The sequence below is a fragment of the Neolamprologus multifasciatus genome, chromosome 9, assembly GCF_963576455.1.
Source record: "Neolamprologus multifasciatus chromosome 9, fNeoMul1.2, whole genome shotgun sequence".
Classification (NCBI taxonomy): domain Eukaryota; kingdom Metazoa; phylum Chordata; class Actinopteri; order Cichliformes; family Cichlidae; genus Neolamprologus; species Neolamprologus multifasciatus.
The window spans coordinates 12,685,770-12,816,599 of NC_140447.1; the positions used below are offsets into that span (position 1 = coordinate 12,685,770).

The 130,830-nt window shown below is 39.3% G+C and overlaps 1 protein-coding gene, 3 long non-coding RNA genes and 2 pseudogenes across 5 annotated transcripts; 5 read left to right on the top strand and 1 right to left on the bottom strand.

The window, feature by feature from the left end:
* Nucleotides 1–5,549: 5,549 nt before the first annotated feature.
* Nucleotides 5,550–16,173, top strand: LOC146511208 (uncharacterized). Its single transcript, XR_014876236.1, has 4 exons — nucleotides 5,550–6,000; nucleotides 14,336–14,453; nucleotides 14,634–14,710; nucleotides 14,960–16,173. It is a non-coding gene; the product is annotated as an uncharacterized LOC146511208 (long non-coding RNA).
* An 8,247-nt stretch (nucleotides 16,174–24,420) lies between these two features.
* LOC146511209 (uncharacterized) lies at nucleotides 24,421–89,675 on the top strand (annotated as a pseudogene). The gene is made up of 3 exons (XR_014876061.1): nucleotides 24,421–25,263; nucleotides 87,176–87,772; nucleotides 88,625–89,675. The product of XR_014876061.1 is annotated as an uncharacterized LOC146511209 (transcript).
* LOC146511210 (uncharacterized) lies at nucleotides 42,486–48,308 on the bottom strand. Its single transcript, XM_085172607.1, has 8 exons — nucleotides 47,816–48,308; nucleotides 47,307–47,713; nucleotides 46,998–47,223; nucleotides 46,669–46,818; nucleotides 45,755–45,972; nucleotides 45,515–45,666; nucleotides 45,332–45,443; nucleotides 42,486–44,770 (listed from the first exon to the last, which is right to left on the bottom strand). The coding sequence occupies exons 2-8, from the start codon at nucleotides 47,313–47,315 to the stop codon at nucleotides 44,459–44,461; spliced, it is 1,179 nt and encodes a 392-aa protein (XP_085028733.1). The 5' UTR covers nucleotides 47,316–47,713; nucleotides 47,816–48,308; the 3' UTR covers nucleotides 42,486–44,458.
* On the top strand, nucleotides 49,380–52,045 carry LOC146511211 (uncharacterized; annotated as a pseudogene).
* On the top strand, nucleotides 53,068–55,622 carry LOC146511212 (uncharacterized). The gene is made up of 3 exons (XR_014876064.1): nucleotides 53,068–53,121; nucleotides 53,472–54,089; nucleotides 54,190–55,622. It is a non-coding gene; the product is annotated as an uncharacterized LOC146511212 (long non-coding RNA).
* LOC146511213 (uncharacterized) lies at nucleotides 77,549–82,886 on the top strand. Its single transcript, XR_014876063.1, has 5 exons — nucleotides 77,549–78,090; nucleotides 78,429–78,546; nucleotides 78,726–78,802; nucleotides 79,046–79,199; nucleotides 82,492–82,886. It is a non-coding gene; the product is annotated as an uncharacterized LOC146511213 (long non-coding RNA).
* Nucleotides 89,676–130,830: the final 41,155 nt, after the last annotated feature.

Genomic DNA, 130,830 nt, shown 5'->3' on the forward strand with positions numbered 1-130,830 from the left:
TAGCCAGAAAAAGAGCTGAATTTTTCCAAGACAGATAAAATTGGAGGAAGACTACATATGGGGTCAACTACATACAAAAGAAGGTCATCTGCGTACAGGGATACCTTAAGTTCAACACCTGCACGGATAATTCCATGAAAGGAAGAGAGGAATTTCAGAGCAACAGAAAGAGGTTCTATGGCTAAAGCAAAGAGAAGAAAGAGGACATCCCTGTCGAGTGCCACAGTATAGTGGGAAATACTCAGATCGAACTGAGTTGGTGATGACAGAAGCCTGAGGGGATGTATAAAGAAGTTTGGTCCAAGACACAAACCTTTCTCCAAACCCAAACCTATTCAGTACAGCAAAAAGTTAAATCCCATTCAACCCCATCAAAGGCCTTTTCTGCATCTAGAGAAATGATCACCTCAGGAGACGTGGGACAATGAGCAGAAAAAATTGTGCTTAGCACCGTACGTGTGCATTCTGTTCCTTTGAGATAATCTGTGGGAGAACGGCCTCGAGCCGAATTGCAAGTAGTTTTGCCAAAATCTTAAAATCTACATTTAGGAGAGACAGGGGCCTGTAGGACTCACAAGCCGTAGGCTCTTTGCCTTTCTTTAGTAAAACTGAAATAGATGCCTTCGTTAAAGTGGGGGGCAGCCAGCCTTTTCTCAGAGATTCATTATATAGATCAAGAAGGAGAGGGGCTAGCTTGTCTTTAAATTTTTTTAACAACTCAGCTGGAAATCTGTCTGAGCCTGGGGCCTTACCGCTCGCATACACTTGATTGAGCCAAAAACTTCCTCTATTTTAACAGGAGCGTCGAGCTGCAACTTTTTTTTTTTTTTTTTAAAGTGAACATATAAGGAGAGGCGTCCACCAAGTATTTCCTGCCATGGCGTCCACATCACCATGGTAATGGCACAGCCAGATAACAACATGAGATTTCAAAACATATGTACATTTAACAAGTTACTTTTAATGAACCTACTTTACTTTTTTAATTCTTTGTTATTTATCAGACTCCTGAATAGTATAAGTTTTGTTTTGCTCATACTCAGTGTTAACTGATTATAGAAATAACCGAGAATTCAGTTAAATTCATTCTAGTTCATTCAGAAGTTGTTCCAAGTTACTTCCACAATAACTTTGTGTCATCTGCACATAATATGACTTCTGTGTCTTTGAAATTACTTCAAATCAAGACATGTTAACACAGAAACCTTTATTTATTTCTCATAACCCTGGTGCCATCTGTCTGCATTGACTTGATAATTAATCAGAGGTAGCAGGGTGTGATACAGGAACTCTAAAAGACACATTAGTGTATGTTTAGTGGTCACTGGGTGAACTGGGTGCGTCTCTAATTCTGAATAAGCCAGAGGGGGCCAGATGCATGTGTCCGTGGGCTTATGACGAGCGTTGATGTGGGTCGTTAGCCTTGCTTTTGTTGACATTGACTTATGTGGGTGATTTAGTGTCAGAGACTTTTACAATGTAGAGGTGCATTTCAACCTGACTGGTTGTAAAGAGACTCACAAAAGAAGAAGCTCAACATCCCACATTCCTGCCCACACCCACAAACGTCCTTAAAAGCCCAGGAGAATTGCTCTTAAGTCTTAATTCACCTTCCTGCTTTGTTTGGAGCTCTTTCATCAGAGATACTTTCTCCAGCTTTCCTGTTTCAATCACTGGGATTTCAAAGATGGAAGATTATGGGATGCACTTTTCTCCAGGTATGTACTCAGCATTGTTGCCTAGTGAGCTAATATGAATAGAGTTGGCTAACCTCTAAGACAACTTGCAAAAATACTCTTTCACTCTGTGTTGTGAGTCCTGATGGCAGAAGTCACCATTTCTCCCTCCACAGCTGAACAGAGTCCACTTTAAATCCTTTTTGGTTTTAAAGAATGTACAAATATTCGACTTCTTTTTTTTCTACTTTGTGGGAAACTTTTGTGTTTAAGATTCATTGTGTTGATGCTCAGTCATCAGGTAAGTAAATCCCTGAAGGTTGATTCAGTTCACCTGGATGTAATGTTTTCAATGGGAGAAATGTTTTGTGACTTCTTCAGTCTGAGACCTTTTGGGATTTAAGACTCATCAATTTAACCTTTGTTTATTTTTTCTGTTAGAAAGTCAGTCGTGCCAAAACATATCAGCAACTGACCCATGTGGACCATATAGACTGGTTCTTACTTGTCCTCTTGTGTCTTTACCCTCACAGACTCATGGAGTTCAGGCAGCGGCCCTGAAGGGAGTCTTTCCTTGGAAGAACTCGCTACATGGGCAGAGACTGCTCTAAAAATGGAGATTAACAAAAAAACTACTGATACCTCTGAGGCAGTTTCCAGTTCAGTCTAAGAGCAGAAACAAGATTTTGCTGTCCCAAGAAGCCAGGATGGCAACATCACTGCCACTCTGCACCATCCCAGCACTGCTCCAGAGAAACCTAAAGGAAAGGCCTGGATGGTGTTCACAGAGAGACAGTTGGATATTCTTGTCCATCAGTTTAATTTGAAACGTTACTATGAGCCAAGAGAGATGAAAGAGTTGGCAGAGATGACAGGACTGACCTACAAACAGGTGAGTGTTTTTCAACTTAATAGAATCTAAGAAATTGAATTTTGGGTCCATTGTACTCATGAAATGTTTTCTGTTTTCTTCCGTCTTTAGGTAAAAACTTGGTTTCAAAACAAACGGAGAAAGTTTAGGAGGAGTTCACATTCTCAGTATGTGAATCAGGGTGTCCAACTTCATGTAAGTATCTCCTATTATTAAGCAGAATTGTTTATGATTCTGTCATTATCTGGGGAATTGACTTTATTTAAAAAAGTGTAATGCCAATAATTTAAAACAACTATTCTCGTTTTACTGACAGTCCCCTTGTCCCCTTCAGTTTCAGGGAGAGAGACAGCCCCCGTTCCGGGAGCAGTACACCCAGCACCAGGTAAATTCAATGAGAATGGGTGCAAATAATCAGGCCTACTATTCTCATGCTGTGGGCAATTCTGCGGCTGGCCCTCAATGGACCCTCCCCGACTCCCCTCAGATGTTTGGCTGGTCAATGCCACCAGGCAACGGGCATCACGAATACGACACAGCTGTTCAAAACCCAGCAAAAATGGCCAATACGATCGCAGCAATGGGAAGAGCTGTGAGTACTCAGACTGAACGCAACATGGATACGATCTTGGAGAAGCTCACGGCTCTTCAACAAGAAATTGACAGACCTGGTGACGAGTGACAGACATTTAGACTTTCTGTGAAATTGGAGGCACCAAACCCAAACATCGTCTCTCCCCTGTTTCCTTTTTTTCCTCTTGTCCCTGATGTACAAATTTTCACTGTCTTTTTGGTTTCTTCCTGGTGCGGCTACATCCGCAGCCCCAGGACACAGGAATTTCACTGCATGTTGTACTTTGTATGACTGTGTATTTGACTAATAAAATTTGATTTGAACACCAGTTCAGTAGTGAATGGAATATAAACAACCCTGGACTTTTTTTATTATTATTTTTATTGTCTTCATGTAGCTCAACATGAAGAGTCTCAGATTTGATCGCTTTCAGTAAAGGGGGAGGGGGGTATTCAATATCCAATGGATTTTAGAAATATTAGAATTCAGTAGGCTCCAGCTACTGTAAATAGTCAAAATAGCCAAAATACATACTGGGATATCAGAGAAAACACCATCAGAAATTCTGTATATAAGATTAAGAGATGAATTCATCAATGTGTTTTGTTTCATTTTGTTGTATTTGTTGTAAAAAGTATTGTACATGAAGAAAATTCTCTTCCTTGTGTGTGAGAAACTGTGAATAAAATATTAGTTTCACCCATTCAAACTGAACTTTCTACATGTCTCCAAACCTTCTGTCAGAGACTGAACATCCAAATGTTTTAGAGACTTTAGACCTCTATCTTTCCATGTTAACTTGAGCTACAATCCTCTATATTCACAATCAAAGTATGAGACAGTCAATCTAAAGAATCTGGAGCTTTCAAATGGACCTCAAAGATTTTCCCAGGAATACCTCAAATAACAACCCTACCTCAGACTTTGAATACTTAGTTTTAAGAAACCTGAGATGATACAGTGGAAAGTTTCTGTCTCTGTGATTATCTTCCTTAGACTCTAAATGTTGGGTTTGCTTTTAGTTGTTAACAAGTCTGATGCTGGTGACTTGGTAGTAAAGCCCAAAAAACATTTTATTGTCACCTTTTCTACTCTCTGCTCTGTGACTACAGAGTCTTGAAATGAAACGTGCAATGTTATTAAATCTTCCCCTTACTGAACACCTGAAGTCAGCTCAATTAAAGTTTAGGATGCTGCTGATGGCCATGTATGTTTGTACCAGGGCTGTGTTGGGATCTGTCAGGGAATGTTACGATGGGGCATGGTGGCTGGAGGTTGCCAGGTTCTTTGACTGGGAAGCGTACCAGCAACCGGGTGTCTTGCAGCAGGAGCACGGTGGTGTCCAGCAGAGCCTGAGTGGAGCTGTCAGAACAGCGAAGCTGCAGGAATGAAAAATTAAGTCAGTAAATGAGCAGCACTGAGTCTAATAATCCCTGTAATGTTGCCTTTGAGAGTTTCTGAAAAGCATTATGCCATGAGGTGTTTTTTTACTCTCCTGAATTTCAGCAAGCAAATACAAAATTAACACATATTAATGAATAAATCATTAACTGAGTGAACATTCAGCTCTTGGATAAAACAATAATACACCAGATATGACCGACACATAATAATACTCTGTATCTGAAACTATGACAGGCAGGAAGTCATTCATGCCTGCTGAAATACTTTGAGTTTACAACCTAAATATTACAGTAAATATTGGTGTGTTCAACTACAGTGCCGTCAGCCACTGAAGAAATTACAGCCAGAATTCCTGCTGATGATGTCACATTTTCAAGAAAATAACTTTTATTCAGAACATGGTCTGGCAACCTTATTAGTCACACTTTGGTAGCACCAGGTTGGATCTTCTTTTGCCTTCAGATCTTGGACACTCGTCACACCAGAAAACATTTGTTCAATCTTCAGTCTGTTTGAACTGTAGCTTCAGCTTCCTGTGTTTAGCTGACAGGAGTGGTACTTGGTGTGGTCTTCTGCTGCAACTTGTTGATGTGCATTCAATAATGCTCTTCTGCACACCTCCGTTATAAAAAGTGGTTATTGTAGTTTCTGTTGCCTGTTGTAGTTTCAGAGAGCTTAGATCAACATGCACACACTTCTGAACCTGCACTGCTGCACTAAAACAAAGACAGTTACAATATATACACAGTGCTAGTCTATATAAGACAATATAGGGATCTGAGGCTGACTTTGTGCTTCTAGCTCGAGTCCAGCCTGATTAATCAGAAGAAGACTGACTTGGGTAATAATGAACAGTAGATGGCAGTAACAACCCACTGATGCAGCTAGCCTGCGAAACCCAAAGAAGAAGAACATGGCAGCAAGATTTCTGAAAGATTCACTCACTTTTTAACAATCACATTAAATACTGTAGATCATGATTGTAAGAGGACTGTCTGAACTTAATATTCAGATTTCATGCTGTTGTTAACTGTGTGATTTCTGATGGTTATGTTTAAGAGGTTTGTATTGAAAGTATTTTGTGATAGTTTATGGTGGGTCACGTGATTTGGGCGGTATTGATTGCTTATTTGAGGCACCTGTTCATGCAGTGTCAGTTGGAGCAGTGAGCATTGATGTGTGGCTTTGTATTTTGGGATTGCTGAGTTTTTGGTTCTTTTGTGTGCTTTGCTTGAGATTTATTTCCCTTAGTTTTCTTTTGTTGCCAAATATTTAAGTTCTTGGTGATTCGCTGTTTTGGGGAAGGCGTCACACAAGTATTCAGGTCCAGTCTCACCTTATGAGCAGCTTTTCATTTGTTTCTGAAGTTGCAGAAATTTGCCAACAAAAATCCATCTATGGAAGAATCTCTACATGGAGCATGGCATCAAGGATGCAGAGGAATAAAGTCAGCAGATATGGATCCAGACACGGAGGTAGGCCCTGGCTGTTAAATGATTGCTGAAGTGAAGTTAGAAGCTTCATTTACTGGTGGATGTGCACAATAAGCTGCCCTGTTGTTTTTTTTTTTTTTTTTTTTTTTTTTTTCGCCTGTCCCATTTGGTTCTTTAGCCGTCAGAATTGTTGTCTGAAGACCAACAAGGATACCCAATGGATTTATTTTGCCAAATGGATCATCATGGCATTGCCGTATTGGTCCATTTGATCGACCTTTGTTTTTATTATTTATTTTATTTTCAGTTGTTACAGACGGGACAGACATGAGTGAGGGATAGGAAAGGGAGAAAGAAAGAGGAAGGAAAAGAAAAACAGAAGGGGAGAGGGACAGTGAGAAAGGGGGGAAGAAAAAACATCTCCGGGATCACCTGTTGAGAGAAAAAGAATAGAAAACAAGCAAAAAAAAAACCAAAACAATGCAACATACTATACACAACACCATCGCATTAATCTAGCTAAGTGTAAACAGCAGTAAATACTAAATATTGAATGTTGTTGTGCAGCACGCAGGACAGACAGCGCACAATGTGCTTTGAAGTAGCAGCCAAGAAAGGTGTGATTTAAGTCTACGAACAGTGAACACCCGTGTGCACACCTGTGTGGATCGGCACGCTTGTATTCAAATGGTTTCCCCATGTAATGGTCTGCTAGAGGATGTAGAGAGCCATAGCCCCGTCCCCCAGGGCATGAAGCAGGCATGGAGGAGATCCAGGCCCCAGACATCCAGAGGCCCCAGAGTGCAAGAGCCCAAGGAGGACCACCGGAGGGGCATCCGTGCCACCTTCATGGGAAGGGCTGAGGATCCCCAGATGAGGGGTCACCCAGTAGCCACCGGGCAGAAGCTAGAGGGGGCTGCACCGGCGTGCCCGCCGGCTCTGCCGGCAGCCAGCTGTGCCAGAGTGAACCGAGCCGCAGGCACAGAGGCCGGAGGCCCGAGGGCCCCCCGCGCCCCGGAAGAGGCCTGACCGAGCAGCAGGCGCCAGGCCCCGCCAAGTAGTCACCGGGAGTGAGCTGGTACATACCTGAGCGCCCAGCCCCGGACACCAAGAACCACCAACGCACCGACCCCTGAGGGCATCAGTCACCGGCAGGGAGTGTGGTGAGGGGAGATAGGCCTCCACACTTTGGAGGGCCTTGGAGTTCCCAGAGAGGTGAAGTCTAAGACCCGACCTGACATATAGACACAGACAAACAGGCACACACAGACACAGACATGCATTCCCACCCTCATGCACACATATACAAACACTCAGCACTCACCCAACGCAGGAATAAACGTAAATGGACATGTACACACAATCACACTCCCCAAACATACTCTATATCCCGGGTCCAGGTATCCTCACCCCCAGAGATGGAAACGGCACCCAGACCCAAGAGATGTTACCCTTCCCTCCGGGGTGGAGGCAAGCAGACCGCCCCAGGCTCCGCAGCAGCAGGGAGGCCAATCGGACAGCCAGCATCTCTTCCCAGCCCCCCCGCCCCGATGGCTAGCAGAGAACAGGGGTGTGTTAAGACCCCATACCTCCCTCCTCCCGCTCAAGTGTAGTGTTGCTGCGTGTTGCTCTAAAGTGTATTTAAAACAAGGGAGAGCATGGTGCTGCTGCCAGAGAGCAGCAGGTGTTAGCACGGCCCCTCCCGAGAACCCTCAATGTCTACATGGATTTAAAATTGAGAGGTGGGCACCGGCGCCAGAGGCAGGTTTGAATACACAGACCGTCTACTGGACGCCGTTAACGTGCCCACCCTCAAGGCCCTATATATATATATATATATGTGTGTGTTATGAGAGTGTAAGTAATGTGGATGTCTAAGTTGTGAGATAAAATTGAGGCACAGGTGGCTAGAAGAGGACAGAGGGGGGGGGGAATGTCTCCCCTGCACCCTGGTGACACACCCGCACCCCAAAGCCCTACCTGTGTGGGTGGGTGTGGTGGAGCGTGAAGAGGGAGGCAGCCGGGGATGGGGAGGAAAAGAAGGGAGGGGAGGGTGTCCCTCCCTAGGGCCAGCTCCCCCGCTGACCCCAATATGCACCCCCGTCCTCTGGTATCCACCAAGGCAAGGGAGCCCAGGCCCATCCAGACCGGGGCCTACGGCAGCAACACCGCCAAGCCCCACAGGACCCGGGGCAGCCCACTCCACCCCACCGCAGAGGAAACTGTACCCACCCCAACATTCAATCATCTCCCAGACTACACAAGACACAGACACCCAGGTTAAGTTTATTCTCCACCTCTCCTATGTCTCTCCCCCACCTGCAGAGTGGACTCCTGCAAAGATGGAACAACCTCCCTGCCAGTTCAAGAGCCCCCCGGTTAGGCCGATGCACAAGAGGCCCCCTGCGCCAGGGCTGAGCCCCCGTGCACCCACCCGCCCACAACCTCGGCGACACACCGACGAGGACCGAAGCCCCCAAGGCCCAGCCAGAGCCCCAGCACGGAGGCGAAGCACCCCCGAACCCCAAACCCCCACGCCCGCCCCGGATCCACTCAGGGGCAGCCAGGCCACCAGGCCAGTAACCTACGTCCGCCAGCACAGACCATCCTCCAGCCCCGCTGCACGCGGCCACGAGGAGAACAACCTCTGAGAGCGACCAGAGCCACTAACCAGGTTATGAACACAACCCCCGGGTTAAGCCCTCCAGGGATAACGTCTCTAGGGGTCCTCCAGGTGCCCTAAGCCCATCCCAACCTCCACATCAACCACAATAGCCAAGGCGGGACCAAACCACGACCCCCCACCCCCGCTAGGTGATGGAGCCGATCAAAGGAGCCCAGAGGGATTGATCTAATGTGGTGGCAGAGGCTATATCGAGACTAATGTGATCTATTAGATAGTTTCTGTATTGGCTAGAATTAAGATTATTTTTATTTTTCCAGTTCATGAGGACCGTTTTCTTGGCGATGCATAGGGCAATAAAAACCATGTGGACTGTATTAATTTCTGTAGTGACATCATCCAAATTTCCCAACAAGCATACTAAAGGGGAGGTTGGAATTTTACATTTCAGACACTTTGATAAGTCCTCACATATCTCGTGCCAAAACTTCTGCACTGGTGGACAGAACCAAAGAGCGTGGATGTAACTGTCTGGTGTATTGCCTTGACAGTGTGAGCAGTTGTTGGCGGATGTAAAGCCCATCTTAAACATTCGATGACCTGTATAGTGCACTCTATGCAGTATTTTGTATTGTATTAATTGCAGATTGGGATTTTTAATAAATTTAAAGGTTTTTAAGCAAATCTGAGACCAGACGTTTTGGTCTAAGCTGACTGATAAATCTGCTTCCCACTTTGCAATAGGAAGGGATATTGATTCATCTATTTTAGAAAGTGTTCTGTATATTTTAGATAATAGTTTGGGGGATTTAAGAGTAAGAAATTGAACCACACTTGGTGGTGTTTGTAATTCAACTTGACTGAGGTTAAATTTCTTTTTTACTATGGATTTAATTTGTTGATATTCTAAAAATCTTTTCTTGTTGATCCCATATTGTGTAACTAGTCTGTCAAATGGAATAAATTCTGTTCCCTCTAATATATGTTCTAAGTATTTAATTCCTTTACAACTCCATTCTGGGAAATTAATCATATTTTTGTTTTGTAATATGTCAGGGTTATTCCAGATAGGTGTACGTTTGCATGGGATTAATGAAGACTCCGTTATTTTTAGAAACTCCCACCATGCTGACAGAGAAAAGCTGATGTTGATGCTTTTAAAGCATTCATGTCTTTTGATGTTTGAGCTAATAAATGGTAGGTCTGAAATCTCTAGATCATTGCATAGTGCCTGTTCAACATCTAGCCAGGGCTCATCTAAGAGGGTACATTTTAACCATTCTGAGATGAACTGAAGCCTGTTGGCTAAGAAGTATTGGTGAAAATTAGGCAGATCTAGTCCTCCTCTATCCTTGGTTCTTTGTAGCGTTTTTAAGCTGATGCGCGGGGGTTTATCTTTCCAAAGGAATTTAGAAATATGTGAATCCAGAGATCTGAACCAATCTTGTGATGGTTTGTTAGGGATCATTAAAAATAAGTAATTTATTTTTGGCAAGATCATCATTTTTATAGTGGCGACCCTTCCCATGAGTGATATGGGTAGAGATTTCCATCTAGTCAGATCGCCTTCTACTTTCTTTAGAAGTGGGATGTGGTTTAATTTAATTAAGTCTGAAAGCTTAGGAGAAACAATAATACCTAAATATTTAATATTTCCAGATTGTAGTGGGGCAGAAGATGAATTGTGGAAGGAGCAGTTAATGGGAAGAACTGTAGATTTTGGCCAGTTAATTGAATAGTCTGAAACTCTTGAAAACCAGTTTATTAGAGTAATTACCTCAGAGAGGTTGATTTGTGAGTTTTGCAGAAAAAGCAACACATCATCTGCATAGAGACTGATTTTATGTTCTACGTTATTACATTTTATGCCCTTAATTGTTGTAGCCTGTCTAAGTGCTGCTGCTAGAGGTTCGATAAAAATTGCAAAAAGTGAAGGGGAGAGTGGGCATCCCTGTCTGGTGCCCCTCAGGAGACAAAAGCTGGAGGATGTCTGGTCATTTGTTCTGATACGAGCTGTTGGGGAATTGTATAATATTCTTATCCAATTTATGAAAGAGTTTCCAAAACCAAATTTGTGTAAAGTTGCAAATAAAAATTTCCAGTTAACTCTGTCAAATGCTTTTTCTGCATCTAGAGATAATATTATGGTTTCAATGTTTTTATTGTATGAGTAGTCTATTAAATTAAGAAATCTACGAGTATTTGTTGAGGAGTGCCGACCTTTTATGAAACCAGTTTGGTCAGGATGAATTAAGAGGGGGGTTATTTTCTCTAATCTCTTTGAGAGAGCTTTGCAGATTATTTTAAGGTCTACATTTATAAGGGATATTGGACGATAACTTGAGGGAAATAAAGGGTCTTTTCCTGGTTTTAGCAGGAGACTAATGTTAGCAGAATTCATATTTGGTGGTAGTCTGCCATTTTTCTTGATTTCCTGCAACATTCCATGGAATACTGGTGCCAAAATTGTCCAGAATTCTTTGTAGAATTCTGCAGGAAAGCCGTCTGGACCTGGAGCTTTATTAATGGGCATACTTATCAGGGCTTCCTGGAGTTCACCTGGCGTCAGTGGCGAATCCAGTGCCATTGCTTGACTGTCTAGTAATTTTGGAAGAGTTACGTTGTCAAGAAACAAATCAATTTCATTTTTAGACGGGTTTATTTGTGGTGAATATAAAGTTTCATAGAAATCCCTAAAAATCTTGTTTATTCTTCCAGGGTCATATATTGTGTTCCCTGATAAATCTTTAGTGGCACATATAGTTGTTTTTTCTTTATTTATTTTTAACTGGTTTGCTAGAAATCGACCTGGTTTGTTACTGTGTTCAAAATTCTGCAAGCGAAGTCTTTGTACAAGGAATTGTGTTTTTCTATTAATAATTTCATTTAATTCTAGTTTTGTTTTGCATATTTTGTTCATTATTTCTTGATCTTGGTGGAACGCGTAGGCTTCTTCTAAGGATTTGATGGTTTTTTCTAATTCCTGAATATTTTTGTTTTCTTCTTTCTTTTTGTGTGATGAGAAAGAAATTATTTTACCTCTCATCACAGCTTTTCCTGCTTCCCATAGAACAGAAGCAGATGTTCCGGGAGTGTCATTAAAGTCTAAATATGAAGTCCATTCCTTTTTAAAATATTTAATAAAGTCTTCATCTTTAAGTAGTGATGTGTTAAATCTCCAGTTTTTACTTGGCATAGTATTATTCTTGTGTATTAGTGTTAAAGATACAGGAGCATGATCGCTGACAGCTATAGGGTGAATCTCAGTGTCTGAAATGTCACTCAGCAGTGAGCTGCTGACCAAAAAATAATCCAGACGAGAGTAGGAGTGATGAACATGTGAGAAGAAAGTATATTCCTTACTGTTGGGGTGAAGGGAGCGCCATGCATCGCAAAGGCCATAGTCGCTCATATACTGTTTGATTATATTTGTGGATTGCCAATTGCGCTGAGTTCCTGTTGTGTTGAGCCTATCCATTTCTTCATTTAGTCCAAGGTTGAGGTCGCCTCCAAGAATGAGTGTGCAATCAAGGTGTTCAGAGAGTGCACTAAAAAATCCGTGGAAGAATGAGGGTTCATCAACATTTGGACCATATATACTTACAATACATAGTTTTTTGTTCAATATTGATAGTTTAATAATTAGAAATCTACCCTCTGGATCCATAACTGTATCAAGTACTGTAAAATTAACATTTTTATGTATTAAAATTGCTACTCCTCTTTGTCTAGAATTATAACAAGCTGCAAACACATTAGGAAACTCAGGTGTTTTAAGTTCGTTTAAACCTGTAACAGGTCTGTGAGTTTCTTGTAATAAAACAACATCTGCCTGTAGTTTTTTAAGCTGGTTAAATATCTTTAACCTCTTTCCTCTGGTGCCAGCCCCATTTACATTCCATGTGACAAACCTCAGCATGCCCATAATTGTGTGTGTATGTCTAATGATGTAAGCTGGGTGTTCCGTTTAGACGGGTGGAGAAAATGTGGAAACATCACTTGTTTGTAAATAGAAAGAGAAAAAAGTGTGGTGATAGGCTCCATAAGTCTGACTATGTGTGTGACTATTCACTAATATGAACAAGCGTGGCTTGCGTATGTGTCCTGTAAGTCTGTGCTTGCTGTGAGGCTGTTGTAAATGTGCTGCCGTTGAGCGTGTGTGTTTGCGTGATCGTGGTGCGAATATATGGAGAAATAGAGGGTGTTGTTTGTAGGTGAGTGGGGAAGTAGGTGATCACAGCAGTGAAAGACAAGAGAAAGAAAGAAACCACATAAAGTGTGAGCGACAACAAAAAAAAGAAAAGAAACGGAAACATTCCAATTAAAGTAATGACGGAGGGTGACGGTGTTATATCTGCTATGACATCATACTGATATTACTAGGTTCAACCCATGTTAAAGGAGAAAGTGTGAATGAATAAGAAAAGAGTGTAGCGGGTTCTTATCTGGAGTGCAGTCAATATAACCACGGTGTGGTGCCGGGGTCGCGGTAGAGCTGTCCGTCCACGTAGAGCCGGTCCACGGCGATGACAGCGCGGGAGCCTTTCTGCATGAAGCTACGTCGGACTGGGAACAGGACCTTGCGTCGTTCCAGGATCTCTTTGGGGAACTGGTCGTTCACGCTGAAGTCCGTTCCTTTCAGTTCCCTGCCGCGACTCTTCACCTGTTCCTTCTGTTTAAATTGACCAAATTTGGCCACAATAGGACGTGGTCTCCCGGTCCGCGACCTCACGCCCCCCAAGCGATGCACTCTGTCGAAGGCGATATTCTTTACGGTGTCCTCCGGCAGCTTCAGGTGGATTTTAATGAAGCTTTTCACCGTTGCCTCCGCGTCCTCTCCGGTAGATTCTGGAATACCAGAAAAAACAAGATTGTCTCTCATGCTACGGGCTTGTAGATCGATAACGGACTCTTTTATTTTTTTATTTTCAGTGTTTAGCTGGGTCACGTTATCGGCGAGAGATTTGACCGACTCCCGTAGCGTGGCATTTTCAGCGGCAAGCGTTTCCACCTGCTGCTGGCTGAATTCCAGGGATTCTCTCAGAGATTTAAATTCCCGGTGTAGAATCTCCACCAGGGACAGCCTCGCATCGAAACTGGACAATCGCTTGTCGATTGACTCCAGGATATCTGCGATGTCTTTGCCGGCAGGCGATGTTGTGCCGGGGGAGTCTGCCGGACGACATCTCTTCGATGACGGCGTCTCGGTTTTGGCCGGGGAAGATGCACTCTGGGCCTTCTTCATTACTAAATCTTGGAAGCAGCGTTCGATGTATTCTTGGAGAGCGTCTAAACTCTCCCCGTTGTCCTCCAGGGTGTTAGAGATGATAAGACAGATGTTGTTAGTTATATGACAGTTGGTTAGTTTATTTGGCAGTACTGAAGCTTAAGGAAACTTTGTTAAACTCTACGCTACCATTCGCTTTGTTTTTTCCGCCAAATCTCCGGCGTCTGACGTCACCTACAACATGGGTCGCTTACCTTACCCGTCGCTGCCCTGTTGTTAATAGATGAGATTCGGCATACATGTCCTGTTTGGGGCTGTTTGTCTGCAGGAGGATTCTTTGATGCTGATTGCTGAGAGTTGAATGTGCGTTTGTATTTAAAAAGAATATTTTAATAATTCACATCTGTGGTCTCATCTATTTGTGTTACTTTTTATTTTTTTGAGCAGTCTATATTCACATTGGTTTTTAGGAGGGTTGTTTTCTTAAAGCCTACTTTTTTTGTCAATTTCTTTCTTTCTCTCCACAGCACCTCACAAGGAAGGCACACACCCACATCAAGAGCTGCTCTATGGCCACAGACTCTGGTCAGGAGAAGAGATTTTCCAGTGCCTACTCTCCTGGGTTCAGTGGGTGAAGTGGAACAGGTACCATCCTAATGCAGTTTATGAACACATGACTGGTTATCATGTCTTCAACTCTCACTGAGCCTGACATCAGTGTGGTTTTTGATGCCGCAAAACAGGATGGTTTAATCAGATGCTTCAAAGCCTCAGCAACAAACCACCTGCTCCAGCAGAGATACTTAAAATAGTTTTGTCTTTTAGTCTGTGAAGCTGCAAAAATGGCAGACTGGAAGACTCAGATGGATTTCATCAATCTGAATCTCTCAGAATCTCAACAGGTATGTACTCAGCATTGTTGCCCAGTGAGCAATGTTCAAGTGAAATCTGGTGGCAAATTTTAGGAATGCAGAGTGTTTGTATGATGCTATTCTGTATAAGAGTGAGCAATTTAGCCATTATTTAATTACTGTTTTGGTATCATTCAATGTTCTAAAGTGACTTGTGCCAAAGCATAACAGTAAATATGCTGACCCATGTGGACCATATAGTTATAATCATTCCTCCTTTTTCTCTTGTATTTTTTTTAGGTGAAGACTTGTTTTCAGAACTGAAGGAGGAAGTTTAGGAAAACCAGCACATGATGTAGAGAAATTTCCGCACTGTGGCTCGACAGGAGCAGGTCCTGCCTTACCTGAACACCTTTGTCAGTGATGGAGCTTCCTGTTTGTATCCAAACACTGGGTCAGTAAAAGAGGGTGGGGGAGTAAAGAAAGGCCACTTCCTCCCTTGTGTTGGTGTAGCTGAAGTTGTAGAAGTCAAATATTGCACAGTACTGTGTCAATATTTTCTCCTCTTGCCTTTGGTGCAGTTTATCCATCTAGATTATTTTGGTATGGACAACCCACTTTTGTAGTTTTCTCTGAGCTCTGTGTCTCTGAAAAGTAATGTTTCCATTCTAAAGAAATCCAGACTGTGTTACAGATCTACTGACCTTGTAGGAATTCTTTTCTTTCCTCTGAACTACATCTGCTAAACCATATCAGTGTCCTGGAGGAAGCACGTAAAGGCTTTGAACAAGAAACTTGACTTCATGACATGCTTCATGCTTCTTTGTAGTTGGCAGGTGTAGACACTGCACAAGATTTCTGTTTTAACAAATTCATGCATTTCAATAATATTTGGGACTAGAAAAGGTGGCAGTCAAGAAACAGGCAGTGCTTCATTTAACAAAGTCAATATTTATAGCAGAAAAGATGCAGGTCTAGATCATTGGCCTTAAAATATTTCTTTAAAACCCTGGACTAACCTCCAGCCTTAAAACACGTTTAGCATGAAAAGATTAACAGGTGTAATTAAGACATGTGTCTACAAAGTCTTTCAAATACAGCCCCTGTCATGTCAAGAAACATGAACAGAACATTTAAAATGGCCGTCAGATAAAATCCAAAGCAAACCTGATATGCTGCCAGTGCCAGCTAGCTTCCATGTTGGAAAAACACAGATGATGTGGAAGTTCTTTAAATTTCTCTGGAAACCACCAACATGTGGTTTCACAATCAGACCTCCACGCATCATATTTCTGCCATGTTGTTTGTGAGACCAGTATGGCAAAAATCCTCATCTTGAGGCTCCAGAATGAGAATTCAGTGGTCAAGAGGTTTTTATCTGGCTGTCTGAGAACAGCCCCCGGGTCCTTCCTTTGACCACCTTGGTCTTTCCTTCATTCTCACACGTAGTGCTTGTGGCAGTGTTGTCATCCTGGTTTCTTGGGACAGCAAAACCCTATAGTTCCTCTGTGACTGAGCTGGAAACAGCCTCAGAAGTATCAAAGGTTTTGTTGGTCATCTCCATTTGTAGAGCAGTCTCTGCCCATGTAGGAGTTCTTCCAAGGGAAGACTCTCTTCAAGGCTGCTGCCAGCACTCCACAAGTCTGTGAGGACAGAAAGATGTACTGCTTTTGACTACATGTCAGTTTTTTTGACATTCTGGTTTCTTGGGACAGCAAAACCCTGTTCCTCCTCCATGACAGAGCTGGAAACAGCTTCAGCAGTCTCAAAGATGTTGTTCCTCGTCTCCTTATTAAGAGCACTCTCAACCATGCAGTGAGCTCTGCCATGGGGAGACTTCCTTCAAGGCCGCTGCCAGAACTCCACAAGTCTATATGGTCCACATGGCTCAGCTCATCTGTGGTGCCATGAGTCACTTTAGAAAAGCCAATTATACCAGGGTAAACTGCTGAGTGGATTTTAAGGCTTAGAGTTGGTGTAGGCAAGAATGCACAGGACTGAAAGAATCATTTGTTTTTCCCCTCATTGATCCACATTCATTGATTCATCATTTAGAAAACTGAAAAAAGCATTTAGAAAGTCAAATAAATGAGCTCTACTAAAACTTTCCACCTTATCTTTCTGAATATTCATCATTGTCTGCAATTTATTGTTTTAACCACTGATGTCTGAAGAAGAGAAAGTGTAATCTCACAGATAATGACCTGTTTGTAGTATTGGGCGGCAGGTTCTCCATTTCTTTATACCAGTGATATCAAAGTGAGGCTGCAAGAGGTCGTTTATAAATTTGTAATCAGCTGTGTAAGATGGTAGACTGGGATCACCTGCATATTAACTCACCTCCACATTTACTGTGGGAAATGGCCACTAATGTGTGAGTGGGTTTGTTTCACAACTGCTGTGAGCCAGTGGCTGTGATTGGGCTGGGTTCACTGAAGGCAGGTGTATTTGATTGCACTCTAGTCTAGTCTACTTATACTCCAGACTACAAGTACTGCTGTTAGTGATGGCCAAATGAAGCTTTCTGAAGTGCTGAAGCTTGTATTGGCCAAAAGTATGAAGAGCAGCTTGAATCTACAACTTGAAATGAACTGCTTCATTATCATTGCCCAGTCACAGCTTCTGTTTAACATCATGTGATAATTCTGTCTGATGTCAGGCTAACGTTGTGGTGCTTTGAACCTGTATTTTTCTGTGTGACACAATGTTATGTCTGTTTCATTAATAAATTTGATGAATAAACTTGTTTAAACATGATTCATGGTGTGGTCTCCCTTCACTTGTGATTTAACATTTGTAAACATAACAGACCAAAAAAATACATTATATATAATAGTGAATGACACAATCCTATTATAGGTTGGGAGTATGCTTCTGCTGTGAGGCTGCTTCCCCACGTGCTTATTTAATTCACCAATGGACCAGCTTGTTTATACAAAATACACTTTATATGTTATGATATATTCCTTATGTGTATTTTTGAAATTGGAGACTAAATCGCTCATAGTGAAAATTCGTATGAACTGGTGACATGTGAACAAAGCATATAAAGTTCTTCTATTTTATTTGGGAATGGGCAGAACATCCTCTCTTCCTCTGTCTGTCACAGTTCTGGGTCATTTCACCCAGCATCTTCAGTTTCTTGTATTTTGGTATTTATCTGTATTATGGTTTATGATTCTGATTCTTTAGTCATCCTGTTTTGAATTTGATAATCCTGTGTTTCAGTTTATGGTTTTGTTCTCAGGTTTTGTCTTGTGCCCTCGTGTTTTGTGCAGGTTTGGTTCAGTGTTCAATTTTGCGGCTGGACCTCAATGGACCTTCCCCACCTCACCCCAGATGTTTGGCTAGTCGATGCCACCAGGCAAAGGACATTATGAATTCAACCCTGTTGCTGGTATGAATGTACGACACAGCAACTCCAGACTTCACAGCACAAGCTTTGAAGGAGCAAATTAGAGCCTTGCCAGCAGCTAATGCTCCTTTAATTACAAATATTTTAATGTATATCAGCTTTTGTATTAAGTTTTAATCTTCTTGTCTTCATGTAGCTCAACATACCAGAGTCTCAGATTTGATCTCTTCCAGTAAATAAAAGGAACTGGGTGAATTTTTTGGCCCTTTATTTTAATTCAGTCGACTCTGGCTATTTTAAATACAGTTTGTTCGATCCAAAATACTTACTAAGAGACAGAACACCATCGAAGTTTTGTATATAATAAGAGATGAATTCATGAAAATGTGTTTTGTTTCAAGTTGTTGTATCTTCCAGTATTTGTAAAAAATAATGTACATGAAGAATATTATCTGCCTTGTGTATGAGAAACTGTAAATAAAATATTTGTTTCACCAATTCAAAACTGAACTTTCTACATGTCTCCAAACCTTCTTCAGAGACTGAACATCCAAATGTTTTAGAGACCTTAGACGTCTATCTTTCCACGTTAACTTGAGCTACAATCCTCTATATTCACAATCACAGTATGAGACCCCGTGTCAAGCTCGTGTTGTCACAGTCTACGTCTCACTACGTCTGCTGATTTATTGGGGTTTTTTTTACAAAGAACCGCTGCACATGAAGATAAATCCACAGATGCATAAACCAGCAATCATCTTGTGGTGTATCTGTTAGAGAGAGAGAGAGTATGTGTGTTTCTTTGTCACAACCAGAGATGGGCAGTAACGCGTTACTGTAATCCGATTACTTTTTTCAAGTAACGAGTAAAGTAAGTAATTATTACTATTGCAAAAACGGTAATTAGATTACCGTTACTTTCCCGTAGGAACGCTGCGTTACTGCGTTACTAAAACCGTGATTTTCTTGCGAGAATGTCTCATGACAGTGACGTAAGCGAGTGCAACGTGTGTGACAACAGCTGTGTGCAGATCAACAATGGATCATATATCGAGTACGGGAGAGAGTATGAGCGTGCAGCGTTTAAAGCGTGGACGTACTGACCTTATTTTGAGTTTGATTCCGTAAAAAGTGACAAAAACATTAGTGTCCGTTGTGCGTGGGAAGAAAACTTCTTTTTACAGCGAAAAAAAACCCTAAACTTCCAAGCAAGCACCGAGTAGCTACGACGTAATGGGAAACTCACAGAGAAACTGCCGTATCCTTCCACTGACCGCTGCGGCACACCTGCACCAGGATAACCCTCCGCCTACACCACTCCTGCTTTACAGGTGAAAATAGAGCAAAAGGACCGCTAGTCTTTGACTTTATTTATTTTCTGCTGTGTTTTACTTGCATCTGAAAGAGTGAGTGTAAACACAATATATATATATATATATTATGTGCTGGAATGTGCAGAAAATAGGTTTAAATGTTAAACTAATTTCTTCCAGTCAGAGAATGGTGCATATAATTAAAATTTTGCTTCATGCATAAAGTTAAAAGATTAAAACTAACAAAACAAGTTTTAAAAAGGGACTTTTCCATTTGATTACATTTTGTATGATGATTATGTAGAAAAAGTAGAATTGGGCTGAAAAATCTATCGCTTTATCACCTATTCAGGTTGTAAATCATGTTTTTAAAAAGTAACTAAGTAACTAAGTAACTAAGTAATTAATTACTTTTGAAAATAAGTAATCAGTAAAGTAACGGGATTACTTTTTTGGGGCCCCCAGGAGCCAGAGGCACACAGAGATGGATCCAGAAGAACCGGGCCATCCAGCACCTCCAACAGTGACAAAGACCTGAGGCTGTGGATGAACACATCAGTGGAATTCAATGGTTCATTAATCAATTGATTATATTCATATCTGTGATTCCCAAAGAGAATAAGGACATAACAGGATGTGGGGAATATAGACCAACGTGAAATAAAAAACTGACCAAGAAATATGTAAGATCTAATGTTCATACAGTTTATATAACACCACATGGGCTCGTCCGGGAGTTGAACCCGGGACCTCTCACACCTGAAGCGAGAATCATTCCCCTAGAACAGTGGTCGGCAACCTCGGCTCCACGTGGTTTGGGAAAATAAAGTATAAGGATTTAGTTGAAGTGTATTTTGTTTATGTTAGTTCTTTTTTCATTTTGTAGTTCTAAATTGGAAGATTATTGTGACACTGAAATGAAAAATTAAAATGATATTTTATTACTTTTTCATCGTTCAAAATAAGCGTCACACTCGCGGAAACCGGAGACTTTCAACCCCAATTATGGATATTTGGATCCACATTATGTCAACAGCTGTTCTCCACTGTGAACTATGTTAAAAACAAACACCGCTCACGCCTCACAGATGACAGCTTACAGTCCTGCGTAAAGATGAAAGTGACTTCGTTCAGCCCTGATTTGCAGACGCTGTGCGCAGAGGTTCAGGAGCAGAAGTCCCATTGTAAACATATCACGGCAGACCTGAGGATGTTTCCATGAACACGCTTTTCAGCATCTCTTTATTGACCATTTTTCACACACGTTGCTGTACGCATACAGTCGGCTGTAGCTTTTCAGCTCACAGCCCGACATATACCAACAACAACACAAGAGCATAGATGGCACAGATGTTAAGGCAGCGAGGCGTGATTGCGGGTCCCGCACAGGTGCGTCTACCTCCCCTGCAGCGCCCTGCCACACACATTTACCTGGTAAGATACATATTTAGGCAGAATTTTTCAAATATCTATTTTTCATTTTTCAGCAGCATAGTGCTTTTTTTCCAGATATTTTTTAAAAGTCAGGTCAAGGCTCCAAAAGCCCAAAGGTGACATGAGGGTGGCGGCTCACAACAGTTTTTGTTTGCTACATGGATCATTTTAGTTCAGCTGGGTGTCTTTCCTTTTGTTGTATTTCTTTAAGAGTTCAAAATGTGTTAATTACATAAATAAAATGTAATTTTGTTCTGTAGCACTTCATGGATTTCATAAGCAAAACACCTTAGTTGTTCACACAAAGCATAAAGGTAAAAAACAATATATACAGTGTTATCTTCATTTTAGATGTCAAAAAGTATTTGCTGCTCCCAGTGTTTTCTTTTACGTGGAACCCGGGTCCACATGGCTCTTAGGATCTTAAAGGTTGCTGACCTAGACCAAAATGCAACAGGGGAGAAGAATGCATGAAAGGTTGTGTTGAAAGCTGACTGAATGTCCTGCAGCTGTATGTGAGGCATTCAGGGAACACTGCTCATTTAGAAATTTGTTTCAAAAGTGTTACAAATGCACACAGTATGATCCACAAGTGCAAACTAAGATTTTAAAAAGTCTTCATCTTCAGTGAATGTTGTGTAACTTTTGAGGACTCACAGCGTGTGCTTGAATCAAAACAATGTGACCACACGTAAAACTGTTTGACAAATTCTATAAAACATTCACGCTCCAGTGGATGCATCAGAAAGCAACTTGGAATTAGTATCTTGGCCAAGGATATGTGGCTTGCAGACTGGAGCAGCCAGGGATCAAACCACAAAGCTTCTGATCAGAAGGTGACTTGTGCTAAATCTTGAGCAACAACAACCACACTGGGATGAGCCAGTTTAGACATCCAAGATAAAATGTCACATTGGTTAATTACAGAGTTAGGGATTGTTACACGGAAGACAAAAGAAATGTTCCTGTCTCGTGTGTCTTTGTTATTCAGAGATTTCATGGCTTCATGGTGCAGATGAAAATGGCAAACGGCGTGCATTTGTATAGCGCTTGACTAGTCCCTAAGGACCCCAAAGCGTTTATACACATTTAGTCATCCACCCATTCACACACTGGTGAAGGCAAGCTACATTGTAGCCACAGGCACCCTGGTGCGCACTGACAGAGGCGAGGCTGCAGGACACTGGTGCCACCGGGCCCCTCTGCCACCAGGAGGCAACAGGTGAAGTATCTTGCCCAAGGACACAACGACCAGGACAGAGAGCCCAGGGATTGAACCGGTGACAGATACGCTTCCCAACACCCTGAGCCACGGTTGCCAAAGTACCCTCCTGGGAAATTATGGCTAATGTCACACTTGGATCTGATGATAGAGAAGTGAGTCAGTGTAACCTTTATTATATCAGGCAAAACAACACATTCTTGTATACTGTGGTGGCCTGCAGAAAGCAAAACATCTTAAAGAAATGGAGCTAATGGTAAGCTGAAGCCATCTGATGTTTATGTTAATGAATAAAACACACTGAAACATTTTGTCTAATGTTTTATTGTTTATTAAAATACTTTTAAATCTCTAGTTTTAGCTCACAAAGAGTGAGACTCAATTAGTTTTTTTCTTTCATGAGAAATAGTTTAAGCCATAAAAAAGGAATGATGACATTTAGGATATTAACTAGTCCAGAAGGCGGCGGTAATGCACCTTAAAGCTTAAACCGCCAAAGAAAAACCCAAAAGAAGAAGAAGAAGCCACACAGTTCCCGCTTGATTGCGTTTGTGTTTTAGTTTATTGTCCTGGCTCATCTAAAGAGAAGCACTAAGGTAACTTTGATGTGAGTTCAGTTAATCTTGAGTTTAGCTCCTGAGTGAAGTTTTCTGTTGCTCTCCTCGGTCTCTGTTGTCAGTCATTTGTGAACCCTGTGAAAGAAAAAGCCTCTACATCAAGTCAAGCTGCTATAAACTAATTTACAAGAAAATATCAACAAATGCTAATAAAACACACAGAAGAAAACAGTGTTATTATTAGAAGACAGCTTTAAAATAAGCTAAGTGTAATCAAAGTTTCTATTATTTTTTTGGTGTGTTACTAAGCGCTAGTTAGCATCTCTGTGGCACCTGCACAGTTTTTGAATGCAGCTAGCTAACCAAGCTAGCTAGCGCCACCCTTCATCCATTTAAGGTAACTTAAATTCCAAAAATTCCAATATGTTGGCGTTAAAAGTGCTATAATAAAATACATTTATGAGAAATATAAAAATAAATGTATTCCAGGCTAAAACACAGCTGCCTTTGTCTTATCAGCGCAAAGTTGTGTCAGCCCACAGGGCATTTGACTGTAAAAACTGGCCTTATTCTGAGAGGCCTGTTATTAGAATCATTTCAAAGATTATTTGATATATTCTGATTAGTATTCAGCGAGTGAGTCTGCTTAACTGTTAGCAAAATAATAATGATAGGCCAGAGATACCAGAGATGCATTTTAAAAACAAATACAGCCTCGGCCCCTAAGAGGGGATCTGTGCTCTAATTTTATCACATTTAGAAGTACTGCTGATTTTTTTTAAGCTCAATAATTTTTTGGAGGGTGAGATAATTTTCATGTTTGCAAACAAAACTGAAATGGAGGAACAAAGATAAATAGAATAGAATACAATAGAGTAGTTTTTTATTTTCATTGTACATATTCAACTAAATTGTGAGTGCTCCACACCAACTGTGCTTGGAAAACATTATAAATAGTAAGACAGCTAGAATAAATGACAGAGAAGAGGAGTAAATACAAAGAGGAGGAAGGCACACATTAGAGGACAGGTTTCAGAATGCTTGAAAGTAGTGCAGTGTTATGTTATGTATGTTATGTGTTATGTTATATATGTTTTATGCTAAACTAACTGAACCTTGTGCTATATTAATGTAATGTAATAATAATGTAATAATACAATGCAGTACACAGAAAACTTACCTACTTATCCTGCACTAACCTGCAGAGGATTTTTACAGTAGTCTTTAAATCACACTGTGAGACAAAATGCACATAAAGAGTTGTGTGTTTGCTGATGTTTGTTGAGCTGATAGAAACGCTGCATTTGAAATTACCTGCCACATAAAAAATATTACTCCATTTTTTCTTTGTTGTCTTTGTATTGCTAGATGTTGAAATACCGCGACTGCACCTTATCAGCACCTGCAGTCGTTCAGGTTCTGTGCCAAAAAACATAAACATCGGCCCAATTTAACCCCTGACTAAACCACACAGTTTTGCCTCTTTCATCTCTCATGATTAGTACATGATCATGATTGGATTTCACATGTTACTGTTTAGGCTCAAATCAATTTGATCTTGGATACCTGCAGTGATGAAATAACTCCTCTCAAATGCCTTAAACCAAAAGTAACAAGCCTGTTTTGAAAATGTAAGGAGTAGAAAATACAGATATAATTTTTTTAATGTAGAGAGTAAAAGTAAAAAAAACGTCAGGTTACAATCAGACTCTGACATCATCCTTCACTGAACCAAGCTAGTAACTGTTACATTTGATTCATTATCATTGAATAAATTAGACAATTACAGAAATATATAATAAGAATCAGCAACAGGAAATATAAAAAAAAGTAAAGACCTGGTAAACATTTATTATTATTCTGAGTGTGTTAGCATTAATATTTGTGTACAAGCAGGAGGGATGGGCATGATTTTAGAGTGTTTACAGTCATTAATTATCTTTAACAGTAGGTTGGATGTAATGTGTTACTACTACCAGTAGGTGGGGATAAGAGACCTTTAAGGTGTTTGGTGCCACACTCCACCTTCAGGTTTAAAACTAGTGTTAATGGAGGGAGTTTAAAGCTTCAGTTTGTTCAATGAATGCATTTCACTCACTGCCTCTGTTTGTATCTCTGTCACTGCAGGACCAACATGGACCGAGAAGTCAGCGCTCTCAGGAGGCCGACAAACCTCACAGAAGAAAGAGAGAGAAAAAATACACCTGTGACGAGTGTGGGAAGGATTTTACTTTGAAGTCTAAACTAAAACAACATCAGCTCATCCACACTGGAGAGAGACCGTTCAGCTGTGACTTGTGTGGAAAGTCGTTTTCCTGGAAGAAAGCCCTAAAAACACACCAAGTCATCCACAGTGGAGTTAAAGCGTACAGCTGTGATCAGTGCGGCAGAGCTTTTACTCAAAGTAGCCACTTACAGAGACATCTAGTTACCCACTCTGGAATTAAGGCATACAGCTGTGACATCTGTGGAAAAACCTTCAGCTAGCTAAGGTACAGAAATATACACCTACGCATTCACACCGGAGAAGATGTGTACTGTGTCATCAGTGTGGCAAATACTTTACAACAGACGCACATTTACAAAGCAACATGTTTACCCACACTGAGGAGAAACCTTATCAATGTGACCTGTGTGAGAAGACTTTTAAAGCTCCACATCACCTGAGACAACACCAACAGATCCACACCAGAAAGAGACTCTACAAGTGCAGTTACTGTGAGGTATGTATTTTTATTTTTATCTTGTAAGTTCAGCCTGACTGTTTGGAACAAGTCTGCTCATTAAATTGTGTTAGCATGTTAGCACTTCTACTGCACCGAAGAGTAGCTCTGAGCCATTATTCAGATTTTCATTTCAGTTATCATTTTTGTTTACACGATCATGAAAAACTAAAAGTGCTAAAAACTGATATGATGCTGTTATTGAATCTTCAGGCAGTTTCATGGTATATCATGGTGGTGTTATTATTTCTGCATTAATGGCCTTTGGTTTACAGCAGCTCATTCCTCTGTCAGGTGTAAATGGAATAATATAAAACTTAAATTAAGTACAAAACCAAACCATTCAGTAATCTTCTCTTATGGTTAACAAAGTTGTATCGTTACGTAATGGTTTGTAGTATTGTAGCTGTAGTATCATTGCTTTCATATAGCTTTAGTACTTTTAGTGTTAAAATACCAATTTAATGTTATAATTACAGTGTCATTGGGGGTAATAGTGTTTTTCTTGTGTCCCAGTCAGCTGAGTGTTATAACTGCACAATTACAGTGTTTTTAATGCAGTATTAAATTTGTATTATTGCAGTGTTACAGTAGTTTAGCACCATGTGGATACCCTAAAAACATTAGTGTGGTAGTACTTAAGTGTAAGTCAGATGTTACTATAATATTAAATAAGTATTCCTGTAGTATTATGGTGGTAGTATTGTAGTTATTGTAGCCCAGTAAACTGAGTGTGTTAATTGAAACAATTAAAATATAATTGGACGTCTGCAGAGATGCTCTTTATTTCAGGCGACGTTCAGGATAAAAGTGTTGAAGGACTGACTTACACTGTCTTTGTGTCTTTGTTTAGAAGCAGAGCGACACAGATGGATCTAGTTCTCAACCCTGTCATCACTGTGGTGGTGGGAAAGACTTTCGTTGGCCTAAAAATACATCAACGTAGACACACTGGAGACAAACTGAAATACTGCAAAGAATGTGGGAGAAGCTTCCCCACATCAGGTGAATTAAAATGACATGAACTCTTTCACAGTGGGGTCAAAAAGCACCTCTGTGATCAGTGTGGGTCATCCTTCACCACTGCAGGTCACCTTAAAAGACACAAACGAGTCCACACAGGAGAGAAACCATACAAGTGCAGACACTGTGACAAAAGCTTCTCACGTTCAAGTCATCGTAACAAGCATGAACGTACACACATGGAAGGAAACTACAGCTGTGAGCAGTGTGACAAGAGCTTCAGTAATCTCAGTTCATACTCTGCACACAAACGATCCCACGTTACTAATAAACTGTTTCACTGTTACCAATGTGCCAAAACATTCACTTCATTATCTGCTCTGTGCAAACATCAGCGTGATCATGCAGGGCTGAAATTGTTCCCATCACAGGATGACAGCGAATCTGAAGAGAGAGAAACATCCTCTTCTGGTTTCAGGGTCCAACTTAAAACCCTTGAGATCAGGCTCCACAGAGTTCAGATAAACTCTGCTGTAAAGATCTAATGAGGCAGCTCTGAATGAAAATGTTCCCGTAGTTCCATTTGAATCTTTGTAAACTGTTCTTCTGTGGTGTTTGTGTTCAGTAGTTACCTTTTTTTCAGTGATTTCCGTTTTCTTTCTCAACAGTTCAATGAAAAATCAGTTCCTTGTTCTTAAGTTTTTATTGAATTAATTTTGTTAAATAAAGTTAAATGAAGTTAAAAAATGTTAAATAAAGAAAAAGTTTAATGACAAAGATTTTGAGCCATGACGTCATTTCCTGTATTTCAGAGTAAAGACTGAAGTGACAAATGGAAACATGTTTACAGTCAGAGTCTGATGATCTGTTTTCAGTGGCACAGATGGAGGTGTATCAGAGGAGGAGACTTGGCTGTTCTCTACTCACACTGAACAGGGTTCCTGCAGGTTATGAAAAATCTGTCCTGAAAGTTATGAAAAATAAGATCTTTAAAATCTTTAATTTTTTTTTTATCAAACTTCAGTGGAATGTAAATGTTTAAAACTAGATACCATTAATATCAAAATTGTATTGAATTGGGTAAATACTATGTTCTGGGAGTTTTGAGATTGGTCTAAAATTTGAGCAAGCTGAGGGTCAAGGCCAGTTCTTTGTAATAAAGGATGTACAATTGCATGTTTAAAACCACCAGGAACCACACTGGAAGTCATACTGCTATTTGTAATGGCAAGGACTGAGGTTCCAATCGAGGGAAAAACCTCTTTAAAGAGCCATGCAGGGATAACATCCGCAGGAGAATCAGAGGGTTTCATTTGTCTAACCAGCTCATTAAGAACTGTGAATGAAACAGGCTCAAACGAATGTAAAACAGCTGAGCAGAGAATAAACACTGATGGGTCATCTGTAGGAAGTACTATTGCTGACCTGATAGACTCGACCTTGTTTACAAAGAAAGAAAGGAACTGATTACATGTGTCAGCAGAGACTTCAGGGTTGTTTAGAGTAGAGCTGATAGTGTTAAAAAGAACACGGGGATTATGACAATTTAACACAATGATCTGAGAAAAATATCTGTTTCTCTCATTTTCACTGTATTCTGATCAAATTCCCAACATTCTTTTAACATTTCAAAAGAAACCTGCAATCTGTCTTTCTTCCACTTTCACTCTGCTCTCCTACACTGACGCCTGACTGCTCGGGTGGATTCATTTAGCCAGGGCTGAGGAACACATTTTGGGCACCTTGTTTTTAATGGGTTCACAGTGTTTAGGGTCTGAGTACAGGTTTCCTGGAACTGCAAAAGCAGCTCATCTGGGGTGGACTCAATAAGTAATCTCAGGGTCTGTAAAGATTTTCTTTATAAAAGTGGAGGAGAAGAGAGCAGCGGCGGGGTGGAGCGCGAGCTTTAAACTCATGCACAAGAGAAATGTCAAATAAAACAGGTTTGTGATGAGAGAACACTGAATCCCACATTTCCAAATATAAAACAGATAAACCATATGATAACACCGGGTCAAGAGTGTGCTCCTGCTGATGTGTAGGGCCTTCTACAGACTGTACAAGGTCAAAACACTGAATAAGATTTAAAAACTCCTGAGCAAGCAGTCCATCAGGGCAACAGACATGAATACTAAACTCACCAACTATTATAATCAGATCCTGTTTCGGCACAATTTCAGCCAAAAAACATGAAAAGTAATTTAAAAATCTTTGTTAAAGTTAGGCGCTGATAGATTACTGCACACACAACCGGTTGAGAGCGTCAAAGGTCAAATATGAGAAGTTCAAAGCTGGAGGGGAAACCAGTACATGGAGTTGTTTGTAGTGAAAGTGTTTTTCTTAAAAACAGCCAATATTCCTCCTCCTCTACCTGATCTCATTGGAGCATTAAGAAATGAGCAGTCAGAGGGTAAAAGTTCAGAAATAAAGCTAGGCTCACCCACTCTCATCTGTGTCTCAGTCACAAACAGGAGATCCAGTCCACTGGAAGAAAAAAAATTGTTTATAATGAACGTTTTATTTGCTAAAACCTCACATTTATCAGAGCCGTCCTTGTTGGAGCTGGAGCCTGGGTAGAAGTTGTGTGTGTAGCCCACGTTAATGCGTACAAATTCAAAAGGTTTATTCCACGACTCCCAAGAAAAAAAAAAAGTGGCGAGCAGGGTTATGGACACCTCAGCCCACAACAGGAACCAGACAGGAGAAAACAGGATCCAGGAGACGCCTTTGGATGCGACAGAACGGACCATAACCATCTGGAGCGGCCATTGAAGAAAAGGTAAGGCAGCTTTAAGCTTCATGTTTGTGTTTATGCCTGTGTCTTTCAGAGGAGGCTGGAGGCACTGAAAGGCTTTTCTATCAGTTCCTGTTGAATCAAAGAAGAACCATAAAGGCTGCTGGACTGCATGATGGCCTTACCCCCGAGAAGCCTTCCTGTTAAAGGAGGAACCAGTTAGAAGCTATTTTCAAAGTAGCTGAGCTGATTTCATCTCAAGTAAGTGAGGAACTGTTTTTTCATTTGTTCTGCCACTTAAAGCACATTTAAGGACGTATTTTGTCTTGTGTGTCTAGTTTAATTTATTCTGGTGACTCTCAAGAAGATTTGCAATGATGGACATGTTTTTCCTGTTCATCCAGCTATTTAGTAATTTCAATATCTGAAATTATAAACATAATAAAAATATAAAAACCACCTGCTGTTTATATTTTAATGACTTACAACAAAATGTCTGTCATCATATCAGATAAGTATTCCTCACATGTCAGCCATATGCTGTAAAGTAAAGTCATACTGACACAGGAGAGGGATAACTATGGCTATAACACCATTACACGACATGTTCAAGCTGCACGATGCAGATAAAGTCACTAAATTCTCTTTTTTATTGTCTTCAAACCAGCAGACAAAGCCGATGGAAGAAGTCAGGGAAGGAATTTAGGCCGTGTACTGAAAATATATTTTTTCTTGTTATCTGAAGACATTTGGAGTGATGCTTCTACAACTCAGTTTTTGGTTGCGCTGAAGTAAAGTTTACACTCTGAAAGTCACAGTGTTGATATTCAACACAAAGAGAAAGCTCACATGTTTGAATTTGTTTACGATTACAGTTTTTATAAATTCTGACTGTAAACAGCTTGTACAGCTTTGATATTCTTTGACACTCGATATGAGGTGATGGGATTGAATTTAAAGGCTTCTATGTCCCAGTGAGCCATTTACACTAACCAGTGACAGTATAACTGTAACACGTTTGTAATTTAGATCCACAATTTCTGAGAGAACTTACTAAATTTAAAAAATGACAGACCTGAAGCCAGATTTAATTGATAGAGATATTTGCATGCATCATTAAATGTATGTATCCCAGATAATTGGTTCTCATCTTGTCCTGGGAGACCCACCCCTTCCTCCCAAGTTAACTGCAGTCAAAGCTAACTAGTGGGGGTATTTACACACTCACAACCAGTGGGGTAAAAACAGCAACCAAGAAACCTGCAGCCTGCAGGGCCACTGATGTGCTAGAAGAGCTAGAAGCTCTGGTCATGGAGAAACTAAGAAGGGACAGGAAGTTAAATGACTACAAAGATCAAATCATAAAAGCCACCAGTACCCACACTGGAGTTCCCTGACACAAGAGCTCAATGACCATTAATGTGTACGTCCTCATCACTGAAAGAGTGGCCAGTGACCTGTACGTGTTTCTGTAAACGTTTGTTGTACTGAAAATGCTACGTTTAGATGAACAGAATTGACTTTTTGGGATGTCCTTACCTGGATGATTGAGCACACATGAAGGTATTTCCAGAAGCCACAGATTCTATTGAATTCTAATATTTCTCAAATCAACAGGTTTTAAGATAAAGGGCCTAATATCAGTGATGGGAATGACGGCGTTACAAGTAACGGCGTTACTTTTTTCAGTAATGAGTAATCTAACTAATTACTATTCCTATCGTTACAACGCCGTTACAGCTACTAACAAGAAAATGCGGTCCGTTACTATTTTTCAACAAACAGACGGTTGAAGCTGTGTTCAGCTTACCGCATCTTATATCAGTTGCACGGAAGTAGCCTAATCTGGACAAAGCAACAAGGTGATATATACCAGTTTTAAATTGTGTTGATAGGCCACGTAAAACCAGAGTCATGATAAACAATATATACGCTGCGTTTTTTCCTCAATAGTTTCGTCACATTGGCGCTAGCAAGCACTCTCCAGGGGAAGTTTTAGGAGTGATGGCGAGAGAGAGAGAGACAGAGAGAGAGAGAGCCTGAGATTTGAGATGTGAGAGATTTGTGACGTTTAGCATGTTTGGAGTGTGTAGTTAAGGTGTTGTCTTGTGTAGTTAGTGGTCGTGTCCAAATTCATGGGCTGCATCCTCCTGAGGCTGCATTTGTAGACCGATTACGTCACAGCAACGCGCCAAAGGCTGTCCAAATTCGTAGACTCCTCCGAATGCAGCCAACAAATGCATCCTCCTTTTCCCCGAATTTGAAGGATCGGTCGGGTGTGTCCTTCGTGGCCCACCATATCCCAGAATTCATAGCACGGCCCAGCCAAACTCCAGTTTCCAACAATGGCGGCCACTACTAAGTTTTAAAATTACTCTTACTAATCTTTCTGGGTCACAAAATAAACTTTTAACATATTTTCAGGTGAGAAAGTAACTGTGTAAACATCAAATATCTGCTCGGTTTATCAAGATATTGCATATTTGCAAAAGTGCTTCGACGTTTTCGGAGACGTCTGCTACCCACCAGCTTGATAGCTAGTCGGGAGCTCGAGGGTCACTGAAGCCGCCGAGAACGGCACATCATTTTCAGATCACCGCGGACTTTCGCTACTTAGGTTAAACGTAATATATAAGTCACTTAGACAACCTAAAAATGTTATTGTTGGGCTTTTTTCAGTGTTTTATTTGTTCGTGAGTCAATCAGTTTGGCTGAGATTAGATAAAATAAAACTTTATTAATCCCCCGTGGGTTCCTCCTTGGTTTTTACACAGCTGAATAAACGTCATACAGAAAACTGATTAAACAGAAGTATGAGACGGTCGAAAATTTACGCCAGTGTCCTGTCATATTTTAGATAACAAGGAGCAGACGGCCGAGTTTATTAAACTCCACCGAGATAGCAGTGACGCTAATCAGAAGGCTAGACCATCCAATTTCCCCAGCCATTTACTTCCGGCCTACCCGACCTTCTTAGGACCCGGCCCACGTAGCCCGCAAAGGCCGGGTCCTCAGGAGGATGCAGCCCATGAATTTGGACACGACTAGTGTGTAGTGTTGTGGATAGTTTTGTGTTGTGTGTCAGAACAATGAGGCGACTGCTGTCTCCAGGTGGAAAAAGGAGTGATACACCTGCTGCTGTCAGACCTGCAGGTATCAGGCTGTGATGTTCTCCTTTATAGTGGACAAAAATTATATTTTGGAGTTGCACAAATAATTTGTGTGGCATCTTATTGAAGGCAGAACAGCTGATTGTTCTGTAAATAGTTTGAAATGGTTATTTTAAAAAAGGGTAAAAGGTAAATAGATGCAAATAACTTTGTTATTTGCAAAACTTGTGCATAGGATTTTAAAATTGACAATTAATATTTGCATTTAAAGTTATGAAATATGATTCATTAAAGATGTTTGTGGTTGTTACAGTAAAAAATATAACTTATCTACTCTGATTTTATGTTTTTTGTCTGATTTTGAATCAATTGTGTTAATACAGTATGTCAAAATAAAAACATGACTGTAAATTCAGGCACGTGAGGTTGTGCTGAAAAGAATGATACCAAACAAGGCAAAGTAAATAGTTTTTAAAGGTGAAATGTGGAGGGAAAATCAAAAGTAGTAAAAAATGGCCAGTTATACCCTGGACCCCAGAGGGTTAAACTTTTTTTTTTAAAGTAATGCAATAGTTACTTTTGAAGTAATTAATTACTTTTAGAATATTGTAACTCAGTTACTAACTCAATTACTTTTTTTGAAGAAGTAACTAATAACTATAATTGAATTACTTTTTCAAAGTAACTTGCCCAACACTGCCTAATATTCACCCCATGCCCATCATTTACTAAAAGTACAGAAAACAGAACAGATCAGAATCCTGATATCCTGTCAGCTCAGTCATTGATACCAGCTGCTATTTACAATATCTGTGATATTGAACATTAGCTGTTGTAAGGCTCTCCACCTTGGCTGATGTGTGTAGGAGAAAGCACACACCCACCTGTGATGAGAAACCAAACACAAGATTTCATTACACTTTTTAACAAAAAATATGTTTGAGACTCAATAAAAATGACGCATGGAGAAAGTATTTTGTTTTAGCAAAGTCCTCATTTATTGGAAGAAAAATCATTACAGATTCATGTTGACTTTACAACAGTTACACCATATAAAAAGTGGACTTTATCAGTCACTGACACAAGCCTTAATCTACCCCACCAACTATGACCAAGCTAATTTTTCCTTGTTTTGTGTAAATGACGAAGAAGTTCACTGAGTTTTATCAAACCTGCCTCTGTGTTAACTTTTAAATAACTTTACATTAAAATGAAATCATAAAAAAATAAAATTTGCGTCCAGTATATCAGAAATGCCTATCTTAAGGCTTCAGAATGATAGTTGAGAAATGAAAGAGATGTAACAGTAGCTACAGCCATCTTTAGCTGTTAGCAAGGCTCTCCGCTTTCTCTATAAAAACTGTGAAGTCCAGGGTTGTTCATATTCCATGCAGTGCTTAAGACACCAGTGTTGCAATCATAATGTCCGTTGCCTGGTGGGATCGACCAGCCAAACATCTGGGGTGAGTTGTGGAGGGTCCATTGAGGTCCAGAGACAACATTGCCCACAGCATCAGGATAGTGGGCCTGATTATTTGCACCCTTTCTCATGAAGCTGATGTCCAGTTGTTCGCTGAGTGAGGACGCTCCCTGAAACTGAATCACAGACAGATGCACAGTCAGTAAAACCACAATACAGAGTTCTTGTTTTAAATTATAAACAATACGCTTCATCTAATTAAATAAATTCCCCAGATAGTGACTGAATTAAAAACAGTTCTGTTTAATAATTGGAGATACTTACATGAAGTGGGACACCCTGATTGAGATGTTGAGAATCTGGACTCCTCCTAAACTTTCTTCTTCGGTTTTGAAACCAAGTCTTCACCTAAAGATGGAGGAAAACAGGAGATATTTAAAGAGTACAATAGACCGAAAATTCAAAACGAATTCAGTTCCTTATATTCTAGTAACCTTGAAAAACACTCACCTGTTTGTAGGTCAGTCCTGTCAGCTCTGCCAACTCTGTCATCTCTTGTGGTTCAGGGTAAATTTTCTGATTAAAGTGATGGACAAGAGGTTTTAACTGGCTGTCTGAGAACAGCCCTCGGGTCCTTCCTTTGAGCACATTGGCCTTTTCTTCCTTCACACACGTAGTACGTGTGACAGTGTTGCTGCCCTCCTGGTTTCTTGGGGCAGCAAAAAAACAGTTCCTCCTCCGTGACAGAGCTGGAAACAGCTTCAGCAGTCTCAGACATGTTGTTGCTCATCTCCTTAGCGAGAGCTGCCTCAGCCCATGCTGCAAGTTCTTCCAAGGGAAGACTCCCTTGCAGGCTGCTGCCAGAAATCCACAAGTCTGTGAGGACAGAAAGACAGAGGCTAAGGGGTAAGAGGTAAGCACAAATATATATGGTCCACATGGGTCTACTGATATGTTATGGCCAGTGTTGGGTAAGTTACTTTAAATTAGTAACTTAGTTACATTACTAGTTACTTCTATCAAAAGTAACTCAGTTACTTCAAGTTACTCGTTACTTTCGGAGTAACTAGTTACTAGGGAAAGTAACTTTGGTTTTACTCAGAATTCTCTTGTTAATGTGTTGCTTCCGTAACTGGATACCCAGCAAGATTGCCAGTCTTCTAGCTTGCTTACTTGCCACAAGTGCACTGTGCCACCTACCAATAGAAAGGAAAAAATAATGTGCACATTTCCACGAGAGAAATCCCACGCCTGATTCTATCCTAGCCTGCTTTTTACATCCAACACAAAAACTGCAGTCATGGTGCTTTCGATTGTACTCAGAACTCGGAAATTCTGCCTTCTGAATAGGAAGATGTAGGCAACACCAGACTGCAGATGAGCTGCATACAGGGCTGGACTGGGACAAAAAAAATCGTCCCGGGCATTTTGACTAGAGACCGGCCCGCCATTATAGGAAAAATCATAAAGCCTTTGAATGAAAATAAACACTGTTGTGACAGTGATGTACACTGTTCTGATGGTCTATATGTATCAATCTATCAATCGTTTGTTGTAAGACTCAGATAATTATTTTTTTAAAAGTGAGACATTTTAAATGAGAATAAGAAAAGTATTTCCTTGTGCCCCCTTTCCCTTTTAATGCCCTACATGGAACCCTGGCAACACTTTGCTAGACCCGCCCCTGCACAGTTACCAGCTGTCATCTCCTGGTTTCATCTTCATGTTTCCCTCTCACCACATATTCAAACCGATATCATGACCAGCAGGTTTACAGCTGTGGCTCCAGCAAACATCAGCTGATACTTAATTAATATTAAATAAATTCTAACAACAGCTGATCAAGCTTAAAAGTGCTGCTGTTGTTTACCGTGACATCCGCTGGTTTCCTCTTTCTGGCGCAAAGTGGGCGATAAATAAACAAGAGAGAAAAGCCGATCAGCTGATCATTGATCAGTTTCATGATTGAAGTAGAAACAGGAGAGGGAGGGTGAGAGGATGAGAGAAGAAGAGGCAGCTGTGCGGCGTAAACACAGAATAACTCCAGCTTTGTGTCTTTTTCATTGTAGCTGAAGTCCGGGACAAAATGTTCCTTTTCAGCTCAATACAAAACGCGTGATATTTTCTCTGAATACGAGACGATTCCGTTTTTTACAGGACGGTTGGCAACTCTAATAATTAACCTTATGAACAAAATAAAGTTCAACATCAGTAACATCGCACCCACCCAGCTGTATAGAAACTCCGTCATGCTAGCTAGTACGCAGTACGAAAAAGTCAGAATAACGAAAATAAACTCCACCTAAACCTGGTTCATATCTGACCCAGATGGACTGCAGGTTATAATTTCTTACCTGAAGTTCAGTTCACCTGACACTCTCGGACCAGCGACCTTCGGGTCTCTCCTCTTGCCTCCCTTTTCCTTCATCCACCTGCTGGCTTCCACCACTTGCTAATGTTATTGAATCTGTGGAAGCTCCGCGATAGCCACCACATGAAGTAACGAATAACGAGCCTATCTAAATCCCAGTAACGAGTAACGCATTCCTGGTTTTGGCATAATAACTAGTTACCGTGCGCGTTACCACAATAATAACGTAGTTACTGTAACGCGTTACTTAATAACGCGTTAGTCCCAACACTGGTTATGGCACAGTTGAGTTTTTTAACAGAAAATAATACAAAAGGGATCAACTGATGAGCCTTAATCAATTTCCCACACACACAATTTCACTTGATTTTACTTGCTGAATTATTAAAATGTGCCACCAGATGTTGCCAATTAGAAAGTTTAAAAAGGGACTCAAAGCCCAGATGGTCCTGAAGTGGACTCTCTGTTCAGCTGTGGAGGGAGAAATGGTGACTTCTGCAATCAGGACTTACAACACAGAGTGAAAGGGTATTTTTGCCCAAAGATGCCTTCGAGGTTAGCCAACTCTGTTCATATTAGCTCACTAGACAATAATGCTGAGTACATACCTGGAGAAAAGTGCATCCCATAATCTTCCATCTTTGAAATCCCAGTGATTAAAAAAGGAAAGCTGGAGAAAGTATGTCTGCTGAAAGAGCTCCAAACCAAGCAGGAAGGTGAATTAAGACTTAAGAGCAATTCTCCTGGGCTTTTAAGGAGGTTTGTGGGTGTGGGCAGGAATGTGGGGTGTTGAGCTTCATCTTTTGTGAGTCTCTTTACAACCAGTCAGGCTGTTTCTACCAACTGGCATCATTTACATTTCTTTAAAATGCTGTTTCTCAGGTCTGAAAAAAGAAAGTACAGTTAGAAAGCAGCCGTACAAATGAGCTTTACCAAATCCTTTCAGCTCACACTTTATAAAATATGAAACACTTAATACACTTAATACACTTAAATCAATTAAATAAACACATCTTTACTCATGTGTTTGAAATACATGATGGACTTTATAATGTGAAAAATTCTCATTTTGTAAAGAAAACGAAACCTGTTGAGTTGCTGACTGAGAGCTGCAGCTGGTGTAAATCATGATTTTATGGATATTTCTCACTGGTGAGTTGAGAACAGTTTAGCTTGTTCTGCTTTCATGTCAACTAGATCTGTGTTAGATGATTTTGATTTAACTTCTTGCTCTGGTTGTTTCAGACAAGCAACCACTTTGATCTTTGCACCGATGTTTAATTTACTTTCTATTATCAGAAGATTTGTGCACATAGTTTATAATTTCAAATGTATCAGAGCAAATACAGCTGCTCTTTAAATATATTTTTGCATATGTTCTGTATTATTTCAGTGAGTATTGAAACCTGATGTTCAAAATGTTTTAAAATAAGCCAAATCATACCAATATTACACACAAATAATGAATTACACCTCTAATTTAGAAATTTTTGATCATGTGGAGAACATTTGGAGTTTATAAGATAGCAAATGGTAGCTTTCACCTTCTTTGAAATGCACCTCTACATTGTAAAAGTCTCTGACACTAAATCACCCACATAAGTCAATGTCAACAAAAGCAAGGCTAACGATCCACACCAACGCTCGTCATAAACCCACAGACACATGCATCTGGCCCCTTCTGGCTTATTCAGAATTAGAGACGCACCCAGTTCAGCCAGTGACCACTAAACATACGCTAATGTGTCCTTTAGAGTTCCTGTATCACACCCTGCTACCTCTGATTAATTATCAAGTCAATGCAGACAGATGGCACCAGGGCCATGAGAGATAAATGAGGGTAAAGGTGTTTGTGTTAACATGTCTTAATTTGAAGTAATTTTAAAGGCACAGAAGTCATATTGTTTGCAGATGACACAAAGTTATTGTGGAAGTAACTTGGAACAACTTCTGAATGAACTAGAAAATCAATTTAGGGCTTGGTTTTTCTATAATGAACTAACACTGGACATGAGCAAACAAAACTCATACTATTTGGGAGTTGTACAAATTATATCATTGATAAAGTGATGATAAATAACAGACTTAAGATCATAAATAAAACCACTTCAACAGAACCCCCAAACCCACTTTTCTGCCTTTTAATTAAATACTCTTAAATTTAAAGACTTGGTTGACCTCAGAACTCTACACATAATTTATAAAGCAACAAACAAATCTTTGACCCACAACATTTAGGACTTGATCAGGGCTGTGTGGAACCTTCTTTAATTCTCAGTGATTCACAGAGATAGAAAACAACTTGAAAGAGTGAGTGGTGAATCAAAGAGAAGAAATTAAATAAACTTAATGCAAACTGCACAAAAGAATGTAAAACTCAGCGATACATCCAGTGAGCAGCACTTCTCTGGATGAAACAAGCTTCTTGATGTCAGAGGTCAGAGCAAAAAGACCAGACGGCTTCATGCTGATAGGAAAGCAGCAGAGACTAAACATAACTACTCATTAAAAGCAAACTATACAGAAGACCATCACTGAGAGCACAACATGTCAGAATTTGAAGCACATGGGCTAGAAGCAGCAGAAGACCACACTGGCTACAACAGCTGTCAGCTAAGAACAGCAAACTGAGGAAACAGACTCACAAATATTAGACAATAAGAGATTGGAGAAATGTTTCCTGGTTTGATGAGTCTCCATTTCTTCTGTGACATTCTGGGTCAGAGGCTAAACACAAGATTTTATGACTTGCAAAGTGCAACATGCATGTACTTTTTAACATCCTATCAAATATTGTAGATTATAATGTTAGACACTCAATGAAAGCAAAACAAAATATGCAGCCAGTATTTAATCCTAGAAATGTCGTCATATGTTGAAAGAAAATAAATGGCACTGACTGAAACATTTCCAACATATATAAAGTTGACGTTATCAGTCTCCTGCATGAGCCTTGATGTACTGCACCAACTCTGAGGAAAAAAGCAAAAACAGACGTACATTACATGTTAATTCTTTCTTTCTTTTTTTTACTTTAACTGAGATTCACTGAGTCTTGTCAAAACAGCCTATGTTTTATATTTAAATGGCAAGAAAATAAAATCTACAAGAAATAAACCTGTAAAACAGGATAAAACATGTATGTATGTATGTATGTCTTTCATGTTGAAAAACTGCAGATGAGTTGGAAGTCTTTTAAATCTTTGTGAAAACCACCAGCATGTGGTTTGGCAAGACCAAGGTGGAAGAAATCCTCATCTGAAGCTTTGCTGACATAAGGATTTCTCTCAGGTCATCATGATTTGGTCTTTATCCTGATCACGTTCTAAATGTTGTGGGACAAATATTTGTTTTTTGCTTTATAAATTATGTGTAGAGTTCTGAGGTCAACCAAGTCTTTAAATGTAAGAGTATTTAATAAAAAGGCTAAAAAGTGGATTTGGTGGTTCTGTTGAAGTGGTTTTATTTATCATCCTTAATTCCTTATTACTCTTTGTTGCACAAAATGGGTGTGTGTTTTATATGTCATCCATATATTTGTAATGTGGGATGACCACGATAGTTTGTGATGCATTATCACTGGAATAAGTTTTTTTTTTCAGATAATTTATTTTACTTTTATGTTATTTATCATCAGACTCCTGAACAGTATGAGTTTTGTTTGCTCAGATTCAGTGTTCATCCATTATAGAAAAAGTCATCAATTTCTTAAATTCATTCTCTGTTTCTAGTTAAACTTTGTGTCATCTGCAAACAATATGACTTCTGTGTGTTTGAAAGTACTTGGTCACTGGCTGAACTGGGTGCGTCTCTGATTCTGAGTGAGCCAGAAGGGGCCAGATGCATGTGTCTGTGGGGTTTATGATGAGCGTTGGTGTGGATCGTTAGCCTTGCTATTGTTTACATTGACTTATGAGGGTGTTTTAGTGTCAGAGACTCTTACAATGTAGAAGTGCATTTCAAAGAAGGTGAAACTACCATTTGCTACCTTTTAAACTGAGTAATGTTCTCCACATGATCAAAAAGATCTAAATTAAGTCATTATTTATTAGTAATATTGGTATAATTTGGCATATTTTAAAACACTTTAAAAATGCATTGGTTTGATTTCAGTTGCCCCTATCAGATAGTTTCATTTAATGAAATTAATAATAATAATAAAAAAAATCCCACACACATCCTCTGGTGGGAGGGGTCAAACATAACACATAATACCTGCATGATCTTGGGTCGTAACAGACATCAACAGCAGAAATTTTGGCTGTAATGTCTTAAGAGGTTGACAGCACTGTAGTTGAACCTACCAAGTTTGTTTGTAACATTTAGATGATAAACTCAACGTATTTGAGCAGGCATGAATGGCTTCCTGCCTGTTGATTAGGGCAGGGATAGCTCAGTAGGTAGAGTGGTTGCCCCATGATCAGAAGGTCAGGGGTTTGACTCCACTGAACGGCTACCCTGAGGTACCCCTGAGCAAGGTACCGTCCCTACACACTGCTCCCCGGGCGCTGTATTGGTGGCTGCCCACTGTTTCACTGAGTGAATGGGTTAAATGCAGAGGAGTAATTTCCCCACGGGGACTAACACATGCACATTACACATTACATTATAGTTTCAGATATATAGTGTTAGATTGGGTTGGGCACGTCTGCTGTATTATCATCATCAATAGCTAATAGCTGAATGTACAATATCAATCCACGGTCACTCAGGTAATGACTTATTCATTAATCTGTATTCACTTTGTATTTCACAGAGGCAAAAAATTCCCAATGCATCTTATCTTTTATGTTTCTAAAAATTAAGTAAGTTTGAGGTAGGGTTGTTGTTTGAGGGGTTTCATGGACAACCTTTGTGTACATTATTTACAAATACTGGATGATACAATAAAATAAAGAAAAACATTTTCATCAATTAATGTCTTAATGTTTTATACAAAACTTATTTTATCATTATTAAATTTTTATTGAAAAAAAGACAATTACAATAGACTTATTACAATAGTGCACTGATTTTATTTAGTCCAAAAAAAAATTAATATAATAATAATAATAATAATAATAATAAAATAATAATAATAATAATAAAATAAAGAACGACTTTCTTATTCCTTTTGTTTTACCTTCAGGTAACGAAGGTGGCTTGACAGTGTATACATAACACAGCATGTTTAACTTATTTACATAAAGTACATCCAATACATATTATGAAGTAGAGGGTCGACCTGACATTGTACAATACATGGGAGATACACCAATTCAGGGTTGGTCTTACCTAAATTCAGGGCGGAGGGGGGACACAAAGCTAATCCATTTATTCCATATTTTATAGAATTTGTCTTTTTTAATTTTTCCATATTAAATATTTCGAAAACCACATTAAACCAATCCTCAAGTGTTGGCGGAGTTGGATTTAGCCACTTTCTGGTTATTGATTTTTTGCTGTCCGCTAATAACGCTTGTCAGAGCTTTGTGTCCCCTCCCCGGCCTGAGCCAGCAACCAGGCCCAAGTACAAATTTACAAAATTAATATCAAATTTTTATCTTAAAAACCTCACACAGAGTTTTATGATTTCCCAGCCAGTATTTTTTTAAGTTAGGGCAGTCCCAAAAGATACGGTAATGATGTGCCTCTTCTGATCCACTTCTTCTCCAGCATTCTCCTGTCCCCTTTTTATATCTGGTTTGATCAGGGTTTTGAAAAAAAATTGAATAATATTCTTCCAGAAGTGGTCTCTCCAAGATAATGAACTTGTACCAATGAACGTTACAAATACTCTCCCAGTTCTCGTTTGTTATACCGATCCCTGATTCCAATTCCCATTTAATCTAATGTTTTGAGTAGTATCCTTCCTTGCCTGAAGTAACACACCCTTAGCCTTTGCAGTAATTTCCATAGCTTAGTACTGCAAAATCAACAGTAAAAATCTCTAAAGGATGTTAGCAGTGTAGTACTGTAATTTGCATGTAATTGTGGGAAAATTCCATGAGATTACATTATTTTTACGGTAACTCACCGTACTCATGGAAACAGCTGTAAAATACAGCAAATGTAACAATTGGCGATGTTACTGAGATTATACTATTACACCATCCGGATTTCTGTTGTTTTCTACTGTAGATCTAAGAGTAATTACTTAAATCCTCATTCAGAGTGTATTACTATAAAATGCAATTCACTGTGAAAGTAGTATAACATATAAACTACAATATACAGCATCATTTTCAACTTAAGGAGTAAGTTGCAGCCACACTAAAATTTAATTCCTTGAACTGAATGGAACCTCATATATTAATAAATGTATTTGTTTATTCAAACAATGTGAAACATTATTAATACTATTAATTAATAGTATACTTGTAAGGTTAGTATTGTGATAGAGTCGAGTATATTTTAATTATACTCTTGTAGACATTATGACATTATGCTAGTACAATTATGGTGAACAAAAAGTACATCTAAAAGTTAATTTCAAGAATACTGTTATGTACTAAAACGGGGGCCAATATAGTCCCAAGAAGCATTATTAGTATACGTACTAGGTAAGGTATACTTGGGAAATATAATTGAAGTATACTTATTTGTTGAATGGCCAGCAACAAAAACTAATGGCTACATTTAGAGTAATGTTTAAAAATGACTTCATTTAGCAGGGTGTTCCTTTTTTCTCTTCTTATTCTTTCTTATACTGGACCTTCATTTGTTTTGTATAAGGTGGTACTTTTTAAGACACCTCTGCCTAACTACAATGAACTAACCTAATAATATGCTCTGGTCGTCATTTTACACAAGTTAAGGTGTCACATTCATGAAACCTACACCACTAACCAGCATCAGTCCTACAACTTCACTCTCAAAATTAATAAATTCTGGGACAAGCAGAAACTGTATTTTTAGCGGTGCATTATGTTGCAGGCCAGACTGCTATTAAATGCACTCTCCTAAAGAAATAATTCCTTTGTAGCACCACTTCGTCTTGGTTCAGAAGAGATGTCCTGGATATACGTGATAATGTAACACGGGTGTTTATGTTTGTTCATGTTTAGCGCGTTGGGTTGTGTTTTTAAAGCGATTGTTACATTTTTAAAGCTTTTTAATGCGACAGGTGCGATAGCCGACACCACACCTTCACCTGACGTACAACGTGACGTATGACGCACACGTCGGGTATTCACTTTCAAAACAACAATGGGGATAGAAAATATTGCTCGAGGTTGTTAATGCTCCTTTCGCTGGTTGCCAACCACCATTAAATAACAACAAGAAGAAAATATTGATCTGCTTCTCTTAGTTTTGCACGTTTAAGCCGCAAGTCAGACTCAAACAAAGCTACAAAGCAGGAGAACAACATGGCCATCAACTATTCTGTGCCACAGATCCAGTTTGCTGCAGCACAGAGTGATGATGAGACCGTTAACATGTGCAACTTAGAAGTAGTCAGAGGTAACTGGATGTTCAATTGGGTTAAATGCAAGGTTGATTGGATTATATCTGAAGATCATATGCTATTCGTGATAACTCTGCTAGACTCCAAATTGCTCGTCCATGCGGGAGTATCTCAAAATTAAATGAAACCACTTAACACTTTTTCCCTAAAACGGACTGACATGGGACACATTAAAGTTGGATCGGAACCAGCTAATCAGTCTGAAGGTAAGTGTTTTTTTCACCTATTCGAGAGAAGTCCGAAATGCGTTCACTGCAAAAATGGCTAGTCTATATTTAGCAAAAAAAATACTACATTTGATACAAAAAGCACTGAAAACAAGTGGAATTATCTGTCCATGCAGCAAGTTTATTTTACTTAATAAGAAATCTTGAAATAAGATTTTTTAATCCAGAAATAAAAGAACACATTTGAGAATTGAAGAGGGTTAAAATAAGCTTTAAAAAGCTGAATTTAAGATAAAATTACTTGATATCAAGTCCCAAAAGTAAGTTAAATATGCTAAATTACAGTCTTTTTTTATGTTTTGAATTCTTACTTGAGGCAAATGAATGCACTGCAACGAGAAAAATAGTTCTAATACTATGAAAAACTACTCAATATTAGTGAAGTATGATTAATTTGTTTCTTGATTCAGGTTGGCTTATCTTAAAATAGAGCCAAATCGATATTAAATCCAAGCAAAAAAACCTTATAACAGACCTTTTTCCTAGAATACTCCTTGGCTTCTACTGAAATCACAACCAGGACAAGAGTGATATATGTCAACATTTATTTCTCTCATGAGAACAAACCCCTTTTTTTTAAAAAAAAAAAACAATATAGGGCTGCTGCACAATCCCTAAAAGTCTAAATCAACCCTTTAAAAGGCCTAAATAGAGGAAAAAAAAATTACATTTTTGGCCTTAAACTTTTGTGACAGTCACATAGTCTCACAATGTTGTAAATAATGGCATTACTGACTTAAAACTTTACATGCCTCAGGTAAAGTGTCACTAAGAAAAAAAAACAACAACTTTCATTTGTAAAGCATTATAAGTAAAGCCGTTTCTCAGGACATTGCTAGGCAAATTAGGAATAAAGTTGTACAAACGTACTACAAAACTAAACAAACTGCAAATGACCTGATAAAATCCTGCTTGGTATTCACCTATTTTTCAAAGAACGACTTCCACTCAGCTATTGCTTTCTTATATGCACTAGTGGCATCTTGATCATGGATGGCATCAGTGATTACCTCAGTTTGTATGACAGAGAGGACCGTTGCAACACATTTCGGGTATGTTAAGTGCAAGGTGTAGTAATATGCCATCAACACCAACATTCCTTCCCAGAAATCCTCCAAGGGGAGAGTGGTCACTGGTATGTTTCCTACAGCAACAATGCTGGTTGTTCCATCAAAAAGCAGCACTGGGGAGGAGAGAGGCCGCTTCTCCAGGTATAGCATTGCATCTTCACCCGGCTAGAAAAGCACAAAAAAGGACAAATTCTTCAAGATTTTAAATGAAAGGGTTGCTGTGCATCCAAACAGCTTAAGACACAAAAAGCAATATCAAGAGTTTAGAATGCTCCAACTGATTTACTGTTGGAATAGAAGAAATAAATATAAAATATCTGACTTATATAAATATGAAATTTTAGAAATGTATAAATTCTGAGCATGAATTTTCTCTAGTTTGCAGCATTTTTATCATGTCTATTTGTGCTTTTTTTCTCATTTGATTTTTAAAACTATTTCTTTTAACTTTGTTACATATTCTAGTTTTTGAAGGCCTTTTTAAATATATCATTTTACTGCTTCTACTTGTATCCTAACTGCAATGTGCTTTTGCTCTGTGCTGCCTCTCTGGAGTAGGTTTTGAATAACAATTAAGAAATCCTGAATAAGGAGTAATTTAATCCCTGCTGAATTGAACTTCGACCCACTCTTATTAAGCATGAAAAGCAAAATAATAATATTAATAATAACAATACAAGTAAATGGAGTACAAGTTACAGTGGCTGGTATTGCAGCTGTTCTCACCTTGAGGATATGAAGGAGAGCCTCACTGGCACTTCCCAGCCGCTTTGGTGGTGTAGTTTTTGAAGGAAAAAGAGATGGAAGTGCATTGAAGAGAGTGACAGTAAAATCCACTGTGAACAGAGAAAAGTATCTTAACAAAGTAATCCGAACATATCTGATGTATGAATTTAATGTATGAAAAGGCCACTTACATCCAAGGGGAGAGGAGGTTTCAGGACCTTCTTCCAAATGCCATAGAACTGCACCTTCGAACAAAACTCTGCCCATCGACCCTTCATTTGATCTATGTATTTGCAGTTGGAGCCACCAATGATGCGACACAGTTCATCCATGGCCTATGACAAAGTTGTGCTCAGTTAGTCAAGAACTAACTAAACCTATCCAGAGAAAGCAAGGAATTTAACTGAAGGTAGTTGAACTTACATTTCGTATGTCTTTGAAGCATGGGTATGCTTCAAATATTTTTCTAGGCCTGTCTTCTTCCCTTGTAACATCTGCGTCAATAAAAGCTCGTCTGGCCTCAAACTCCAGGTCCAAAATTTGAGCAACGTCACTTTGGTTGGGTTTTGCATTGGGTTTCCTGTACATGTTGCTCAAGGTTTTGTAATGTCTTGCCTGCATCTTCAGGCTGTCATGGTCTGCTAGGGAAAGCAAAGAGCAATTGTAAGACATGGTGTAACTAGACTTCACAAAATTCAGATTTTTCTAATCAGTCATTTCTAGTAAGGTTGCATGGTTGTTTTTAAGTATAATATTTATGAGAATTAATGTTTAGGTTAAATATGTTTGAGTAATGAACTGACCCTATATGTCCTGATTATTTCCCTTTGTGTCCTTTTCTTATAATGATCATGGATTTATGTTAATTGTTAGTTTGAACAGAATCAAATATTAAAACGAAAGTTTAAGATGCCCGTGAATAAAACTGTGGTGAAAATAAGGTAAAGGTTGTTTACTGTGTATATCGTTCACATCAGTGTGGACAGTGATTAAGAGCTGATGGATAAAAATCTTTTAGGTAATTTGATCTATGACAGAAACACTGTGATAAGACATGATAGATGTGACCAGCATGATTTACATGTGTAAATAATCAGCACTGAGTAACACCCATAACAACACAAAGTGTTAAAATACTTACTATGGCTAACTGGCAAACTGGAATGAGGGATCATCATATGTTGATTTTACACACCAACTTGAGTTAATGCCAAACCACTATGATTTATGGAATAAACACTTAGAACGGGGTTCATTGCTGCAACCATATTTTGGAAAGAGCTGTAAGAGGAACCACAGTCAGACTGAGAGGTAGATAAGGGTGATGGTGGACTTACCAACAACATCATCTGGAGGTGCAGTTGAAGGACCTATATCAGCCCTGGGTGCAGAGCATGAGGCTGACTTGGATAATAGTGGTAAAGCCAGTGTAGTATTGTTTGACGTAGTTGGTATAGTGGAGGGTAGCGGCAATTGGGATTCTTTCTCTGAGGAAAAAACAGAAGATGAACAGAATGTAATAACAGGGAATAGCTAGAAAGTTAAGGAAAATACTCAACACTGTATAAATCTTGTGATGCACTCTGAACAGAAAACTGAGGGCAGGTGGTCTCTTTGAAGTTTTAGATGTCCAAAAGTCATTAGTACAGCAGACCAAAGTACACACCTGCATTTGAGTTATCCTCGCTGAGGTCATCATTGTTCTCAAGAAGTATGGTATAGTCACTTGAACCACTTGCTTCACCACTTAGGTCACCTTCAGTCCCATTGTCTGTGTTATCTGAGCTGAAAAGCGTCTTCCTGGGCCTGCCTCGTTGCAGCATGGAGCCCTGCCTCTTCCTTGGAGACTTCATATTTTGGAGTCGTTTGTACAGTTTGGTGTAGATGGTCAGCTGTGGTAAAATAATATATATTTGTACATCCTTTTATTATCTCACTCAATTTTAGATATTGTAGTGGGTAGAGAATGACTTACGTATGGCATGTGTGTGTCAGCATCACGTAATAGTCGACAATCTTCTGTGACATTGCTCTCATTTCGAGTTTGGAGGGGTATGTTACTTCTTTCCCCATGGGACTAGCACGGAGGATTGCAACCATGCTGGTGACTGTGTTCCTTACAAGTCTGCAACAGAGCTCCGTCGACATCTTACAGTCCTTTTCCTTTCCACTGTGGAGCAATGCAAAGTACTGACTGCGCACCATGTCCAACTCTGAATCTGTATACACCACATACTCTGGTGGGTCTGGCATTTTCATTTTTTTGTCAGCAGTGTAGGAAATGGGAGTGGAAGTTTGAGGCTGACATTGTGACACATCAAAGCCTAAGGGGTTACTCTCGCTTCGATGGAAAGTGTTGGCATCTTGGTCAGTACTCTTAAACTATAACAGTTGTGGGATATAAACAAAAATACACAATTAGGCAAATTAATGCTAGACAATATGGACAGTAATCATCTTCTTAGTGGTATAATGTGTATTTACCTTTTGGCTGATAAAATCCCAAATCTTCTTTCTACGGAAGAAATTTTCATGGCCCGGAAAAAGATCCTTTAGGTCATCCCGGGTAAAGCTTCTCAAAGTTTCCTCATCAATATTCGCAGCTGTAAAAGAGAAAAACAACTTCAAAAGTGATATTTATTTCTCTTTTCCTGGGCGTGGCTTATTACATATTGAGGTCATTTTTTGTCAATAAATGTATTTTAGCAATAAGTAATAATAACAGGATAAAATGTCAAACTTAAAACAGTTTATCAAATATTTGGGAATGCAATAAAACTATTTTTGGCTGTCTTCAAGAATGATGTTCCAAGTCTATTTTGGCAAAGACAGCTCAAGGCTATAATGTGGATAAAGTTCAGAGTAGAGTACAATCCTAGCTCCAAGTTTCAGAAATGATGCTAACAGATGCTAAGGCTGCTTAGCTAACGTACCAAAATAACTGAAAAATAAGACTTACCCTGAAACACAGACAGTATGGCATCGTCAAACTTGGCAACGGCAAACTTGGCCATGCCGTGACAGCAGTTCTCTAGTTCGGTTCCAAAGCCTCCACTCACAGTACCTGGAAATATCCTATGGCTTAAATAAGATAATTTAGCTAAAGTTAACACATTAGCTAGATTGCTAACTAGCAGCCCTCACAAAACACGACTTTATCTTAATAACTCCGTTGTACCATAGTATTTTTCAAATCAACTTAATGTTACCAACCTTAAATTACTGTTCGCTTTGTTTAGATAAATAATTTTGATCTTCGTAACGGTCCTGATGGTTAACAAAGCAGGGGAAAAGATTTTGTCCGGCGTGAAAGTAATGTCAGGACAGGAACTGAGAATGCGCATGCAGAAAATTATTTATATTTCATTTTTTTTAAGTAAAAAAAAAAAGAAAATAAAAATATAAATTCAGTCTTAAACACGTATTGCCTAAAAATAAATATAACTGATGTAATTTAAACCTGAAAAATTGGATAATTAAGGATACATATACTTTTAAAATTGCCTACCTTTCCCATGGTCCCACACTCTCATCTGTGGCCTTCAGTGGAGAGCGGTAAAGTAAAGCTGCATTGCTACAGCGCGAAAACAGTTCACCATGGCGCTCTGGAGATGTATGATCTGTTTTATCTTTGTTTCTTTAACTCTGAAGGTGCTCCTTAGCCACATAAATGCAGCTCATGGTCGAAGGCAGGATTTTTGGGTTTACTGTGGAATAGATGGCTGTGAACAAGATTTCAGAGTTTTTAACTCATTCTTTCGCCACATTAAACGGACGCACCCTCTGTATTTGACGAATGGAAGCCCACCAAGAGGATGGAGGATCCCCCCAACATCCCACTCTTTAGGATCGGAAAATTTTGGTGTTTCAGTGTTTGCCAACTGTAGTACTGCAACAACAACCAGCACCGTGGAAATATCAACTGGTGGATCTTTGCCTGAAGTGCAGGAGCCTCAGGTTGTTGACAGCCCGATCGCGGTAAGTGTTAAACTAAATAAAATGTAGTGTGGCTTCTGATGACAAATTTAGCCATGTCTAACTCCTCGTACAACAGTATCAGGCTGTTCTTTTGGATACGCTCAAGGAAAGAATGAAGACAGTGTTTGAAGATCATGCCTAGGGAACCACTCAGCTTCAAGATGAGGCTTTGGCTACATTTGATAAATTCATGGATCCTTTCTCCACCATTGCATATGGACAGAGTAGAGCCATAGGGGAAATGTTCTGTTCAGTCAACGCAGAGAAAGTAGTAGTATCCCAGAAGATATGTTGGGTAAAGCAAGGTCTTTCAAGGGTCATGTCCATAAGGAACAAAAGTTTTTACTATGTACCATTAATTGAAAGTCTAAAGCAGTTAATGACTAATGAGAGAATCTTTACCATGTTGAACACTGCACCACAAAGAAGCAGAGAGGGATTCTTCTATGATTTTAGAGACGGGTCCCTCTTTACATCTCACCCCTTGTTTTCTCAGAGGCCAAATGCATTGCAATTAATACTGTACACAGATGAAATTGAAATATGTAACCCCTTAGGGTCCCATGCTTCTGCAAACAAATTGGTCATGTTTTATTATACTTTAGGAAATATTGATCCAAAATTTAGGTCAAAGTTAGCTGCAATACGACTTCTTGCTATTGCTAAAGCAAATGACATTTCTCAGTGGGGTATTGATGTTGTACTGAAAAGAATACTTCAAGATCTATCACTGCTTTACAATGGTGTAAAGATTGAAATGTCAAATGGTGAAATTGAATTGTTTGGTGCTGTTATAGCCATTTGCGGAGACACGCTAGCCCAGCATGAGATTGCTGGCTTTAAAGAAGGGATTGGTTTTGCTTATAGCAAATGTAGACACTGTGAATGCAACTTTGATGATATGCAAAGTGTTTTTGAGGAGAAGAAGTTTGTGCAAAGAACTCTGGAGAAACATATTAGGCAGTGTTTTGAAATAGATAAAGCAAGCACAGATTTATTTAAAGCGTCCCTCAAAACTAGTTATGGAATTAATAGAAGCAGACTAGTTGATGTTCCTGCATTTGACCTGATCAAACAAACTCCACAGGACATAATGCATGTTATTTTTGAAGGTGGTGCATCAATGGAAGTTAAATTTGTATTAAAACACCTAATTCTCTCAGGACAATTGGAATTAGACAAGTTTAATTCAGACATTCAAAATTTTCCTTACTCACCTCTTGAAATACGGGATAAACCATGTCCTATTAGCTTTGGCACTTTAGCGGCTAATGACAACAAATTGAAACAGTCTTGTGGACAGATGCCAATTCTTTTAAAAATATTACTTTTTCTTTTGTATGGTGTGGAGAGTGAGTATGTTGTATTTATTAGAAAGTTAATTATGATAGTTCAAATAGTTCTTGCTCCCATTATTTCTTTACAAACTGTATTGCAACTGAGAAGTATGATTGAAGAACACCTGTATCAGTTCAAGCAACTTTTTCCCGAAGCCAATATAATACCTAAGCAACATTATATGTTGCATCTTCTCAGTCAAATCTTATCCCTTGGACCTTTAATAAGGACTATGTGCATGCGCTTTGAGGCAAAGCACTCCTATTTTAAACAGTGGGCTTCTAAGTTAAATTTTAAAAATGTTTGTAAATCCCGAGCAAACCACAATCAATTTCTTGAGTGTTGTCAAAATGAAATAGGCACTGAACATCCTATTTTTGCGAAAGAAAAGGAATCCGGGCCAGTATCAGCTGTTAAAAATAATGAATATGTTAGGAAAAAAATTAAAGAATTTTTTGGAATGGATGTCATGCAGTCTGTTGTCTCAGTGAAATGGTATGTTCTAAATGGCAATAAATACATTACTGGGAAGTCCATGATTATTGCAGATGTGGATGGCACTTTCCCTGTGTTTGGACTGATAAAGGATATCTTTTTGAGTGACTCATCTTTTATTGCTTTTGAGTACCAACGCTATGAAACTTTGAATTTAAATGAAGACTTATTGGCATATGAAGTAACTGTGCCCATTGTTGCTCAAGCTACAGAATTAGCCCATGAGCTCATTGATTATACTTCATACTTTTCTATTAGTTTTAAGGACAGTGTGTTTGTGCCAATAAAATACAGTCTTTCCGATATTATTTCCCATAGAAATCCCCCTTAAGATTAGGGTTGCACCAAGTATTGGCTTAGTGTAGTTTGTGATGATATCAGTTGACAGTCATTAAATGTTCCCTAAACCAATGTCAATGTTGTACCACATAATGCTGGCATGCTGGGACAAACAGCTGTCTTTGAAATGTGATTTGTATCATAAATTGTGGTTAATTTTTTTGCCTTATATGTACAACTTTGAAGTCAGACATGATTTTGAATAAATCATATTTTCAACAGGTGCCTTGTGTGAATTTCCTAAATCAAGCAAATTGAGTTTGTCACTCTATCTTGAAACAAGTGATATTTTGAGAGACATCTGGTGAGAGACCTAATGTAGGCTATTTTAAGAGTTATTCTTCCCATTTCTGGATTTCTGTACTAATATAGACACAATTATATGGTTATTCTCTATTTCTATTTCTATTTCTTCTCTATTCTCTATTTAAGTTTATTATCTAAAATCCAGTTTTAGAAACAAGTAAATCTTTTTTAAAACAAGGCAAATAATCTGGCCTGTCTAAAAATAGGATTTTAAATCATGGCAAGCACCAGATAATTTGCAGTGTTCTTATTACTGTTTGTTTTGACTTTTAAGCTACCCTACCAAGATATTTTCATTCAAATGCTAAGACAAAATGTCAATATCTACGAATGTGGAGACTCAAAAGACTAGTTAGGTAATAGTTGCCGATGGATTTATGAGACTTGATAGAAACTTGGACGTTTGCAACAGGTGAATCGGTGAGCTACCGAGGTTGCGCCCAAATGCTTAAAGCTGTTAGCTGGCCAGTGTTTTCAGGTGTGCTTGTACTACCTGTACGGTGCGGAGTGCTGACTAAGTCATGTTAAACCCATTAAAGCGTCAAGCTCAAATATCTTTTCATTTTTGTGCACTGTTCTCTTGTCGGCACACATTTTCTGTCTATTGAAGCTTTTTGTGAATCATTTTGATCATGTAAAAACTGGGAATTGGTCCCTATTGACAATACTCGTATTTTTTGCATTGCATGTCATTTAGGAAAGGTAATTGGTCACTGAACTGTTTGCAACTATGTGTATTTCTAAATTTTGTGGCTTCAGTGCACGCAAATTTATATTGTTCAGTTTGCATGTTAAAAGCCTGCCAAGCACCCCAAGGCTGATTATGCTTGGTAAGAAGTCATTTATGAAATAGAGCTGATTAGACCATATTACAATTTCTGTTTGGCACAGGAGCTTTTCGTGGACACAGGTATCCAGTCTCTGTTTTGTTAGCTCAAATTTCTGTAATTTCCTTTATAAACCAAGGTTGTTGGACATGTGTCTCAGTGAGTCCAGCAAAGTAACAATATCAAATTTCACATTACATATTACTGATCAACATAGTAGTCTAGCTACATTAACAGCAGAAATACTGAAGTCAATACTGTAAAGTTTAACAGCAGCACAACTATAAACTCCAAAATAACCATACAGTTGATTCATCTCCGGGAATTTAATTGGGCTGACTCTTTGTTAGATGTGTTTAATGTGCAGAATAATTCCCAATTATAATATGTTAAGACGGAATTGTGTACTGTGGGGATTAGTGAAATATTTTGCTGCTATTGTTAATAATCGTCATCATTACCATTGCATTAACCATACAGTTTACAGTATTGATATTGTATTCAGATGTTTAAACATATTGGTACCCAATTAGCCTTTATTACAAGTGCAGTTATAACCACTTTAAACTGTTGAGTTAAGTCAATAATCTTAAATGCTTTTGAATGCTTGTTATAATCTTAAATGTGTACGTGCTGGCCTTCTGTCTGGTGGAAAAGGTTACAAGGTTCAGCTGGTGAGGGGAGAGGTGAAACTGAGTGCATTTCATGCTGACACCCACACACACAGTAGATAGACTCATTTATAGGTGAGAGGTTAGTCATGTTTGCTTGCAATTGCAAAATTGTCTCTATAAAAGAGGAACAGTTTCTTGCAGGGTGTGGGTCTGGTGTTCCAGACGAGAAGTGAAAGCCAGAAGGCTGACAGGAAGCATCTGCTGTGGAGACGGAGACAATGTTCTTTTAAACTGTGTTAAAAGTCATTGTGGTTTTGAAACCTATGTATGACCTGTATCCGTTTGACGTTGAAGGGACGTCATTAAATTTAAGCCCTGATGGTATATAAAGCATCTGCTTATGCTCTGTAAGTCGGGGATCGGCGCTGTCTGCGTACAGCGGCGGTCTCCCCACGCGTGTCATTAAAAATCATCGTTTGACTTCACCTGGCCGGACCAGTGTTGTTATTTTGAAAGTTGATTACCTCCTCTACCCCTCCTCAATATTGAACCTAACAGTACATAAGGCCATTAATAATTAACTGTACGTAGCTATTTGCTTTATGACTATCTAGACAGTGTGAAGAAGTGAAGTATTGAAATTATTTTATGTTGCATAATGACAATGACGCCCCTATACATTTAAGGACAAAGTTCAATGACCACCACCTGCTGGATGGTGAGTACAGAGGGGCGTGTAATTGTCGAGCTGGACAAAGAGAACACATTTGCTGATGCAATGTCAGTCTTCTTTGGTTCATTGTATGTATTGAACCTGGAATACCAGGAGTCAGCGTGTGCAACATTGGAACTAATTCAGAGGTATGTTTGAACAGTTATAGATGATGAATAAATTATCCCTAAGTAACTCATTATTTCAAATCACAACTCAATGTTACTATTTATTATGGCATGTTTTAAGGTTTTTTGTAAGGATAAACCCTGAAGAGGGAACAAAATGTACCTCCAAGGTTGGGACAAGCAGAAAGACTGGGACCACTGTGAAGCAATTAACCTTCATGTCACAACTTTCCTCCAGCGGCTTACTGAATTTGAGTGGAGAACTTCAAATTAAGTAACTGTTTTTGCCATTTTTAGTGAATTTCTTGTATAATTTAAGTGAACAATGTGTTGTTACCTGTGTCTCCACAGATGATCCATGGCCCATGCTTTCTGGACATTTACACAAGACGAACAACAATGAAGACAAGCTCTCTCGCCATCTTGCAAGACGCTGTCTCTGTCCAATAGGTTTTTTTGAGTGCAACAGTTTTGATTTTTTTCCCTTCTTTTACCCGTTTTTAAAAATTATTTCAGCTACTTACACTTTAATTGTCACATGTATTGGCTCACCCTACAAATCAATGAACTCAGTCCACAAAGCAAGATCAGGGTTCAGTGCAGGTCAGTCAAGTTCTTTCACACCACACACGCTCATCCATGTCCTTGTGGACCCTGTTTTGTGCATTGATTTGGTGGTGTGAGACAGTATTTTGGACAAAGTGTATATAAAAGCAGACATGTGGGGCTTGATATTATATTCATTACAATTCAGTTTATATGTATGGTGCCAACAAAATGAATGCCAAGGCACTTCACATTGTAGGTTTAAGACCCTACAAAATATAACTAAGAAAACCCAACACTTGAGCATATGTTATCTGCCATGATATGGATATGACATAATATCGTTATTGTTTGTACAACCATCTGAGAAAATAATGGATTACAGGGTTTAGTAAAAACGAATGCTTCCTCAATGAAAATATGCTTTCAGTTCTTTTCAGTTTTTGATTTTGGAAATGTGTATTTCTGCAGAGGAAAATCAGAACTGAAATAAAGTGGTGTAAAGCACATGAATTATATTTTGTGTGTGTCTATCTATCTATCCAATTTTTTTGGAACCCTCCAGTCTCTTACAGTATGTTACTGTTAACTGAAATTACGGTCAATTACGACCTGTTAAACAGTAAATGACCGCCTGTTGGGACACGTGTCCTCTAGCAGAGATGAATATTTTTGGTACTGATGATGCGTGATAACGGTAAGTTACTGGTTAATATATTGCAGTTTATTACCTGGCAGCGGGCTTACAGTGACATACCGTGAATAAACGGTAGTATACCAATTTCTTAATCACAGTATGTTGTTACTTTGTTGACGTAATTTACGACATAACGGTATACCGTAAAAAAGGCTACGGTGTGTTACCATAATTTGTCCAAGAGTATTATACCACACCAGCAAAAAACGGTATCATCCTGCAGAACGGTAAGCTACCGTAACACGGCGTCACGGTATGACGCTGGCAACAGTGACGCCAGTATGTTACCGTAAAGTGGCGATGAAAAGTCTAACAGTGCACATTATATAGTTTGATGTATAGTCTCAGAGTACCAGCATATGCTAATTTAACCATCTTAAAAATTTCTGACTCAACCGAGTTTGGGATATTGCAATGTTTGTTAAAATATTTGAAAAAACCTGAAGAAATCTACTTGTCTTAAGCCATTTCTTATTTATAAAGAGTGAAAGCTCTGCAGTGTCCCTTTATGTGTGAAGGAATGGAATGTTGTTAGTCCACTCTATCCAAGACTGAAATCTTTTATCACTTTCATTTGGTTTCAAATCTGTATCGTGAGCACACCATCTAAATTTAGATGGTGTGCTCTAAATTTAGTATTTGTTCACTACCACATATTTTAATCACCTTATTCCATATTTTTAGAGTGTGGCTTATCCCTGTTCCTTTAGCTTCGAAATGGTCTGCCAGTTTTTGTTTTGTTTTTATCCGGCTGGTAGTTGAAATTTAGAGGTTGCATTAAATTCTATGGATTTCCACTTAGCTTTCAAATCAGGGTTACACCATTGCAACAGGGGTATGACCTGAGATACATAATAATAGTATTGTAAACATGGAAGCATTGCCCCTTCAATACCCTATAAAGAAAAAGCCATCTGACTGAATCAAAGGCTTTCTCAGCATCCAGTCCCACCAACACTGCCCGCACGCCATCTCTGTTTATTTGTTCCATAACATGGAATGTAGCAGTTATTGACAGATTAGTGTATTAAATCTGGATTATAAACTATTTACAGGAATTTTGGCACAGAGACTTGAAAAACATTTACCTGACATAATAGACCTGGATCAGTGTGGTTTCATCTAACAAAGGCAAACAGTGGACAACATAAGGCGTTCCCTACATGTTATGCAACTATACAAAACTTCTGATGGAGTTCTCTCTGATTTCCCACGAAGTATTTTGGATAGACTAAAATATTCACAATAGCCAGAGTTCAAATATTTCTAAGATCCAATTATTACAATAAAACGGCCAGAAATTCACCCCGTTCCTTTCATTTCAGGGCTTTTCAATAATAGGAGATACTTACATGAAGTGGGACGCACTGATTCATATGCTGAGGATGTGACCTCCTCCTAAACTTACTCCGTCTGTTTTGAAACCAAGTTTTTACCTAAAATGGAAGAAAACAGAAAACATTTCATGAGTACAATGGACCCAAAATTCAATTTCTTATGTTGTAGTAAATTGAAAAACACTCACCTGTTTGTAGGTCAGTCCTGTCATCTCTGCCAGCTGTTTCATCTCTCTTGGGTCATAGTAATGTTTCACATTAAAGTGATGGACAAGAATATTCAACTGTCTCTCTGTGAACACCACCCGGGCCTTTCCTTTAGGTCTGTCTGGAGCAGTGCTGGGATCAAATTTGTCGTTTATTGGAAGAAAATGGATGGTATTGACTGAAACTGTCACGGCTGGCGGGGTTAGCCGTGTGGTGTGGAGGAAAAGGAGGACCCAAAATGCAGACAGCTGATATGATGATATGAGTGAGGGTTTATTTACAGGTGGTGGAGTGGCAAAAACAGGCAGTGAGGGAAGAGAATTTACAGAACCTCCTAAACTGGGATAGCTAAATAACAAACCGGAGATCATACAAACGGGGTGGGCGGCAGAGAGACGCAGACGAGGAACAGGACACCATGAAACACAGATGAGCCAACAACGAACACAGACCGACACCCACTACATATACACACACACAAGGTAATCGGGTAATCGCAGACAGGCGGGGACACAGCTGGAACTAATGGACATAACGAGACACAAACCTACAAAGTAAAACAGGAAACACACAGACTGTTTTACACAACCAACTGGGGACAGGAGCAGAACGCAGAGGAGAGACGCAGGTAGGGATGATAGAAACACACAACTCAACCCCTAAGAACAAATACAAAACAAGAATAAACTAGAAAAATGACAATAATCAACTTAAAGCGCTGGGTCACCGACCCAGGACCATGACAGAAACATTTATAATATATATAAAAAGAAGACTTCATCACTCTCCTACTTGCCTTAATCTAGGCACACCAACTTTGGGAAAATGAACAAAAAACAAAAAAGAGCAAAAAAGCGTGGATTATATGTTAATTCTATTATATTTTTTTACATTTTAAATAATGCAGAGGTTCAGTGAGTCTCATCAAAACAGCCTCTGTTTCATATGTTTCATATATTTCAATGGCAATAAGATAAAAATTTACAAGCAAAAACAACCTGTAAAACAGGATAAAACATGCATGTAGCTTCCATGTTGAAAACTGCAGATGAGGTGGAAGTCTTTTAAATCTTTGTGAAAACCACCAGCATGTGGTTTGGCAAGACCAAGGTGGAAGAAATCCTCATCTGAAGCTTTGCTGAACATAAGGATTTCTCTCAGGTCATCCTGATTTGGTCTTTATCCTGATCAAGTTCAAAATGTTGTGGGCCAAAGATTTGTTTGTTGCTTTATAAATTATGTGTAGAGTTCTGAGGTCAACCAAGTCTTTAAATGTAAGAGTATTTAATAAAAAGTGGATTTGGTGGTTCTGTTGATGTGGTTTTATTTATGATCCCTATTACACTTTGTGTGTGTTTTACGGGTTATCGATATATTCATAATGATCATGATGGTTTGTGATTTATTATCACCGGAAGAAGTTTGTTCTTTCAGATAATTTATTTTAATTCTATGTTATTTATCATCAGACTCCTGAATAGTATGAGTTTTGTTTGCTCAGGTTCAGTGTTAATCGATTATAGAAAAAGTCTTCAATTTCTTAAATTAATTTTCTAGTTCATTCAGAAGTTCCAAGTTTCTTCCACAATAACTTTGTGTCATCTGCAAACAATATGACTTCTGTGTCTTTGAAATTACTTAGCTGAATGTACAATATCAATCCACATTCACTCAGTTTATGATTTATTCATTAATCTGTATTCAGGAGATTGAAAAACACCTTTTGTCATAATGCTTTTCAGAAACTCTCAAAGACAACATTACATGGATTATTAGACTCAGTGCTGCTCATTTATTGACTTGATTTTTCATTCCTGCAGCTCCTCTGTTCTGATAGCTCCACTCAGGCTCTGCTGAACACCACCGTGCTCCTGCTGCAAGGCGCCTGGTTGCTGGTACGCTTCCCAGTCATGATCATGGTGGCACTGTGAGCAAGAACCTGGCAACCTCCAGCCACCATGCCCCATCGTAACATTCCTTGACAGATCCCAACACAGCCCTGATACAAACATACATGGCCATCAGCAGCATCCTACACTTTAAATGAGCTGACTTCAGGTGTTCAGTAAGGGAAAGATTTAATAACATTGCATGTTTCATTTCAAGACTCTGTAGTCACAGAGCAGAGAGTAGAAAAGGTGACAATAAAATGTTTTTGGAGCTTTACTACCAAGTAATCAGCATCAGACTTGTTAACAATTAAAAGAAAACCCAACATTTAGAGTCTTAGGAAGATAATCACAGAGGCAAAAACTTTCCACTATATCAACTCAGGTTTCTTAAAATGAAGTTTGAGGTAGGGTTGTTATTTCAGGTATTCCTGGGAAAATCTTTGAGGTCCATTTGAAAGCTCCAGATTCTTTAGCTTATCTGTCTCATATGTTGATTGTGAATATAGAGGATTGTAGCTCAAGTTAACATGGAAAGATAGAGGTCTAAAGTCTCTAAAACATTTGGATGTTCAGTCTCTGACAGAAGGTTTGGAGACATGTAGAAAGTTCAGTTTGAATGGGTGAAACAAATATTTTATTCAGTTTCTCAAACACAAGGAAGAGAATTTTCTTCATGTACAATATTTTTTACAACAAAATGAAACAAAACACATTTTGATGAATTCATCTCTTAATCTTATATACAGAATTTCTGATGGTGTTTTCTCTGATATCCCAGTATGTATTTTGGCTATTTTGACTATTTACAGTAGCTGGAGCCTACTGAATTCTAATATTTCTAAAATCCATTGGATATTGAATACCCCCCTCCCCCTTTACTGAAAGCGATCAAATCTGAGACTCTTCATGTTGACCTACATGAAGACAATAAAAATAATAATAACAAAAGTCCAGGGTTGTTTATATTCAATTTAGTGCCGAACTGGTGTTCAAATCAAATTTTATTAGTCAAATACAGTCATACAAAGTACAACATGCAGTGAAATTCCTGTGTCCTGGGGCTGCGGATGTAGCTGCACCAGGAAGAAACCAAAAAGACAAAAAGACAGTGAAAATACGTACATCAGGGACAAGAGGAAAAAAAGGTAACAGGTATGCAGGGGAGAGACGATGTTTGAGTTTGGTGCCTCCAATTTCACAAACAGTCTAAATGTCTGTCACTCGTCACCAGGTCTGTTTCTTTCTTGTTGAAGAGACGTGAGCTTCTCCAAGATCGTATCCATCTTGTGTTCAATGAGAACAGTCTGAGTACTCACAGCTCTTCCCATTGCATCGATCAAAGTGGCCATTTTTGCTGGGTTTTGAACAGCTGTGTTGTATTTGTGATGCCCGTTGCCTGGTGGAATTGACCAGCCAAACATCTGAGGGGAGTCGGGGAGGGTCCATTGAGGTCCAGCCGCAGAATTGCCCACAGCATGAGAATAGTGGGCCTGATTATTTGCACCCATTCTCATTGAATTTACCTGGTGCTGGGTGTACCGCTCCCTAAATGGGGGCTGTCTCTCTCCCTGAAACTGAAGGGGACAAGGGGACTGTCAGTAAAACGAGAATAGTTGTTTTAAATTATTGGCATTACACTTTTTTAAATAAAGTCAATTCCCCAGATAATGACAGAATCATAAACAATTCTGCTTAATAATAGGAGATACTTACATGAAGTGGGACGCCCTGATTCACATACTGAGAATGTGAACTCCTCCTAAACTTTCTCCGTTTGTTTTGGAACCAGGTTTTTACCTATAGATAGAAGAAAACAGAAAACATTGAATGAGTACAATGGACCCAAAATTCAATTTCTTATGTTGTAGTAAATTGAAAAACACTCACCTGTTTGTAGGTCAGTCCTGTCATCTCTGCCAGCTGTTTCATCTCTTCTGGCTCATGGTAATGTTTCACATTAAACTGATGGACAAGAATATCCAACTGTCTCTCTGTGAACACCACCCGGGCCTTTCCTTTAGGTTTCTCTGGAGCAGTGCTGGGATGGTGCAGAGTGGCAGTGATGTTGCCATCCTGGCTTCTTGGGACAACAAAATCTTGTTTCTCTTCTGAGACAGCAGGAAAAAAAGTTTTTGAAAAGGTAAATTGCTGAGCCTGAAACACAACAGTTTCCCAAAAAAGTGGGATATTTGTACATTATTCAGAACCAAGAGTGACTTCTGCCATTAGGATTTACAACACAGATTGAAAGAGTATTTTTCCAAGTTGTCTTAGAGGTTAGCCAACTCTGTTCATGTAGCCCACCAGGCAACAATGCTGAGTACATACCTGGAGAAAAGTGCATCCCATAATCTTCCATCGTTGAAATCCCAGTGATTAAAACAGGAAAGCTGGAATAAGTATCTCTGATGAAAGGGCTCCAAACCAGGAAGGAAGGTGCTGTGTATCCTAAGGCTGATTTAAGAGCAATTCTGGGCTTTTAAAGAGGTTTGTGGGTGTGGGCAGGAATATGGGGGGTTGAGCTTCTTCCTTTGTGAGCCACTTTACCCTACCAAGTTTCTACCAACTGGCATCATTTACATTTGTTTAAAATGCTGTTTCTGAGGTCTGAAAAACAGAAAGTAGCAGCCATACAAATGAGCTTCACCAAATCCTTTCAGCTCACACTTTATAAAATCTCAAAACTGCAATGCCTAAAATTACTATTTTACTTTCAATTAAACCTCCTACCCATTACTTTAGTGTCCGTTTTAACTGCTCTTAAATTAGCAAAAAAATAAAATTCAACACCAAATTCAGTTCGGTGGGTCATTCAATGGGTCGTTCAGTGCGTTGTTCAGTAGGTTGTTCAGTGAGTTGTTCAGTGGGTCTTTCATTTGGTCGTTCTTTGGGTTGTTCAGTCAGTGGGTGAGTAATAGCAAGATTAAGTGGAAAGTGTCTATGTGAGTGGAAAGAACTTTCCACTCACATAGTGGCAACTGAAATTACATCAATTGAACTCAGCATCTTTGAAAATGTTTTCAAATAAGCAAAATTATACCAATATTACATACAACTAATGACTTACATAATTAAGATCTTTGTGATCATGTGGAGAACATTTGGAGTTTATAAGGTAGCACATGGTAGCTTTCACCTTTGAAATGCACCTCTACATTGTAAAAGTCTCTGACACTAAAACACCCACATAAGTCAATGTCAACAAAAGCAAGGCTAACGATCCACAACAACGCTCGTCATAAGCCCACGGACACATGCATCTGGCCTCCACTGGCTCATTCAGAATTAAAGAGACGCACCCAGTTCAGCCAGTGACCACTAAACATACGCTAATGTGTCTTTTAGAGTTCCTGTATCACACCCTGCTACCTCTGATTAATTATCAGGTCAATGCAGACAGATGGCACCGGGGCCATGAGAAAGAAATAAAGGTTTCTGTGTTAACATGTCTTGATTTGAAGTAATTTCAAAGACACAGAAGTCATATTATGTGCAGATGACACAAAGTTATTGTGGAAGTAACTTGGAACAACTTCTGAATGAACTAGAAAATGAATTTAACTGAATTCTCGGTTATTTCTATAATCAGTTAACACTGAGTCTGAGCAAAATAAAACTCATACTATTCAGGAGTCTGATAAATAACAAAGAATTAAAAAAGTAATTATGTTGAGGTTCATTAAAAGTAACTTGTTAAATGTACATATGTTTTGAAATCTCATGTTGTTATCTGGCTGTGCCATTACCATGGTGACGTGGACGCCATGGCAGGAAATACTTGGTGGACGCCTCTCCTTATATGTTCACTTTGAAGAAAAAAAAAAAAAAGTTGCAGCTCGACGCTCCTGTTAAAATAGAGGAAGTTTTTGGCTCAATCAAGTGTATGCGAGTGGTAAGGCCGCAGGCTCAGAAAGATTTCCCGCTGAGTTGTTAAAAAAATTAAAAGACAAGCTAGCCCCTCTCCTTCTTGATCTATATAATGAATCTCTGAGAAAAGGCTGGCTGCCCCCCACTTTAACGAAGGCATCTATTTCAGTTTTACTGAAGAAAGGCAAAGAGCCTACGGCCTGTGAGTCCTACAGGCCCCTGTCTCTCCTAAATGTAGATTTTAAGATTTTGGCAAAACTACTTGCAATTCGGCTCGAGGCCGTTCTCCCACAGATTATCTCAAAGGAACAGAATGCACACGTACGGTGCTAAGCACAATTTTTTCTGCTTATTGTCCCACGTCTCCTGAGGTGATCATTTCTCTAGATGCAGAAAAGGCCTTTGATGGGGTTGAATGGGATTTAACTTTTTGCTGTACTGAATAGGTTTGGGTTTGGAGAAAGGTTTGTGTCTTGGACCAAACTTCTTTATACATCCCCTCAGGCTTCTGTCAACACCAACTCAGTTCGATCTGAGTATTTCCCACTATGCTGTGGCACTCGAAAGGGATGTCCTCTTTCTCCCCTTCTCTTTGCTTTAGCCATAGAACCTCTTTCTGTTACTCTGAAATCCCTCTCTTCCTTTCATGGAATTATCCATGCAGGTGTTGAACTTAAGGTATCCCTGTACGCAGATGACCTTCTTTTGTATGTAGTTGACCCCATATGTAGTCTTCCTCCAATTTTATCTGTCTTGGAAAAATTCAGCTCTTTTTCTGGCTATAAAATTAATTTACTCAAGAGTGAATGTTACCCTGTAAACTCTTTAGCGTTAACACTTGAGCAGTCTGACATTCCTTTTAAGCTCAGCCCCTCGGGGTTTAGGTACTTTGGAATTAACATTACATGAACTTTGCCTTTACTGTTTTCTGAGAATTTTGCCCCCCTGGTCTCACAATTTGCATTAGATTTCCAGAGGTAGAATTCACTCCCACTGTCACTAATTAGCAGGATTAATATTATCAAAATCAATGTGCTACCCAGATTTCTCTTTTTATGTCAGTGTATCCCCCTTTTTCTGCCCAAACAGTTTTTAAGTCCCTGGACCAGATGGTTTCTTCTTTTTTGTGGAATGGAAGAGCCCCTAGACTGAGGCTCTCTTTATTACAACAGTTTACCTCTAATGGGGGTCTTTCCCTACCAAATTTTTTAATGTACTACTGGTCTTCACATATTCATAAGCTGACCTACTGGCTAAATTCACCTGACCTGATTTGGTGTAAACTTGAAATTCAATCAATTTTTCCATATTTTTTCACCTGCCTCCCTTATCTACTCATCACTGAGTAGTGTTGCTTCAAATCCCGTAGTGCTCTCTACACTTAAGATATGGTTTCAGTTCAGGTTGCATTTTGAATTCATATCCCCCTCTACCCCCTCTAATTTGTAGACTTGTAATTGTTTAACTAACAATCTTGTCAACACAAAGTTCCAATTCAATGCAATCCAATTTTATTTATGAAGCACTTTAAAATACCCAGCACAGGAACAAAGTGCTGTACAGAAAATTAGTTAAAAACAATAGAATAACAGAAAACAGCAAAAATATAGAAATAAAATTAAAACAGCCCTATATTAAAACAAAAACAAGATAAAACAGCATCGAATCAGCTATAAACAACTATTTTCTTAATTCTTTTTATTTTAACAAAGTTCTTTATTTGGAGCACATTTCTACAAGAAAGATAAGTTACCGCATTTAGACCATACGACGCACTGGATTTTTGAGGCGCATTATGTGATTGGCATGGGTCTGTGACCTGGGGATCATGTGTTATTTTTGAGTTTAATGAATATCATGAGTTTTATTCGTCTTTCTTTTTTTTCTTCTTTTTTCTTTTTACAGTTTTTATTCATTATCAAGAAAAGCATAAAACATAACAAGCAAACAAAAAAGAAAGGAAAAAAAAAGAAAAGAAAAAAAACCCAAAGGGAATATATTAAAGTCATTATATACCTGTACAAATACACATATGGGGTAAAGAGGAGAGAGGGAAAAAAACCCTCCAAAAAAACCCTCCAAAAAAACCACATTTTCACTCAATTACCCACAGATTTAGAAAAAGAAAAAGATAAACTCCAAGAATGAATTGGTGTCCTTTACACTTACTTCCTATTTAACTGAGAACATCTTAATCGCAACCACCACCCCCTCAACAGTTGGGACAAATCATTTGGCAAATAAGAAAGCAAAGGGGACCAAACATTGAGAAAGAGACCCTCATTTCCTCCTAAAATAGCAGCAGTTCTTTCGTGAGGAATAACTTTAAATAATTCTCTGTACTACAAAGTCACAGAGGGAGGTTTATCCTTAACCCAATTAATGAGAATACATTTCCTAGCTACCAGCAATTGTTTGTCACATAATTTGCGCTGCAAGTGATTCAATGTTACTTCTTTTGAGGGTAGGCCAAGAAGAAAATACCCAGGGTCCCTTTGAATCAGATTGTTAAAAATATTACTTAGTTCTTGAGATATGAAGCTCCAAAATCTTTTGATTAATTTACATTCCCAAAAGTAATGAAAAAAAGTACCAGTTTCTTTTTGACATTTACTATAAAAATGGGAAATATGAGGTGCAATCTTATGCAAGACATTAGGAGCTATATAAAGGCGATGTATGATTTTGTATTGGGTTTCTCGCAAGCGGTTGCAAGTAAAAGTGGAACTACCTATGTTAATGGCTCCTTTCCACTCCTCTTCGGTATATTGATTATTAAGATCTCTCTCCCATTTATGAATAGCACTCAATCTGTTGCTACTGAGAATATATAGGAGAGAATAAAAAGCTGAGATAAAATGAGTCTTTTTGCTTAATAAGAAATGTCTCAATATAATCATACAAAACTATTTCTGAAGACTGTGGAATTTTAGAATGAACAAAGTTACGAACCTGGAGAAAGCCAAAAAAGTGGTCTCTAGGAATATTAAAATTTCACTGCAATTGCTCAAAGTTCATCAGTGTGTTGTTTTGATACAAATCGCCAATTACCCTTAATCCCTTTTGTGCCACTTATCGAACATACTGTGAGACATTCCTGGAACAAAGTCTTTGTTTCTCAGTAAAGGAGTCAAGAATGAAGTGCAATCTTCTCTACCCAACCTTTTATGCATTTCCCCCCAGACCCTTATTGTATTATAAATGATTGGGTTATTCTTAATCCCCATTTGTAATATTGTTTTTTTGTCACAGACAGCAAAGCTCCAAAGGGAATAAGGTAAAGTGGACCAAGAGTCTAGGTGAGAGTGAGAATTTAGATAAGCATGTAGCCACTCCCATAAGACACGGCTATGACATGCCCAATTATAAAAAAATAAATTTGGTAAGCCTAAGCCTCCCCTATCTGTAGGCAGTTGTAGAGTTCCAGTCCTTAATCTAGGTTTCTTGCCAGGCCAGATAAATTTTGAAAAAGCTTTTTCTATATCGCAAGAAACTTTCTGGGTGATCAGTAAAGGTAGCATTTGTAGGGGATATAATAAACGCGGGAGAATACTCATTTTGATTAAGTTCACACGCCCCATAAGAGAAAGCGGCAATTATTGCCATCTATCTAAATCTTTTTTGATTTTATTATAACTGGTGATAAGTTCAGTTTCCATAAATCTTTAAGAACTGGTGGAATGTTTAGCCCAAGGTATGTAAAGCCACTGGGGGACCATTGAAAGGGATTAGAAATATCTGGCAAAGAATTAATCTGATCACCCAGCGGCATGACTTCTGATTTCCCAAAATTAATTCTGTAACTCTTTCCTGTGACTTTCTGATAACGATACAACAGGCACCTTCTCTAGAAATTCCCGCATCTTCCCATCTGTATTACTACACTCTGATGAGTATAAGTGTATATAGAACTGCTTCATAATTCGATTGATATCCATTGTTTTATAATGCTTGACATGTTTATTATCAAACAGTGATGGTATAACGTTTGTATCTGTCCTGCCTTTTGCTATTTTTGCTAAGAGACGGCCAGGTTTGTTCCCAGATTCATATAATTTATGCTTAGCAAAGAAAATTGCTGCCTTTGCTCTTTTAGTCAGTAATTGATTTAAAGCTGAGCGGGCTGCTTCTAATTTCTTAAGTATAGTTTTGGACCTGGAGATTTTAAACTGCACTTCTAGTTTTTGTATTATGTGCTCTAAATCGAGTTGTTCTTTCATTGACGCCTTTTTCTGCACTGTGGTGTATGAGATAATACTACCCCTAAGATAGGCTTTAGCAGTTTCCCACAATAAAGATGGGCTTACATCTTCCGTTTTATTAGTGGTCATAAAAACATTCTACTGTTTAGTGATATACTCAATAAATACGGGGTTACTCAATAAATAAGGATTCATCCTCCACGAATATGGCTCAAAATAAGGTGGGTGAATATTTATACTTACTACTGAATGATCAGATAATGGACAAGAACTTATTGAGCAGCCTTCCATCCTATCCATCACCATCCTGGATGACAGGAGCAAATCTATTCTTGAGAAACTCTGATAGGGGCAAGAAAAAAAAGTGAAATCCCTATCTGTGGGGTGAGCTACTCGTCAAGAGTCAAAAATTTCTAGAGCACAACAAAACTCTATCAGTCTAATGCTTTTTGGCGACAATTCACCCCCTGGTGGAGATTTATCAACCCTAGGATCAGGAACACAATTAAAATCACCTCCCAAAACCAAATATGGGGAAGCTATGGCTGAAACATGGGTTAAGAGATCGGGAAAAAAAGAGACATCTTCTGAATTTGGACCATAAACACATCCTATCAAAATAGATTCTCTAAATAAGAAACCAGATATAAGAATGTAGCATCCTTCCTTATCTTTTATGACTTTTTCTATGGTTAAAGGCAGATTACGATGGATAAGGATGTCTACTCCTCTGCTTTTTGTATTATATGATGAGTAAAAAACTTGGCCAACCCAACTTCTTTTTAGTTTTGAGTGATCCAAATCATTTAAATGAGTTTCTGAAAGTAAGGCAATTTGTGTTTTTTCCTTTTTCAAGAATGAAAGAGGTTTTTGTCTTTTAACAACATTATTCAGCCCTTTAACATTTAAAGAACTTATTTTAAGGTCAGTCATATCAGCGCAACCTTTTTTGTTATAGTTTCTTTTCCCCCTCTATTATAACATGATGTGTGGGAAACCATTTCTCGGAGTGCGCTACTGCAAATAAGCAAATAGATGTTTCCATAAAAGGGAATGCGGGTAATTTTAGATACATTATATAGACACAAACATGAAAAAAATAAAAATAAATAAACAACAGAAACAATAGCCACGCATATTAATGATAAAAAAAAGGAGAAAGACAACCCCTAAAACCCCCCTTCCCTCCCCCAAAAAAACGATCCTGCAATCCATCAAAAAAGAAAACTTGGTCTCGTGAAACCAAGCAAGAGTCACTGACAGAGAGGCGAAAAGAAAAAAGAAACAAAAATTCCCCTCCAAACTCCCGCATGCCACCGAGAGAACCAGCCAACCTCATTTATATTTCTAAGTTGAACATGTTTTACTTAATAAAGTCCGTAAGAAAAGACAAATAAGAAGGGACGGGACAATTGAGTCATTCCTTAATAAGTGTACAACTTCCAGTTCCAATACACCTTAGCATGGGCTGGGTATCCTTAAATTAAGAGTATGTCTAATATTTAAGTGTTGTAATAGAACTAATCATATTCAATCAATTGCTGTCGGTGTTCAATTTAACTCAAATTGTCCAAAAAAAGCAAGAGCATCTTCAGATTTACAGAAGGAGTAATTTTTCCCTCCGTGGGAAAACTTTAGTATAGCAGGATAGCGTATATAAAAGCGCATACTTTTCTGGATACTCCTGTTGCCAAATCTTGTCGAATATGAATGATCTGTCCATCATAAGTCAGGGGGCCATTATCTTTAGCTGCAGTGAGGATCCTAATCTTGTCTACCGGATTATGCACCTTAATAATCATTGCACGAGGGTGATTAGGTCTTGATAATCCAATGGACCGATGGGCTCTGTCGATTTTGATTTTCCCCTGTTTCGTTTGAATACTCAGCAAAGTTGGTAGCCAGCCTTCGAGGAATTTCACCGGTTCACGACCTTCAGTGCCTTCCTTTAAGTTCAGAATTACAATGTTGTCTCTTTGGCTCCAGCCCTCCAAGTCTAGACATTTTTCCATAAGAATATTCACTTCGTCTTTCTTAATCATTTATGGTTGTGGTGTGATCTTCTCCTGGTTCCTTGTTTCCCCGTGTGTGTTGCTGTGTCAGTTGTGCTGCCCCACCAGGCCTGGAGAGTCCCTGCCTTGGAGCCAGCTACACCTGTGATAATCACTCACCTGTTGCTGATCTGCTAATAAAAAGAGCTCTGCTTAAGAGGGCAGTGGAGCAGCAGTTGGCGTGGGATTGTTAGACTAGAACTATGGTTAGTGGTCAGCTTGTATTTCCTATAGTTGTGCAATTTATTATTTTTAAGCAATTGTATGAATCTTTGTATTGATGTACTTTTGTTAATTTCATACGTACAGGTGTTCCACACACTAACCCCTGTGATTGTAATGCTGTGATATTTTACATTAGTCTTTACCATTGGCTTGGCTCATCTACTCCCGCTGAGTTTGCTACAGTAATAGTTAATGTTTTATTTTTAGAAGGGTGTCCAGTTTTTACAATTTCTTTAGGTAAGCCAGGACCAACATTAAGAAAAAAAGTCATTAAAACCATTTGCAAATTGTTTTATGTCCCTGATGAGTGTATTTTGTGTTTGAAAGTTATTGGGATATTCCAATCTTTTAGTTCCTTTATTTACAATATCATTTAGTACTGTCCACACTTTTCATATTTTTTTATCTAAAAGTTTACTGAAGTAATTTATTTTACTCATTCTTATAATTATTATAAATTTATCTTATACCTTTCATAAGTTTGTTCAGCATCTATTGTTCTTCTTGTACAACAGATTATTTTTCTTACATGCGTTTGTTAGCCATGTTTTCAGTTTTCTTTGCTTTATTCACCAGGGGATAGCGTTTATTGTAAAGAGTTAATATTATAGATAAGAAGTTTACATATGCCACGTCAACATCTTGAACATAGATCTTTCTCTAGTCTTGGTTGTTACACTGTTCTTTAAGGTAGCCGATTTCTTATGCCTAAATTATAGTATTTACACAATTTTCATTTCATTTACTCCCTGCTGCTTTCCACCTCTTCTCCCTCTTTTGTCTCTTTCTTCCTGCAAGTCTCTCCATTCCCTCAATCTGGTCCACATCTCATCACTCACTATACTTTTTCTACTCCCTCTCTATCACTTCCTCCGTTCCCTTTATCTCTCACTCACAAACGCATGCATCCATACATGCAAGAAAACATAATTTATTAGCTCACCTGGATAAGAACCATGCAAAAAAAAACTGAAAAAGGTTTTTGTCCGGAAACCCACCATCAAAGTACCCATTGTCTCTAATGTCTGCAAATAAGAATAACCAGAACTCCAGACACTGGCTGCGAAGAAAATGCCACCAGTATTCAATTCTTTCAATGGAAGTACTTCCTCCCTCCAGGTAACTCTCAAAGGTGTCGTAAAGAGCCATGGGCACAAGGAAACACTGAAAGCCTATAACATGGCCATTTTCAGTTCCAAGATCACCTCTTGCAACTCTACACCACTGCACCGCTTCTACGTAACACTCCCCGATCAATTTCAGATTACCAGTTGTTGTGTATGCATTAAGACAGGTTATTTTTCTCGACAAACCATCAACACTCTCATTGATTCAGATGCCATATGGTTTCAGTTTGGCGTAGGAGTACAGGTGCCAGATGAAGTTCAGCCCTTTTGAAAAATAGTTCGCCTTCGCCTGAGACGTCTTGTGTGCCTCAATGCCACCCCTCAGGGATCCAGCTCATTCAACACCAAGCACACATCCTCTTTCCTCATGCGTAGTCAATGTTCTCTGCATTTAGCGTATATCCATCAGTACGCGTGAAGCTACCAGAGTACTGCAACTGGTTGTCAATGAATTCAACCAAGACTTCCAGGTCAGAGTACGCTTTTGTGACGAGTGTGTCCCCTAAGAACCTGCGCTAAGAACTCTCTTCAGATGTCTCTCACTTTTATAAAACTTGTGTGTACTGCCAAGCACTGCAGTACACACAAGTTTTATAAAAGTGAGAGTCCAATCTCAAAATTAAAATCTACTTACTTTTTAGCCTTTTTATTAAATACTCTTAAATTTAAATCAATCAATCAATCAATCAATCTTTATTTATAAAGCACTTTTCATACAAAAAAAATGTAGCACAAAGTGCTTTACATGGTTAAAAGCAGCCCCCCCTCTCCCCCCCCCACCCCCCCCCCCACACACACACGCACACTTAGAAAGTAAAATTGGACTTTGTTGACCTCAGAACTCTACACGTAATTTATAAAGCAACAAAAAAATCTTTGGCCCACAACATTTAAAACTTGATCAGGATAAAGACCAAATCGTGATGACCTGAGAGAAATCCTTATGTTCAGCAAAGCTTCAGATGAGGATTTCTTCCATCTTGGTCTTGCCAAACCACATGCTGGTGGTTTTCACAAATATTTAAAAGACTTCAATACCATCTACAGTTTTTCAACATGGAAGCTACATGCATGTTTTATCCTGTTTTACTGTTTTATTTCTTGTAGATTTTATCTTCTTGCCATTTAAATATAAAACAGAGGCTGCTTTGATAAGACTCAGAGAATCTCAGTTAAAATAAAACAATAAGAAAAACATTAACATGAAATGTACATCTTTTTTTCCCTTCTTTTCCCCAGAGTTGGTGGGGCAGATGAAGGCTCGAGTAGGAGACTGATAAAGTCAACTTTTTATATATATTGTAAATGTTGCAGTCACTGCCATCCATTTTCTTCCAACAAATGACGACTTTGCTATGATTAAATACTGTCTGCATTTTTGTTTTGCTTTCATTGAGTCTCTAACATCATAATTTACAATATTTGATAGGATGTTAAAAAGTGAAAGTCATGAAATCTTGTGTTTAGCCTCTGACCCAGAATGTCACAGAAGAAATGGAGACTCATCAAACCAGGAAACATTTCTCCAATCTCTTATTGTCTAATATTTGTGAGTCTGTTTCCTCAGTTTGCTGTTCTTAGCTGACAGCTGTTGTAGCCAGTGTGGTCTTCTGCTGCTTCTAGCCCATGTGCTTCAAATTTTGACACGTTGTGCTCTCAGTGATGGTCTTCTGTATAGTTTGCTTTTAATGAGTAGTTATGTTTAGCCTCTGCTGCTTTCCTATCAGCATGAAGCCGTCTGGTCTTTTTGCTCTGACCTCTGACATCAAGAAGCTTGTTTCATCCAGAGAAGTGCTGCTCACTGGATGTATCGCTGAGTTTTACATTCTTTTGTGCAGTTTGCATTAAGTTTATTTAATTTCTTCTCTTTGATTCACCACTCACTCTTTCAAGTTGTTTTCTATCTCGGTGAATCACTGAGATTTAAAGAAGGTTCCACACAAGCATGCCCTGATCAAGTCCTAAATGTTGTGGGTCAAAGATTTGTTTGTTGCTTTATAAATTACGTGTAGAGTTCTGAGGTCAACAAAGTCTTTACATTTAAGAGTATTTAATTAAAAGGCAGAAAAGTGGGTTTTGGTGGTTCTGTTGAAGTGGTTTTATTTATTAATTCTTAAGTCTGTTATTTATCATCAGTTTATCAATGATAGAATTTGTACAACTCACAAATAGTATGAGTTTTGTTTGCTCATGTCCAGTGTTAGTTCATTATAGAAAAACCAAGCCCTAAATTGATTTTCTAGTTCATTCAGAAGTTGTTCCAAGTTACTTCCACAATAACTTTGTGTCATCTGCAAACAATATGACTTCTGTGTCTTTGCAGTTACTTCAAATTAAGACATGTTAACACAAACACCTTTACCCTCATTTATCTCTCATGGCCCTGGTGCCATCTGTCTGCATTGACTTGATAATTAATCAGAGGTAGCAGGGTGTGATACAGGAACTCTAAAAGACACATTAGCGTATGTTTAGTGGTCACTGGCTGAACTGGGTGCGTCTCTAATTCTGAATAAGCCAGAAGGGGCCAGATGCATGTGTCTGTGGGTTTATGACGAGCGTTGATGTGGATCGTTAGCCTTGCTATTGTTGACATTGACTTATGTGGGCGATTTAGTGTCAGACACTTTTACAATGTAGAGGTGCATTTCAAAGGTGAAAGCTACCATTTGCTATCTTATAAACTCCAAATGTTCTCCACATGATCAAAAATATCTAAATTAGAGGTGTAATTCATTATTTGTGTGTAATATTGGTATGATTTGGCTTATTTTAAAACATTTTGAACTTCAGGTTTCAATACTCACTGAAAGAATACAGAACGTATGCAAAAATATATTTAAAGAGCAGCTGTATTTGCTCTGATACATTTGAAATTATAAATTATGTGCACAAATCTTCTGATAATAGAAAGTAAATTAAACATCGGTGCAAAGATCAAACTGGTTGCTTGTCTGAAACAACCAGAGCAGGAAGTTAAATCAAAATCATCTAACACAGATCTAGTTGACAGCAGAACAAGCTAAACTGTTCTCAACTCACCAGTGAGAAATATCCATAAAATGATGATTTACACCAGCTGCAGCTCTCAGTCAGCAACTCAACAGGTTTTGTTTTCTTTACAAAATGAGATTTTTTTTACATTATATATTCCATCATGTATTTCAAACACATGAGTAAAGATGTGTTTATTTCATTGATTTAAGTGTATTAAGTGTTTCATATTTTATGAAGTGTGAGCTGAAAGGATTTGGTAAAGCTCATTTGTATGGCTGCTTTCTAACTGTACTTTCTTTTTTCAGACCTGAGAAACAGCATTTTAAAGAAATGTAAATGATGCCAGTTGGTAGAAACAGCCTCACTGGTTGTAAAGAGACTCACAAAAGATGAAGCTCAACACCCCACATTCCTGCCCACACCCACAAACGTCCTTAAAAGCCCAGGAGAATTGCTCTTAAGTCTTAATTCACCTTCCTGCTTGGTTTGGAGCTCTTTCATCAGAGATACTTATTCCAGCTTTCCTGCTTTAATCACTGGGATTTCAAAGATGGAAGATTATGGGATGCACTTTTCTCCAGGTATGTACTCAGCATTGTTGCCTAGTGAGCTAATATGAATAGAGTTGGCTAACCTCTAAGACAACTTGCAAAAATACTCTTTTACTCTGTGTTGTGAGTCCTGATGGCAGAAGTCACCATTTCTCCCTCCACAGCTGAACAGAGTCCACTTTAAATCCTTTTTGGTTTTAAAGAATGTACAAATATCCGACTTCTTTTTTTTCTACTTTGTGGGAAACTTTTGTGTTTAAGATTCATTGTGTTGATGCTCAGTCATCAGGTAAGTAAATCCCTGAAGGTTGATTCAGTTCACCTGGATGTAATGTTTTCAATGGGAGAAATGTTTTGTGACTTCTTCAGTCTGAGACCTTTTGGGATTTAAGACTCATCATTTAACCTTTGTTTATTTTTTCTGTTAGAAAATCAGTCGTTCAAAAACATATCAGCAACTGACCCGTGTGGACCATATAGACTTGTTCTTACTTGGCCTCTTGTGTCTTTACCCTCACAGACTCGTGGAGTTCAGGCAGCGGCCCTGAAGGGAGTCTTTCCTTGGAAGAACTCTCTACATGGGCAGAGACTGCTCTAAAAATGGAGATTAACAAAAAGACTACTGATACCTCTGAGGCTGTTTCCATCTCAGTCTCAGAGGAGAAACAAGATTTTGCTGTCCCAAGAAGGCAGGATGGCAACATCACTGCCACTCTGCACCATCCCAGCACTGCTCCAGAAAAACCTAAAGGAAAGGCCCGGGTGGTGTTCACAGAGAGACAGTTGGATATTCTTGTCCATCAGTTTAATGTGAAACATTACTATGAGCCAGGAGAGATGAAACAGCTGGCAGAGATGACAGGTCTGACCTACAAACAGGTGAGTGTTTTTCAATTTACTACAACAATTGAATTTTGGGTCCATTGTACTCATTAAATGTTTTCTTCTATCTTTAGGTAAAAACCTGGTTCCAAAACAAACGGAGTAAGTTTAGGAGGAGTTCACATTCTCAGTATGTGAATCAGGGCATCCCACTTCATGTAAGTATCTCCTATTATTAAGCAGAATTGTTTATGATTCTGTCATTATCTGGGGAATTGACTGTATTTAAAAAAGTGTAATGCCAATAATTTAAAACAACTATTCTCGTTTTACTGACAGTCCCCTTGTCCCCTTCAGTTTCAGGGAGAGAGACATCCCCCGTTCAGGGAGCAGTACACCCAGCACCAGGTAAATTCAATGAGAATGGGTGCAATTAATCAGGCCCACTATTCTCATGGTGTGGGCAATTCTGCGGCTGGACCTCAATGGACCCTCCCCGACTCCCCTCAGATGTTTGGCTGGTCAATTCCACCAGGCAACGGGCATCACGAATACGACACAGCTGTTCAAAACCCAGCAAAAATGGCCACTATGATCAATGCAATGGGGCTGTGAGTACTCAGACTGTTCTCATTGAACACAAGATGGATACGATCTTGGAGAAGCTCACGGCTCTTCAACAAGAAATAAACAGACCTGGTGACGAGTGACAGACATTTAGACTGTCTGTGAAATTGGAGGCACCAAACCCAAACATCGTCTCTCCCCTGCATACCTGTTACCTTTTTTTCCTCTTGTCCCTGATGTACGTATTTTCACTGTCTTTTTGTCTTTTTGGTTTCTTCCTGGTGCGGCTACATCCGCAGCCCCAGGACACAGGAATTTCACTGCATGTTGTACTTTGTATGACTGTGTATTTGACTAAGAAATTTGATTTGAACACCAGTTCAGCACTGAATGGAATATAAACAACCCTGGACTTTTGTTATTATTATTATTTTTATTGTCTTCATGTAGCTCAACATAGAGTCTCAGATTTGATCGCTTTCAGTAAAAGGGGAGGGGGGTATTCAATATCCAATGGATTTTAGAAATATTAGAATTCAGTAGGCTCCAGCTATTGTAAATAGTCAAAATAGCCAAAATACATACTGGGATATCAGAGAAAACACCATCAGAAATTCTGTATATAAGATTAAGAGATGAATTCATCAAAATGTGTTTTGTTTCATTTTGTTGTATTTGTTGTAAAAAAAATATTGTACATGAAGAAAATTCTCTTCCTTGTGTGTGAGAAACTGTAAATAAAATATTAGTTTCACCCATTCAAACTGAACTTTCTACATGTCTCCAAACCTTCTGTCAGAGACTGAACATCCAAATGTTTTAGAGACTTTAGACCTCTATCTTTCCATGTTAACTTGAGCTACAATCCTCTATATTCACAATCAAAGTATGAGACAGTCAATCTAAAGAATCTGGAGCTTTCAAATGGACCTCAAAGATTTTCCCAGGAATACCTCAAATAACAACCCTACCTCAGACTTTGAATACTTAGTTTTAAGAAACCTGAGATGATACAGTGGAAAGTTTCTGTCTCTGTGATTATCTTCCTTAGACTCTAAATGTTGGGTTTGCTTTTAATTGTTAACAAGTCTGATGCTGGTGACTTGGTAGTAAAGCTCCAAAAACATTTTATTGTCACCTTTTCTACTCTCTGCTCTGTGACTACAGAGTCTTGAAATGAAACGTGCAATGTTATTAAATCTTCCCCTTACTGAACACCTGAAGTAAGCTCAATTAAAGTGTAGGATGCTGCTGATGGCCATGTATGTTTGTACCAGGGCTGTGTTGGGATCTGTCAAGGAATGTTACAATGGGGCATGGTGGCTGGAGGTTGCCAGGTTCTTGACTGGGAAGCGTACCAGCAACCGGGTGTCTTGCAGCAGGAGCATGGTGGTGTCCAGCAGAGCCTGAGTGGAGCTGTCAGAACAGCGAAGCTGCAGGAATGAAAAATCAAGTCAGTAAATGAGCAGCACTGAGTCTAATAATCCCTGTAATGTTGCCTTTGAGAGTTTCTGAAAAGCATTATGCCATGAGGTGTTTTTTTACTCTCCTGAATTTCATCAAGCAAATACAAAATTAACACAGATTAATGAATAAATCGTTAACTGAGTGAACATTCAGCTCTTGGATAAAACAATAATACACCAGATATGCCCGACACATAATAATACTCTGTATCTGAAACTATGACAGGCAGGAAGTCATTCATGCCTGCTGAAATACTTTGAGTTTACAACCTAAATATTACAGTAAATATTGGTGTGTTCAACTACAGTGCCGTCAGCCACTGAAGAAATTACAGCCAGAATTCCTGCTGATGATGTCACATTTTCAAGAAAATAACTTTTATTCAGAACATGGTCTGGCAACCTTATTAGTCACACTTTGGTAGCACCAGGTTGGATCTTCTTTTGCCTTAAGATCTTGGACACTCGTCACACCAGAAAACATTTGTTCAATCTTCAGTCTGTTTGAACTGTAGCTTCAGCTTCCTGTGTTTAGCTGACAGGAGTGGTACTTGGTGTGGTCTTCTGCTGCATCTTGTTGATGTGCATTCAATAATGCTCTCCTGCACACCTCCGTTATCAAAAGTGGTTATTGTAGTTTCTGTTGCCTGTTGTAGTTTCAGAGAGCTTAGATCAACAGGCACACACTTCTGAACCTGCACTGCTGCACTAAAACAAAGACAGTTACAATATCTACACAGTGCTAGTCTATATAAGACAATGTAGGGATCTGACGCTGACTTTGTGCTTCTAGCTCGAGTCCAGCCTGATTAATCAGAAGAAGACTGACTTTGGAAATAATGAACAGTAGATGGCAGTAACAACACCACTGATGCAGCTAGCCTGCCAAACCCAAAGAAGAAGAACATGGCAGCAAGATTTCTGAAAGATTCACTCACTTTTTAACAATCACATCAAATACTGTAGATCATGATTGTAAGAGGCCTGTCTGAACTTAATATACAGATTTCATGCTGTTGTTAACTGTGTGATTTCTGATGGTTATGTTTAAGAGGTTTGTATTGAAAGTATTTTGTGATAGTTTATGGTGGGTCACGTGATTTGGGCGGTATTGATTGCTTATTTGAGGCACCTGTTCATGCAGTGTCAGTTAGAGCAGAGAGCATTGATGTGTGGCTTTGTATTTTGGGATTGCTGAGTTTTTGGTTCTTTTGTGTGCTTTGCTTGAGATTTATTTCCCTTAGTTTTCTTTTGTTGCCAAACATTTAAGTTCTTGGTGATTTGCTGTTTTGGGGAAGGCGTCACACAAGTATTCAGGTCCAGTCTCACCTTATGAGCAGCTTTTCATTTGTTTCTGAAGTTGCAGAAATTTGCCAACAAAAATCCATCTATGGAAGAATCTCTACATGGAGCATGTCATCAATGATGCAGAGGAATAAAGTCAGCAGATATGGATCCAGACACGGAGGTAGGCCCTGGCTGTTAAATGATTGCTGAAGTGAAGTTAGAAGCTTCATTTACTGGTGGATGTGCACAATAAGCTGCCCTGTTGTTAATAGATGAGATTCTGCATACATGTCCTGTTTGGGGCTGTTTGTCTGCAGGAGGATTCTTTGATGCTGATTGCTGAGAGTTGAATGTGTGTTGGTATTTAAAAGGAATATTTTAATAATTCACATCTGTGGTTTCATCTTTTTGTTACCTTTATTTTTTTGAGCAGTCTATATTCACATTGGTTTTTAGGAGGGTTGTTTTCTTAAAGCCTACTTTTTTTTTTTTTGTCAATTTCTTTCTTTCTCTCCACAGCACCTCACAAGGAAGGCACCCACCCACATCAAGAGCTGCTCTATGGCCACAGACTCTGGTCAGGAGAAGAGATTTTCCAGTGCCTACTCTCCTGGGTTCAGTGGGTGAAGTGGAACAGGTACATCCTAATGCAGTTTATGAACACATGACTGGTTATCATGTCTTCAACTCTCACTGAGCCTGACATCAGTGTGGTTGTTGATGCTGCAAAACAGGATGGTTTAATCAGATGCTTAAAGCCTCAGCAACAAACCACCTGCTCCAGCAGAGATGCTTAAACCAGTTTTGTCTTTTTAGTCTGTGAAGCTGCAAAAATGGCAGACTGGAAGACTCTGCTGGATTTCATCAATCTGAATCTCTCAGAATCTCAACAGGTATGTACTCAGCATTGTTGCCCAGTGAGCAATGTTGAAGTGAAATCTGGTGGCAAATTTTAGGAATGCAGCCAAAATGCAGAGTGTTTGTATGATGCTATTCTGTATAAGAGTGAGCAATTTAGCCATTATTTAATTACTGTTTTGGTATCATTCAATGTTCTAAAGTGACTTGTGCCAAAGCATAACAGTAAATATGCTGACCCATGTGGACCATATAGTTATAATCATTCCTTCTTTCAGGTGAAGACTTGTTTTCAGAACTGAAGGAGGAAGTTTAGGAAAACCAGCACATGATATAGAGAAATGTCAGCACTGTGGCTCGACAGGAGCAGGTCCTGCCTTACCTGAACACCTTTGTCAGTGATGGAGCTTCCTGTTTGTATCCAAACACTGGGTCAGTAAAAGAGGGTGGGGAAGTAAAGAAAGGCCACTTCCTCCTCGTGTTGGTGTAGCTGAAGTTGTAGAAGTCAAAATTTGCACAGTACTGTGTCAATATTTTCTCCTCTTGCCTTTGGTGCAGTTTATCCATCTAGATTATTTTGGTATGGACAACCCACTTTTGTAGTTTTCTCTGAGCTCTGTGTCTCTGAAAAGTAATGTTTCCATTCTAAAGAAATCCAGACTGTGTTACAGATCTACTGACCTTGTAGGAATTCTTTTCTTTCCTCTGAACTACATCTGCTAACGATATCAGTGTCCTGGAGGAAGCACGTAAAGGCTTTGAACAAGAAGCTTGACTTCATGACAGGCTTCATGCTTCTTTTTAGTTGGCAGGTGTAGACACTGCACCAGATTTCTGTTTTAATAAATTCATGCATTTCAATAATATTTGGGACTAGAAAAGGTGGCAGTCAAGAAACAGGCAGTGCTTCATTTAACAAAGTCAATATTTATAGCAGAAAAGATGCAGGTCTAGATCACTGGACTTTAAAATATTTCTTTAAAACCCTGGACTAACCTCCAGCCTTAAAACACGTTTAGCATGAAAAGATTAACAGGTGTAATTAAGACATGTGTGCACAAAGTCTTTCAAATACAGCCTCTGTCATGTCAAGAAACATGAACAGAACATTTAAAATGGCCGTCAGATAAAATCCACAGCAAACCTGATATGCTGCCAGTGCCAGCTAGCTTCCGTGTTGGAAAAACACAGATGATGTGGAAGTGCTTTAAATTTCTCTGGAAACCACCAGCATGTGTTTTCACAATCAGACCTCCACGCATCATATTTCTGCCATGTTGTTTTTGAGACCAGTATGGCAAAAATCCTCATCTTGAGGCTCCAGAATGAGAATTCAAAAATAAAAGGGGGCAGTAACAGCAGCTACAGCCTTGCTAACATGCTGTTAGCAAGGCTCTCCACTTTCTGTGTAGAAACAAAACACATTTTCATCTCTTAATGTTATATACAAATCTCTGATTTTCCAGTTTGTGTTTTGGATAGACTAAAATGTATTTACAATAGCCAGAGTCGACTGAATCCAAATATTTCTATAATCCAATGGATTAAAAATAAAGGACCTAAAATTTACCCTCACTTTTATTTACTGAAAGAGATCAAATCTGAGACTGTTATGTTGAGCTACATGAAAAACAGAATAAAATTTAATACAAAAAAGCTGATATACATTACAATATCTGTAATAAAAGGAGCATTAGCTCAACCCAAATCTTCACTTAAGTATGGAAGAAAATGGACAATACTTAATTAGTAGAATAGACCCAAACTTCAAAATGAATTCAGCTTCGTTCTAGTAACCTTGAAAAAGAGTCATCTGTTTGTAGGTCAGCGGACAAGAGTTTTTTATCTGGCTGTCTGAGAACAGCCCCCGGGTCCTTCCTTTGACCACCTTGGTCTTTCCTTCATTCTCACACGTAGTGCTTGTGGCAGTGTTGTCATCCTGGTTTCTTGGGACAGCAAAACCCTGTTGTTCCTCTGTGACTGAGCTGGAAACAGCCTCAGAAGTATCAAAGGTTTTGTTGGTCATCTCCATTTGTAGAGCACTCTCTGCCCATGTAGGAGTTCTTCCAAGGGAAGACTCTCTTCAAGGCTGCTGCCAGAACTCCACAAGTCTGTGAGGATAGAAAGATGTACTGCTTTTGACTACATGTGAGTGTTTTTGACATCCTGGTTTCTTGGGACAGCAAAACCCTGTTCCTCCTCTGTGACAGAGCTGGAAACAGCTTCAGCAGTCTCAAAGATGTTGTTCCTCGTCTCCTTATTAAGAGCACTCTCCATCCATGCAGTGAGCTCTGCCATGGGGAGACTTCCTTCAAGGTTGCTGCCAGAACTCCACAAGTCTATATGGTCCACATGGCTCAGCTCATCTGTGTTGCCATGAGTCACTTTAGAAAAGCCAATTATACCAGGGTAAACTGCTGAGTGGATTTTAAAGCCTAGAGGTGGTGTAGGCAAGAATGCACAGGACTGAAAGAATAATTTGTTTTTCCCCTCATTGATCCACATTCATTGATTCATCATTTAGAAAGAAAGTAAATGAGCTCTACTAAAACTTTCCACCTTATCTTTCTGAATATTCATCATTGTTTGCAATTTATCATTTTAACCACTGATGTCTGAAGAAAAGAACGTGTAATCTCACAGATAATGACCTGTTTGTAGTATTGGGCGGCAGGTTCTCCATTTCTTTATACCAGTGATATCAAAGTGAGGCTGCAAGAGGTCATTTATAAATTTGTAATCAGCTGTGTAAGATAGACTGGTATCACCTGCATATTAACTCACCTCCACATTTACTGTGAGAAATGGCCACTAATGTGTGAGTGGGTTTGTTTCACAACTGCTGTGAGCCAGTGGCTGTGATTGGGCTGGGTTCACTGAAGGCAGGTGTATTTTATTGCACTCTAGTCTAGTCTACTTATACTCCAGACTACAAGTACTGCTGTTAGTGATGGCCAAATGAAGCTTTCTGAAGTGTTGAAGCTTGTATTGGCCAAAAGTATGAAGAGCAGCTTGAATCTACAACTTGAAATGAACTGCTTCATTATCATTGCCCAGTCACAGCTTCTGTTTAACATCATGTGATAATTCTGTCTGATGTCAGGCTAACGTTGTGGTGCTTTGAACCTGTATTTTTCTGTGTGACACAATGTTATGTCTGTTTCATTAATAAATTTGATGAATAAACTTGTTTAAACATGATTCATGGTGTGGTCTCCCTTCACTTGTGATTTAACATTTGTAAACATAACAGACCAAAAAAATACATTATATATAATAGTGAATGACACAATCCTATTATAGGTTGGGAGTATGCTTCTGCTGTGAGGCTGCTTCCCCACGTGCTTATTTAATTCACCAATGGACCAGCTTGTTTATACAAAATACACTTTATATATTATGATATATTCCTTATGTGTATTTTTGGAATTGGAGACTAAATTGCTCATAGTGAAAATTCGTATGAACTGGTGACATGTGAACAAAGCATAAAGTTCTTCTTTATTTGGGAATAGGCAGAACATCCTCTCTTCCTCCATATCTGTCTGTCACAGTTCTGGGTCATTTCACCCAGCATCTTCAGTTTCTTGTATTTTGGTATTTATCTGTATTATGGTTTATGTTCTGATTCTTTAGTTATCCTGTTTTGAATTTTATAATCCTGTGTTTCAGTTTATGGTTTTGTTCTCAGGTTTTGTGTCTTGTGCCCTCGTGTTTAGTGTAGGTTTGGTTCAGTGTTCAATTTTGCGGCTGGACCTCAATGGACCTTCCCCACCTCACCCCAGTTGTTTGGCTGGTCAATGCCACCAGGCAAAGGACATGAATTCAATCCTGTTGCTGGTATGAATGTACGACACAGCAACTCCGGACTTCACAACACAAGCTTTGAAGGAGCAAATTAGAGCGTTGCCAGCAGCTAATGCTCCTTTAATTACAAATATTTTAATGTATATCAGCTTTTGTATTAAGTTTTAATCTTCTTGTCTTCATGTAGCTCAACATACCAGAGTCTCAGATTTGATCTCTTTCAGTAAATAAAAGGAACTGGGTGAATTTTTGGCCCTTTATTTTAATTCAGTCGACTCTGGCTATTTTAAATACAGTTTGTTCAATCCAAAATACTTACTAAGAGACAGAAGAGCTTCAACAGCATTCCGAGGGAGGCGGGGGACATTGAGTCCGAATGGACCATGTTCAGCGCCTCCATTGCCGAAGCTGCTGCATTGAGCTGCGGCCGCAAGGTGGTTGGTGCCTGCCGTGGTGGTAATCCCCGAACCAAATGGTGGACACCAGAGGTGAAGGGAGCCACCAGGCTGAAGAAGGAGTCCTATCGGGCTTGGTTAGCCTGTGGGACTCCGGAGGCAGCCGACAGGTATCGACAGGCCAAGCGGAATGCGGCTCGGGCAGTGGCTGAAGCAAAAACTCGGGTGTGGGAGGAGTTCGGAGAGGCCATGGAAAAAGACTTTCGGACTGCCTCGAAGAGGTTCTGGCAAACCGTCAGGCGTCTCAGGAGGGGAAAGCGGTGCTCTACCTGCACTGTGTATAGTGCTGGCGGAGCGCTGCTGACGTCGACTGAGAAAATTGACAGGCGGTGGAAGGAATACTTCGAGGACCTCCTTAATCCCACTGACGCGTCTTCCAAGGAGGAAGCAGAGTCTGGGGATGAGGGGAATGACCCGCCAATTTCTGGGGGCAAGGTCACTGAGGCAGTTAAACAACTCCTTGGTGGCAGAGCCCCTGGTGTTGATGAGGTCCACCCCGAGTTCCTGAAGGCTCTGGACGTTGTAGGGCTGTCCTGGCTGACACGCCTCTGCAATGTTGCGTGGAGATCAGGGGCAGTACCCGTGGATTGGCAGACCGGGGTGGTGGTCCCCATCTTTAAGAAGGGGGACCGGAGGGTGTGTTCCAACTACAGGGGGATCACACTCCTCAGCCTCCCTGGGAAAGTCTATGCCAGGGTGCTGGAAAGGAGAGTTCGTCCGCTAGTCGAACCTCGGATACAGGAGGAACAATGCGGTTTTCGTCCTGGTCGCGGAACACTGGACCAGCTCTTCATCCTCTCGAGGATACTTGAGGGTGCATGGGAGTTTGCCCAACCAGTCTACATGTGTTTTGTGGACTTGGAGAAGGCATTCGACCGTGTCCCTCGGGGTGTCCTGTGGGAGGTGTTGCGGGAGTATGGGGTGTCTGGCCCATTGCTACGGGCCATTCGATCCCTATACAACCGTTGCAAGAGCTTGGTTCACATTGCTGGCAATAAGTCGGACTCGTTCCCGGTGGGTGATGGGCTCCGCCAGGGCTGCCCTTTGTCACCGGTTCTGTTCATAATTTTTATGGACAGGATTTCTAGGCGCAGCCAAGTGGCGGAGGGCTTTCACTTTGGTGGCCTCAGGATCTCATCTCCGATTTTTGTGGATGATGTGGTTCTGTTGGCTTCATCGGGTGAGGGCCTCCAGCTCGCACTGGAGCGGTTCGCAGCCGAGTGTGAAGCAGCGGGAATGAGGATCAGCACCTCCAAATCTGAGGCCATGGTTCTCAGCCGGAAAAGGGTGGAGTGCCCACTCCGGGTCGGGGATGAGGTCCTGCCCCAAGTGGAGAAGTTCAAGTATCTCGGGGTCTTGTTCGCGAGTGATGGGAGAAGGGAGCCGGAGGTCGACAGACGGATTGGGGCTGCAGCTGCAGTAATGCAGACGCTGCACCGGTCCGTCGTGGTGAAGAGGGAGCTGAGTGTAAAAGCGAAGCTCTCAATTTACCGGTCGATCTACGTCCCTACCCTCACCTATGGCCACGAGCTGTGGGTAGTGACCGAAAGAACGAGATCGCGGATACAAGCAGCAGAAATGAGCTTCCTCCAAAGGGTGGCTGGCCTCTCCCTTAGAGATAGGATGAGAGGTTTGGCCATCCGGGAGGGGCTCAGAGTAGAGCCGCTGCTGCTCCACATCGAAAGGAGCCAGCTGAGGTGGTTCGGGCATCTGACAAGGATGCCTCCTGGGCGCCTCCTGGGTGAGGTGTTCCAGGCATGTCCCACCGGGAGGAGGCCCCGGGGCAGACCCAGGACACGCTGGAGAGATTATATCTCTCGGCTGGCCTGGGAACGCCTTGGTGTTCCCCCGGATGAGCTGGAGGAGGTGGCTGGGGAGAGGGAGGTCTGGGCCTCTTTGCTTAGGCTGCTGCCCCCGCGACCCGGCCCCGGATAAAGCGGATGAAGATGGATGGATGGATGGATGTATTCCAGGCTAAAACACAGCTGCCTTTGTCTTATCAGCGCAAAGTTGTGTCAGCCCACAGGGCATTTGACTGTAAAAACTGGCCTTATTCTGAGAGGCCTGTTATTAGAATCATTTCAAAGATTATTTGATATATTCTGATCAGTATTCAGCGAGTGAGTCTGCTTAACTGTTAGCAAAATAATAATGATAGGCCAGAGATACCAGAGATGCATTTTAAAAACAAATACAGCCTCGGCCCCTAAGAGGGGATCTGTGCTCTAATTTTATCACATTTAGAAGTACTGCTGATTTTTTTAAGCTCCATAATTTTTTGGAGGGTGAGATAATTTTCATGTTTGCAAACAAAACTGAAATGGAGGAACAAAGATAAATAGAATAGAATACAATAGAATAGTTTTTTATTTTCATTGTACATATTCAACTAAATTGTGAGTGCTCCACACCAACTTTGCTTGGAAAACATTATAAATAGTAAGACAGCTAGAATAAATGACAGAGAAGAGGAGTAAATACAAAGAGGAGGAAGGCACACATTAGAGGACAGGTTTCAGAATGCTTGAAAGTAGTGCAGTGGACTTGATCCATGTATAGAATCCAAGTGTGAGTGGACTGAGTGATGAGGGTTATTCAGATCATGGCTCAGATTTCTACACCCACTCAGACAGGATAATCTTGTACGGCACACCTGATGATTTCTCACGGCACACGTATGTGCCACGACACAGTGGTTTGGAAACACTCTACTAGTTTTTGCAGCTCCATTGATTGTTTTGTGTTTGTTTTTGGCCAGGGCATTCTTTAAACAGGAATTGCTCTCCTGGTACTGGTGTGCCATACTGCTAAATTTGGTATTGGTGCTCAAACCTTTTGTGTTTATTTTTACCAAGTTGCCCACCCAGAGAAGCTAAATATTTGTTCTTTGTGTTCTCAAAAGAACATATCGGACACTTCAGTGCAGTGTGGAGTCTAACAAAGATCTGTTTTGTGTCCCAGCTGATCAGCAGGAGGAGAAGAGTCTGACGGAGCAGCAGAGGAACAACAGCTACTTGGACTCAGCTCAGCCACTGCAGAGAAAACAATGAGCTCAACACAGAAGGTGGCAGATACTAGTGTTAAGAAATACTCCATTAAAAGCTGAAGTACCGATATATGTTTTATGCTAAACTAACTGAACCTTGTGCTATATTAATGTAATGTATTAATAATGTAATAATACAATGCAGTAAACAGTAAACTTACCTGCTTATCCTGCACTAACCTGCACAGGATTTTTACAGTAGTCTTTAAATCACACTGTGAGACAAAATGCACATAAAGAGTTGTGTGTTTGCTGATGTTTGTTGAGCTGATAGAAACGCTGCATTTGAAATTACCTGCCACATAAAAAATATTACTCCATTTTTCTTTGTTGTCTTTGTATTGCTAGATGTTGAAATACCGCGACTGCACCTTATCAGCACCTGCAGTCGTTCAGGTTCTGTGCCAAAAAACATAAACATCGGCCCAATTTAACCCCTGACTAAAGCACAGTTTTGCCTCTTTCATCTCTCATGATTAGTACATGATCATGATTGGATTTCACGTTTTACTGTTTAGGCTCAAATCAATTTGATCTTGGATACCTGCAGTGATGAAATAACTCCTCTCAAATGCCTTAAACCAAAAGTAACAAGCCTGTTTTGAAAATGTAAGGAGTAGAAAATACAGATATAATTTTTTTAATGTAGAGAGTAAAAGTAAAAAAAACGTCAGGTTACAATCAGACTCTGACATCATCCTTCACTGAACCAAGCTAGTAACTGTTACATTTGATTCATTATCATTGAATAAATTAGACAATTACAGAAATATATAATAAGAATCAGCAACAGGAAATATAAAAAAGTACAGACCTGGTAAACATTTATTATTATTCTGAGTGTGTTAGCATTAATATTTGTGTACAAGCAGGAGGGATGGGCATGATTTTAGAGTGTTTACAGTCAATTATCTTTAGCAGTAGGTTGGATGTAATGTGTTACTACTACCAGTAGGTGGGGATAAGAGACCTTTAAGGTGTTTGGTGCCACACTCCACCTTCAGGTTTAAAACTAGTGTTAATGGAGGGAGTTTAAAGCTTCAGTTTGTTCAATGAATGCATTTCACTCACTGCCTCTGTTTGTATCTCTGTCACTGCAGGACCAACATGGACCGAGAAGTCAGCGCTCTCAGGAGGCCGACAAACCTCACAGAAGAAAGAGAGAGAAAAAATACACCTGTGACGAGTGTGGGAAGGATTTTACTGTGAAGTCTACAATAAAACAACATCAGCTCATCCACACTGGAGAGAGACCGTTCAGCTGTGACTTGTGTGGAAAGTCGTTTTCCTGGAAGAAAGCCCTAAAAACACACCAAGTCATCCACAGTGGAGTTAAAGCGTACAGCTGTGATCAGTGCGGCAGAGCTTTTACTCAAAGTAGCCACTTACAGAGACATCTAGTTACCCACTCTGGAATTAAGGCATACAGCTGTGACATCTGTGGAAAAACCTTCAGCCACCTAGGGTACAGAAATATACACCTACGCATTCACACCGGAGAAGATGTGTACTGGTGTGATCAGTGTGGCAAATACTTTACAACAGACGCACACTTACAAAGGCACATGTTTACCCACACTGAGGAGAGACCTTATCAATGTGACCTGTGTGAGAAGACTTTTAAAGCTCCGCATCACCTGAGACAACACCAACAGATCCACACCAGAAAGAGACTCTACAAGTGCAGTTACTGTGAGGTATGTATTTTTATTTTATTCTTGTAAGTTCAGTCTGACTGTTTGGAACAAGTCTGCTCATTAAATTGTGTTAGCATGTTAGCACTTCTACTGCACCGAAGAGTAGCTCTGAGCCATTATTCAGATTTTCATTTCACTTATGATTTTTGTTTACACGATCATGAAAAACTAAAAGTGCTAAAAACTGATATGTTGCTGTTATTGAATCTTCAGGCAGTTTCATGGTATATCATGGTGGTGTTATTATTTCTGCATTAATGGCCTTTGGTTTACAGCAGCTCATTCCTCTGTCAGGTGTAAATGGAATAATATAAAACTTAAATTAAGTACAAAACCAAACCATTCAGTAATCTTCTCTTATGGTTAACAAAGTTGTATCGTTACGTAATGTTTTGTAGTATTGTAGCTGTAGTATCATTGCTTTCATATAGCTTTAGTACTTTTAGTGTTAAAATACCAATTTAATGTTATAATTACAGTGTCATTGGGGGTAATAGTGTTTTTCTTGTGTCCCAGTCAGCTGAGTGTTATAACTGCACAATTACAGTGTTTTTAATGCAGTATTAAATTTGTATTATTGCAGCGTTACAGTAGTTTAGCACTATGTGGATAACCTAAAAACATTAGTGTGGTAGTACTTAAGTGTAAGTCAGATGTTACTGTAATATTAAATAAGTATTACTGTAGTATTATGGTGGTAGTATTGAAGTTATTGTAGCCCAGTAAACTGAGTGTGTTAATCGAAACAGTAAAATGTAACTGGACGTCTGCAGAGATGCTCTTTATTTCAGGCGACGTTCAGGATAAAAGTGTTGAAGGACTGACTTACACTGTCTTTGTGTCTTTGTTTAGAAGCAGAGCGACACAGATGGATCCACTTCTCAACCCTGTCATCGCTGTGGTGGTGGGAAAGACTTTCGTTGTGACATCTGTGGAAAAACTTTCAGTCAGCAAGCCGGCCTAAAAATACATCAACGTAAACACACTGGAGACAAACTGAAATACTGCAAAGAATGTGGGAGAAGCTTCCCCACATCAGGTGACTTAAAACAACACGAACTCTTTCACAGTGGTGTCAAAAAGCACCTGTGTGATCAGTGTGGGTCATCCTTCACCACTGCAGGTCACCTTAAAAGACACAAACGAGTCCACACAGGAGAGAAACCATACAAGTGCAGACACTGTGACAAAAGCTTCTCACATTCAGGTAATCGTAACGATCATGAACGTACACACATGGAAGGAAACTACAGCTGTGAGCAGTGTGACAAGAGCTTCAGTAATCTCAGTTCATACTCTGCACACAAACGATCCCACGTTACTAATAAACTGTTTCACTGTTACCAATGTGCCAAAACATTCACTTCATTATCTGCTCTGTGCAAACATCAGCATGATCACGCAGGGCTGAAATCGTTCCCATCACAGGATGACAGTGAATCTGAAGAGAGAGAAACATCCTCTTCTGGTTTCAGGGTCCAACTTAAAACCCTGGAGATCAGGCTCCACAGAGTTCAGATAAACTCTGCTGTAAAGATCTGATGAGGCAGCTCTGAATGAAAATGTTCCCGTAGTTCCATTTGAATCTTTGTAAACTGTTCTTCTGTGGTGTTTGTGTTCAGTAGTTACCTTTTTTTCAGTGATTTCTTTGTTCTTTCTCAACAGTTCAATGAAAAATCAGTTCCCTGTTCTTAAGTTTTTATTGAATTAATTTTGTTAAATAAAGTTAAATGAAGTTAAAAATGTTAAATAAAGAAAAAGTTTAATGACAAAGATTTTGAGCCATGATGTCATTTCCTGTATTTCAGAGTAAAGACTGAAGTGACAAATGGAAACATGTTTACAGTCAGAGTCTGATGATCTGTTTTCAGTGGCACAGATGGAGGTGTATCAGAGGAGGAGACTTGGCTGTTCTCTACTCACACTGAACAGAGTTCCTGCAGGTTATGAAAAATCTGTCCTGAAAGTTATGAAAAATAAGATCTTTAAAATCTTTAATTTTTTATCAAACTTGCTGTAGGTATGAAAACTTCTGATTTTCTGTTTAAGCTGTCAAAAAGATTCATTTTGGAGAATAATCTTTTAAAGTTGTGGTTTCACATGCTCAGAGTTTATCAGCATTTCCTGATACAAGGCAGGATGGATCCATGCTTTTGTTGTTTAAGACAAATTCTGGAGCTAAAATCTGAGTGTTGCAGAAATTGAGACCCATCAGACCAGGCAGCATTTTTCAATCTTCTATCGTCCACTTTAGTTCCAGAATCATTTTCTATAAGAACGTCATTAAAAACCTGTGAGAGTGCTGTTTCAGTGGAATGTAAATGTTTAAAACTAGATTAAAAAACCTCCATCATACCATTAATATCAAAATTATATTGAATTGGGTAAATACTATGTTCTGGGAGTTTTGACATTGGTCTAAAATTTGAGCAAGCTGAGGGTCAAGGCCAGTTCTTTGTAATAAAGGATGTACAATTGCATGTTTAAAACCACCGGGAACCACACTGAAAGTCATAATGCTATTTGTAATGGCAAGGACTGAGGTTCCAATCGAGGGAAAAACCTCTTTAAAGAGCCATGCAGGGATAACATCCGCAGGAGAATCAGAGGGTTTCATTTGTCTAACCAGCTCATTAAGAACTGTGAATGAAACAGGCTCAAACGAATGTAAAACAGCTGAGCAGAGAATAAACACTGATGGGTCATCTGTAGGAAGTACTATTGCTGACCTGATAGACTCGACCTTGTTTACAAAGAAAGAAAGGAACTGATTACATGTGTCAGCAGAGACTTCAGGGTTGTTTAGAGTAGAGCTGATAGTGTTAAAAAGAACACGGGGATTATGATTTTTAACACAATGATCTGAGAAAAATATCTGTTTCTCTCATTTTCACTGTATTCTGATCAAATTCCCAACATTCTTTTAACATTTCAAAAGAAACCTGCAATCTGTCTTTCTTCCACTTTCACTCTGCTCTCCTACACTGACGCCTGACTGCTCGGGTGGATTCATTTAGCCAGGGCTGAGGAACACATTTTGGGCACCTTGTTTTTAATGGGTTCACAGTGTTTAGGGTCTGAGTACAGGTTTCCTGGAACTGCAAAAGCAGCTCATCTGGGGTGGACTCAATAAGTAATCTCAGGGTCTGTAAAGATTTTCTTTATAAAAGTGGAGGAGAAGAGAGCAGCGGCGGGGTGGAGCGCGAGCTTTAAACTCATGCACAAGAGAAATGTCAAATAAAACAGGTTTGTGATGAGAGAACACTGAATCCCACATTTCCAAACATAAAACAGATAAACCATATGATAACACCGGGTCAAGAGTGTGCTCCTGCTGATGTGTAGGGCCTTCTACAGACTGTACAAGGTCAAAACACTGAATAAGATTTAAAAACTCCTGAGCAAGCAGTCCATCAGGGCAACAGACTTGAATATTAAACTCACCAACTATTATAATCAGATCCTGTTTCGGCACAATTTCAGCCAAAAAACATGAAAAGTAATTTAAAAATCTTTGTTAAAGTTAGGCGCTGATAGATTACTGCACACACAACCGGTTGAGAGCGTCAAAGGTCAGATATGAGAAGTTCAAAGCTGGAGGGGAAACCAGTACATGGAGTTGTTTGTAGTGAAAGTGTTTTTCTTAAAAACAGCCAATATTCCTCCTCCTCTACCTGATCTCATTGGAGCATTAAGAAATGAGCAGTCGGAGGGTAACAGTTCAGAAATAAAGCTAGGCTCACCCACTCTCATCTGTGTCTCAGTCACAAACAGGAGATCCAGTCCACTGGAAGAAAAAAAATTGTTTATAATGAACGTTTTATTTGCTAAAACCTCACATTTATCAGAGCCGTCCTTGTTGGAGCTGGAGCCTGGGTAGAAGTTGTGTGTGTAACCCACGTTAATGCGTACAAATTCAAAAAGTTTATTCCACAACTCCCAAGACGCAAAAAACAGTGGCGAGCAGGGTTATGGACACCTCAGCCCACAACAGGAACCAGACAGGAGAAAACAGGATCCAGGAGACGCCTTTGGATGCGACAGAACAGACCATAACCATCTGGAGCGGCCATTGAAGAAAAGGTAAGGCAGCTTTAAGCTTCATGTTTGTGTTTATGCCTGTGTCTTTCAGAGGAGGCTGGAGGCACTGAAAGGCTTTTCTATCAGTTCCTGTTGAATCAAAGAAGAACCATAAAGGCTGCTGGACTGCATGATGGCCTTACCCCCGAGAAGCCTTCCTGTTAAAGGAGGAACCAGTTAGAAGCTATTTTCAAAGTAGCTGAGCTGAATTCATCTCAAGTAAGTGAGGAACTGTTTGTTCATTTGTTCTGCCACTTAAAGCACATTTAAGGACGTATTTTGTCTTGTGTGTCTAGTTTAATTTATTCTGGTGACTCTCAAGAAGATTTGCAATGATGGACATGTTTTTCCTGTTCATCCAGCTATTTAGTAATTTCAATATCTGAAATTATAAACATAATAAAAATATAAAAACCACCTGCTGTTTATATTTTAATGACTTACAACAAAATGTCTGTCATCATATCAGATAAGTATTCCTCACATGTCAGCCATATGCTGTAAAGTAAAGTCATACTGACACAGGAGAGGGATAACTATGGCTATAACACCATTACACGACATGTTCAAGCTGCACGATGCAGATAAAGTCACTAAATTGTCTTTTTTATTGTTTTCAAACCAGCAGACAAAGCCGATGGAAGAAGTCAGGGAAGGAATTTAGGCCGTGTACTGAAAAGATATTTTTTCTTGTTATCTGAAGACATTTGGAGTGATGCTTCTACAACTCAGTTTTTGGTTGCGCTGAAGTAAAGTTTACACTCTGAAAGTCACAGTGTTGATATTCAACACAAAGAGAAAGCTCACATGTTTGAATTTGTTTACGATTACAGTTTTTATAAATTCTGACTGTAAACAGCTTGTACAGCTTTGATATTCTTTGACACTCGATATGAGGTGATGGGATTGAATTTAAAGGTTTCTATGTCCCAATGAGCCATTTACACTAACCAGTGACAGTATAACTGTAACATGTTTGTAATTTAGATCCACAATTTCTGAGAGAACTAACTAAATTTAAAAAATGGCAGACCTGAAGCCAGATTTAATTGATAGAGATATTTGCATGCATCATTAAATGTATGTATCCCAGATAATTGGTTCTCATCTTGTCCTGGGAGACCCACCCCTTCCTCCCAAGTTAACTGCAGTCAAAGCTAACTAGTGGGGGTATTTACACACTCACAACCAGTGGGGTAAAAACAGCAAACAAGAAACCTGCAGCCTGCAGGGCCACTGATGTGCTAGAAGAGCTAGAAGCTCTGGTCATGGAGAAACTAAGAAGGGACAGGAAGTTAAATGACTACAAAGATCAAATCATAAAAGCCACCAGTACCCACACTGGAGTTCCCTGACACAAGAGCTCAATGACCATTAATGTGTACGTCCTCATCACTGAAAGAGTGGCCACTGACCTGTACGTGTTTCTGTAAACGTTTGTTGTACTGAAAATGCTACGTTTAGATGAACAGAATTGACTTTTTGGGATGTCCTTACCTGGATGATTGAGCACACATGAAGGTATTTCCAGAAGCCACAGATTCTATTGAATTCTAATATTTCTCAAATCAACAGGTTTTAAGATAAAGGGCCTAATATCAGTGATGGGAATGATGGCGTTACTTTTTTCAGTAACGAGTAATCTAACTAATTACTATTCCTATCGCAACAACGCCGTTACAGCTACTAACAAGAAAATGCGGTCCGTTACTATTTTTCAACAAACAGATGGTTGAAGCTGTGTTCAGCTTACCGCATCTTATATCAGTTGCACGGAAGTAGCCTAATCTGGACGCTACAGTTTTAAGCAGCTGTGCGCTCCTGCGGACGGCAATCACAATCACTGTCTAGCACAACACCTGGAGCTAAGGGGGCAAAACAATCGCATGAGTGCTGCTGTTTGACTGAGGAAGAATAAAGTAGTCGTGGTAAGTCAATCACATGACCACTTAAAGACAAAGCAACAAGGTGATATATACCAGTTTTAAATTGTGTTGATAGGCCACGTAAAACCAGAGTCATGATAAACAATATATACGCGGCGTTTTTTCCTCAATAGTTTCGTCACATTAGCGCTAGCAAGCACTCTCTGCTTATGAGCAAAAAACCCCTAAAAAGTTTTAGGAGTGATGGCGAGAGAGAGAGAGACAGAGAGAGAAAGCAGAAAAAGAGAGAGCCCGAGATTTGAGATGTGAGAGATTTGTGACGTTTAGCATGTTTGGAGTGTGTAGTTAATGTGTTGTCTTGTGTAGTTAGTGGCCGTGTCCAAATTCATGGGCTGCATCCTCCTGAGGCTGCATTTGTAGACCGATTACGTCACAGCGACGCGCCGAAGGCTGTCCAAATTCGTAGACTACTCTGAATGCAGCCGACAAATGCATCCTCCTTTTCCCTGAATTAAGGATGGGTCAGGTGTGTCCTTCGTGGCCCACCATATCCCAGAATTCATAGCGCGGCCCAGCCAAACTCCAGTTTCCAACAATGGCGGCCGCTACTAAGTTTTAAAATTACTCTTACTAATCTTTCTGGGTCACAAAATAAACTTTTAACATATTTTCAGGTGAGAAAGTAACTGTGTAAACATCAAATATCTGCTCGGTTTATCAAGATATCGCATATTTGCAAAAGTGCTTAGACGTTTTCGAAGACGTCTGCTACCCACCAGCTCGATAGCTAGTCGGGAGCTCAAGGGTCACTGAAGCCGCCGAGAACGGCACATCATTTTCAGATCACCGCGGACTTTCGCTACTTAGGTTAAACGTAATATATAAGTCATTTAGACAACCTGAAAATGTTATTGTTGGGCTTTTTTCAGTGTTTTATTTGTTCGTGAGTCAATCAGTTTGGCTGAGATTAAAGTTATTAGATTAGATAAAATAAAACTTTATTAATCCCCCATGGGTTCCTCCTTGGTTTTTACACAGCTGAATAAACGTCATACAGAAAACTGATTAAACAGAAGTATGAGACGGTCGAAAATTTACACCAGTGTCCTGTCATATTTTAGATAACAAGGAGCAGACGGCTGAGTTTATTAAACTCCACCGAGATAGCAGTGACGCTAATCAGAAGGCTAGACCATCCAATTTCCCCAGCCATTTACTTCCGGCCTACCCGACCTTCTGAGGACCCGGCCCACGTAGACCGCGAAGGCCGGGTCCTCAGGAGGATGCAGCCCATGAATTTGGACACGACTAGTGTGTAGTGTTGTGGATAGTTTTGTGTTGTGTGTCAGAACAATGAGGCGACTGCTGTCTCCAGGTGGAAAAAGGAGTGATACACCTGCTGCTGTCAGACCTGCAGGTATCAGGCTGTGATGTTCTCCTTTGTAGTGGACAGAAATTATATTTTGGAGTTGCACAAATAACTTGTGTGGCATCTTATTAAAGGCAGAACAGCTGATTGTTCTGTAAATAGTTTGAAATGGTTATTTTAAAAAAGGGTAAAAGGTAAATAGATGCAAATAACTTTGTTATTTGCAAAACTTGTGCATAGGATTTTAAAATTGACAATTAATATTTGCATTTAAAGTTATGAAATATGATTCATTAAAGATGTTTGTGGTTGTTACAGTAAAAAATATAACTTATCTACTCTGATTTTATGTTTTTTGTCTGATTTTGAATCAATTGTGTTAATACAGTATGTCAAAATGAAAACATGACTGTAAATTCAGGCACGTAAGGTTGTGCTAAAAAGAATGATACCAAACAAGGCAAAGTAAATAGTTTTTAAAGGTGAAATGTGGAGGGAAAATCAAAAGTAGTAAAAAATGGCCAATTATACCCTGGACCCCAGAGGGTTAAACTTTTTTTTTTTAAGTAATGCAATAGTTACTTTTGAAGTAATTAATTACTTTTAGAATATTGTAACTCAGTTACTAACTCAATTACTTTTTTGAAGAAGTAACTAATAACTATAATTGAATTACTTTTTCAAAGTAACTTGCCCAACACTGCCTAATATTCACCCCATGCCCATCATTTACTAAAAGTACAGAAAACAGAACAGATCAGAATCCTGATATCCTGTCAGCTCAGTCATTGATACCAGCTGCTATTTACAATATCTGTGATATTGAACATTAACTGTTGTAAGGCTCTCCACCTTGGCTGATGTGTGTAGGAGAAAGCACACACCCACCTGTGATGAGAAACCAAACACAAGATTTTATTACACTTTTTAACAAAAAATATGTTTGAGACTCAATAAAAATGACGCATGGAGAAAGTATTTTGTTTTAGCAAAGTCCTCATTTATTGGAAGAAAAATCATTACAGATTCATGTTGACTTTACAACAGTTACACCATATAAAAAGTGGACTTTATCAGTCACTGACACAAGCCTTAATCTACCCCACCAACTATGACCAAGCTAATTTTTCCTTGTTTTGTGTAAATGACGAAGAAGTCCACTGAGTTTTATCAAACCTGCCTCTGTGTTAACTTTTAAATAACTTTACATTAAAATGAAATCATAAAAAAATAAAATTTGCATCCAGTATAACAGAAATGCCTATCTTAAGGCTTCAGAATGATAGTTGAGAAATGAAAGAGATGTAACAGTAGCTACAGCCATCTTTAGCTGTTAGCAAGGCTCTCTGCTTTCTCTATAAAAACTGTGAAGTCCAGGGTTGTTCATATTCCATGCAGTGCTTAAGACACCAGTGTTGCAATCATAATGTCCATTGCCTGGTGGGATCGACCAGCCAAACATCTGGGGTGAGTTGTGGAGGGTCAATTGAGGTCCAGAGACAACATTGCCCACAGCATCAGGATAGTGGGCCTGATTATTTGCACCCTTTCTCATGAAGCTGATGTCCAGTTGTTCGCTGAGTGAGGACGCTCCCTGAAACTGAATCACAGACAGATGCACAGTCAGTAAAACCACAATACAGAGTTCTTGTTTTAAATTATAAACAATACACTTCATCTAATTAAATAAATTGCCAGATAGTGACTGAATTAAAAACAGTTCTGTTTAATAATTGGAGATACTTACATGAAGTGGGACGACCTGAGTGAGATGTTGAGAATCTGGACTCCTCCTAAACTTTCTTTCTTTCTAAACTTTTCTTCTTGAAACCAAGTCTTCACCTAAAGATGGAGGAAAACAGGAGATATTTAAAGAGTACAATAGACCGAAAATTCAAAACAAATTCAGTTCCTTATATTCTAGTAACCTTGAAAAACACTCACCTGTTTGTAGGTCAGTCCTGTCAGCTCTGCCAACTCTGTCATCTCTTGTGGTTCAGGGTAAATTTTCTGATTAAAGTGATGGGCAAGAGTTTTTAACTGGCTGTCTGAGAACAGCCCTCGGGTCCTTCCTTTGAGCATATTGGCCTTTTCTTCCTTCACACACGTAGTACGTGTGACAGTGTTGCTGCCCTCCTGGTTTCTTGGGGCAGCAAAAACCAGTTCCTCCTCCGTGACGGAGCTGGAAACAGCTTCAGCAGTCTCAGACATGTTGTTGCTCATCTCCTTAGCAAGAGCTGCCTCAGCCCATGCTGCAAGTTCTTCCAAGGGAAGACTCCCTTGCAGGCTGCTGCCAGAAATCCACAAGTCTGTGAGGACAGAAAGACAGAGGCTAAGGGGTAAGAGGTAAGCACAAATATATATGGTCCACATGGGTCTACTGATATATTTTGGCACAGTTGAGTTTTTTAACAGAAAATAATACAAAAGGGATCAACTGATGAGCCTTAATCAATTTCCCACACATACAATTTCACTTGATTTTACTTGCTAAATTATTAAAATGTGCCAGCAGATGTTGCCAATTAGAAAGTTTAAAAAGGGACTCAAAGCCCAGATGGTCCTGAAGTGGACTCTCTGTTCGGCTGTGGAATGAGAAATGGTGACTTCTGCCATCAGGACTTACAAAACAGAGTGAAAGGGTATTTTTGCCCAAAGATGTCTTCGAGGTTAGCCAACTGTATTCATATTAGCTCACTAGGCAACAATGCTGAGTATATACCTGGAGAAAAGTGCATCCCATAATCTTCCATCTTTGAAATCCCAGTGATTGAAACAGGAAAACTGGAGAAAGTATCTCTGATGAAAGAGCTCCAAACCAAGCAGGAAGGTGAATTAAGACTTAAGAGCAATTCTCCTGGGCTTTTAAGGACGTTTGTGGGTGTGGGCAGGAATGTGGGGTGTTGAGCTTCTTCTTTTGTGAGTGTCTTTACAACCAGTCAGGCTGTTTCTACCAACTGGCATCATTTACATTTGTTTAAAATGCTGTTTCTCAGGTCTGAAAAAAGAAAGTACAGTTAGAAAGCAGCCATACAAATGAGCTTTACCAAATCCTTTCAGCTCACACTTCATAAAATATGAAACACTTAATACACTTAAATCAATGAAATAAACACATCTTTACTCATGTGTTTGAAATACATGATGGACTATATAATTATGAAAAATTCTCATTTTGTAAAGAAAACGAAACCTGTTGAGTTGCTGACTGAGAGCTGCAGCTGGTGTAAATCATGATTTTATGGTGAGTTGAGAACAGTTCAGCTTGTTCTGCTTTCATGTCAACTAGATCTGTGTTAGATGATTTTGATTTAACTTCCTGCTCTGGTTGTTTCAGACAAGCAACCAGTTTGATCTTTGCACCAATGTTTAATTTACTTTCTATTATCAGAAGATTTGTGCACATAGATTATAATTTCAAATGTATCCGAGCAAATACAGCTGCTCTTTAAATATATTTTTGCATATGTTCTGTATTATTTCATTGAGTATTGAAACCTGATGTTTAAAATGTTTTAAAATGAGCCAAATCATACCAATTTTACACACAAATAATGAATTACACCTCTAATTTAGATATTTTTGATCATGTGGAGAACATTTGGAGTTTATAAGATAGCAAATGGTAGCTTTCACCTTCTTTGAAATGCACCTCTACATTGTAAAAGTCTCTGACACTAAATCACCCACATAAGTCAATGTCAACAAAAGCAAGGCTAACGATCCACATCAACGCTCGTCATAAACCCACACACACATGCATCTGGCCCCCTCTGGCTCATTCAGAATTAGAGACGCACCCAGTTCAGCCAGTGACCACTAAACATACGCTGATGTGTCTTTTAGAGTTCCTGTATCACACCCTGCTACCTCTGATTAATTATCAAGTCAATGCAGACAGATGGCACCAGGGCCATGAGAGATAAATGAGGGTAAAGGTGTTTGTGTTAACATGTCTTAATTTGAAGTAATTTTAAAGGCACAAAAGTCATATTGTTTGCAGATGACACAAAGTTATTGTGGAAGTAACTTGGAACAACTTTTGAATGAACTAGAAAATCAATTTAGGGCTTGGTTTTTCTATAATGAACTAACACTGGACATGAGCAAAACAAAACTTATACTATTTGGGAGATGTACAAATTATATCATTGATAAACTGATGATAAATAACAGACTTAAGATCATAAATAAAACCACTTCAACACAACCACCAAACCCACTTTTCTGCCTTTTAATTAAATACTCTTAAATTTAAAGACTTGGTTGACCTCAGAACTCTACACATAATTCATAAAGCAACAAACAAATCTTTGACCCACAACATTTAGGACTTGATCAGGGCTTTAAATCTCAGTGATTCACCGAGATAGAAAATAACTTGAAAGAGTGAGTGGTGAATCAAAGAGAAGAAATTAAATAAACTTAATGCAAACTGCACAAAAGAATGTAAAACTCAGCGATACATCCAGTGAGCAGCACTTCTCTGGATGAAACAAGCTTCTTAATGTCAGAGGTCAGAGCAAAAAGACCAGACGGCTTCATGCTGATAGGAAAGCAGCAGAGACTAAACATAACTACTCATTAAAAGCAAACTATACAGAAGACCATCACTGAGAGCACAACATGTCAGAATTTGAAGCACATGGGCTAGAAGCAGCAGAAGACCACACTGGCTACAACAGCTGTCAGCTAAGAACAGAAAACTGAGGAAACAGACTCACAAATACTAGACAATAAGAGATTGGAGAAATGTTTCCTGGTCTGATGATTCTCCATTTCTTCTGTGACATTCTGGGTCAGAGGCTAAACACAATATTTTACGACTTGCAAAGTGCAACATGCATGCACTTTTTAACATCCTATCAAATATTGTAGATTATAATGTTAGACACTCAATGAAAGCAAAACAAAATATGCAGCCAGTATTTAATCCTAGAAATGTCGTCATATGTTGAAAGAAAATAAATGGCACTGACTGAAACATTTCCAACATATATTATGCTGTCCTCACTAAAGTTTGTTGCAGGCAACGTAATTTCAGCTATACAGCTAGCTTAACAATCTTTATTCCCAGCACTTCATCCTCCAAGAAACAGGCCACTTGTTGTGTTTGGCAGGATTTAATGATGAAAATAAAATTCTCTCTCTCTCTTTTTTGTAAAAGGATGAAGCCGATATTGTGGACTTTAACACCAGGATTGCAGAGATTGCCATCAGATTACAAATGCTGTCACTGCAGCAGCTAAAGAGCACACTACTTCCTGTAGACCACTTCCTCTACAAAAAAGACATTCTGCTTAGTTACCACTAGGTGGTAGTAACACTTCTTAAATAACAATAATATGTCCGTTCCATGACACTCCCCGCCTGGCATATTAAAGATATGCCACTTTATGCCACAGTCTCAATCCCCTAGCTTGCTGATGAGTCATTGTCCTGTGGTGAAAACAACAAGATTACTTGAGAAACTGGTCTAGAGAAGACCTTCGCTGTCTGGTTCCGTATCACCTTAACTTCGACTTTCCTAACAAGTCCATCTCTGCTGGGAACAACCTTGACAATAATTCCCATAGGCCACTGATTCCTCTTAGTTTGATCGTCCTTGAGCAGAACAATATCTCCTTCTTTGAGATTAGGTTTCTGAGATTGCCATTTGCACTCTGTAATGTGCTCAAATATTCACGGCGCCACCTAGCCCAGAAGGTGTCTGCCAAGGCCTGAACTCTTTTCCACTGATTCTTGAGCAGATCCCCTCTTGAAAACTCACTTACAGTAGGAGAGGGAACACCCCCCTTCTGGGTCAGCAATATGGAAGGTGTTAGAATGAAAGGCGCCTCAGGATCAGTAGAAACTGGTATTAACGGCCTTGCATTGACAATGGCACTCACTTCAGCCATGAAAGTGGTTAAGACCTCATGAGTGAGTTTTACATGTCCAACCTGAAGAAGCATAGAATCTAAAATCCGTCTTGCCACTCCAATCATGCGCTCCCAAGCGCCGCCCATATGAGAGGAGTGAGGTGGGTTGAAAACCCAAGTGCATTTTTGTTGAAGAAGGTAATCCTCTACGCTCTTATTGCCAGGATCCATCTTCAGCTCTTTGAACGCTCCAGTGAAATTGGTCCCACAGTCCGAGCGAAGCTGTTTGGCATGACCCCTGATGGAGAAAAACCTTCGTAGCGCATTTATAAAGCTTGAGGACGTCATTGTTTCAATAACCTCAATATGTATGGCTCGAGTGGACATACATGTGAAAAGGACGGCCCACCTTTTGTCTTGAGCTTGACCACCTCTGGTACGGCGTATCACCACTTCCCATGGTCCAAAACCATCAAGGCCAACATAGGAAAATGGAGGGTCAGCCTGAAGGCGCTCTGTGGGTAGGTCTGACATTTGTTGCTGCTCGGTTCTTCCTCTTAGTTTCCTGCATGTAACACACTTGTGAATAATGCTGCTGATGAGACGTTTCCCTCCAACAATCCACAGACCGCTGTTGCGAATTGCACCTTCAGTGAAATGCCTGCCCTGGTGCTTTACAGCCTGATGATGATGACAAACAAGCAAGCTTGCTACATGGCTGCGGCTTGGTATTATTAGTGGATGGACTTCACCACTTTCAAGTTGTCCTCGACCAATGCGTCCACCTATTCTTAACATACCTTCGCTGTCGAGAATGGGTCGGAGTTTGTACAGAGTGCTGGTTTTCGGAAGGTCATGTTTCATTTTGATGCATTTCAGTTCTTCTGAATACATTTCTTCTTGCACACATTTTATGATGATCTGTTCTGCTCTGACAATGTCAACGACTGACAGGCCACTTTTTGATTCTTTGAGGAGTGAGAGAAACACTGAGCAATATGACACAGACGTGCAACAGTCTTACTGAGTGTGGTCCAGGTAGAAAAACGCTGGAAGCGTTTTGAGCCAAGCTTGTCTCTACTAACTTGTGTGGCGAGCGAGATTACCTCAGGACGTACCTCAGCATCAGCATGTGGGTTCACAAGGTCAAATGTTGATCCTTTATCGCCACTGGCAGCTACCTTTGATTGTTTCATTAGGAATGCTGGTCCTGTTAGCCACGTGGTGTCGGAAAGCTTGGCGGCTGGAACAGAATGTGACCCATGATCAGCCGGATTTAGTTCTGAAGGAATGTAGTTCCTCTGATCAGGTCGTGTTGACTGCCGGATGCGCTGCACTCTATTGTTCACATACACATAGAACCTCCTAGTCTCGTTGTGTATGTATCCCAATACAACTCTGCTGTCAGTGTAGAATTTCACTGTCTTGAGATCTAGATCAAGCTCCCTCATTACTAGATCGGCTATCTCAACGGCCATGACAGCAGCACACAACTCCAGTCTTGGGATTGTGAGGCCTGGGTTGGGAGCGAGCTTGGATTTCCTGAAAACAAAGCCCACCTCTTGGAGACCTTGTTCATTCGTTGTCTTAAGATAAGCAACTGCAGATATTGCTTTGACAGAGGCATCACAGAAGATCAATAATTCGGCGTGCTGTGCTTTGGAAACAGAGAAAGAGGCATATGCTCGTGGAACATCCAGGTTTTTTAGTGCTGACAATGATTCATTCCATCTTCTCCAACTTTCTTTTTTAGCCTCAGGGAGTTCTGCGTCCCAGTCTGCATTCTCAGTTGTTAGCTCTCTTAGAATCAGTCTCCCTGTCACTGCAACAGGAGCTATAAACCCCAAAGGATCAAACAGACTGTTTACTGTTGACAGGACACCACGGCGTGTAAATGGCTTTTGATTCTCAGGAATATTGAATCCAAAAGTGTCAGTCATTATGTTCCAGCTGACTCCAAGACTGCGTTGGACTAGTAAGTCATCCACGAAGAGGTTAAGGTCTTTTACATTGTCTGCTCTTTGATCTGCAGGAAATGCGTTCAATACTTCTGCTCGATTTGAAGCTATTTTGTGCAGAGTGATGTTAGATGCTGCCAACATCTGCTGTGTTCGACGCAGAACATCAATGGCTTCTGCTGTTGTAGCAAAAGACCGTCATCTACATAGAAGTCTCTTTCTACGAAGTGCCTCGCATCACTGCCATATTCAACTTCTTGGTGCTCTGCTGCTTTCCTGAGGCCAAAGATTGCCACTGCAGGTGATGGACTGTTTCCGAAAACATGAACACGCATGCGATAATCCACCACATCCTTACTCAGATCGTTATCCTGATACCACAGGAACCTAAGGAAATCCCTGCAGTCCTCCCGAACAACGAAACAGTAAAACATCTGCTGAATATCTGCAGTTATGGCTACAGGCTCTTTTCTGAATCTGAGGAGGACACCAATGAGACTGTTGTTAAGATCTGGTCCAGACAGCAGCACCTCATTTAGCGAGATTCCGTCATACTGAGCACTGGAATCAAATACCACTCTAATCTTGTTTGGTTTTTTGGGATGGTAAACACCAAACGTGGGCAAATACCAGCATTCTGCCCCCTCCTGGAGTGGTGGTGCAAGTTCAGCATGTCCCTTGTCTAACATATTTTGCATGAAGTCTGTGAAATGCGTTTTCATTTCAGGCTTCTTATCTAAAGTCTTCCGCAGTGACATCAGACGGTGATGAGCGTAACATCTGTTATTTGGTAGCCGTTTACGTGGGTGCCGAAAAGGAAGAGGGGCAATCCAGCTTTTTGTCTCATCCTGGAAGAATTCCTCTTCCATGATCTGTAGGAAGACTGAATCCTCAATGGAGTGTGCTAGCTGGTTGTCATCTTCTGTGGCATTGAAGACTGTTTCTCCAAGATTAGTCACAGTCGATGCATTTTGAATGTCTCTATTGGGTGGGGTTCTCTTTTTCTCATCTTTGCCATTAGGATTTTCTTTCACCTTTATCTTATTCTCACACGTGGCAAAGTGACTTGGTCTGCCATTTTCCAGGATGCAGGTTTTCATAGCACTCACTGTAGTTGTGTTGTGTGCACCTCCTATGCACACCTCTCCAACTATGACCCACCCTAGGTCTAAGCGTTGTGCATATGGGGCGTTTAGTGGACCATTATGCTGGTCTCGAACCTTATGCGCTCTGATAATGTCTCTTCCCAATAGAAGAAGAATGTCTGCATCTGGGTCAAGCGGTGGAATCTTATCTGCCACTCTTTTAAGATGATGGTGGTGACATGCAGCTTCGGGTGTGGGTATCTCTGACCTGTTGTTTGGGATATCATTACACTCTATAAGTGCAGGCAAGGGCATGGTAACTTTCCCATCCAACGCTTCTATCATAAAACTGTGGGCTCTTCTCCCAGATGCTTCTACGACGCCTGCACAGGTTTTCAGTGTGTATGGCATGGTTGCTCCCTTGAGACCAAACATGTCAAAAAACTCAGATCTGGCCAGTGAAACATTACTTTGGTCATCTAAAATGACATACATCTTCTGCCACAGCTCTTGGTAGCCATTTGGATACACATTCACCAGACAGATCTTTGAGCAGGATTTCCCTTGAAACCCATCCCCACATACCTGGGTACATCTGGATGTGACACTCTGTGCCTCTGTGTCCGACCTCTCCCCGCCATTCTCTGTCGAGGAAGTAGGAACTGCATCTGAGCGTGAAGCTGGTCCGGGGTGCAGAGCGGAAATGTGTTTATCGCTGTCACATTCCCCGCATTTTACGATGGCCTCACAAGATTTGGCTTGATGAGTTGTAGAGGCGAAGCAGCGAAAACATATGTTGTTTTCTTTTAAGAACCTTTTCCTCTCTTCCAAGAGCAGTTTTCGAAAACCTCTGCATTTTTGAAGAGAATGAGGCTTGTGGTGCATGAGGCATAGCTTCTCTGGATTTCCTATTTTGGGCTCTGAAGCCATAGATATGTTTGTCTTGTGCACGGAAACAGGTCTCACTTGATTTGACTTTTCTTTTCTGTAAGAATTTGGAAAAGGATCTGGATAGTTAAAACTGGGATCATTTCTCTCTTCAGCCTCTCTGCAGATGAATTCTTTGAAGTAGGAGAAAGGAGGAAAGGCAGCATGATGATCACTTTTGTATTTGCACCCGTGTGACAGCCACTTGTCTTGGAGATATAAAGGGAGCTTTTCCACAATTGGCTGCACACCTCTTGATGTGTCAAGATACGCTAGACCTGGCAGGTAATCCTATTGTTTAGCAACGTCAAGTTCAGTAAGCAAGTCAGCCAGTTCTTGTAGTTTTTGACTCTCTCTGTTGTGGATCTTGGGAAAACTCTCAAGTTTACAAAAGAGAGCTCTTTCTATCACCTCTGGAGCACCATATTTTTTATTTAGTCTTTTCCAGATCATTCTAAGTCCCACATTAGGCTGTCTGATATTCACAGACCGTATTCTGATTGCATGCTCACCAGATTCTTTACCCAGCCATTTGATAAGCAGATCCATTTCTTCACTTGCTGATAGACTCAGACTTTCAATTGTGTTGATGAACGTTTCTCTCCAGGCTTCATAGTGTTCGGGTAAGTCATCAAACTTTGTTAGGCCTGAAGAAACCAGCTGGGATTTAGCAAGGAACTTGGCAAGATCTGTAGATGAGTCATTATTGTGGGAGCTGTTTAGATGCGGTCGATTGTCGGGCAGTACCCTGTGCTGGTAGCGCTCATCTTCTTGCTGTGGAAAGTTCATATGGAGAGGCTGAGCATTATTTTGAGGAAAGCTGGCTCCGTTGTCCATGAGCTGGGGCTGTGCATTCTGATTGTAGCTTGGAAATGTAGTGGATGTTGGCGGTAAAGTCAAAACATTCTCTACTTTGGGTTCTTGTGGGAATTGAGCTTGTGTGTGTTGTGTAACATAGTGATCAGTCCTTTTCAATGCACTCTCTGGCAAGGGCAGAAAGTCAAATTCTTTGTTGTTAGATTCATTCACGTCTCCTGCAGCTGCCTCCAACACCTCAGCTTCAGCTTGGGCAGCCTCAGCTTCTTTCTGTAGACTAATATAATCTATCTTGGCTTCTAGTCTGGCCTTTTCGACTCTCAGTTCGCCTTCCTTTTCCGTGAATGCTAGTCTGGTTTTCGCCGCCTCTGCTTTGGCACGCGCCCTGGCTGCTTCATAGCTTACTCTGGAGCTTGTTGATGAGCGTGAAGAGCGTGACCTCTTTGAGCTGTGGCGTGAATAAATAGACCCCGATTCAACTTCATCTCGTGAGCCTTCAGCTCTATCTTCCTTTAAAGCTTGTGCTGAGGCGCTTGTGGCCTCCATTGCAGTGTGATGCAGACTGACAATCCTTCACTCTTCTTAACTTCCACGTTGAGTGGTCATCCTTTTACTATGCTGTCCTCACTAAAGTTTGTTGCAGGCAACGTAATTTCAGCTATACAGCTAGCTTAACAATCTTTATTCCCAGCACTTCATCCTCCAAGAAACAGGCCACTTGTTGTGTTTGGCAGGATTTAATGATGAAAATAAAATTCTCTCTCTCTCTTTTTTGTTAAAGGATGAAGCCGATATTGTGGACTTTAACACCAGGATTGCAGAGATTGCCATCAGATTACAAATGCTGTCACTGCAGCAGCTAAAGAGCACACTACTTCCTGTAGACCACTTCCTCTACAAAAAAGACATTCTGCTTAGTTACCACTAGGTGGTAGTAACACTTCTTAAACAACTATAATATGTCCGTTCCATGACATATATACAGTTGACGTTATCAGTCTCCTGCATGAGCCTTGATGTACTGCACCAACTCTGAGGAAAAGAAGCAAAAACAGACGTACATTACATGTTAATTCTTTCTTTCTTTTTTTTACTTTAACTGAGATTCACTGAGTCTTGTCAAAACAGCCTATGTTTTATATTTAAATGGCAAGAAAATAAAATCTACAAGAAATAAACCTGTAAAACAGGATAAAACATGTATGTATGTCTTTCATGTTGAAAAACTGCAGATGAGGTGGAAGTCTTTTAAATCTTTGTGAAAACCACCAGCATGTGGTTTGGCAAGACCAAGGTGGAAGAAATCCTCATCTTATGCTTTGCTGAACATAAGGATTTCTCTCAGGTCATCATGATTTGGTCTTTATCCTGATCAAGTTCTAAATGTTGTGGGACAAATATTTGTTTGTTGCTTTATAAATTATGTGTAGAGTTCTGAGGTCAACCAAATCTTTAAATTTAAGAGTATTTAATAAAAAGGCTAAAAAGTGGGTTGGGTTTATTATAATAAATTATATATAAACTATCATTTGCTACCTTTTAAACTCAGTAATGTTCTCTACATGATCACAAAGATCTAAATTAAGTCATTATTTATTAGTAATATTGATATAATTTGGCATATTTTAAAACACTTTAAAAATGCATTGGTTTGATTTCAGTTGCCCCTATCAGATAGTTTCATTTAATGAAATTAATAATAATAATAAAAAAAATCCCACAGACATCCTCTGGTGGGAGGGGTCAAACATAACACATAATACCTGCATGATCTTGGGTCGTAACAGACATCAACAGCAGAAATTTTGGCTGTAATGTCTTAAGAGGTTGACAGCACTGTAGTTGAACCTACCAAGTTTGTTTGTAACATTTAGATGATAAACTCAACGTATTTGAGCAGGCATGAATGGCTTCCTGCCTGTTGATTAGGGTTGATTAGGGCAGGGATAGCTCATGATCAGAAGGTCAGGGGTTTAACTCCACTGAACGGCTACCCTGAGGTAACCCTGAGCAAGGTACTGTCCCTACACACTGCTCCCTGGGCGCTGCATTGGTGGCTGCCCACTGTTTCACTGGGTGAATGGGTTAAATGCAGAGGAGTAATTTCCCTACGGGGACTAACACATACACATTACACATTACATTATCGTTTCAGATATATAGTGTTAGATTGGGTTGGGCACGTCTGGTGTATTATCATCACCATCAATAGCTAATAGCTGAATGTACAATATCAATCCACGGTCACTCAGGTAATGAGTTATTCATTAATCTGTATTCACTTTGTATTTCACAGAGGCAAAAAATTCCCAATGCATCTTATCTCTTATGTTTCTAAAAATTAAGTAAGTTTGAGGTAGGGTTGTTGTTTGAGGGGTTTCATGGACAACCTTTGTGTACATTATTTACAAATACTGGATGATACAACAAAATAAAGAAAAACATTTTCATCAATTAATGTCTTAATGTTTTATACAAAACTTATTTTATCATTATTAAATTTTTATTGAAAAAAAGACAATTACAATAGACTTATTACAATAGTGCACTGATTTTATTTAGTCCAAAAAAATAATATAATAATAACAATAACAACAACAACAACAACAACAATAATAATAATAATAATAATAATAATAAAGAACGACTTTCTTATTCCTTTTGTTTTAACTTCAGGTAACGAAAAAGTGAACTCGGTGGCTTGACAGTGTATACATAACACAGCATGTTTAACTTATTTACATAAAGTACATCCAATACATATTATGAAGTAGAGGGTCAACCTGACATTGTACAATACATGGGAGATACACCAATTCAGGGTTGGTCTTACCTAAATTCAGGGCGGAGGGGGGACACAAAGCTAATCCATTTATTCCATATTTTATAGAATTTGTCTTTTTTAATTTTTCCATACTAAATGTTTCGAAAACCACATTAAACCAATCTTCAAGTGTTGGCGGAATTGGATTTAGCCACTTTCTGGTTATTGATTTTTTGCTGTCCGCTAATAGCGCTTGTAAGAGCTTTGTGTCCCCTCCCCGGCCCGAGCCAGCAACCAGGCCCAAGTACAAATTTACAAAATTAATATCAAATTTTTATCTTAAAAACCTCACACAGAGTTTTATGATTTCCCAGCCAGTATTTTTTTAAGTTAGGGCAGTCCCAAAAGATACGGTAATGATGTGCCTCTTCTGATCCACTTCTTCTCCAGCATTCTCCTGTCCCGTTTTTATATCTGGTTTGATCAGGGTTTTGAAAAAATATCGAATAATATTCTTCCAGAAGTGGTCTCTCCAAGATAATGAACTTGTACCAATGAAAGTTACAAATACTCTCCCAGTTCTCATTTGTTATACCGATCCCTGATCCTATTTAATCTAATGTTTTGAGTAGTAGTATCCTTCCTTGCCTGAAGTAGCAAATTATATAGTTTGATGTATAGTCTCAGAGTACCAGCAGATGCTAATTTAACCATCTTAAAAATTTCTGACTCAACCGAGTTTGGGATATTGCAATGTTTGTTAAAATAATCCCGCATTTGAAAAAACCTGAAGAAATCTACTTGTCTTAAGCCATTTCTTATTTATAAAGAGTGAAAGCTCTGCAGTGTCCCTTTATGTGTGAAGGAATGGAATGTTGTTAGTCCACTCTATCCAAGACTGAAATCTTTTATCACTTTCATTTGGTTTCAAATCTGTATCGTGAGCACACCATCTAAATTCTTTTAGTATTTGTTCACTACCACATATTTTAATCACTTTATTCCATATTTTTAGAGTGTGGCTTATCCCTGTTCCTTTAGCTTCTAAATGGTCTGCCAGTTTTGTTTTTTTTTTGTTTTTATCCGGAATTGAGGCTGGTAGTTGAAATTTAGAGGTTGCATTAAATTCTATGGATTTCCACTTAACTTTCAAATCAGGGTTACACCATTGCAACAGGGGTATGACCTGAGATACATAATAATAATATTGTAAACATGGAAGCATTGCTCCATAACACGGAATGTAGCAGTTATTGACAGATTAGTGTATTAAATCTGGATTATAAACTATTTACAGCAATTTTGGCACGGAGACTTGAAAAACATTTACCTGACATAATAGACCTGGATCAGTGTGGTTTCATCTAACAAAGGCAAACAGCGGACAACATAAGGCGTTCCCTACATGTTATGCAACTATACAAAACTTCTGATGGAGTTCTCTCTGATTTCCCAGGATGTATTTTGGATAGACTAAAATATTCACATTAGCCAGAGTCGACTGAATTCAAATATTTCTAAGAACCAATTATTACAATAAAACGGCCAGAAATTCACCCCGTTCCTTTCATTTCAGGGCTTTTCAATAATAGGAGATACTTACATGAAGTGGGACGCACTGATTCACATGCTGAGGATGTGACCTCCTCCTAAACTTACTCCGTCTGTTTTGAAACCAAGTTTTTACCTAAAATGGAAGAAAACAGAAAACATTTCATGAGTACAATGGACCCAAAATTCAATTTCTTATGTTGTAGTAAATTGAAAAACACTCACCTGTTTGTAGGTCAGTCCTGTCATCTCTGTCAGCTGTTTCATCTCTCTTGGGTCATAGTAATGTTTCACATTAAAGTGATGGACAAGAATATTCAACTGTCTCTCTGTGAACACCACCCGGGCCTTTCCTTTAGGTTTCTCTGGAGCAGTGCTGGGATCAAATTTGTCGTTTATTGGAAGAAAATGGATGGTATTGACTGAAACATTTACAATATATATAAAAAGAAGACTTCATCACTCTCCTACTTGCCTTAATCTAGGCACACCAACTTTGGGAAAATGAACAAAAAACAAAAAAGAGCAAAAAAGCGTGGATTATATGTTAATTCTTTTATATTTTTTTAAACTTTAAATAATGCAGAGATTCAGTGAGTCTCATCAAAACAGCCTCTGTTTAATATTTCAATGGCAATAAGATAAAAATTTACAAGCAAAAACAACCTGTAAAACAGGATAAAACATGTATGTATGTCTTTCATGTTGAAAAACTGCAGATGAGGTGGAAGTCTTTTAAATCTTTGTGAAAACCACCAGCATGTGGTTTGGCAAGACCAAGGTGGAAGAAATCCTCATGTTATGCTTTGCTGAACATAAGGATTTCTCTCAGGTCATCCTGATTTGGTCTTTATCCTGATCAAGTTCTAAATGTTGTGGGACAGATATTTGTTTGTTGCTTTATAAATTATGTGTAGAGTTCTGAGGTCAACCAAGTCTTTAAATTTAAGAGTATTTAATAAAAAGTGGATTTGGTGGTTCTGTTGATGTGGTTTTATTTATGATCCCTATTACACTTTGTGTGTGTTTTACGGGTTATCGATATATTCATAATGACCATGATGGTTTGTGATTTATTATCACCGGAAGAAGTTTGTTCTTTCAGATAATTTATTTTAATTCTATGTTATTTATCATCAGACTCCTGAATAGTATGAGTTTTGTTTGCTCAGATTCAGTGTTAATCGATTATAGAAAAAGTCTTCAATTTCTTAAATTAATTTTCTAGTTCATTCAGAAGTTGTTCCAAGTTACTTCCACAATAACTTTGTGTCATCTGCAAACAATATGACTTCTGTGTCTTTGAAATTACTTAGCTGAATGTACAATATCAATCCACATTCACTCAGTTAATGATTTATTCATTAAGTGTTACCTTAGCGAAAAATGGACCATTTTGGGTACTTTTCGATGTTTGATTCTAAAATATATCAGTCATTTTAAAGACCAGTTGCATGATACTTGGCCAGGATGTGTGTTTTAGGAATATTTTTTTAAAATTCAATGATCCCCTCTATGGTGTGGTATATAGTAAAGGAGATTCACATATTTACTACCTCCTGTTACCCTTGTACCATTTTGGGCCCCATTGACTCCCATTATAATCACATATTTTCGATATACTGTAATCCTGACATGTGATAATGCTTTTCTCGTGAATACCTAATGGATCTAAGCCTCTGCCTTCAAAATAAAGGAAAAATAGGTTTTGGATCAAATGAGCACAATATTAGGCACAGCACCACCATAGACATTTTCAGTGGTTTTGAATGCAGGACATGGTTATCTTACCTTTCAAAATGCATGACAATAAAACATCTAACCACCATAAAATGGTATTGTGTGTGTCTGTGTGTGTGTGTGTGCATGTGTGCATGTGCGTGTGTGTGTGTGTGAGTGAGTGAGTGAGAGAGAGAGAGAGAGAGAGGGAGAGAGAGAGATTATCAAAGGCCAAAGGGGCTGTGTTTATGTTTTTTCTTGATCGAGAGAGCCTCCTCTCTCTTATTGGATGCATGGTATAGGATGTTTATGCAGGTGCACCTTTGAAGTCTATGAGAATACTTTGCAGCCTGGTCTTAGTGGTCATTTCTGCACAGACACCATGAAGCGTACACTCAGTTTAGAGGAGGCTGTTGCTGCAGTTTTGCACTCTTCAGAAAGCGAAAAAGACACCACAGGCAGTGGAGATTTTTCTGATAGTGAAGAAGGGGAGGAATATTTACCAGGCACCGAGGAGCTTTGCAGCTTGTCTGAGGAGGAGGAGGAGGAGGAAGAAGAGGAAGAAGAGACAAGACTGGAGGCTGACCATCAGTGGACATCAAAAAATGAAGAAATCATGTGGCAACCCACCCATGAAGAGGTCCTGCCCTTTTTTCCTCCTCCCATTTTGACCCCAGGACCAACTCACTATGCAATTGCTAGGATCAGTAGCCCTGTGAGCAGTTTCAATCTTTTTTTTGCAGAGGACATTATGCAGTTAATCCTGCATTTTACAAACCTGCAGGGAAAAAGGTCGGTGAAAGACTGGAGGGACACAGATGAGGAGGAGCTGCGAGCCTACATGGGGCTTCTGGTCCTGGCTGGCCTGTACAGGTCCCAACATGAATCAACAACAAGCCTGTGGGATGGGGAGACAGGACGAGTTATTTTTCCTGCCACCATGTCAAAGAAAAGATTTGCTCAAATTAATCTGGCAATCAGATTCGATGATCGACTTTCTCGCCCAGGTCGCTACAGGGGGGACAAGCTAATGCCTATAAAAGATATTTGGAGCAAATGGAGCGACCGCCTGCCCAAATTTTTCAACCCAGGGAGGGATGTCTGTGTAGATGAACAGCTGGTCCCTTTTAAGGGCCGCTGTTCATTCAAGCAGTATATGCCCTCCAAACCGGCTAAATATGGGCTAAAGATCTGGGCCCTCTGCGATGTGCAGACCTCCTATGCGTGGAGGCTTCAAGTCTACACAGGAAAGTCTGCATCAGCAAACAGAGAGATGAACCAAGGCATGCGGGTGGTGCTGGAGTTAACAGAGGGGCTGCAGGGCCACACAGTCACCACTGACAATTTTTTTTACTTCATTTCCTCTTGCAGAGGAAATGAGGAAGAGGAGGATGGCCCTGGTGGGCACGCTACGGTTGAATAAACCTGAGCTGCCCCCACAGCTTCTGAACATTCGAGACAGAGACGTTCTGTCGTCTGTCTTTGGCTTTAGCCGAAACAGGGCTGTCGTATCTTATGTCCCCAAAAGAAGAAAAAATGTTGTTGTGCTGAGCACCAGGCACCGTGAGCCACAGGTCCAGGACTTTGGGAAGAGAAAGCCCCAGATCATCCTGGATTACAACAAATGCAAAGGGGCTGTGGACCATCTGGACCAGGTAAGCACAATTATAAGTCATTCATTCATTCATGCCAAATTGTTTACTGTTTCTCATTTTTATAACTGATAAAGTCAGATAATGTGATTATGACAGTTTTGATATGAGATGATAATTTTAGACTATGATAGTTTTGATAGTTAAGGGGGGGGGAGGTCTAGTTTGGTGCCCACAGGCAGAAAGAATCCCTTGCTTATGGCTGGATAAATCTGTTCATATCATCTGATCATTTGTTTTTGTTTTGCAGGTTTGTGGCACCTACTCCTGCCGTCGGCAGACGTGTAGGTGGCCCATGTGTCTGTTCTACCACATGATCGATGTCAGCCTCTACAATGCTTTCATCCTGTTCACTGCCGTGGAACCAGAGTGGAACAGAGGAAAGCGCTACATGCGGCGTCTGTTCATTGACGAGGTTGGCAGGGCCCTTATCACCCCAACAATGATGACGAGAACACGGCTACCCAGAACACCATTTGCAGCCAGCCTGGTCTTACAGGCCCAGGGCAAAGATCAGCAGCAGGGGCAGCAGAGGCAGCAGGGGCAGCAGAGGCAGCAGAGGCAGCAGGAGCAGCAGGAGCAGCAGGAGCAGCAGGAGGAGGAGGAGGAGGAGGAGGAGCGTTCCATGCTACGAAACCAGTGCAAATCGTGTAAAAGGCGCAGGAGAATCCGAATGAGCTGCTGCAAATGTGGTGCCCCGGTCTGCAAAGTGCATTGCAAAATCCTTTGCAGTTCATGTTATAAAATGTAAATAAGATCTTTGTTCAGTTTGTTCTTTTGTTTATTAAGATTAGTTCAGTTTGTTCATGTTATAAGATGTAAATAACATCTTTGTTCAGTTTGTTGTTTTGTTTGTTAATCTGTATTCAGGAGATTGAAAAACACCTTTTGTCATAATGCTTTGCAGAAACTCTCAAAGACAACATTACATGGATTATTAGACTCAGTGCTGCTCATTTATTGACTTGATTTTTCATTCCTGCAGCTCCTCTGTTCTGACAGCTCCACTCAGGCTCTGCTGAACACCACCGTGCTCCTGCTGCAAGGCGCCTGGTTGCTGGTACGCTTCCCAGTCATGATCATGGTGGCACTGTGAGCAAAAACCTGGCAACCTCCAGCCACCATGCCCCATCGTAACATTCCTTGACAGATCCCAACACAGCCCTGATACAAACATACATGGCCATCAGCAGCATCCTAAACTTTAATTGAGCTGACTTCAGGTGTTCAGTAAGGGGAAGATTTAATAACATTGCACGTTTCATTTCAAGACTCTGTAGTCACAGAGCAGAGAGTAGAAAAGGTGACAATAAAATGTTTTTGGAGCTTTACTACCAAGTAATCAGCATCAGACTTGTTAACAATTAAAAGAAAACCCAACATTTAGAGTCTTAGGAAGATAATCACAAAGGCAAAAACTTTCCACTGTATCGTCTCAAGTTTCTCAAAATGAAGTTTGAGGTAGGGTTGTTATTTCAGGTATTCCTGGGAAAATCTTTTTGTCCACTTGAACGCTCCAGATTCTTTAGATTATCTGTCTCATACGTTGATTGTGAATATAGAATATTGTAGCTCAAGTTAACATGGAAAGATAGAGGTCTAAAGTCTCTAAAACATTTGGATGTTCAGTCTCTGACAGAAGGTTTGGAGACATGTAGAAAGTTCAGTTTGAATGGGTGAAACTAATATTTTATTCACAGTTTCTCACACACAAGGAAGAGAATTTTCTTCATGTACAATATTTTTTACAACAAATACAACAAAATGAAACAAAACACATTTTGATGACTTCATCTCTTAATCTTATATTCTGATGGTATTTTCTCTGATATCCCAGTATGTATTTTGGCTATTTTGACTATTTACAGTAGCTGGAGCCTACTGAATTCTAATATTTCTAAAATCCATTGGATACTGAATACCCCCCTCCCCCTTTACTGAAAGCGATCAAATCTGAGACTCTTCATGTTGACCTACATGAAGACAATAAAAATAATAACAAAAGTCCAGGGTTGTTTATATTCCATTCAGTGCCGAACTGGTGTTCAAATCAAATTTTATTAGTCAAATACACAGTCATACAAAGTACAACATGCAGTGAAATTCCTGTGTCCTGGGGCTGCGGATGTAGCCGCACCAGGAAGAAACCAAAAAGACAAAAAGACAGTGAAAATACGTACATCAGGGACAAGAGGAAAAAAAGGTAACAGGTATGCAGGGGAGAGACGATGTTTGGGTTTAGTGCCTCCAATTTCACAGACAGTCTAAATGTCTGTCACTCGTCACCAGGTCTGTTTCTTTCTTGTTGAAGAGACGTGAGCTTCTCCAAGATCGTATCCATCTTGTGTTCAATGAGAACAGTCTGAGTACTCACAGCTCTTCCCATTGCATCGATCATCGTGGCCATTTTTGCTGGGTTTTGAACAGCTGTGTCGTATTCGTGATGCCCGTTGCCTGGTGGAATTGACCAGCCAAACATCTGAGGGGAGTCGGGGAGGGTCCATTGAGGTCCAGCCGCAGAATTGCCCACACCATGAGAATAGTAGGCCTGATTATTTGCACCCATTCTCATTGAATTTACCTGGTACTGGGTGTACCGCTCCCTAAATGGGGGCTGTCTCTCTCCCTGAAACTGAAGGGGACAAGGGGACTGTCAGTAAAACGAGAATAGTTGTTTTAAATTATTGGCATTACACTTTTTTAAATAAAGTCAATTCCCCAGATAACGACAGAATCATAAACAATTCTGCTTAATAATAGGAGATACTTACATGAAGTGGGACATCCTGATTCAGAATTGTGAAATGTGAACTCCTCCTAAACTTTCTCCGTTTGTTTTGGAACCAGGTTTTTACCTATAGATAGAAGAAAACAGACAACATTGAATGAGTACAATGGACCCAAAATTCAATTTCTTATGTTGTAGTAAATTGAAAAACACTCACCTGTTTGTAGGTCAGTCCTGTCATCTCTGCCAGCTGTTTCATCTCTTCTGGCTCATGGTAATGTTTCACATTAAACTGATGGACAAGAATATCCAACTGTCTCTCTGTGAACACCACCCGGGCCTTTCCTTTAGGTTTCTCTGGAGCAGTGCTGGGATGGTGCAGAGTGGCAGTGATGTTGCCATCCTGGCTTCTTGGGACACCAAAATCTTGTTTCTCTTCTGAGACAGCAGGAAAAAAAGTTTTTGAAAAGGTAAATTGCTGAGCCTGAAACACAACAGTTTCCCAAAAAAGTGGAATATTTGTACATTATTCAGAACCAAGAGTGACTTCTGCCATTAGGATTTACAACACAGAGTGAAAGAGTATTTTTGCAAGTTGTCTTAGAGGTTAGCCAACTCTGTTCATGTAGCTCACCAGGCAACAATGCTGAGTACATACCTGGAGAAAAGTGCATCCCATAATCTTCCATCGTTGAAATCCCAGTGATTAAAACAGGAAAGCTGGAATAAGTATCTCTGATGAAAGGGCTCCAAACCAGGAAGGAAGGTGCTGTGTATCCTAAGGCTGATTTAAGAGCAATTCTGGGCTTTTAAAGAGGTTTGTGGGTGTGGGCAGGAATGTGGGGGGTTGAGCTTCTTCCTTTGTGAGCCACTTTACCCTACCAAGTTTCTACCAACTGGCATCATTTACATTTGTTTAAAATGCTGTTTCTGAGGTCTGAAAACAGAAAGTAGCAGCCATACAAATGAGCTTCACCAAATCCTTTCAGCTCACACTTTATAAAATCTCAAAACTGCAATGCCTAAAATTACTATTTTACTTTCAATTAAACCTCCTACCCATTACTTTAGTGTCCGTTTTAACTGCTTTTAAATTAGCAAAAAATAAATAAATAAATTTCAACACCAAATTCAGTTCGGTGGGTCATTCAATGGGTCGTTCAGTGCGTTGTTCAGTAGGTTGTTCAGTGAGTTGTTCAGTGGGTCTTTCATTTGGTCGTTCTTTGGGTTGTTCAGTCAGTGGGTGAGTGATAGCAAGATTAACTGGAAAGTGTCTATGTGAGTGGAAAGTTCTTTCCACTGACATAGTGGCAACTGAAATTACATCAAATGAACTCAGCATCTTTGAAAATGTTTTCAAATAAGCAAAATTATACCAATATTACATACAACTAATGACTTACATAATTAAGATCTTTGTGATCATGTGGAGAACATTTGGAGTTTATAAGGTAGCACATGGTAGCTTTCACCTTTGAAATGCACCTCTACATTGTAAAAGTCTCTGACACTAAAACACCCACATAAGTCAATGTCAACAAAAGCAAGGCTAACGATCCACAACAACGCTCGTCATAAGCCCACGGACACATGCATCTGGCCTCCTCTGGCTCATTCAGAATTAAAGAGACGCACCCAGTTCAGCCAGTGACCACTAAACATACGCTAATGTGTCTTTTAGAGTTCCTGTATCACACCCTGCTACCTCTGATTAATTATCACGTCAATGCAGACAGATGGCACCGGGGCCATGAGAAAGAAATAAAGGTTTCTTTGTTAACATGTCTTGATTTGAAGTAATTTCAAAGACACAGAAGTCATATTATGTGCAGATGACACAAAGTTATTGTGGAAGTAATTTGGAACAACTTCTGAATGAACTAGAAAATGAATTTAACTGAATTCTCGGTTATTAATCAGTTAACACTGAGTCTGAGCAAAATAAAACTCATACTATTCAGGAGTCTGATAAATAACAAAGAATTAAAAAAGTAATTATGTTGAGGTTCATTAAAAGTAACTTGTTAAATGTACATATGGTTTGAAATCTCATGTTGTTATCTTGCTGTGCCATTACCATGGTGATGTGGACGCCATGGCAGGAAATACTTGGTGGACGCCTCTCCTTATATGTTCACTTTAAAAAAAAATAAAAAATTGCAGCTCGACGCTCCTGTTAAAATAGAGGAAGTTTTTGGCTCAATCAAGTGTATGCGACCGGTAAGGCCCCAGGCTCAGACAGATTTCCAGCTGAGTTGTTAAAAAAATTAAAAGACAAGCTAGCCCCTCTCCTTCTTGATCTATATAATGAATCTCTGAGAAAAGGCTGGCTGCCCCCCACTTTAACGAAGGCATCTATTTCAGTTTTACTGAAGAAAGGCAAAGAGCCTACGGCTCGTGAGTCCTACAGGCCCCTGTCTCTCCTAAATGTAGATTTTAAGATTTTGGCAAAACTACTTGCAATTCGGCTCGAGGCCGTTCTCCCTCAGATTATCTCAAAGGAACAGAATGCACACGTACGGTGCTAAGCACAATTTTTTCTGCTCATTGTCCCACGTCTCCTGAGGTGATCATTTCTCTAGATGCAGAAAAGGCCTTTGATGGGGTTGAATGGGATTTAACTTTTTGCTGTACTGAATAGGTTTGGGTTTGGAGAAAGGTTTGTGTCTTGGACCAAACTTCTTTATACATCCCCTCAGGCTTCTGTCATCACCAACTCAGTTCGATCTGAGTATTTCCCACTATGCTGTGGCACTCGACAGGGATGTCCTCTTTCTTCTCTTTGCTTTAGCCATAGAACCTCTTTCTGTTACTCTGAAATCCCTCTCTTCCTTTCATGGAATTATCCGTGCAGGTGTTGAACTTAAGGTATCCCTGTACGCAGATGACCTTCTTTTGTATGTAGTTGACCCCATATGTAGTCTTCCTCCAATTTTATCTGTCTTGGAAAAATTCAGCTCTTTTTCTGGCTATAAAATTAATTTACTCAAGAGTGAATGTTACCCTGTAAACTCTTTAGTGTTAACACTTGAGCAGTCTGACATTCCTTTTAAGCTCAGCCGCTCGGGGTTTAGGTACTTTGGAATTAACATTACACGAACTTTGCCTTTACTGTTTTCTGAGAATTGTGCCCCCCTGGTCTCACAATTTGCATTAGATTTCCAGAGGTAGAATTCACTCCCACTGTCACTAATTAGCAGGATTAATATTATCAAAATGAATGTGCTACCCAGATTTCTCTTTTTATGTCAGTGTATCCCCCTTTTTCTGCCCAAACAGTTTTTAACTCCCTGGACCAGATGGTTTCTTCTTTTTTGTGGAATGTAAGAGCCCCTAGACTGAGGCTCTCTTTATTACAACAGTTTACCTCTAATGAGGGTCTTTCCCTACCAATTTTTTTAATGTACTACTGGTCTTCACATATTCATAAGCTGACCTACTGGCTAAATTCACCTGACCTGATTTGGTGTAAACTTGAAATTCAATCAATTTTTCCATATTTTTTCACCTGCCTCCCTTATCTACTCATCACTGAGTAGTGTTGCTTCAAATCCCGTAGTGCTCTCTACACTTAAGATATGGTTTCAGTTCAGGTTGCATTTTGAATTCATATCCCCCTCTACCCCCTCTAATTTGTAGACTTGTAATTGTTTAACTAACAATCTTGTCAACACAAAGTTCCAATTCAATGCAATCCAATTTTATTTATGAAGCACTTTAAAATACCCAGCACAGGAACAAAGTGCTGTACAGAAAATTAGTTAAAAACAATAGAATAACAGAAAACAGCAAAAATATAGAAATAAAACACAAAATACATAAAATTAAAACAGCCCTATATTAAAACAAAAACAAGATAAAACAGCATCGAATCAGCTATAAACAACTATTTTCTTAATTTTTTTTATTTTAACAAAGTTCTTTATTTGGAGCACATTTCTACAAGAATGATAAGTTACCGCATTTAGACCATATGACGCACTGGATTTTTAAGGCACATTATGTGATTGGCATGGGTCTGTGACCTGGGGATCATGTGTTATTTTTGAGTTTAATGAATATCATGAGTTTTATTCGTCTTTCTTTTTTTTCTTCTTTTTTCTTTTTACAGTTTTTATTCATTATCAAGAAAAGCATAAAACATAACAAGCAAACAAAAAAGAAAGGAAAAAAAAAGAAAAGAAAAAAAAACCCAAAGGGAATATATTAAAGTCATTATATACCTGTACAAATACACATATGGGGTAAAGAGGAGAGAGGGAAAAAAACCCTCCAAAAAAACCACATTTTCACTCAATTACCCACAGATTTAGAAAAAGAAAAAGATAAACTCCAAGAATGAATTGGTGTCCTTTACACTTACTTCCTATTTAACTGAGAACATCTTAATCGCAACCACAACCCCCTCAACAGTTGGGACAAATCATTTGGCAAATAAGAAAGCAAAGGGGACCAAACATTGAGAAAGAGACCCTCATTTCCTCCTAAAATAGCAGCAGTTCTTTCGTGAGGAATAACTTTAAATAATTCTCTGTACCACAAAGTCACAGAGGGAGGTTTATCCTTAACCCAATTAATGAGAATACATTTCCTAGCTACCAGCAATTGTTTGTCACATAATTTGCGCTGCAAGTGATTCAATGTTACTTCTTTTGAGGGTAGGCCAAGAAGAAAATACCCAGGGTCCCTTTGAATCGGATTGTTAAAAATATTACTTAGTTCTTGAGATATGAAAATCTTTTGATTAATTTACATTCCCAAAAGTAATGAAAAAAAGTACCAGTTTCTTTTTGACATTTACTACAAAAATGGGAAATATGAGGTGCAATCTTATGCAAGACATTAGAAGCTATATAAAGGCGATGTATGATTTTGTATTGGGTTTCTCGCAAGCGGTTGCAAGTAAAAGTGGAACTACCTATGTTAATGGCTCCTTTCCACTCCTCTTCGGTATATTGATTATTAAGATCTCTCTCCCATTTATGAATAGCACTCAATCTGTTTTTACTGAGAGTATATAGGAGAGAATAAAAAGCTGAGATAAAGTGAGTTCTGTCTTTTTGCTTAATAAGAAATGTCTCAATATCATCATACAAAACTATTTCTGAAGACTGTGGAATTTTAGAATGAACAAAGTTACGAACCTGGAGAAAGCCAAAAAAACGGTCTCTAGGAATATTAAAATTTGACTGCAATTGCTCAAAGTTCATCAGTGTTTTGTTTTGATACAAATCGCCAATTACCCTTAATCCCTTTATGTGCCACTTATCGAACATACTGCGAGACATTCCTGGAACAAAATCTTTGTTTCTCAGTAAAGGAGTCAAGAATAAAGTGCAATCTTCTCTACCCAACCTTTTACGCATTTCCCCCCAGACCCTTATTGTATTATAAATGATTGGGTTATTCTTAATCCCCATTTGTAATATTGTTTTTTTGTCACAGACAGCAAAGCTCCAAAGGGAATAAGGTAAAGTGGACCAAGAGTCTAGGTGAGAGTGAGAATTTAGATAAGCATGTAGCCACTCCCATAAGACACGGCTATGACATGCCCAATTATAAAAAAAATATTACTACAGCTACTTACACTTTAATTGTCACATGCATTGGCTCACCCTACAAATCAATGAACTCAGTCCACAAAGCAAGATCAGGGTTCAGTGCAGGTCAGTCAAGTTCCTTCACACCACACACGCTCATCCATGTCCTTGTCCCTGTTTTGTGCATTGATTTGGTTGTGTGAGACAGTATTTTGGACAAAGTGTATATAAAGGCAGACGTGTGGGGCTTGATATTATATTCATTACAATTCAGTTTATATGTATGGTGCCAACATAATGAATGCCAAGGCACTTCACATTGTAGGTTTAAGACCCTACAAAATATAACTAAGAAAACCCAACACTTGAGCATATATTATCTGCCATGATATGGATATGACATAATATCGTTATTGTTTGTACAACCATCTGAGAAAATAATGGATTACAGGGTTTAGTAAAAACGAATGCTTCCTCAATGAAAATATGTTTTCAGTTCTTTTCAGTTTTTAATTTTGGAAATGTGTATTTCTGCAGAGGAAAATCAGAACTGAAATAAAGTGGTGTAAAGCACATGAATTATATTTTGTGTGTGTCTATCTATCTATCCAATTTTTTTGGAACCCTCCAGTCTCTTACAGTATGTTACTGTTAACGGAAATTACGGTCAATTACGACCTGTTAAACAGTAAATGACCGCCTGTTGGGACACGTGTCCTCTAGCAGAGATGAATATTTTTGGTACTGATGATGCCTGATAACGGTAAGTTACTGGTTAATATATTGCAGTTTATTACCTGGCAGCGGGCTTACAGTGACATACCGTGAATAAACGGTAGTATACCAATTTCTTAATCACAGTATGTTGTTACTTTGTTGCCGTAATTTACGACATAACGACATAACGGTATCTCACTGGCGTCACTGTCGCCAGTGAGATACCGTAAAAAAGGCTACGGTGCGTTACCATAATTTGTCCAAGAGTATTATACCACACCAGCAAACAACGGTATCATCCTGCAGAACAGTAAGCTACCGTAACACGGCGTCACGGTATGACGCTGGCAACAGTGACGCCAGTATGTTACCGTAAAGTGGCGATGAAAAGTCTAACAGTGCACATTATATAGTTTGATGTATAGTCTCAGAGTACCAGCATATGCTAATTTAACCATCTTAAAAATTTCTGACTCAACCGAGTTTGGGATATTGCAATGTTTGTTAAAATAATCCCGCATTTGAAAAAACCTGAACAAATCTACTTGTCTTAAGCCATTTCTTATTTATAAAGAGTGAAAGCTCTGCAGTGTCCCTTTATGTGTGAAGGAATGGAATGTTGTTAGTCCACTCTATCCAAGACTGAAATCTTTTATCACTTTCATTTGGTTTCAAATCTGTATCGTGAGCACACCATCTAAATTCTTTTAGTATTTGTTCACTACCACATATTTTAATCACTTTATTCCATATTTTTAGAGTGTGGCTTATCCCTGTTCCTTTAGCTTCGAAATGGTCTGCCAGTTTTTGTTTTGTTTTTATCCGGCTGGTAGTTGAAATTTAGAGGTTGCATTAAATTCTATGGATTTCCACTTAGCTTTCAAATCAGGGTTACACCATTGCAACAGGGGTATGACCTGAGATACATAATAATAGTATTGTAAACATGGAAGCATTGCCCCTTCAATACCCTATAAAGAAAAAGCCATCTGACTGAATCAAAGGCTTTCTCAGCATCCAGTCCCACCAACACTGCCCGCACGCCATCTCTGTTTATTTGTTCCATAACATGGATGTAGCAGTTATTGACCGATTAGTGTATTAAATCTGGATTATAAACTATTTACAGCAATTTTGGCACGGAGACTTGAAAAATATTTACCTGACATAATAGACCTGGATCAGTGTGGTTTCACCTAACAAAGGCAAACAGTGGACAACATAAGGCGTTCCCTACATGTTATGCAACTATACAAAACTTCTGATGGAGTTCTCTCTGATTTCCCAGGATGTATTTTGGATAGACTAAAATATTCACAATAGCCAGAGTTGACTGAATTCAAATATTTCTAAGATCCAATTATTACAATAAAACGGCCAGAAATTCACCCCGTTCCTTTCATTTCAGGGCTTTTCAATAATAGGAGATACTTACATGAAGTGGGACGCACTGATTCACATGCTGAGGATGTGATCTCCTCCTAAACTTACTCCGTCTGTTTTGAAACCAAGTTTTTACCTAAAATGGAAGAAAACAGAAAACATTTCATGAGTACAATGGACCCAAAATTCAATTTCTTATGTTGTAGTAAATTGAAAAACACTCACCTGTTTGTAGGTCAGTCCTGTCATCTCTGTCAGCTGTTTCATCTCTCTTGGGTCATAGTAATGTTTCACATTAAAGTGATGGACAAGAATATTCAACTGTCTCTCTATGACAACCACCCGGGCCTTTCCTTTAGGTTTCTCTGGAGCAGTGCTGGGATCAAATTTGTCGTTTATTGGAAGAAAATGGATGGTATTGACTGAAACATTTACAATATATATAAAAAGAAGACTTCATCACTCTCCTACTTGCCTTAATCTAGGCACACCAACTTTGGGAAAATGAACAAAAAACAAAAAAGAGCAAAAAAAAGCATGGATTATATGTTAATTCTTTTATATATATTTTTTTAACTTTAAATAATGCAGAGGTTCAGTGAGTCTCATCAAAACAGCCTCTGTTTAATATTTCAATGGCAATAAGATAAAAATTTACAAGCAAAAACAACCTGTAAAACAGGATAAAACATGCATGTAGCTTCCATGTTGAAACCTGCAGATGAGGTGGAAGTCTATTAAATCTTTGTGAAAACCACCAGCATGTGGTTTGGCAAGACCAAGATGGAAGAAATCCTCATCTGAAGCTTTGCTGAACATAAGGATTTCTCTCAGGTCATCCTGATTTGGTCTTTATCCTGATCAAGTTCAAAATGTTGTGGGCCAAAGATTTGTTTGTTGCTTTATAAATTATGTGTAGAGTTCTGAGGTCAACCAAGTCTTTAAATTTAAGAGTATTTAATAAAAAGTGGATTTGGTGGTTCTGTTGACGTGGTTTTATTTATGATCCCTATTACACTTTGTGTGTGTTTTACGGGTTATCGATATATTCGTAATGACCATGATGGTTTGTGATTTATTATCACCGGAAGAAGTTTGTTCTTTCAGATAATTTATTTTAATTCTATGTTATTTATCATCAGACTCCTGAATAGTATGAGTTTTGTTTGCTCAGATTCAGTGTTAATCGATTATTGAAAAAGTCTTCAATTTCTTAAATTAATTTTCTAGTTCATTCAGAAGTTGTTCCAAGTTACTTCCACAATAACTTTGTGTCATCTGCAAACAATATGACTTCTGTGTCTTTGAAATTACTTAGCTGAATGTACAATATCAATCCACATTCACTCAGTTAATGATTTATTCATTAATCTGTATTCAGGAGATTGAAAAACACCTTTTGTCATAATGCTTTGCAGAAACTCTCAAAGACAACATTACATGGATTATTAGACTCAGTGCTGCTCATTTATTGACTTGATTTTTCATTCCTGCAGCTCCTCTGTTCTGATAGCTCCACTCAGGCTCTGCTGAACACCACCGTGCTCCTGCTGCAAGGCGCCTGGTTGCTGGTACGCTTCCCAGTCATGATCATGGTGGCACTGTGAGCAAGAACCTGGCAACCTCCAGCCACCATGCCCCATCGTAACATTCCTTGACAGATCCCAACACAGCCCTGATACAAACATACGTGGCCATCAGCAGCATCCTACACTTTAAATGAGCTGACTTCAGGTGTTCAGTAAGGGGAAGATTTAATAACATTGCATGTTTCATTTCAAGACTTTGTAGTCACAGAGCAGAGAGTAGAAAAGGTGACAATAAAATGTTTTTGGAGCTTTACTACCAAGTAATCAGCATCAGACTTGTTAACAACTAAAATCAAACCCAACATTTAGAGTCTAAGGAAGATAATCACAAAGGCAAAAACTTTCCACTGTATCGTCTCAGGTTTCTTAAAATGAAGTTTGAGGTAGGGTTGTTATTTCAGCTATTCCTGGGAAAATCTTTTTGTTCATTTGAAATCTCCAGATTATTTAGATTATCTGTCTCATACGTTGATTGTGAATATAGAATATTGTAGCTCAAGTTAACATGGAAAGATAGAGGTCTAAAGTCTCTAAAACATTTGGATGTTCAGTCTCTGACAGAAGGTTTGGAGACATGTAGAAAGTTCAGTTTGAATGGATGAAACTAATATTTTATTCACAGTTTCTCACACAAGAGGAAGAGAATTTTCTTCATGTAAAATATTTTTTACAACAAATACAACAAAATGAAACAAAACACATTTTGATGAATTCATCTCTTAATCTTATATACAGAATTTCTGATGGTGTTTTCTTTGATATCCCAGTATGTATTTTGGCTATTTTGACTATTTACAGTAGCTGGAGCCTACTGAATTCTAATATTTCTAAAATCCATTGGATATTGAATAGCCCCCTCCCCCTTTACTGAAAGCGATCAAATCTGAGACTCTTCATGTTGAGCTACATGAAGACAATAAAAATAATAATAAAAAAAAAAAGTCCAGGGTTGTTTATATTCCATTCAATGCTGAACTGGTGTTCAAATCAAATTTTATTAGTCAAATACACAGTCATACAAAGTACAACATGCAGTGAAATCCCTGTGTCCTGGGGCTGTGGATGTAGCCGCACCAGGAAGAAACCAAAAAGACAAAAAGACAGTGAAAATACGTACATCAGGGACAAGAGGAAAAAAGGTAACAGGTATGCAGGGGAGAGACGATGTTTGGGTTTGGTGCCTCCAATTTCACAGACAGTCTAAATGTCTGTCACTCGTCACCAGGTCTGTCAATTTCTTGTTGAAGAGCCGTGAGCTTCTCCAAGATCGTATCCATCTTGTGTTCAATGAGAACAGTCTGAGTACTCACAGCCCCATTGCCTCAATCATAGTGGCCATTTTTGCTGGGTTTTGAACAGCTGTGTCGTATTCGTGATGCCCGTTGCCTGGTGGAATTGACCAGCCAAACATCTGAGGGAAGTCGGGGAGGGTCCATTGAGGTCCAGCCGCAGAATTGCCCACACCATGAGAATAGTGGGCCTGATTAATTGCACCCATTCTCATTGAATTTACCTGGTGCTGGGTGTACTGCTCCCTGAACGGGGGCTGTCTCTCTCCCTGAAACTGAAGGGGACAAGGGGACTGTCAGTAAAACGAGAATAGTTTTAAATTATTGGCATTACACTTTTTTAAATACAGTCAATTCCCCAGATAATGACAGAATCCTAAACAATTCTGCTTAATAATAGGAGATACTTACATGAATTGGGACATCCTGGTTCACATACTGAGAATGTGAACTCCTCCTAAACTTACTCCGTTTGTTTTGGAACCAGGTTTTTACCTATAGATAGAAGAAAACAGAAAACATTGAATGAGTACAATGGACCCAAAATTCAATTTCTTATGTTGTAGTAAACTGAAAAACACTCACCTGTTTGTAGGTCAGACCTGTCATCTCTGCCAGCTGTTTCATCTCTCCTGGCTCATGGTAATGTTTCACATTAAACTGATGGACAAGAATATCCAACTGTCTCTCTGTGAACACCACCCGGGCCTTTCCTTTAGGTTTCTCTGGAGCAGTGCTGGGATGGTGCAGAGTGGCAGTGATGTTGCCATCCTGGCTTCTTGGGACAGCAAAATCTTGTTTCTGCTCTGAGACTGAGATGGAAACAGCCTCAGAGGTATCAGTAGTCTTTTTGTTAATCTCCATTTTTAGAGCAGTCTCTGCCCATGTAGAGATTTCTTCCAAGGAAAGACTCCCTTCAGGGCCGCTGCCTGAACTCCACGAGTCTGTGAGGGTAAAGAGACAAGACGACAAGTAAGAACCAGTCTATATGGTCCACACGGGTCAGTTGCTGATATGTTTTTGCACGACTGACTTTCTAACAGAAAAAATAAACAAAGGTTAAATTGATGAGTCTTAAATCCCAAAAGGTCTCAGACTGAAGAAGTCACAAAACATTTCTCCCATTGAAAACATTACATCCAGGTGAACTGAATCAACCTTCAGGGATTTACTTACCTGATGACTGAGCATCAACACAATGAATCTTAAACACAAAAGTTTCCCACGAAGTAGAAAAAAAAGAAGTCGGATATTTGTACATTCTTTAAAACCAAAAAGGATTTAAAGTGGACTCTGTTCAGCTGTGGAGGGAGAAATGGTGACTTCTGCCATCAGGACTCACAACACAGAGTGAAAGAGTATTTTTGCAAGTTGTCTTAGAGGTTAGCCAACTCTATTCATATTAGCTCACTAGGCAACAATGCTGAGTACATACCTGGAGAAAAGTGCATCCCATAATCTTCCATCTTTGAAATCCCAGTGATTGAAACAGGAAAGCTGGAGAAAGTATCTCTGATGAAAGAGCTCCAAACCAAGCAGGAAGGTGAATTAAGACTTAAGAGCAATTTTCCTGGGCTTTTAAGGACGTTTGTGGGTGTGGGCAGGAATGTGGGGTGTTGAGCTTCATCTTTTGTGAGTCTCTTTACAACCAGTCAGGCTGTTTCTACCCACTGGCATCATTTACATTTCTTTAAAATGCTGTTTCTCAGGTCTGAAAAAAGAAAGTACAGTTAGAAAGCAGCCATACAAATGAGCTTTACCAAATCCTTTCAGCTCACACTTTATAAAATATGAAACACTTAATACACTTAAATCAATGAAATAAACACATCTTTACTCATGTGTTTGAAATACATGATGGAATATATAATGTGAAAAATTCTCATTTTGTAAAGAAAACCAAACCTGTTGAGTTGCTGACTGAGAGCTGCAGCTGGTGTAAATCATGATTTTATGGATATTTCTCACTGGTGAGTTGAGAACAGTTTAGCTTGTTCTGCTTTCATGTCAACTAGATCTGTGTTAGATGATTTTGATTTAACTTCCTGCTCTGGTTGTTTCAGACAAGCAACCAGTTTGATCTTTGCACAGATGTTTAATTTACTTTCTATTATCAGAAGATTTGTGCACATAGTTTATAATTTCAAATGTATCAGAGCAAATACAGCTGCTCTTTAAATATATTTTTGCATACGTTCTGTATTGTTTCAGTGAGTATTGAAACCTGATGTTCAAAATGTTTTAAAATAAGCCAAATCATACCAATATTACACACAAATAATAAATTACACCTCTAATTTAGATATTTTTGATCATGTGGAGAACATTTGGAGTTTGTAAGATAGCAAATGGTAGCTTCTTTGAAATGCACCTCTACATTGTAAAAGTCTCTGACACTAAATCACCCACATAAGTCAATGTCAACAAAAGCAAGGCTAACGATCCACATCAACGCTTGTCATAAACCCACACACACATGCATCTGGCCCCCTCTGGCTCATTCAGAATTAGAGACGCACCCAGTTCACCCAGTGACCACTAAACATACGCTAATGTGTCTTTTAGAGTTCCTGTATCACACCCTGCCACCTCTGATTAATTATCAAGTCAATGCAGACAGATGGCACCAGGGCCATGAGAGATAAATGAGGGTAAAGGTGTTTGTGTTAACATGTCTTAATGTGAAGTAATTTTAAAGGCACAGAAGTCATATTGTTTGCAGATGACACAAAGTTATTGTGGAAGTAACTTGGAACAACTTCTGAATGAACTAGAAAATAAATTTAGGGCTTGGTTTTTCTATAATGAACTAACACTGGACATGAGCAAACAAAACTCATACTATTTGGGAGTTGTACAAATTATATCATTGATAAACTGATGATAAATAACAGACTTAAGATCATAAATAAAACCACTTCAACAGAACCACCAAACCCACTTTTCTGCCTTTTTATTAAATACTCTTAAATTTAAAGACTTGGTTGACCTCAGAACTCTACACATAATTCATAAAGCAACAAACAAATCTTTGACCCACAACATTTAGGACTTGATCAGGGCTTGTGTGGAACCTTCTTTAAATCTCAGTGATTCACCGAGATAGAAAACAACTTGAATGAGTGAGTGGTGAATCAAAGAGAATAAATTAAATAAACTTAATGCAAACTGCACAAAAGAATGTAAAACTCAGCGATACATCCAGTGAGCAGCACTTCTCTGGATGAAACAAGCTTCTTGATGTCAGAGGTCAGAGCAAAAAGACCAGACGGCTTCATGCTGATAGGAAAGCAGCAGAGACTAAAAATAACTACTCTTTAAAAGCAAACTATACAGAAGACCATCACTGAGAGCACAACGTGTTAGAATTTGAAGCACATGGGCTAGAAGCAGCAGAAGACCACACTGGCTACAACAGCTGTCAGCTAAGAACAGCAAACTGAGGAAACAGACTCACAAATATTAGACAATAAGAGATTGGAGAAATGTTTCCTGGTTTGATGAGTCTCCATTTCTGCTTTGACATTCTGGGTCAGAGGCAAAACACAAGATTTTATGACTTTCACTTTTTAACATCCTATCAAATATTGTAAATTATGATGTTAGAGACTCAATGAAAGCAAAACAAAAATGCAGACAGTATTTAATCATAGCAAAGTCGTCATTTGTTGGAAGAAAATGGATGGCAGTGACTGCAACATTTACAATATATATAAAAAGTTGACTTTATCAGTCTCCTACTCGAGCCTTCATCTGCCCCACCAACTCTGGGGAAAAGAAGGGAAAAAAAGATGTACATTACATGTTAATGTTTTTCTTATTGTTTTATTTTAACTGAGATTCTCTGAGTCTTATCAAAGCAGCCTCTGTTTTATATTTAAATGGCAAGAAGATAAAATCTACAAGAAATAAAACAGTTATACAGGATAAAACATGCATGTAGCTTCCATGTTGAAAAACTGTAGATGGTATTGAAGTCTTTTAAATCTTTGTGAAAACCACCAGCATGTGGTTTGGCAAGACCAAGATGGAAGAAATCCTCATCTGAAGCTTTGCTGAAAATAAGGATTTCTCTCAGGTCATCACGATTTCGTCTTTATCCTGATCAAGTTTTAAATGTTGTGGGCCAAAGACTTTTTTGTTG

Bases quoted from the DNA above. Each gene is read 5' to 3' on its own strand.
- LOC146511210 (XM_085172607.1), bottom strand. The intron at 46,819-46,997 runs GTGTGTACTTTG...TTTTTTCCTCAG, and splicing joins CGAGGATAACTCAAATGCAG to AGAAAGAATCCCAATTGCCG. The intron at 45,444-45,514 runs CCTTTTCATACA...TTCTCTGTTCAC, and splicing joins CTCCCCTTGGATGTAAGTGG to AGTGGATTTTACTGTCACTC.